General features: G+C 37.1%; 1 long non-coding RNA gene across 1 annotated transcript; it reads left to right on the forward strand.

The window, feature by feature from the left end:
• The first annotated feature begins 33,098 nt into the window (after positions 1 to 33,098).
• Positions 33,099 to 98,981, forward strand: LOC123381095. Its single transcript, XR_006587610.1, has 2 exons — positions 33,099 to 33,188; positions 95,654 to 98,981. It is a non-coding gene; the product is annotated as an uncharacterized LOC123381095 (long non-coding RNA).
• The last annotated feature ends 45,198 nt before the right edge of the window (positions 98,982 to 144,179 follow it).

The following is a 144,179-nucleotide window of genomic DNA, read 5'->3' on the forward strand; positions in this document are numbered from 1 at the left end:
GGGAGAGAATCTTAAGCAGACTCCGTGCTCAGCAAAGAGCTTGACCTGGGGCTTGGTCCTAGGACCTTGTGATCATGAACTGAGCTGAAATCAAAAGTGGGAAACTTAAACAATTGAGCCACCCAGGTGCCCCAAAGATGACTAAAGTCTCTGGCTCAACATTTCTCATTAAAATTTTTTTTTACATTTATTTATTTTTGATAGAGAGCACAAGTGGGGGAGGGACAGAGAGACACAGAATCTGAGGCAGGCTCCAGGCTCCGAGTTGTCAGCACAGAGCCCAACTCAGGGCTCGAACCCACAGACCACGAGATCATGACCTGAGGTGAAGTTGGACGCTCAACCGACTGAGCCACCCAGGCGCCCTATCAACATTTCTCATTTTAAAATTGGCATGATCATACCTATTTCATAGGGCTACAGTGAGCATTACATGGGATGATGAATAGGTGTGAACCACACTGAGAGGTGCCTGGCATACAATAATTGCCTAAAATTTGCTCTTGTAATTCTGCGCATAGCTCCAGTTCATCCTGTATATTATTGCTTCCTGATTATTAAAACATGCATACTTATTAGAATTTGCATATCCAAAACCATAATTTCATTTATGTGCCTCAAAACAAAATAGAAAAATAATAAAAAATAAAGTCCAATGAGAATATATGAAAAAAATTCAACTTAACTAAAATTCAAGTGAATACTTATATTAAAATAACAAATAGTTCCTCCTTTTCATCTACCCAAATATAGAAGATATTTGAAAAAACTTTTAATGTTTGCTTGTTTTTGAGAGAGAGAGAGAGTGCATGCAGGGGAGGGTTAGAGAGAGAGGAGACACAGAAGCTGAAGCAGCTCCAGGCTCCAAGCTGTCAGCATGGAGCCCGGTGTGGGGCTCCAACTCACGATTCATGAGATCATGACCTGAGCGGAAGTTGGACGCTTAACAGACTGAGCCACCCAGGCGCCCCTAGAAGATATTTTAAAAGAGAGAATAGTCTTAACTAATACACAATAAAATAGTTTAAGTTATGATATGTTTACAGAGTAAAAAAAAAACAGTAATGAAAATAACATTTATTATATATTTTCAAAAATATTAGCCTCTATGTTATTATGGTGAATATAAGTAAATAAACTATAAAATTAGGAATTCAGTATGATCCAAAATACTTAAAAATATAAATTAAAATAAAGCACACATGATGAGAAATAATACAAGATGTTAAATCACTTGCTACTTTTTTCTGAAGTTATTTTTTTTACCATTTCTATATTTCATGCCTTCAAATTTATTACAAGAAGTGTACCTTATTTTATGTTCAGAAAAATATTTTAAAAATTAAATGTGAACTGTTTTCTTATAACCTACAGAATGCCAAACATTTTGGTAGAACTTCCTATTTTTTTATACTTCCGTGTACAGATATTTCATGGAAGTCTTTTATTTCAATCCTTTCTTCTAACATGGAATTATCCTAGATGCCTTCAGCAGGATGTGAGTCAATGCAGAGAACCGTGTTTATAAGTCATCAGCAAGGGCTTGCAGAGACGCAGGTCCTTTTTTGGAGGTCCAGAACCGACACACGTGGGAAGCCATAGGAGTCTCTGAAGCAGCTGCTGGAGGACATTAAAACAAGGAGTCACCCCAGGAGAACAGCAGCTTCTCTGTTCGGAGGCTGGAGTCAGAATGCCTGCAGTTCCAATTCTGAAAGTCACAGTCATCCCCATGCTACTGAGCACCCAGAGGGATGGAGAAGGGTTTGGGTATGGCTTTCTTGGCCATTAAGAGAACATTTACATTTTTCTTCTCAAATGTTTGCTATATGTAAATAAATTTTTGTATTATTGTTTTTAGTGATAGTCTTTAGAATGAAATTCAAAGGTATTATTTTTTTAAGTTTATATTTGAGAGAGTTGGGGGAGGGGAAGGGAAGGGAAGGGAAGAGAAGAGAAGAGAAGAGAAGAGAAGAGAAGAGAAGAGAAGAGAAGAGAAGAGAAGAGAAGAGAAGAGAAGAGAGAAGGGAAGGGAAGGGAAGGGAAGGGAAGGGAAGGGAAGGGAAGGGAAGGGAAGGGAAGGGAAAGGAAGAGAAGGGAAGGGAAGAGAAGAGAATCCCAAGCAGGCTCCACACCATCAGTGTAGAGCCCAAAGCAGGGCCCAATCCCATGAGCCATGAGATCATGACCTGAACCGAGATCAAGAGTCAGTTTAACTGACTGAGCCACCCAGGCACCCCCAAAAGTATTATTTTAATATAGATGTGTACCCATACATAAAATCAAATCACATCATAGCCAGTATCAAAAATTGTAAGGCAAAATATAGAGGTTAAAATGAAGATTTCATTAAGTAATTTTGTCTAAATTATAGCAATTAGAGCAAAATTTACATTATGGAATTATATCATCGGTTCAATCAAAATTTAAAAAACTTAGCCATTCTTTAAAACACAGTATGTTAGCATGTTTTTCTTAACTATGCTCTTATTTCGCTTCATTTACCTCTAGATTTTGTTCTATTCTGCTTCTGTCTTCTACAGTTCCCTCTATCTATATTGTCTTAATTATTTGCATTAAATACTCCAAAAGAGGCATAGGGAGCTTCTAAATTTCCCATTATCTAAAGATGAACTTCTTATCCTTTGTCACTAATACCACTATTGGACACATTACAAGACTGCCCTTCTATTTCAGGTAACTTTATAAAATTACTGTTTCTTAGCTTCCTCCACGTGTATAGTACCCTCTTATATATAGTGCCTCTCCCAGCAAGGAAACTTGACCTGAAGGGAGCTGTATTCTTGCCTCCCACACTCAACTTGTTTGATCTCACATACTAAATAAAATACAGCCTGACCTCCATCAAAACACATTTCTGCAACATCTCCTTGACTTTGGGCTAAAGGCAATATGGCTAACACTCCACTGATTTCCAAGATTGATTTGGCTGGCTGATCAAGTGTAAAGGTAGCTGTCTCCTTTTCCCTTCATTGCTTCATGTGTACACATGAGGTCAAGAGAAAGGAAAGCTTTCTCAATAAACAAACTCTATCCTTCAGTAATTGGACTTGACAAACACCATCTCCTGACAGAGCCTTCAAATACATTCTCATCAACTATGAATTGGCATAAACACACTCATGGTTTCGTTAGTTTTTATTTGCTTTAGACATAACATATAATTTGGAAGACATTCCAAATCACTGACGTAACTTTGTGTTCACATGCTTGTTTTAGGCAAACATGTCTATGCCACATTATGCTATAAAACATGATGGGTAAATTTCTGATTTTTTTCTAACTTATTTCTAAGCATAGTAACATTCACAATTGGTGAATATTTTATTTTTATTTTTTTAAGTTTAATCAGTTATTGAGAGAGAGAGAGAGAGAGAAAGAGAGAGAGAACGTGGGGGGAGAGGCAGAGAGAGAGGGAGAGAGAATCCCAAGCAGGCTCTGAGCTATCAGTGCAGAGCCCCACACGGGGCTTGATCTCACAAACTGTGAGATCACGACCTGCACCGAAATCAAGATTCAGATGCTTAACAACTGAGTCACCGAGGCACCCTTATTTTTTTAAATAGGCTCCACACCCAATGTGGGGCTTGAACTCACTACCCTGAGATTAAGAGTCACATGCTCTACTGACTAAGCCAACCAGGTGTCCTACAATTGGTTTATTAATGACTTCCTTTAAGAGATATGCAAAAAATTCAAGGATATTTATGCATGCTTAAATAATTCTCAACATAAATGAGCTTCCAGTCATTCTTTATGTTTTCCCCTAAAAGTATTACAATTTGCTGGTAGTTCTAAAAACTCTACTTATGTATACCAAAATTGCATTTGGTCTCCGATAATTATTTTTAACAGAACTACATTGCCTTTTTCATCCCATAAGTAGTAGATGATATGTTGGAACTTTTATATGGAATGATTTCAATACTAAAAATTTTTGATCTGAAATAGAATTTTCAGTCACATTTTCAAATCAGTCACATGGGTCAATAACAACACATATATGTATTGAGTGCCTACAAGGCACTGTTCTAGGTACTGATTTTTTAAAAAAATGTCCCTTAAAACACTACTTTGCAAGCTTATAATAGTGCTATATTACTTTTATAATTTAAAAATTGCCTATAGTTTTCTCATAGTTTCTTGGGATCGGAAAGTAGGATGTCATTATTATATTATTACACTGATTCATTTTATTTTTATGTTATTCATCACCCTATATATCACTTCTCTAAATTGTGAATCAGCACTTGAATGATTTAACCCTATTTTTCCACAGGAGATTTTTACACCACTAAATAGATGCTACAACTATACAGCCAAGAGATATTTCTACATTGTTTTATTCATTATAGCATGTGCAGCATTTTAATTACTGCACAGAATGCAGATTTCCCCCAAGGGCACCCACTGTGGAAAATGTTTAAATGTAATCACAATAAATCTTCTTATCCTTGTTATTTAAAACCTCCATCATTAAAACTCTGGGTTTTCCTGAAATACTGTTCCTCCCAGATCCCATTTCAGAAAAGTCATGCTTAAAGAGAACAACAATAGAATGGGTCCAAAAACATTTTTAGTTAAAACTTATGAAGACACTTTATAGTGTGCCACTTACCATTGTGTGTGCAAGCCAAGGACATTTTTATGATTTGACAGTTATCTAACCTACTGTTTATAATATACGGAAATTCATTTATTCTCTAGGCATCTGGGCTTTATCTGTCTTGGTGAGTTTTTTATGAGTCACCCAACAAATTAAAATATTTCAGGAAGAACAAACAATGAAATATAGAAATAAAGTAAGTCTGAAAAATCAGGAAATAGTAATATAGTGGTTTGGGTAAAGTGACTCTAACAAGAATGTTATATATTTTGTATATAATATTATGCATATACTATTATGAGCCATCTACATTCAATTTGAGTTATCTTTCTAAATAACAGTAATAACCCATAGTAACATTCTGACTTCTCTTATCAAGCTATTTTCAAATACAAACACAAAAGCAAACAGAAATGATAAAGGTAAATAGTGGGAGTGTAAGATTACTAAATACTAACGATAATTAAGTACACAGTAGTAGCTGGGGCGCCTGGGTGGCTCAGTCAGTTAAGCATCCAACTTGGGCTTGTAGGAGGATTCTCGCACAGACAGCCATGACCCTGAGGCTTTTCTTTCCAGGGAGCAACTTTATTTGTGCCGGCATTGACTCAGTTGGGTTTGTAGCCAAAGCACTGAGCCCTGAAAGCCACTTGGTGTAGTTTTTCAAACGCTTTTTACTTCTTTGTCTCCCGTATATGGTAACACGCAAACAGGCAGTCTGAGTGGTCTCATGTTACAAGGTCATGAGGAATGTCATGTATGCATATAATCAGGTTGCCTTGGCTGTTTTGTTTGTTTTTCCTTCCTAAGGGAGTGGACCCTACCACAGGCTCAGGTCATGATCTCTTGACTTGTGGGTTTGAGCCCCGCGTCAGGCTCTGTGCTGACAACTCAGAGCCTGGAGCCTGCTTCAGATTCTGTGTCTGCCTCTCTCTCTGCCTCTCCTCTACTCATGCTCTGTCTCGCTCTGTCTCTAAAAAATACATAAATGTTAAAAAGAAAATTAAGTACACAAGTAGCAGATATTTCAGTAGAAAAGTAAGCATTTTCTAAGGTTATTATATTTAAAGACATGATATGTAAGTTCTAGAAGCCATGTGAAATTTAACATTGTGCTAGACATTAAATTTAAGTTTTTGTGTGATTTTGAAGAAACCTATAAAATACAGCCAGAATACGTAGTGTTATGGTGTTAATGACCTTGAGTTGGAAAGCAACCAGTGTCCACAGGTTTGGAATTAGAGACAGATTTCCAGGCTCTTTTTATAAATTACTCTTTCCTTTCTCATCTATTAGCTACATTTTGCAAAAAGTCTAGGTCACCTGATGAATTAGTTCATTTATTTTAATGAGGTACATACAGTAATGTATGAAAAATAAAAACCCTTTAAGCCTTGCAGGATCCTAAGCAGAAATGCTATTCCTGACAGCAATCTAGTAATCAAGGCTTGCAAAGCTGTAGCTTGGAAAATTTGTTGTATTTCTTCCTCTTATGGACATTTTCAATTAAATATAAAGATTTTTTGCTTCACATGGTGGTTTTAAATTGGTATTTCATCATTTTATGTATTGCTGGCGCTGGCTCTGGGTTATTTAGCATTTATTAATAAATTCCATTTTGACCTTTCCCAGGTTTTGCTATTTATTAGGTGTTTTTGCACTATTGCAGAGATGACTGAGCAGAATTGGGGAATTTTTTTTTACCCCTTTTAAAACCTCATACTTTATTTTTACACTGACCTTTAAAGTTGGTATGTAGCTAAGATTTGAAAGTTCTGTTTAAAAACCACCCTGCTGAAACATCAGACAATCCCAAAAGTTCAAAACAGATTGGCTAGCGGATGGCTGAAAGCTGAAAGCAAAGGAGTCCAGGAAGAAGAAGAGAGAAAAGAAACAAGGAATGTCGGGAGAGGGAGGACTTTGGCATATTCGCCATGACCGCTTGTTCCGTAAATCATTACTGACTTAGGAAGGCAGGAAGTACACTTTGCGTAAATAAGTCGTGTCTGATGGAAAGTGACTTCTGAATATGCTTGAGTATATTTGGAGAAGGGACATTTTGTTTTTCCACTTGTTTATTCTACCTCGAATAGACCACCCTAGTTTTATTTAGTTGATTTCATAAAACGGGTCAAATTTATCCCACGTTAAAATCTGTGGGATGTTTAGTTTTTTAAGGATGCGGTCACTGATTGGTTTATGTTTTACGCTTGGTTCATACTTGGAGTTCCAATGCCAGAGATTACAAAATGGCTTAAAGAATAAAAGCTGTCTGACATAAGGTCAGAAGGATTATAATTCTCTTATTGCTTGTGGCCAATAAAAGCCATAAACACGACTAATTGTGTTCTGCAGAGTCCCATAAGCTAGTGGAGTAATGCTCTTCCTCATTTGGAATTTTTCCGGACTGCTCGTTTTTTATCGAGGCCTTGGCATCTGCAAGAAACTATTTGTTACCTGCGTTTTCTAATGGACAACAACGTTCTCTTTTTCTTCATTAAAGTGTCATCCAGTGAAAGATGAAATCTCGTTTTTAATCAAGCAGCAAAGTGTAGCTGATTATATGTAACAAAATAGTTTGATGTTTATAGAGCTATTTAAAATAAAAAGGCATCATTGACTGAGATAAACTATAGTGTAAATAACCCATGTGTAGTAATAAAATGGCCTATTACATGATGAATGGTGCCAAAGAGTTCAAGTTTTATCAAAGAGCTATATTTCAAATTTTAATCCAACTTACTCTTTCTTCTCCTATCTTTGAAGTATGGAGACTATCTCTTTAGTTAAGCTTAGAAATATGCTGTTGAAACATCATAGCTAAAATATTTGGCAAAACTGTGAAACATAGATCTTGACCTTGTAAAAATTAATAATTTATATTGATTCTGGGTTTCAAAAGTGAATTCTCCAAACTTTGCTAGAGTGTTCTGCCACATATTGTGTTACGTACTTAGGAAGATGCAGATATAAATCAGGAGTCACATGGAGAGTTCCCATCCTCGGGACAGCCTAGGAGCCCGTGTTCACCCTCCATTTATATTTGCTCTATTATGAAAAATCTTAACGTTGATTATAACTTTTGGAATGTGTGCGTAAAGAAGAAGGCAAGGGTTCTATTTATTCGGGTGAATTAACTGTCATAATGGTAGAACAGAACTGGAATCTAATGTACTTTGTCATATATTTTCTTTTTTCAAATAATGTATTAAGATAATATTTATACAACATGAAGTTAACCGGGTTAAAGTGACACTTAAGTAGCGTTTAGTACATTCACAAGGTGGTGCAACTACAATCTTTAGTTCCAAAAGATTTCTATCACCAAACTCATTAATCAGCTTCTCCTCATTCCCCGACACCCCTAACCATAGCAACCAGTCTCTATGCATTCACCTAGCCTGGATATTTCATGTAATTGCAATCATATAATATGTGACTGTTTTGTGTTTGGTTTCTTTCACTGAACATATTATTTTAGAGGCTTATATTCTCTCCTAAGAAACACCTATTCAGTACTAAGTTATGTTTATCCTTGAAATGTTGGAGAGCAGACAACAAATGTTGTTAGTCCAGAGACCGGGGCAAAATTTTCGAGTTTCCAATTACAATACTTGAGGTAAATAGTGCATATTATATAACCTTTCTGGGCCACATGCCTTTCCACATAATTAAGAAAGAAATAACTATTTATTAGGATGATTTTGAATAATAAATGACATAATGTTTAAGAAGTTCTAGAACGTAATATGTCCTCGATTTTTATTCCATTCGACCATGGCAGAGATAAAATTGTTGCAATATCTTCATAATTCGATGATCGAATTGATATTTACTCAAATATTTCTGTTAATATTTATTGACTTGTAGGTGAGTGAATAATAAATACAACTCATCTCACATATATCAATTTTGTCATTACTTTGATTCCATATCTATAAAGATATTCTGTTTTTACTTCATAAATTTTAGTAAAAGTATAGAGTTTAATGGAAATTACCCTTAAAAAATCACAACATTGTTATGTTTGGTCTGCAGCCTATTTTGCCTGAATTGGAAATTTTTTTTTAATTTTGACCCATTTTATAAGATTTCTATGTTAATGATGAAATTCTTGTACAGAAGATAGTGTATTCCTTAGGAAAGAAGTTTCAACAAAGCAAAGCAATGTTGGGTCACAAAGCTGTTTCTGCCTTACATGGAGATTGTTATTCAAAATTACACACACAGTTAAGTCGCTTTTATCTAAGCTGAAGAAAAAAATCTATTTTATGGACTTGATTATGATGCAAAGGACAGCAGGGTTTTATTTTTATAAAATGGAAATCTGATATTTTGTCTTGAATGTGAAAATGGTCAAGCCTCAGCCCTAATGTTGTTTATAACTCCACAGAATATCAGGGCAAAGGATTCTAAATGTAGACTGAAATTATAAAGAACAAACGAGTTAGTTATCTGTCCTCATCAAAGGGAGCTTTCACGAAAACTAAACTTAAAAAACAAAAGTGTCAGGGACTATTATCTTGAATTTTTAAGTCAGGGAGTCTCTCCCCACTGTGTTCAGCTATATGTATCTTTGTTGATTTTGTTGTTCTTATTAGACATTCCCTTAGTTAATTTTTATTTTTATTGCTTCTTTTTTCGTACAACTATTTTAGTTTATTTCTTATTAGTTCACAACTTATTTGATACATTTGTGGAAATTTAATCTGTCCTATGTCATTTTACATGATAATTTTATTGAAATGTTTCATCTGAAATTCCTTTGAAGCCCATGAGAAATAAAATATCTTTTTTGTGATGCCGTTTTATCAAATTTTATGATGATCCTCCCTTAAGGAATATCACCCCCCCACACACACTCTCTCTCTCTCTCTCTCTCTCTCTCTCTCTCTCTCAAAATAAATAAAGAAGCAAAATAAACTTGCATTCCCTAATTTATAAACCAGGAAGTAAAACATAATTTCCCTCTTAGCTTGGTTATATGCTGTCTGTGCTGCAGCCATTTTTCTGTAAAGTGTCATTTCTGTGGGATTAATGACCACCTATAATCAAATTATATTTCAAAACCACAGTTCCTTAATCAAGTATTTAACAGGTTGCTTTTTAAAGTGTGGGAAATAGTTATGGAACATATTTACTGTTGGCATTTACTCAAACCTCTCAGCTCAAGATTTTGTTTCTAAAATAGAAATAATACCATGCAATGTGACTGTATACAGTTAGTAATATAAATAAAGTGTGTGATCTATCTTCCATATGTATGCACCAGATGCATACATATTAAAAATATGTTAATTTTCTCCCCTGGAAGAATATTTTATATATTCCACAGCATACTTCATTAAAATATGTGTAATGATAAAATATATGTACAGGTTTAAAATGAAACTTCAAAGGAAGATTATGCTAAACTCAAGTGTCTGCATGCTTATTATGCTTGTCACTGATCTAAAAATTATTTAAAGGTTAGTTTTCTAATCTAATTGCACAGCTAAGAGTTTAAGGTCATCATAATGCTAGAGAGTTGAAAAAAATACTCTTCCAGCCTTGACAGATACAAGAGGCAGAGAAGGGAAGGAACTCATTTGAATCATACATAAACACAAAGTAAAATAAAATAAATGGTCTCCTTGATGGTACACAAGCAATAAGATCAGTTTTGATGTCCCAAGTTAGGAGAGAAAAAAATCTTTAAAAAGAATTAAGCTGTCATTTTGAATTGTAGCCAGAGAATGTTCCCCTTTCACTTTGAATAAAACTACCAAACCAGGAAGAGAAAGATGTGAGTCTCAACTGGGCTAACAATAAGGGGAGATTTATCAGGATTGCATAAAAGTGGCTTATCTCGCTTTTAAAGACGCAGGGGATAACCTTAATATCAGGACTCGCAGACATATACTACTACTGTGTTAAAATGATCCCTTAATTATGGATCCTGGATTTTAATTCCAAGGGCATTTTACAGCTGAATCCATAATGGAACCTTATCATAATTACGGGAGGAAAAAAAATCACATTGTCAACAATTGCCTGTGTGTGATGAGGCACTTATCTTTTGATGTTCAGTTACCTTCTGCTTGTTAACCTTGTCGTGGAGGGCCACTGCAGAGAGCAGCGACCAAATGCACCCCCCCAGTAATTACTGTAATTCAGTGGGAGATGCAGTCACTTGAGGCAGGCAGCTCTACCCCCACCATCAACCTTATGCAACCCAAGGAAAACACAAACATGGCCGGGCTCGGACAAATTAGGCATGAACAAATGTCTCACATTAAGTGAGTTAAAGGACCTTGCTGAAAATTACAAGGGCTGCTTAGGAAAGCAATGAATCCCATTAGGAAAGTAATAGGTCTAAAAGAAAGCAGCTTGTTGGAGACCATATACAGCGGCAGGATGGAGACACCTTGGTGGGAGCGGGCCCCATCCTGGACACAGTTCTTCAGCATGGCCCCCTCTGGGAGGAGTAATCAAAGTCAGGAGTTGGAGACTACCGTCCTAGAAATGTAATTAGAAAATAAAATGCTGTTTTGTATTCCCTCAAGCAATTTTACTATGGAAAACCGGGAAGAACACAATCCTATGTCTCACTCTGAGTTTTAAAAAGCTCTGTCTTTCTGGCAATACCTGATTTGAATTCATAGACTGCACATTGCAGGGCGTACGTGGACATTTATACCTCTATCAGAAATTATTTCCACATTACGATAAATAGGCTTGGGATATGGGTACTTCTAAATAACTATCTTTATGAAATATATTATTTTAATATGCATTTTCCCTGCCTTCCACTTCACTGGCAGGTGGGTGAGAGGTTCCTATTCTTTAAACACGAATGAGACTGGGCAGTGCTCCATTTAGCTCTTTCTCCTGCTTCAGTGATAATGTAATTCATAGGAAATTCTGCCTTAACTCTGCTTTGTAGTATTTTCTAATGGCTTGCTACACTCTGAAAAAGTGCAGTTTTATTCAAGTCTATTCTGTTGTGGAAAAAAAATAAAATGGGAGAGGGGAGAGCAGGAGTAAGGATATATGCAACACGCGAGCCTAAGTAGGTAGATAGGGGGGTGCAGTAGAAAATGAAGTCATTAGGAACCTGTGCTATGCAGTGCCATGAAAAAAAATATAAGACAAATCACCACCACCCTATGTTTTGCAGGCTTCCATTAAGGGAGTCTGTGTGTGTGAGTAAATGGCCCTTAAGTTCGAGACTTCTTTGTGGTTTGACTTTAAAAAGTGCTGGTGAGGATGCGGAGAAAAGGGAACCCTCTTGCACTGTTGGTGGAAAAATGCAAACTTGTGATGCCACTGTGGAAAACAGTATGAAGGTCCCTCAAAAAGTTACAAATAGAACTACCCTAGGATCCTGCATTTGTCTTCCTAGGTATTTACTCAAAGAGCACAAAAATACTAATTCAAAGGGATACATTAGCCCTGATGTTGGTAGCGGCAGCATCGACAATAGCCAGATTATGGAAAGAGCCCAGGTGTCCATCAAGTGATGAATGGATAAAGGAGATGTGGAATATTACTCAGCCATAAAAATAATGAAATCTTGACATTTCTAATGACGTGGATGGAGCTAGAGAGTATTATGTTAAATGAAATAAGTCAGTCAGAGAAAGACAAATACCATATGATTTCACTCATATGTGGAAACATAAGAAACAAAACAAATGAGCAAAGGGGGGAAAAAGAGAGGGAGGCAAACCAAGAAACACACTTAACTCTACAGAATAAGCTGATGGTCACCAGAGAAGTGGGTGGGGGGATGGGTTAAAAGGTTATGGGGATTAAAGAGTGCACTTGTCATGATAAGCAGGGGGTTGTTGTATGGAGTGTTGAATCACTGTATATACACCTGAAACTAATATTATACTCTATGTTAACTGGAATGTCAATAAAAACTTAAAAAAGTAATATGTAGACATCGGTCCAGCCTTATCATTCTAGTGATATTATCAGTCCAGCGATGCTGCCTGTTTTTAAATACATTGCAATTTTTTTTTTTTACAATATAAGGTGCCTGTTTAATATCATGAGTCATATACCAAAATGTTGTTATATTTTTTAATGGTAAACTGAATCAGTAGGAAAAACAGTCAAATGGAACGAAGAATTGATTACATAATGTATCCCAATTTCATCAGTTGCTTATTGTATATAAGATTTATAGTCTATACTTGTGAATGTCTCTCTTCCTTTTTTCTTCTGATCTGTGGGCCCACTTAGGTGAGCAATAAAAACATCCACCTTCTCTTCCCATTTCACATTTCAGTTAAAACAATTTTCGTGATAAAAGTGTTAGATCTATCTTTTAATGAAGTATAGACTACTCACATTCGACTTGCATTGAACTTGTGTGTCAAAAGTTTAAATAATTGGGAAATACTGGTCCAAAAATATAGGTGATGCAAACATACCTACACTGCTGTAGATTTAACTTAAACAACCTCTAACTAATGCTCATACATTTCACTGATGATATACACTAATAGTAGTTTATAACCAAAAGGCAAATATAGGAGTAATGAAACATTATGTGACACGCTTAGAGGCACATTGATGATACCCTCATACTAGTACTGCCACTATTCCTGGGCCTGCATGTGTGGGAGGTGACATGTTCCCTTGTCAAACATTGTCTGGCCACTATGTTTCTTACTAGGATGTTTTTATCAGCTTACTGAGATATCTTTGACAAATAAACATTTTTATATATTTACAGTGTACAATGTGGTGATTTGCTGTACATCGTGAAATGATTACCACAATCAAGCAAATTAGTACAGGCGTCACCTCACATTGTCACCAGTGAGTGGGGGGGATGGGTGGGTAGGTGGATGTTCACGTGTGTGTGTGGTGAGAACGTTTAGAATCTGCTATCTTAACAAATTGCGAGTACGAAATATAGTAGTATTAACTACAACAACCGTGATGTCCATTGGATCCTCAGAGTTTATTCATCTTGTAACTGAAAGTTTTTACTCTTTGAGATCTCTCCACTCTCCCCAACCCCCAGACCCTGGCAACCATCATTCTCTTCTCTGTCTCAGTGAATTAGACTTTTAGATGCCACATATAAGTGAGATTATACAGTATTTTTCTTTCTCTGTCTGGTATATTTCACTCAGCATATTGTCCTCCAGTTTATTCCATGTTGTCATAAATGGCAGGATTTCCTTCTTTCTCACGACTGAATAATTGCATGTAAACACCACATTTTCTTTATCCATTCATCTGTCTATGGACATTTGAGTTATTTCTGTATCTTGGCTATGGGATACTTTAATGAGCATGAGGGTACAGATTTCATTTCCTTTGAGTATGTACCTAAAAGTGGGATTGCTGAATCATATGGTAGTTCAATTTTTATTAATTTTTTTGAGGAAACTCCATACTGTTTTCCATAATGGCTGCACCAATTTACATTTCTGCTAACAGCACACAAAAGTTCCTTTTTCTTCCACTCCTCGCCACTTCTCTCTCTTGTCTTTTTGATAATAGCCATCCTACCACATTTGAGGTGATATCTCATGGTTTTGATTTGCATTTCCCTTCTGATTAGTGATGCTGGGCACCTTTTAATATACCAGTGGCCACTCATATGTCTTCCTTGGAAACATATCTATTCATGTCCTTTGCCCATTTTAAAAATCAAGTCGTTTGGGGTTTTTTGTTTTTTTGGTTTTTTTTGCCATTGAGTTGTATGAGTTCATGACATATTTTGAATGTTATCCCCTTATTGGATATGTGGTATGCAAATATTTTTTTCCCAATTCTGTAGGTTACCTTAGCATTTTGTTGATTGTTTCCTTTGCTGTGCACAAGCTTTTTAGTTGAATGAGATCCCACTTGTCTATTTTTACTTTTCTTGCCTGTGCTTTTGGTGTCCTATCCAGGAAATCTTTGATGTTTTCCCGTAACCCGTGTGTCCTTCCTGTCCACAGAATGTGGAAGGATCGCAGAGAAATCCTTTGTCTAGTGAATTTTTCTTGCAGTAAATTATTATGACTAATATTATCGTCAATGATGATGATGATGATGATGATGATGTAACCTAGCCTTGTTTGGCTTCTGCCTATCTGAAGTTTTCTTGCTCTTTCTCTTTTTCTCTAGAAATTTCTCTAGCTGCTTATTGTAAACAGTGGATGACTATCCATTTCCTTTTAAAATGTTCTCTTCCCTGCCACTCTTTAGTGTATAATAGATTTCCGTTGAAGTCTCATGATCAAACTTGGACTCTGGACTCCCCCACTCTAAGTAAAGAACTATTCGTTTAAGCAATTAGAGCTCTGCTACTTAATTTGTATCTTACAGATTTGAAGAGGATTTGGTTTTCAGGGATTTGTTTCAATCTGGACAAAACTGTGTTTGACTGTTAGTCCCCATAGACTTTTGGTTGGGATTGTGATAATCTAATATATTTTTTTTTCTTGATAACTTGAATTTGGTAGGGGGGGTCATTTTGTGTGGCATAAGAGAAAGAATGCTTTTTCTTTACCATATTCAATGAAAAAAATGAAATTCTTATAATACTACATTTTCTAAAATCAATAAAAGTTTTAATGGTTCTATATTCTTTCACAAATAATACTTATTAATGCCATATAGTATGAGCCTCTTCTTATACGTATTATACCCAAACCTATCCTTAAAATTCTGAAAATTATTTCTGATTTTTTTTCTATTTTATATATGAATGGACTGAAGCTTAGAGGAACTAAGTATCTTGGCAGAGTCAAATTAATAATTAAGATACACTAACCTGGTAAACAAGTAATTTATAAGCTTTGCCTAAACTTCCTCTCGGTCTACTTTTTTTCTCAGTCTCTCATGTGTGTTATCCAGTCTTGCTACAAAAAATAAGAACAATTCTCCGAATGGGTGATCTCTTATGAGTAACTGTTTTACATAACCCCTAATGGCCACTAAAGTTAGTAGCCAGTATTTTCCCTCGTGCTGTATGCCCTATAATTTTAACACAGCCCAAACCCTTTTCTTTGGCATATTCAGAATATTGGGCTTAATTTGCCCCATTTACTTGATATAGGCTGCATCATTTATTTCTTGAAACTTTTTACCTGGCTTTGAAGAAGCAAGACTATGTCATCAGTAGAAGTCCCAATTATTGTGTCTATTTTGTCCTAGTTTATTGTCTGTGCAGGAACTGTTAAAGGATTTTAGTTACTATCACTTAATTTGTTAATTATTGCCCTCTTTTGTATATTTTTTATTGCTTTGTAGCATTTTCTTGCTTCTTTGCCGGTGTGAACATTTTGGTTCTCGTTCTGTGACCTCTCTTGCCTCATTCTTTTCAAGTCTAGTCTTCTATGATATCAAAATCTTGACTTTTCAGTGAGGGCTTCTTCTCAGCCATGAGGGCAGATGGAAATTGAGACAGTCTGCTCTTCTTGATATCTGTCATCTAAACACACTACGAAATCAAGGATCTGTGTAGTTTTTCTGAGTTAATTTTACCTTACTTTCTCCCCCATAAGTAAGAAATAGATGAGCCGCCTACCATGAACTGAGAACAAAAAGAGGAGACAGGGGTTACTGGTGCCATGTGCTTGTGATGCGGTAACCTGGGAATCAGAAAACTTACATTCTCATCTCAACTCTCTAATTGGGATCTTAATTAAACATTTGTTCTAACATTTCTTGGTAGGAAAATGAAAGAGGCTGGCTTAAATTACTCAGAGGTCTTTTTTAGTTAAAAAACAAAATAAAAACACTTTAATTTTTTTTTTTTGTAAGTAGAAATCTTTGAAAAAGGTGAAGTTGAGCTGGAAACTCTAAAATATGAAATCTAATGTGTCTGGGGCATAGGGTGAATCCAGCCCAGAGTGAGGGTTTAGTCTGGTCTAATTAGGCCAGGACTTCACTGATAAATCTTGATGAGTTTACAGTAATGGGCAGAGTATCATTTTGAAATGAGTACTGACCAGAGGAAATGAAAAGGATACTTTAATATCTGGGCAGTGGGGTATAATTGAATAAGAAACAACTAGAAGCAAAAAGAAATAGAAAGAAAGGGCATCAAGTATTATGGATAAAAGCATCCATAAGGTGGAAATCTTAAACTTTTTTTTAAACGGTCATCCATTTTTTGAGAGAGACAGAGAGACAGAGCACGATCAGGGGAGGGGCAGAGAGAGAGAGAGAGAGAGAGAGAGAGAGAGAATCCAAAGCAGGCTCCAGGCTCTGAGCTGTCAGCACAGAGCCTGATGTGGGTCTCGAACCCACTAACTGTGAGATCATGACCTGAGCTAAAGTCGGACACTCAATCAACTGAGCCACCCAGGAACCCCAATAAGGTTGAAATCTAATGATTTATAGCATTTGTTTTGCAGATAATAAAGAATTCTGAGTAAGTGATAGACAACACTACCTAATCAAACAATGTGACACAGTTTTAAAAATCGTGAGTTGTAGGGACATCCTAGAAGATCTTCCTTAAGAACTGGACTCCCACCCACCCAAATAAGTAAACTCCTATAGTAATATTATGCCAATAAATCTTCCTACCTTTTCTTTCTGCACCCTGCCCACGGCACCTCCAACACCAGTAACAGGTATTTATGCTAAGAAAAGTCTACTAACAAAACTGGGCCAAATAATCTCTCTTAGGAATCTGGGCTACAAAAAATGACTTTTGTTATTAAGTTTTGGATGATTAAACTGGGAGAAGACATAGCTTCTTTCTTTTGGCAATTTGTAGAGGGAAGCAAATATTACCTGGATACAATAAGGCCAAATGGGGACTAGACTCAGCATGGTGTCACTCTAAAATAAAAATATTACAAATCCAATCCCTAAAGCAAAGAAAAACAGTGTAATGCTTTCATACAGGCCTTTGTGGGTGCCTGATGGGGGAAGGATTTTACTACATAAAAAATTTAGAGACTTTCTAATTGCCTCATTTCCACACTCTCCCCATTGTGACACTGATCACATCTGTAGCTACAAATCAATCCTCCCTCTCTCTCCATGATTTTCCAAGATGATTCTGTGCCACATGGCTGTCACTCCATTATTAATTCTTCCCTCTGCAGCACCATTTGTATGTAAAATGCTCTAGTTCTCAAGACTTTATCAAATCCTTTGATTTTCTTCCAATTTCAATAAATACAAGGAAAGCGCTGCAAGTTACAAGTTTGGAGGAAGCATTTCTGTCTGGGGGTTGGAGCAGGACATGAGGACCTGGGCATTAGAACAGCCAATATAGAAAACTGTCAAAATATATGAAATTTGTTTTACCTGACCCACAGAGAAAAATATGTCTAAAGGGAGAGCACATAATAAAGCAGGTGCACAGAGAAGAGGGACTGTAAGACGCAAGAAAGAGAGTAAGAGATCCCTTTAATTGATGACGCCTCACCCACAATTACCTTCTTCCTTTTCTGAGGCCCAGCTACACATCTGGACTTGGGGAAAGTGAGATACCCTCAACTTCTCATTTAGTCCCCACGCCTCCTGCCTTGTGACTCACTCTAAATCAAAGGTTTTCAGTTACTCATAATTTATTAATTATCAGGCCAACTTTCTCCACATAGAAGTCTACAAGTTTGTCTTTCAAAAATGGAGAGATTCAAGTAATTCATGAGTTGTAGCAATTATTCTCCAAGTTCAACTATTAACCACACTTAAATCAAAAGAAAAATATAATTAAAACTGAGAACAGAGGAGGAAATAACTATGTCATATAGGTTACTTTCTCATAAACTTTTAGCACCTACATTTCAGAGCAAATACGTTTATATATAAACCATATATTTATGATACTGCTATAGTGCAGAATTTAATATAAGCTACATAACAATAACCACTCTTTATGTTTACATGTTTCCTAATATGATACTTGAAAATTTAAGAAATTTTATCTTAACTGTTTGAGGATTTTTTTTTAAAAGTCACCATGAGTCTAGAAATGTCATTATATTGCTTATTTAATGTTCATATTAAAATTTTGCATAACAAATTTTATGATAAGCTTACATATTGTTTATGTATGTGATTAAAATTATAATCATCATGGAAACATGCTTGCTACAAAACTATCATATTTATTATCATCACCGTGTACTATTTTTATTCACTTAAGAATACTTGAAATTCTCTTATTTGTATATTTTCTACCTCTTCCTACTTGATTTAGAGTTTTGTGAGAGCAGGGGTCATGTCTGCCTTATTCTCTCTTCACACCTGAAACGGTTTCTGAGACTTGTTGAGGTTCAGTATTCAAACAGTCCTAAAAAGATAATAGGAAAACCAGTCATTGTGTGTCTCTGATGTTATACAATATAAATAAATAGCCTATGAAGTATTATAAAAGTGCGTAATTAAAATATAACCAAAGCTCTAGATTTAATTTTCAATTTACAGAAATATAGAGCATAAGTTAAATGACATATAGGCACAAGTTAAATACTATGTGGAAGCAATCATAAATATAGAATAAAAGACATTCCATTAGACAGAGTGCCTGGGATCCCCTAAAATTGAATGTTTTGGGTGTAATGGTGTAACTCTATTTGATTTAAAATGGCTAAAAATGGAAATATAACATACCAAAATTTGTGGGAGGTGGAAAAAGAAACTCTAAGAAACAAGTTCATAGTGATCACTTCCTACCTCAAGAAAAAAGACACTCAAATAAACAACCTAACTTTACACTTCAAAGAACTAAAACAAGAACAAAAGAAGCCCCAAGTTAGTAGAACTAAGGAAACAACAACGATTAAAGCAGAAATAAATAACATAGATACAAAAAAAAAAAAACAATAGAAAAGATCAATGAAACTAAGAGCTGTTTGTTTGAAAAGATAAACAAAATTGACAAGCCTTTACCCAGGCTCACCAAGAAAAAAGAACCCAATAAATAAGATCAGAAATGGAAAAGGAGATATTACAACTGATACCACAGACATACAAAGGATAATAAGAGACTACTAAGAACACTTATATGCCAACAAATGGGGCAACCCAGAAGAAATGGATAAATTCCTAAAATCATGAAGAAATAGGAAATCTAAACAGACCAATTACTAGCAGGTAGATTGACTCAGTAATTCAGAACCTCCCAAATAACAAAAGTCTGGGACCAGAGAGCTCTATTGGTGAATTCTACCAAACATTCAAAGATTTTATACTTAACTTTTCTCAAATGTTGCCAAAAAATAGAAGAAAAGGAACTCTTCTAAATGCATTTTATGAGACCAACATTACCCTGACACCAAAACCAGACAAGGATGCCATAGGAAAAGAAAATTACAGACCAATACCACTGATGAACATGGATGCAAAAATCCTCAAGAAAATATTAGCAAACCAAATTGAAGATTACATAAAAGTATCACTCACAACAATCAAATGGGATTTATTTCAGGAATGGGAGGATGGTTCACATCCACAAATCAGTCAATGTGATGCACCATATTAACAAAATGAATGACAAAAATCATATTATCAGAGTGCCTGGGTGGCTCAAAGCGTCTGACTTCGGCTCAGGTCATGATCTCCTGGCTCATGAGTTTGAGCACCTCAGCGGGCTCTGTGCTGACAGCTCAGAGCCTCGGAGCCTGTTTCGGATTCTGTGTCTCCCTCTTTTTCTGCTCCTCCCCAGCTTGTGCTCTGCCTCTGTCTCTCAAAAATAAACATTACAAAAATAAAACAAAATCATATGATTATCTCAATAGATGCAGAAAAAGCATTTGACAAAATGCAACATTCATTTATGATAAAATCACTCAACAAAGCAGTTACAGAGGGAATGTACCCTCAACATAATAAAGGCCACACACAAGCCGCAGCTTGAGTGCATCTTATGAGAGACATTGAGTAAGAATTATCCAGCTTAGCTGCCCTTGAATTTGTGATTCCAGAGCCTGTGAAATAGTAAGTGTGTATGGTTTTAAGTTTAGGGCACTTTGTCACTTTGAACAGATAACTAATCCAAACCCTTGATTTTCTGCACTAGATTTGCTATGTAAAGCTCCCGAAAGGAAGAATGTTTAGTTCTTTGATAGTTTCTAGAACACCAACAATTCCATTGATCTTGTATAAAACTGTTCAAAAGAAGTCTTATTTACTGTAGGGCTATTAGGACATCCATGACTCAAATCAAATTTCTAGACAGGAACAGAGACATAGAGTAAAAGGGACAGGGAGAAAGAGGCCACAAAATCAAAGGAAAATAGAGAAAAATAAATAGGCAAAAGGAAACATGGAAAAATGTTCAGAAAAGTCAGTAAAATGTTTATCTTTGGTGTTGATTGCTACCACACTTAATTCATGTTGCTTTTGTTTTATTCTTGAGCCAGACATTTGTGCTTTGTATTGCTTTATTTTATGTTAATTTTTAAAGTTTATTTATTTATTTTGAGAGAGATGATGTGTTCACATGAGCATGGGAATGGGGCAGAGAGAGAGAGGAAGAGAGAGAATCTCAAGCAGGCTCCATGCTGTCAGGGTGGAGCCCAACGCAGGGCTCAGTCTCACCAACTGTGAGATCATGACCTGAGTCAAAATCAAGAGTCAGATGCTTAACTGACTGAGCCGTCCAGGTGCCCCTATTTTGTTATTTTTTTACTTGCCTCAACTTTTTTTTAATGTTTATTTATTTTGAGAGAGAGAGAGAGAGAGAGAGAGAGAGAAAGAGAGAGAGAGAGAGAGAAGACAGGGGAGGGGCAGAGAGGGAGAGAAGGAGAGAGAAAATCCAAAGTAGGTTCCATGCCCAGTGTGGAACCCAAGGTGAGATCGATCAAATGACTATGAGATCATGATCTGAGCCAAAATCAAAAGTCAGAAGCTTAACCAACTGAGCCCCCACTGGCCCTACTTGCCTCAACTTCAATGATGAAAATTTAAAGACCCAATGGTTAATTGGTCTCTGACATGAATAAAATAGTAGGTAAAATGTTTATACTTTCACCATTTTAACTTACTGTTTGTAATTGGCAAATACACATTTTTTTAAAACACCATCACATCCTTTAAACTCTTAATGTTATGTTTTTCCCAGTGGACAAATTTTAAGATCACCACTGCTACTCATCTATAAATGTGGGGCATATTATAAGAAAAGTCAGGCATTCACTTTGTGCCTTTAACTTGGAGGGAGTTTGGCAGTGTTTGAACCATAAACAAGTATTCTGTTTGGGAACTGAATTCAAGACTGATGTCCTTTTCTTAGCCTTTCAGACCAGCAGAAACATCTCCGGGGTAGCATGGAAGATTGATGGGTTAGGAGTAGAGGTGCTGAAGTGACTTCAATGTGTATATGACTTCAGTGTGTATGTGACTTCAATGTGTATGTGACTTCAAATTTATTTTACTTCCCCAAAATGTAGAATTAATTCCTTGGTATCTCCTTGTTGTCATTTCTTTGTAAGACCTTGTATGGAGAGGTTAATAAGGAAAATTGTGTCTTCTGAAATGATTAGGTCAGCAGTATAGAACAGAAATAAGTTCTCCCACTTTTCCAAATATAGCAGTCTTAACATTTCTGAAAACGATAAAGACAAATAACATGAGTACACTCTGAAAACTCAAACAAGAAAATAAATATAAGTAGAGAAAGGTCATAGATAACTTCTAACCCTCTTAACGTGTTTCAATTGCATCTTATTGGGCATCTTAATAAAGGAGACATTTACTGAGGGTAAGGCATTGTGGAACATTAGTCCAGGGACTGTACCAAAAGAAAGATTTCCGGTAAGTTATTTTTATTGTTAATAATATCATACAGGTAATCTCCAACATACCCTCCAGTGATTTTCCTAGCACTGATATGAATGTTAATTTCAATAATCTAATTAACATTCTGTGCGCGCACGTGTGTGTGTGTGTGTGTGTGTGTGTGTGTGTGTGTGTGTTATGTGGTATGTACTTGGTCAAGGAGAAATGGTAAACACAAAAAGAAGTTAAGGTATTTTGCTGCGTTTTGTTTTTTACATACAGAAGCTATTTCCCATGGAAATGGCAATATGTCAGTCCACAAATAGAGCTTCATGCTCTTCCTTGCTTTCTGTCTCCAAGGAAAGATGCAGCATTTTATGTGGCCAGAATTCCACAGAATAGATTGAACTGACACAAGAGAAGAGCTTTCTAAAGGCTGTTTTTGGCCGGTAGTGCCCTGAGATTCCACTGCAAGGCTCTGTTTCTCATGGATTTTGAAGTCAGTGAGTTAGAAACCAAGACCGGCTTTAGAAATCTGCCCTGGTTGGAAAGGGCATGGAACATGGGACCACGAGGAGCTTTGTGAAGGGCTCTGGGGAAGATCCCACCTGAGTGATTCTTTGTGCTGCTGTGTTCACTTCCTGCACCAGGTTTTTCTATCACAGGGCAGTTACATAAAAAGGGCAAGATTTGGCTGTGATGTTAGAGAGTGAGACCTTGTTTGGTACAATGCGTTTATACCACAACCCTGAGTTGAGCCTAAACACAAGATTCCACTATAAGCTTTATTCTCAAATACAGAAAATTATACTGCCAACGGAAGTTAGTGCCTCAATTTGAAACTGATTATAGGACGTCTGTATTTGGTGGTGTTGGGGGCAGGGGACTAAACCAGTGACTCCCCTCCACAAACCGGTCCATTAATTCAATTGAAATGGGAGTTCTGAGCACACAGGGCCAGAATCTAATGTGGCCACATGAGGAATATTTTCCTTCTCTGCTGTAACCCTGAAACTAAATGTGCATTTTTCTTACTGACTAGTTTCATGAACGGGGCCAAAAGGTAGTGAGAGCCCATCTCTCTATGAGAGAAAATCCTCTCTGATCAATAGTTCCACTCTGATCGTGTCTGTAATGTATATCACAGCCCAGGCTGCAAGCAGCTGAGAAACTCTGCCATCCACTGCATGGCTGGGAGCCAGTGGGGCACTTAACGGAGCTCTTTGTCCTCTCTGCCAGCCTTTGAAGGCATTTGATGCATCTGAACATCGGGAGTCTTTTTTTACTTCCCCAACAGGAGACGAAGATCTCACTCTAATGTTGTTACACAAGAAAGTCATTTAAGAACCCCGCACCTTTACTTTTTGGTCAGTCAATGATAGCAAACTGTTTGTTCAAAAGGACTTTTAGTGTGAGTTGTTCTACTCCAAGAAGTGCAGTGGTAATTAAAATAAAAACGGAAAAGTCAGAATACAACGCGATATAACCCAAAATTACCCCATGTGGCCCGGAGCTTTTTTTCATTCTTGATAGTGTAGTACCCCAAATCACAAGTCATATTTGCTCTTGATTAAATGGAAAAGCCAAAGTTTAAGTCGTGATATGTCAAATGACACCAGCCACAGACAGGTGAAGGAAGAGAAAATGCTTGTAAAATCCCTGGACAGCTCTGGAGGAAAAAAGATACAATGTAACTAGTTAAAGAGCCTAAGTTTTGAAAACAGATGAAAACTGTATGCCTCTTGCTTCCACCCGACCAATAATGAAGCAAATGATCTTGCTGAACATTACTTAAAACTTGCTTAAATTATCACTCTAACTCATAAAATCTGTTTATTGTAATAATGCAGAAAAATTCACCCTGCACCAAAATTTGCTTGTAACAAAATAATCTAATAGTGTTCCATTATTGTGTGTGTGTGTGTGTGTAAATAATGATTTTCATGAGTATTAATATCTGTTATATTGGCTTTATCTCATACCACTTCATTTAACAATTAAAGTGTTCATGATATAAAATGGAAAACTATAGCTGACTCTGAATGAAACTTACCCACTACCTCCCACTGCTCCTTCTGCTCCTTATATACAATATGAGTTTACCTGTGATTCAATAGACAGTGAAAAATATTTCCTTTTATCTTCAGAATTCTACTTGAATTGATGTCAAGAATCATTCACTTTTAAATGACATGTTTCATGGCCAAACTTATTTGATGGGGCACGTGGATGGCTCAGTCAGTTGGGCTTCTGACTTCAGCTCAGGTCGTGATCTCACGGTTTGTGAGTTCGAGCCCCGCGTCGGGCTCTGTGCTGACGGCTCGAAGCCTGGAGCCCGTTTCAGATTCTATGTCTCCCTCTCTGTCTGCTCCTCCCCTGCTCATGCTCTGTCTCTCTCTGTCTCAAAAATAAATAACAATATTTTTAAAAAATTAAAAAAAACTTACTTGATTAAGCAGTGGTTCTAAAATATAGTGTTTGTTATATGTGTATATACACACAGACACACAGATACACACATATGTAATCACCTTTTATGTTCATAATATGAATTCAGTGGAAGAATAAGATATTTCCCATCCTTTTAAAAATCATACAGTGTGAGACTTAAAATAGCTGTTATCACTAAAAGATTTTATAATGTAACACGGTCTTATTTCATAAATTTCACTAGTAAATAATAGTTTATTGTATGAATAACCCAAAATATATTGATCTATTCTACTGAAAGTGGATATTCAGTGTTTTTTGCTGTATCTGGATACTTGTGCATGTGTTTTTTTTATTATTAGCAAGGTTTCCAAAAGGGACGTTATTTAACATGTCATCTGATAAACACGTACATATCCTGTGGTATATATATATATATATATACATGCAAATGTGTATACGTGTATACATAAGCACATGCTCGTATGTGTAGTGTGGATGTGTGTACATATGTTTTTGCCTATATTTAATTGTTAGGTTGTAGTATATGTGCATGTCTAACTTTACTAGGCAATGCCTAATTGATTTCTAATGTGGCTGTATCGTTTTATACGCCCATCAAATGTAGATAAGTGATCCCATGGGTACTCATCCTTGAAAACACTTGTTATTATCAGGTTTTAAAGTTTTTGCCATATGGTTAGTATACATTTCATTTTACATTTTTTTGTTTGTTTGTTTACCAGGATAGTTGAACATGTGTTCACATTTAATGGCCATTTGTAATTCCCTTTCTATGAAATTATATTTACACCTTTATTCACTTTTGATCTGGTTTATTTTGTCCTTTTCTCTAATTTGTGGAAAGTTTTTATATATTCTGGATATGAATAAATTGTAGGCAAAACGGGTTGCAAATATTTTACCTTTTTAAGGATTATATTTTTATTTTTTATTCTTTTGGCATTTATTAATACATAGAAGTTTTTAAGTGTAAGATTGTTAAATTTATTAATAGTTCCCTTTTTCACTTTATTATAATTAAAACATCCTTTTAATCCTTGTTATAAAAAATCCTCTTCCATTTTACTCTAGAAGTATCTGTTCTGTCTTTTACATATAAATTCCTCAAGCTGTTAGAGTAGGCAGTTAGTAAGTTCTAACAGGATGCCTGGAAGCCAGCAGGGAGGAAGTCAAGGTAAGCTGTGAGGACACCAGAGGCTCCTTCTGGGAGCACTCCAAAACTAAACCACAAGAAACCAGATCAAACCAGACAGGCTTAAGATGGCCCACAAAGTAGACCAAAGCTCACATTATGCCTTCATTATACTACATCACTGTACAAAAATCTCTCTAAGGGTGCCATGGCAGGAAACCTCTGACCAAGTAAGGAAAAAGACCCACGTTCTGGAAGAGACCACCCTACCTCCAAGAAATCCCTACCTCAAATAATGAATATTCCACCCCTTAGTTAACAACAGTCAATAAAAGATAGAAACCCAAACCCCCCGTTTGCCCCCCAAACCTCTGAGGCAAAACTCTCCCCGGAGTTCACCCACTCTCACATCTGGAGGGTGTACTTTTCAGCGTGTGTTGCTCATCCATTGTGTTGTGTCTGTCCCTCAATTCTTTCTTGTGACAGAACCAAGAGCCTCGAGCGACATCTTTTGGATGGACTGATCAAGGTCTCCCCGATGCACTTAGCAACAAAACCATTTTAGATGGTTGTGGGCTGAAAATTTCAATTCATTTAAATTGCATTATAAGAACCATTATACAGGATTTGTTTTGCATCATAATTTTTCTTCTCTATTTTTCTATTTTTTTCTCTCTTTCTTCATTTTTGGCCATTTATTTGGACTGAGTTTCTCTTTCCCTTCAATATTTCGTTAATTTTTTTCTTAATCAATATAGAAGTTATATTATGTCTTCATTATTTTGTGATTGCCTTCAGAATTTTAACATTCATATTTAGCTTAAAATGTTCAAGCGTAAATGATATTTTTGCCACTTTTTCCTGGACAATGCAAAGATCTGAAAATTATTTCACTCCAAAGCCCTTGCTGTCTCTTCACCCTCCTAATCACACACAAAGGCTTATCATCCTAGAGTTTAGCTCTTTCTACCTTAGTTCCTTAAAAAAAATTTTTTTTTAATGTTTACTCATTTATTTTTGAGAGAGAGAGTGAGAGAGCATAGGGAGAGGGGCAGAGCGAGAGAGAGACACAGAGTGTGAAGCAGGCTCCAGGCTCTGAGCTGTCAGCACAGAGCCCAGCGCAAGGCTCAAACTCATGAACTTCGAGATCATGACCTGAGGGGAAGTCGGATGCTTAACTGACTGAGCACCCAGGTGCCCCTCTACCTTGGTTCCTTTAACCACAAAACCTAGATGCTTTCTTTGTCTTCTGGATCCATGCTGTGTTTAAAATTTACATTACTTACCATTATTTCATACATTTAATACCTTCTTTCTGGTTTACTGAGACCCAATCTTTAGAATCCTAGATACAGATAAACACAGGCAGATGCTAACTCCATTGCTGTTTTATTTACCCTTACACATGTTTCTGTTGCTACTTCTGGCCTCTGTTTTTGTTTTTTGTTTTGTTTTTTGTTTGTTTAGTTTTCGTTTTTAATTTCCAAAAGTTTAGCTATGTGTTTTAAACTCTTGGTGTTAATATATTACCCAGGGAGGAGGCGTTGGACTTCACATCTATTTTGCCATTTGGGGAAAAAAATGGAAAAAAAAAGCCCAGCATTTTGAAAGAAAAGAATGTTAAGTATTTCAGAGAAACATTTACTGTGTAAGATGCCAATATACATAACGTATTTGAAAATTTGGGGAAATCAAACAATTTGAAAATTTTAGCAAAAGATAACGTGTAAGTTTTCCAAAATACCCCTATGACCAAGTGAGTTGGGAAAGATGAAGGGAAAAGGTGGTGTATATACTTGGGTATTAGTAACAGACAGAAGAGTATCTGTAACCATGACATCTTTGGAAAGGTAGTAAGACCTGGGCTTATGAGAATTAAAATAACTCTCTACTTGAAGACCTGTCACAATGAAGTAAATTTCATCAGTAAACAGAGTTTAAAATACCATTTTCTCGGAGTTGGTTCATATTTTGTTTCACTGGACTGTCATAACAATTACTGATTTCTTTACCTGACCATGGCTATTGATATTAAGGCTTAGGAATGGGATTTTTTAAATGCCACTCATATACATTGAGAAGGAAATAGAGTTGAAAGCTAAATGTTTCTCACTGAAAAAAAAATTCCTTTAATTTTCTGCCCACTAAAGTGTTGCCATCTCACGTCATTTTAATATGCAGTTAACCAGAGGATGGAAATGCTATGATTTATTGTGACAGGGTAAATAAAGCAATAAGAGCAAATCTAATTTAAGCATGCATCACTGAGCGTGCCTTTTCACTCCCGCTTGATGGCTACCCAAAATGATCCAACGAAAAATCAAAAGCGAGATGCATTAAAAGTGGGAGACTGGCTTTGGAGCACACTAAAAGCTGTTGTGTAGTTCGGGGTTCTCCTCCTAAGTCACTGAAGTCTGGCCGGGAGCTAAGAAAGGCTTATCATGATCTTCTTAAGCCTTTTTGCTTCCTGCTGCTCTATGAACCGTTTAGTATAGCTGATCCTTCCATCAGGAGCCCCCATTGGAAATGTATCTCTTCTGTGTACTAGCTGGGGGTTCCTGGACAAATTTCTTTTTTTTTTTAAATTTTTTTTTCTTCAATGTTTTTATTTATTTTTGGGACAGAGAGAGACAGAGCATGAACGGGGGAGGGGCAGAGAGAGAGGGAGACACAGAATCGGAAACAGGCTCCAGGCTCCGAGCCATCAGCCCAGAGCCTGACGCGGGGCTCAAACTCACGGACCGCGAGATCGTGACCTGGCTGAAGTCGGACGCTTAACCGACTGCGCCACCCAGGCGCCCCCTGGACAAATTTCTTAACAAGCCACACCCCCATTCCTACATCTATAAAATGGAAATACAAATCATATGAAATTAATCCAGGTGTGTGAGTGTTGAATGAGACGACACATGGAGGACTTAGGCATTGTCTAGTCGTTACAAAAGCTCGGTAAATACTAGTTATTATTAGTATTAAGCTTAAGTATAAGTAAAAACAGGTGCCTGAAACAAGCGAAGTCACTACATTGAATACCTTGCTCTCAAACAGAAAAGAATATGAAAACAAGCAGCTTGTCTACCAGGCTGCCAATTAACTAGATTCAAGGGGTAAATATATAACATTCCATGTTAAATGTGTGTAACTCTGATGGCTCCCACATTCACTCTGGCTGGGGTCAGTCTTTCTTTCGAAAGCTCCAGAAGGTGGTTCCAGGATCATTCCCCTTGTGTTCTCCCTTCTGTCATGTGTCTGCTACTTTTCTCTTTAACATGTTCTTGATAACATTAATTTGTTTCCAAACACCTTGAGTAAAGCATCATCATCATCATAAACAAACAAACCAAAAAACAAAAAACAAAAGAAAACAACCACAAGTTTTTCTCTAAGAAGAATTCTTTTGTTTCAGAGCCAACACACTCCAATTCCACATGCATTTTAAAAATCACAACATACTTCATCTCATTACATGTTTTGTGCATCCAAAAAATGAATAGTAAAAACACATTTTTCAGGGTGCCTGGGTGGCTCAGTCAGTTAAGCCTCTGACTCTTGGTTTCGGCTCAAGTTATGATCTCACGGTTCATAGGTTCAAGTCCTGCACCAGGATCTGTGCTGACATCATGGAACCTGCTTTGGATTCTCTCTCTCCTTCTCTCTCTGCTCCTTCTCTACTCGCTGTCTCTCTCCCTCCCTCTCTCTCTCTCTCTGTCTCTGTCTCTCTCTCTCAAAATAAATAAATAAACATTAAAAAAACAGCAACAACACTTTTCGATGTACGCCAAATTGGATTATTGTGGTGGCTGTTGATGTTCTTATTGAGAGCTTAGAGCATAATTTTGGCTTTTTCACATTCTGGGAATGATTGGAAAATGTGATAAGACAGTGTTTTCAAGGAACCCTATGGCTTCAGTGTTGCAGCATGAATAGAAACATGGGGCAAGGATTGAGTGAGGAAGGCTCACTGTGTGCCAGGCCCTGGGCTGAGAGGTTTATAGACATTTGTTTCACACAAAAATCATGTGAGAAATATTAGTAATTGCATTTTTTACAGAAGAAACTTCAGGTTTAAAAGCTTGCTCAAGGTCACACAGCCAGAACTGGAAGCTGAACTTAGGACTCACATTAACTACTGCTAGTTCTGAGAATGCTAATAGTTCTGTTGAGTCTGGCCAGGAGCTAAGAAAGGCTTCGCTACTGAACAGAAAACCACGGAAGTCTGTACAGCTAACTGTCTAATGAGTTTGCTATCTAGTGAAAATAAGTGGCTTTATCAAATTCTGTGATTTGATTCTATACGCATGTACATGCAAACTTCGTTCCTACAGATTTTGTTTGCTGCTGCAGTCGTGATTGATGAAATGTTTTAGTTACAAATAGATAGCTTCTTTTACTTCCATTTTCCAAATAAGTACGCAAAAAATTCTGATTCACCAATTTTACTATCAGTCTTTTAATATCTTGATTTTTAAAAAATTTTTAATGTTTATTTATTTTTGAGAGACAGGGAGAGACAGAGCATGAGCGGGGGAGGGAGAGAGAGAGAGGGAGACATAGAATCTGAAGCAGGCTCCAGGTTCTGAGCTGTCAGCACAGAGCCCGACGCGGGGCTTGAACCCACGAACCGTGAAACCATGACCTGAGCTAAAGTCAGACACTTAACCTACTGAGCCACCCAAGGCACCCTTAATATCTTCAGTTTTTAATTTTACATTTAATGTGGAATATGGGTTGGGCTTCAAAATAAAATTTAAGAACGAGTTCAATTTTTCAAAAAAAGGATGAAAATACAAAGTGGCTGAAGTCATTTGAGTTGTGACACATGTTAATGCTCCTGTAGCTTTCTGAAGTGAACAAATCAGAAAAAAAAAATGAAGGCAAATACCATCCACTCCCAAGTATTTGGCACGATACTGCATTCTAAGATGTGTAGGATGCAGGGGCGCCTCGGTGAATCGGTCGGTGGGGTGTCAGACTCTTGGTTTTTGCTCAGGTCATGATCTCATGGTTTGTGGGTTTGAGCACCACATTGGGCTCCATGTTGACAGTGTGGAGCCTATTTGGGATTCTCTCTCCCTCTCTGTCTCCTCCTTCCCCACTTGTGTGCACTCATTCTTTCTTTCTTTCAAAATAAACTTAAAAAATAATAAAATAAAATGTGTAGGATGCATTTAGGTATTGAAGGGATAATTTTACCATTGTATTTATAATATTGCTGTATTATATTGGAGTGGAATCTACACCCTATTGACCTGGTAGACCAGATATCTTTATTCTCCAGTGCAGGCCTCAGCACAGGAGATACTGAATATACATATTTCCTAAAGGAACTCATATGTAACTAACCAATGAATGAGTTAATTTTGTGATTATGAGCAGATTTTTTTTTCTGTTTTTCACATTTTTGCCACTAAGTTTGTATTTTTTTATATGGAGATAATGAACTTTATTTTAAAGAGGCCCTTTGCTTGCAGAAGTGAGAACCCAGGTTGAATATCATGGAAGGGGATTATGCACATTTATCCCCCAAAGTTCCAAGCCCTCTAAAGCTGTGATGCTTGGTAGCTCAGGAAGCTCAGTTTACACCCTCCCTGTCCTCATTAGCATTCCATGCTCTGGGTGGAGCATGAAGGGGACCTTTCCTTTTCTAACAGAAACATGAAAAGGAAGAGAGATAAAAAGAGCAGTGAGAAGGAAAACACTTTGCCACGAGGAGAAATATCCTCAATTATATTTCTTGATCCTTACAAGAAGAGCATAATTATGAAAACATCAAAATATGTATATTTTAAGATTGTTTTCACCCTGTAGGCCATTTGATGATGAGTATAAGATTTACTGAGGAAAGATTTAACCAGTTACTCATCAACAACACAAGGTCATACATCATGAAACATCGTCTGCATTTGTAAACTCCTGGGGGCGTTTTGTTACATTACTTTTCACTCTTTTCTTTGAGCTTACTGTCTTTTGTCCTATTATTAAAGAATATCAAGGTCAAATATTTTGTCACTGCCTTTGATGAATCACTCTTATACTCCAGAAATTCAACAATGCCAAACAGATTTCTCTGCATGTGCGTATAGATCCGTGTGTGTGTGTGTGTGTGTGTGTGTGTGTGTGTGTGTGTGTTCCTTAAACTGTTTGAGAAACAAAATGTCATATGTATTAAGGTATTTAATATGAACTTTTTGCTTCTGGTGTGGACAACTGAATACTTAAATATTTATGATGAATGAATGAAAGGAAAATTCTGCCTCACTTGATAAAGGGACATTGGATTTAGATTCTGGAAGGTTTTATGGTGTTTAAACACATCCCTGAGATTAAATGCCCTCTGAGCTTCTGTAAAAATGGAAAATGAAGGAATTTGTTCAAGGGCACATGACTAGCATGCAGCAAAGCTCTTTTTCCAACTGAGGTAGTAGGACTTCAATGCCCATTCTCTTTACCATTACATGATGATTTGGGGGAAGATTAAATGAGACAATGCATATAAAATAATGGTATGTATTTTTAAAAATAAATAAATACGTTTTATATCATTATAGTTATGTTGACAATAACACCTGACAGGGTAGAGGGAGATGTTTGAGGACAGGAAACAGATTGATTTGAGCCAGGAATACAGGATGCAGAAGAGGACATTACAGATAGTAAGTTAAAGTAGAAAATACTGTTGGGCCAGACATTGGAGGCTCTTAAATGTCACGTTTGGTATCTTTATTTTCAATGCTACCAAGAGGAATAGTTAACATAGTTTATAAAGATGCAAAATGGGCCTTAACATAGTTACAGAAACAGGTTTGGCTGGGTGGCTTTGTCGGCTAAGTGGCTGACTCTTGATATCAGCTCAGGTCATGATCTCAAGTTCCTGAGATCACGTTCAGCATGGAACTTGCTTGGAATTCTCTATCTTCCTCTGCCCCTGTCCCCCGCTCATGCTGTCTCTCTCTCAAATAAATAAATTAATTAATTAAAAAACAAAAACAGGAAGTATGTTATAGAAGCAACATGTTTGGGGAAGGGAGGTGACAGGTTAATCCACTCGTTTGCCATTGCACTGGTTGAGGAAGAAGTATTTACGTGATTAGTGGCAATGGCAGTGATAAAAAGAGCATGAATAAAAGTGTATACAATTGGAAAGAGGTATAGCAATTAAGATTATATAAGCAGGATTAAAATTCACTGAGTGCTTTTTCTATCTAGACTCAAAAGAATCAAAATCAAGGAGGTCAAAGAAAGACCCTGCCGGAGGAGTCACCTTCTTAAGCAAAGTGCCTTGCTCATTGACTTCAGGTAACCGAGCTCTAACTTCCTCAGAAGTGTTCATGTTTGGTGCAGCAGGTGGTGTTGCCAGAGCACAGTTAAAAGATAATCAAGGGCTATCCTATTATCAAGAGCTTTGGCCAGAGAATCTAAGGATCTTTGCTGGGAAGCTGTTGTCTTAGAAATGGATTCTGAAGTTTTAGGAATTAAGAAGTTCCTGATCATAGTGTCATTTACATTTATCCCTAGCTAGGGAAGTTAGGACCTACCAGTACAACTGAATCCTGAATTGGGAATACCTCCTGGTAGGCCCTTTCTAACTCGATGATGTGAATTAAGGGAAGATGACCATTGAGTTGATTAAAAGGGTAGAACTCTTAAAGAGAAAACCACGGGCCCAAAATGGTGTCACTTAGGCCAAGTTGCCAAACCTCAAGTTCTTATAAATTTTATAATCTTGATAATCTTGGTGTGGGTGAACATGCACACACACACACACTCTCTCTCTCTCTCTCTCTCTCTCTCTCTCTCTCTCTCTCTAAGTTATTTAAAAATTTAATAACTACCATCCACCAGATTTGAAGCTAGTTATAAGTCAATTGTTAACAGAAAAATATGTGTAAAAGTGGACAAAGTTCTATGGGAAACCAATTCATTGAAATAATTCTGTAACTCAAGGATCTAGAGACCCTATCCAGTTCTACTATGTGGGGTAAGCAATTTTATTCCTCTCTGAGTTTCACTGTTCTTTTCCATGTGACATGGAAAGCAAAATAATAATGCTGTCTTCTGCAAGTTGTTACACAAAATAGAGGAGACTATATAAGCAAATGTGCTAGTAATATACATAGTTAAGACATTTTCCTTATTGTCAATATCATGTTTTATTTTGTTGTACCTTACTTTTCTCTATAAAAGTTTGAAGTGGCTTCTGAAAATATATTAATAAAGCATAGAAATGTAAATAATATTTAGACATTCAAAACAAAGAATAATAAAAGCTAGAAAGATAATGCCAAGATTATTGAATTATTACTATTAATAGAAGAATAAAAAGAAATAAATAAGGGGTAATTTGAGTTCTTCAATTTTAAAAGGATTTTACTTGCTACAGCTCTATTTTATATACCCGTAGAGTTGTGCAATCTGTAACAAACAAAGATTGGTTTATGGATCAAGGGGCAGCTTCATTAAAAAAAGGAAAAGAAATCCCTTATGTTGATGGAAGGCAGTTTGCTATCTAGGTCTTATTTTATTATTTCATTTTTCTAATAGAGGGAAAAATCAAGATCATTCTAATTTCTAATAGCATGGGATTTGGGATCATGAAAATAACAACAAAAAAACCCTACAGACATTGCAGTGGTTATTCCACATACTACTTTGTTAATACACGATGTCAGTTGCATGCCCATTTCCAGAAATGTAACAATTGCAAGGAATGTAAACGAGGATTTCAAAAAAAACCCATAACAGATGTTTGCAAGATTTTTCCCCCTACTTAGAACATAATAAACATATGGAATGGCCTATCAGGCACAATTGCTGAAGCAAAACACAAGGATCATTCAAGAAACAATTAGATTCTGTTCTAAAGAAATGGAATACTTAAAAAGGATGAGTCCTGATGGGCCTATAGTCCTGATGAGCAAATAGCTCCAACTAAACCCTTTATGATTCTATCTCCATTTGAATGTAAATATCACCACAATCTACTCAGATCAAGATTTGGGAGCACTGTGGAGATTTTTCTCCCTTGCAAGAGAAGAAAGTGTGTTGATAATAGCCCATGTCTATGTTGTAAAACGCCCACATGTGGTAACTTTGTTTGCATTCTCTTTGTTATTAAAAGGGAGGAAGGTAGTTCTCATCATCTTAATGTCTTCACTTTTAGATAAAGTTTAGTGGAGCTAAGAAGATTATTTTTTTTAAGAGTAAAATCGATTGCAGGCACATTTCAAGGCACATATTCTGAGCTGCATTAGGAAGTAAATTTGGGGAAAAATCAGGGAGTAAATAAAAATTATGAATTGACAAGACAGATTACAACATAACAGCATATGCCAAGACTAAGAGAAGAAACCTTTGGTATTCAATGCCACACTGGTTTGTCCTCAAACAGCTAATTCTGGTGTAACATGATTGAACATGGCTCTGAGAACATGTAATTTTATTTATTATTTTCTAAACTAACAGTCTATCTGAAAAAAAATGTGTATCTGTAGTTGGGGTTCAGGGGTGCAAGAACACCGGCATCCAGGGGTCCCAAACAATCCCACTAGTCTATCTCTTCCTTGAAGGGGGGAACAAGGTCCTTCCCTCACATCACAAGAGGGCTGCAGATGCCCACAAATAAAGGTGATCTCACTCTGTCTCTTCTCTATGTGAGTAAAGCATTGTTCCTTGTGTAAGTCACATCTTTCTTGATGACCTTGAAACATGCAGTGGGTTGACATCATCAGACAATTGCTCTTGGTGGTAAACACGGTTGTGCTCTCTGCTATCCTTCATGAGGTGTGGCTCCTCCCCTGGAGATGGGAATATGTGTTACTTGCTTGACAGTTCAAATCCTAACATTACACACACTTTTCCTTCTTTCTTTATCCCAATGTGCTCTTTGTAGCTACTTCTAACTTTACACCATCCTAAAGAATAGAAGTTATTCAATCTATTGTCCATACTGACCAGGCATGTAGACTTGGTTGTATTATTTTCGTACAGTGTATATTATGAAAATAAATAGCTTTGTGTCTCCCCAGAATTAAAATATTTGAGTGTATGTTTTAGATTATATATGGCACTACTATTCTAAGATTCAGATACTCTTTCCAGGAGCTGCTAATTGTTGCTTCATTTTCCTGTTGAGGATTAATGTACCTGACTCCTAACATCAATATGTATGATTGATGTATTTTTGTAGACAACTATGATAGTGACATCTGAGAAAATAATTCAGTAATCAGGTAAAAGATATTAGCTGTTCAGTATCAAAGTTATTTTAATAAAGATTGTTTTTACATATCATTCACATGCTAAGAAGTGAGCCTAAAATTGCATTAATTTGTAATATATTCTGAATTCTTTGTTTTGTTGCCTAGTGAAGTTGGATTAAACATTAAAATAGAGACACTTAAAAAGCATGAATTGTACCTTCTAAGTAAACTAAAATTGACCAACTAAGTACTTATGTGAACTATTTAGGAATAAGGGGAACAAATTTTAGTTTTCCTTATTCAATAAAAATTATTAGTGAATGTGTTTGTCTCTGCACTAGAAATTAACCTCTTGAGGGAATGGGCTTTGACCTAGTCAACTCTATGTCTCTGGCACATAGCATGTTACCAAAGAATGCTTGTGGATTGGAAATTAATTGTTAATGTAAATTTGTTTAGCTTTATTGATGTATCTTGCTGAAGCATGCACCTTTATCTTATTAAGCTTTCTCAAATTAGATGCTAAGTCTAGAATGGCGAATTTTAAGGTTGTCCTTGAACATTTGTTTCTCACGATTTAAATCCACTTTGGCTTAATGAAATATGGTCTTATAAGACCTCCTTGTTTCAACCTGCCCAAACTCAGTTACTTGATGCCCTTTAACTACTAATTGTTCGCATTATTCACACTTATCTGTGTGAAGTTTTGGCATCTGGTCAACAATTAAAACGCACGCGCACGCGCGCACACACACACACACACACACACACAAAGCATGGAGTATATTTTTTCAAGATTCAATCTCTAAAGCCTCAGAGGAGATATACCCATAGGATATTGAATTGGTATAATACTAAATATCCTGCCTGATCTCAAACATAATTTTCATTTTATAGATGCAAATTATATGCAATTTGATTAATTGATTATTTAAGTAGATTAAAAAAAACATATATTGTGCACCTAATAGTTACACATATTTGGGTCACCTGCTTGCAATTGGACAGTTAGGTTAAAAATATCTTTTTTTCTTGGGATACCTGGCTGAATCAGTGAGTGGAACATGCAACTCTTGATCTCAGCATTGTAAGTTTGAGTCCTATACTGGGGTCTTTTTATCTCCCTTAATAAGCTTGGAGTTTATTTTTGTAATAGGCAGAATATGTTTCTTAAGTCATTATATTACAAAACAAGTTTTTGTTCATGTAATTATTACTCTAGTGTTAAATTTACCAAGTACTTTTGATACTCATCATTCACAGAATTAAAAGAAAGACTATTCTACGGTGCATTTCTTAATATGCTGAAACAGGGTTTTGAGCTCCAAACATGAACTATTGCCATGAAAACAAACCAGATTAAACTAAGTTCATATGAATATATTGTGGTCCTCATGAACAAGTTGCCAGCATAGGGTCAATATAATGTTACTGACCAAGATGGCTTTAACTTTCTCTTGGACTTGACTACATTTCAGACAGGCTTGTTTCAGGCTCTTGGTCCCTTTTTCTTAGAACATTTACTGCAAAAAACTTAACATTGAAAATTCTTTCTCTACCTCTTCAAAATACGAATACTTTTAAAAGGTCTTGACTATTTTACGTCTCAGGAATGTCTCTCTCCATGTCCAGAGATCCATCCCTTAGAAATGTAACCACGAAAGAAGACATCTCTGCTTCCTAATTTTCGTGAGACAGTAGTAGTCTAACTTTAGCAGATACTTTGATCCAAGTTATGCAACTACGTCCTTTTGCAAAGATATGAGAAAGTTTACTTTTCCTTTGGGTAGAGAAAATTAGCAAACACAGATAACCTAAGATTACCCAACCTCAACTTCAAAAGCTCCGCAGTCCTTTGTTTCATTACAGTTGATCTCAGACAGAGTTCTGACCTCTCTCTCCTATTGTAATACCCTTGAATAAAGTCTTCCTTACATATCTAATAATTTTTTGTTTTGATATTACAGAGTATAGCAAACACATCATTCAACAGAAGAATGTTTACTCTAGTATTTTAGCTTCACTAAACTATGGTTCCCTTTTGAAAGACTTGAAAGGTTTTTTTGTTTAATCAAGTCAAATTTCAGTTATAATTTTAAGCTAATATATGTACAAGCATAAAATTAACAGGAAGTCTTTATGCTTATATGTTTATTCAACTTTAAAGCCAAACCCATGTGTACATTAAGTATAAGCAAAATAAAAATACAAAACCAATCCAATTAAAGTTCACAACATTAATGAGCTCTGACAGATTTTTGTTTCCTATAACTTAACCGCCATTTACAATATGATTCTGTTAGTGATAATCAAGGCAAGACAATGATTCTTCTCAATCTGGGCACCTGTGCTACCTATATGCCAACATTTGGCCAATGCACTTCTTATCAGTACTTTCATGTAATGTGCTGTGAGATCATTTGGCTTTCAGTTGATCCAAAAATATGACAAGCTGTGTGACAATGACCACAATTAAAAATTTTATCCCTGAAATCATATGGTGGTTCCCAGAAATAGAAGAGTCAAACAAAGGATAAGAGTTTCATTGATGTGGTAGGAATATCCTTACCTTTTCCATTGTGGACGCTTCATGGCTGGCCCTATTAGGAAACACTGCTATTAGGAAACACTGCTATTAGGAAACACTGCGCCTGGGTGGCTCAGTTTGTTAAGTGTCCAACTCTTGGTTTTGGTTCAGGCCATGATCTCACAGTTCCTGAGTTCGAGCCCCACATCGGACTCTGCGCTGATGGTTCAGAGCCTGCTTGGGACCCTCTCTCTCTCCCTCTCTCTCTGCCCCTCCCATGCACTCTCTCTCTCTCTCTCTCAAAGTAAATAAATAAACTTAAAAAAAAAAGAGGGGCGCTTGGGTGGCTCAGTCGGATAAGCGTCCGACTTCGGCTCAGGTCATGATCTTGCAGTTCGTGAGTTCAAGCCCCGCATTGGGCTCTGTGCTGACAGCTCAGAGCCTGGAGCCTGTTTCAGATTGTGTCTCCCTCTCTCTCTCTGACCTTCCCCCGTTCAAGCTCTGTCTCTCTCTGTCTCAAAAATAAATAAATGTTAAAAAAAAAAAAAGAAAAGAAAAGACCACATTACTCTCATTTCCGCTTCCATTCATCCTTGGAGAAGATTTAGTTATTTATTGGTCTGTTCATCTGTTGGTTTCTTTGGTTATTTATTTATTTAATACATATTATTTACTTATTTACTGTAATCATCGAAAGAAATGTTTCATCCTTCCTTTAGGTTCCTAGCATGATTGCAGTTATGAATTTATGTTTGGGAAACCATCAGCACAAAGAGCTTCAGTTACCAACTCGCCATTCTTGCTTCCCCCACACAGACATATATTTTCTGTGTCAATAAACACCCTGAAATGGGAAAAGAGAAAAGTTAACCTCTCAAAAGAAAAAAAATCATTTCATCTCTCAAATACAGTATGAAATCTTACAAATAAGTATCTCTGTGTACTTTAGCTCAAGAAAAAGAAGCTAAGTATTTATTTATTTTTTTAAATTTTTTCTTAATGTTTATTTATTTTTGAGACAGAGAGAGACAGAGCATGAACAGGGGAGGGTCAGAGAGAGAGGGAGACACAGAATCTGAAACAGGCTCCAGGCTCTGAGCGGTCAGCACAGAGCCCGATGCAGCGCTTGAACTTACGGACGCAAGATCATGACCTGAGCCGAAGTCAGACGCTTAACCGACTGAGCCACCCAGGCGCCCCAAAATCTAAGTATTTAAAAGCTCTGAAGTTTCTTTCATCTTTGTGTTTTTAGGTATCTAACATCTACCTAAACTATATTTGCTTCCTCAAGGCCTTTTTGTTATTTAATGAAAATATTTTCTTAAAGTTTAACAAGTACACAAGAAAGTGCAAAAATTGTTAGTGTGCATCTAAAATATTTTTTACACATGGGCGCCTGGGTGGCTTAGTTGGTTGAGCGTCCCACTTTGGCTCAGGTCACGATCTCGCTGCTTGGCGGGTTCAAGCCCTGCGTTGGGCTCTGTGCTGATAGGTGGGAGCCTGGAGCCTACTTCAGATTCTGTGTCTCCTTCTGCCTCTCCCTCTCCCTCTCCCCCTCATGCTCTCTCTCTCTGTGTCTCAAAAATAAACATTTAAAAAATTTTTAAAAAAACTGTTTAAAATATGTTTTTACAAGGTGAGCATGTTAACGTACCTTGCATCCAGATCAAAACCCAAATACCAAGGCCCAGAAACCACTTCCACTACTACGCTAACCAAAGATGCCTCCTACCAATTAACCCACCAAAGGTAAAGACAATCCACTTCTGACAGCATAAATCAGTTTTGCCTGTTTTTATGCTTGATGTAAATGAATCATACAGCATGCGTGTGTGTGTGTGTGTGTGTGTGTGTGTGTGTGTGTGTGTTTACTCTAACCTGTTCCTGTGAAATTCATTTATTTTCTTGATACTATCATGATTTGCATAATCTCATTGTTGTCTACAGTCTGATTATTTTGCTTGTTTATTGCCTTATCAAATTAGGACATCTAAGTCATGGTATTTTTCTTGTCAGTAATTTGTGTTATATTTCTTCTTTTAGTGATTTGATTAGTCTTACTAGGGATTTACCAGTTTTATTAATGTTTTGAAGTCACAAATTTTGGCTTATGTTGATACTCTTTATTGTGCACGTACTTTCTATTTCATTAATATATACTCCTATTTTAATTTATTACTTCTTTCTAACTTCTGAGAATTTTATATACTTTTCAAACAACCCAGCTTCTTGAAATAAAAGCCTTGATCATAAATCATGATAAAAGCCACAAAACTCATCAGGCATTTTCAGATGTTTCCTATATACAAATCTGTGTTTATGGGTGTTTTATTCATTATACTTCTTTCTAAGTACCTATTTAGATTTTCACAAGCTGAGATATGTCATATCTAATTTCTGTGGTGATTTCTTCTTTTACCCATGGGTTATTCAGTAGTATATGGTGTGCTTTTCAACTAGTTAGGGATTTCCCAGTTATCTTTTTTACGGATACAAGAAAAATAGTATGACTTATATCAGTGCTTTGAGATTTGTTGAGACTTGCTCTGTAGCTTAATAAGTGGTCAATTTTTAAAAATGTTACAGATGCACTTAAAAATAAAATATATTCTATGTTTGTTGGGTGCAATGTTCTATATATGGCAATTAGTTCATATGTGTTAATTGCATCATTTATAGCATCTGTGTCCTTACTCTTTGTGCATACGTAAGTTTGCTATTTCTCTTAGCTATTTTTAGAAGAGTGTTAAAATCCCACTATATTTGTGGAGTTATCTCTCACTTAGTTCTCGAAGTTTGATACACACACACACACACACACACACACATACACATACACACACACATATATATATGTGTGTGTGTGTATATATATATATATATATATATATATATATATATATATAAGTTATTGGATACTTAGAGTAATATTACTTCCCTTAATCTCTAAGCTGGCTGATGACAAAAAAACCGTAACAGCTTTCTTTTGGTTAGTGTGTTCATGATAGAACTTCTTTCTTGAGTTTTATTTTTAACTTTTTTATGCCTCTTGTAAGCAATATGTAGATTTTGTTTTTGTTCTTGCTTAATTCACTTTGACAATGTCAGTCCTATAATTATTGTTTTTAGCCTATTTATATTTAATGTAATTCCTGATGCATTCAGGCTTATATTACTGTTATTCCTTTTTCTCTGAGCACCCATTTCATGCTTAATTTCTTCCTTTGTTTCTTTTGAATTTTTGTTAATGTTTATTTATTCTTGAGAGACAGAGAGACAGACAGAGACAGAAACAGAGAGCTAGTGGTGGAGGGCCAGAGGGAGACGGAGACACAGAATCCAAAGCAGGCTCCAGGCTCTGAGCTGCCCACACACAGCCTGATGCAAGGCCCAAACCCATGAACTGTGAGATCATGACCTGAGTCTAAGTTGGACACTTAACCGACTGAGTCACCCAGGTGCCCCTCTTTTGTTGCTTTTGTATTAGAAATCTTATGGTCTAGGTTTTCTTTCTATTATTAGAAAGAAATAGAATTTCTTTTATTTCTATTACACATTTTACTAGATCTTAGTGTTTATTCTTATTAAAATATAAATTCTTCTTGAGTAAGAATGTCACTTTTGTCATGTCACTAATAAAGAACAATAGAACATTTACCTCTGTATTTACTCCCTTCCTTCAATTTGTGCTGTTTTAGGCACTTTTGCTCTACATATATTTGAGTATATGCAGGAGATTACTGTTTTATACTGAGAGTTAATTTTCTTGAGATGCAATTCTGCTGGCAAGAAATTTTCTTTCACTTTCTCTTTAACTTTATTTTGCCTTTATTTTTGAAGGATATTTTTGTTGAGGATGTAATTTTAGGTTAGAGATTACTTTCTTCAGTACTTTAAACAGGATATTTTATTGTCTTCTGGCTTCCAGGATTAGTCTTTATTGTCATTTTTTAATGCTATTGTTGCCCACTGGAACATAATTTGTGCCCCATTTCTGGATGATTTTAACTCTTTTTCTTTGTTTTTAAGCAGTTTAATTAAAATATTCCTAAATGGGGCTTACTTTGGGCTCAATGAAGATTCTTGGTCTTTAAGTTCATATTTGTTCTCTTATTTGCATTACAAACCATTCTAAAAAGTAGTGGCTTAAAATAATGACAATTTTATGAGCTCATATTTCTGTGGGTTGATTGATTACAGCAGGGATTTCTTTTGCGAGTCTTTGTTAAGGGTTTCTCATGTCACTACATTCAGATGTGGCAGAGTCTGGAATTGTGGATGCTAGAATGCTCTAGTCCCTCTGGGATACCCAAAATGGTTTCTCCACTCACGTATAAGGTAACACGTGGCTTCTCTATGAAATGATTCTTTGTCTGCAGGAACTTGTCCTCCAGGAACTCTCTCGAGCAGAATAGCTGGGATTCATATTTGGTGGTCCAGGGCCCTACGGTCTCAAATGCAGAAGCTGACAGGCTATTTTAAGGCTCAGGCCTGATGCTGACACAGTGTCCCTACTGTCACAATTCTGTTGCATTAAGCAAGGTACAGTTCTGGCCCATATTCGGTAAAGGAGGGCATTACACACTGCATGGATATAAGGGCATGTAGCTACTTTGGGGGCCAGTTTTGAAGATGATCTACCACAATGTGTTTCTTCAGTGTTTGGAATTTTTCTGTCATGATCTCTTTAAATACCATTTCTAACCCTTTCTGTTGATAATTTCTGCCTGGAACAGCAGTTCCAGCTAGGCTATACATTCCCTCTGTGTTCGACATTTCTTACATCCTTTTCTGTACTTTCTATCCCTTTTTTATTTTTTTCTTCAGTGTGTATATCTTCTATTGACATGTGTCCCAGAACATCAGTCCTGTGTTCTGCTGTGTTAAATCTGTTGTTAAATCTATTGGGTTCTTTTTTTTAATGTTTATTTATTTTTAAGAGAGAGAGAGAGCAGGAGAGGAGCAGAGAAAGAGGGAGACCCAGAATCCAAAGAAGGCTCCATGCTCTGAGCTGTCAGCACAGAGCCCAATGTGGGACTCAAACTCATGAACTGTGAGATTATGACCTGAGCCTAAGTAGAATGCTTAACTGACAGAGCCACCCAGATGCCCCTCAATCTATTGGGTTCTAAATTTTTTTTTAATGGTTTATTAATGGTTTTAATTTTTTAATGGTTTATTTATTTTTGAGAGAGAGAGAGAGAGAGAGCAAGGAGGGGCAGAGAGAGAGAGAGAGAGAGAGAGGGAGACACAGAATCCCAAGCAGGCTCCAGGCTCTGAGCTGTCAGCACAGAGCCCACTGTGGGACTAGAACTCATGAACTGTGAGATCATCACCTGAGCCTAAGTGGACCGCTTAACTGACTGAGCCACCCAGGCACCCCCTAGGGTTCTTAATTTTAAAACTTTTATTTTTTTTTTCAGTTCTGGATTTTCGTTACAATTCTTTTATGTATTTCAAGTCTCTGAAGTAATTCTGTATTTCTTTACCTTCTCCACCTTTCCCTTTATTTTCTGTGAACATCGTGATCATAGGTTATTGTTTTTATAAGTGTCCTGTTCTGCTAACTAAATATCTGTACTAACTCTGAGTCTGTTTCAGTCATTGTTTCTGCTCCCTTGGGTTTGGATTTTTAGGACTGCCAGCTTGCAGTTTGGGTAACGTTTATTTCCACCTTGGGCTTAGCCTCCCCTCAGCCACTCTCCTCCAAGCCTTCAGATGAGCACCTGGTGTTGTCTTTATGACCCACTCCTGACATTAAATGAAGTTAGGCACTGTCTCCTCGGCGAGGCTGGAGTTGCCCTTCTTTGCTTTGCTGAGGCTGTGTTCAGTGTTTTTAGCCTCCTCAACCTACAGGAAACCTTGGAGGGGAAACCAACCGTGTATTTAGGAGCCATCACCTTCCAATTTCTCTCTCCAGTTCCCCGAGACCTCCCAAAGCTCTGCTCATGGCTCTGTCCCAGAAGCAGCGGCCCCTTTGGGGGCAGCACCTCTTCCGGGGCAGAAGACCTCTTCCGGGGCAGCAGCCTCCCCCATAAAGGCAGCATCAGCAAATTCCCTCAGGGAAGACACTGCTGCAAAAGTCAGCTCTGCTTTCCGAGGTTCCTCTCTCTCTGGAATACTGCCCTCCCTAATTATCCTGCTTCCTGCAAATCTCTGAGGCCTGAGGCATGATTGTTAGATTTCATCCCAATTTTCTTGTTGTTTTTGTATTGGTTTGCCCTTTTTAACTCTTCTTTACCACAAGTTTATGTGTCACACGCTCTTTACTGTCCTTTCCTCAAGGGTCTTTGTAATTTCTTCTACCCTTCGACACACTTCTGACACAGAGTAAGAGGGTTTGGTAGGGCAAGTCTCCCCTTAGACTGCATGCTTTTTGAATAGAGAAACACTGTATTATTCATCTTTGTGCTCTTGGGATCTAGCAGCTGGCATCTGAGAATGCATAAGAATATTTATTTTTTGAAGATATTGTCAGCCCAAGTGCCTCAGTCGGTCGAGCATCTGATTCTTGATTTTGGCCAGGGTCATAGGATGGAGCCTTGAGTTGGGCTCCACGCTGTGTGAAACCTGCTTCAGATTCTCTCTCTCTCCCTCCTGCCCTCTCTCTGTCTCTGTCCTTCTGTCCTTTTCCCCGACTCTTGCTCTCGCTCTCTCTAAAATAAAAATTTAAAAATTAAAAATATATTGCTAGGTCAAAATGGATTCTTGTTAACATAGTTTTGGTTATAAGCTAAATATTTTAGGAGGCCAAAATTCCCATAAATATATATGGCATCCCTATGTTAAGCATCTTGGGATATCCCAGAGCAATCAGATAAAGAACAGAATTGTCAACAGATGATAACTTTTAATCAATTTTGAAATTATTCTTTTTAAGTATGTATTTATTTATTTTGAGAAAGAGAGAGTTAACGTGCAAACAGGGGAGGGGCAGAGAGAGAGGGAGAGGGAGAATCCCAAGCAGACTCTGCAGTGTCAGCACAGAACCCATGTGGGGCTCGATCTCACCAACCATGTGAGATTATGACCTGAGCTGAAGTCAAGATTTGGTCACTCAACCCACTGTGCCACTCAGACACCCCAATTCAAAAGCTACTTTTAATTATAACTTTCCCAAAACAGAAGAAGCAAACTTTTTTTTCCCCTGTGGGTTCTACAATAACTCAAGTGCTGTCCCTTGACCTCTCTTCACTGATAACCTTACCAAAAACATGGTACCCTGAATGGTGGGGTGAGAGGGAATCCTGAAGAAGCAAAGTTCACTATGAATTAAAAATTTATTTATTTGTTTGGTTCTTTTTATATGTAGCTTAATGATTTACCATGAGATAAACAATATCATGTTTTTTTTTAATAAAATGGTGTTGAAGACATGTGTCATCAGTTTTTACTGTTTTTCCATACCACAACCTAGAACCTTTACAAGGGAAAATAAACATAATAATTATAGAAATGCAAGTAAAACCACATAAAAATGACAAAGTTGAAAAATTGGACACATTCTGAATCTTGACCCTTGTAAGTTACAGTTTTCAAATAATATTTAAAGGTAACTGAATGAATATGATAAAAAGGATCATACATATTATTGAGTATAGTGTCAGAATGAACTTTTCTTGGGCTTTTAGAAAAAAGCAATATCGTGGGGGCACCTGGCTGGCTTAGGTGGTTTAGTGTCCAACTCTTGATATGGACTCAGATCATGATTTGGCTGTCGTGAGTTCAAGACCCATGTCAGCCTCCATGCTCAGCACAGAGCCTGCTTGGGATTCTCTCTCTGCCTCTCTCTGTCCTTCCCCCACTCACATGCTCATGCTCTCTCTCTCTCTCTCTCTCTCTCTCTCAAAATAAGTAAACATTAAAAAAAAGGAGAAATGCCATGCATTTTCAGATCTTCCAAGAAATGTGTATATTTACATTTTCAAACAACATAGATAATATTAGATAAATATCAAAGAGTTCTATTTTTGGGATTATGGTACATTTTTCCACCGAGTTGAAGTAAAACATGAATTTTGCTGCTCATGAAAGATAGGGTTTGACTAGCTATGGTCATAGTTTTGAGGCCTCTCTATGTGGATAATTTGTAGTTATGAGTATAATATTGCACCCACGATAATGCATATTGTGGTCTTGTGGATTATCATTTTCATTATAAGAAACCCTTTAAAATATCGATTTAATTTTTATTATGGTGGGTTTTTATCTAGGCTCTTTGTTGGCTATCTTATTTTGCATAGCACCACTGGCTAATATTAGATACATATTTCATAAAGGATCACATACTTTTAGTGTTAAAATACTCTAAAATATCCCATAGCTTTTTTGTCTTTATTTACTTCCTTCTTGAATAATTTCACATTGATTAATATGTAAACCCTTATAGAATTTACAGATTTTGATTCATCTGTTTATAAATGTGACAATACATTCAAAGAAAATAGTGTGACAGATAATGTATTTTAGTGAAAATAACAAAAGAAAACAAAACAAAGGTTGTTAGTGACAAATATGACAGCTGTAACTTTCAAAAGAAAATGGAAGTAGGGGATTTGTCCTTGAAAACGGTATTACGACCTTTTATTTTATAACCATTTACTTCATGTTTAATGAGAATATGGCATATTTTCTCTCAGGTTAGGAGAAAATAATAGCTTTAGACATTATCTTTGACCCTCAAACTATAGAGGGGATACGAATAATGATGAAACAAGGGGTAGAGAGCATTTTAAAATAGACTACTATGTCTCAAATAGGGGCATTCAACTATTAGTGCTAAGAATAACTTCTATAACTTTGAAATAGTTAGCATAGGTCATTTTCAAAAATGGGCCATTTCATACTCTTGGAATTTTTTTTTTTTAATTTTAATATAAAGTCTCTGGGCTAAAAGGGACATCATAACATGTTAATTGAGGCACAGTTCTTGCAGAAAAGAAACTGAGGCTTCAAGCTAGTAAGTGATTTTTCCCCCAGTCATTTGCATAGAGAGAACCCTGTGACATTCTCATCTGTCCCGCTGTGTCACCTCCTTTCCAATTCATGAGTTCTCTGCACATCTCTTTTTGAAAAAAGCTGTTTGGGTGGAATATTTAACTGGAGATCTCCTCATTTGTCTATACAGTGGTGCAAAAAGAACTTCTTTCAATGAAAAGACCACAGTCCTCAAGTCATTTTGACCAAAGTCACTCAATCAGTATGAAATCATGTTCTCTACAGGTTGAGTGAGACCTGCCCCAACAAATGACAGCCATGGACCTATCATCCAAAACAAATGTTTAACCTTGAAAGAACCCTTAGCTTTTGGTGAACAAACCAATCTCTCAAGAGACTCTTGGGTTAAACTAAAGATAGTATTTGTGGTTCCTGGATATTTATTACTTCTGGAACTCAGCTTTTTAAAAACTTTTTAATTAAGGAAGCTAATGCTAGTTAATTAATATTTTAAAGTAGTAATTAACATAAATTATTAGCAACTATTTTGAGGAAAAACATCTTTTTAAGACATAATTCAATTGTGAATACACATGAAATTTTCCTTTTTTTAAGAAATAAAGTGTAAAAAGACCACTTTAAATAGATAAATTACAAACAAGGCCTCACTTTTAATGGTTATGAATACACCTAAAATATGTAGATTTAATGAATTGTTCATTAAAGTTACATCTAAGTTACATCTTAGATGTTTCATTAGCAACATTACTTCATCTGTATACCAAATTTATAAAATTAGACTAAACATTTCTACATATGTACATACATTCATACACATATATTTTTATTGTATAGAAAAGGTCACCTGCATTACAGTAATTCCATCAGCAACACTGTCAGATCAGTTATTATTTCTATTTGGCGCATAAGGACATAAAACATGTCATGTAAATTACTCTTCTAAAGATTTCACAAGTGAATTTCAAACCAGAGGTGTTCTTGCTGTATTTTCTTTTAATTCTTAGCTCCTTCCATGGTTGAAAATTCTAGCAATAATGAGTATTCTGCTGAGTTTCAGTAAGGATTCCAACTTGAAATGTAATTGCATTATGTTATACATGCTCTTTCCATTTCTAATAACACATCAAAATAGATGAAATGCCATAATTCTACCCAAAAGTATGTGTGAAACAATGAGAATCAAAATCTGTTTATTGACATGTGGCTTAGAAAATTAAATAAAATAAACAACCAATTTCTTTCTATTGCCACCCTCTAGACTTAATATTCTAATTTTCTATTATATCCTTATTCAAATTACCTTTATTCTTTTAAGTTGTCTACACTTGTAGAATAAGGAAAGGTGAATGTAAATGAAAAGTATACAACTCGAGCAATAACAAGCATTTGTCTGAGAACAAAACACCTAGAGGGTCTTAGATGTCAATGTTGTGGAAGTGGCATTATTACTTATTACGCAGCTAAAGGAATGCGCACATAAGAGGCAAATGGATACTTTAAAGGTGTTAACATGAGATCAATTTGCATCTTGAGGATCAGGATTTTCGGGGTATAACTGTGTTTGTTCACTGGCGTCCCTGCTGTGATTTCCCCTGTTGGTCAGTTTGGCCCTTGGAGCAGCAGAATCAGCATAACCTGGAATCTTGTTAGCACAGAATCCAGGTTCCCAGCCCAGACCAACTGAATCAGAACATGCACATTAACCAGTTCGCCAGGTGATTTGTGCACACATTCAAGGGTAAGAAGCCCTGAGCCTGACCCCATCAACCTTCTCTGTTTGCTGACTTACTATCCATTTGCAGTTCCTCCAGGGCAGGGACGCCTGAGCATGTTTACTGGCTGAGAACTTAGTGGCCATTTATTTAACCACCCCCCCCCCCATTGCACCTGTGAGGAGCCAGGCTCAAACCACATGCTGACCCATCTCAGACTGGAGACAATGAACTCGATCTAGGAAATAGATTAGTGTACGTAAGCAAGTGATATTGGGCTTCCAGTCATTGTATCCCTTCCTATAAGGATCCCTTCCTATAAATAGTCAAAAGGCTGTTGCTGACATAGCTAGAAACAGATATGGAAAATCACCATGAGGAGGCAGGCACCACTAATGGTGTCTGTCACACACACACACACACACACACACACACACACACACACCAAGTTTTATAACAAAAGATTGATTTTGGTAATAGACAATACAGTAGAAATAAGAACACTGCCAAAAATCATCATTCTCACAAATAAGTTCCAATGGCAGCTAAAGATGTCCTAAACCTCACCTTTAACTTTTTATTAATGAGAACTCAATAAGAGTTTCATTTACTTGTATTATGCTTTCTTCTATAGCTCTAACTCAAAATTTTTATTATGCATTGATGAAAACTCTGCTTTTGAAATTGGACTTCTATGTGTATATGGGCTGGGTTTCTCATATATTGTCATAGTATTCATTGATCTGCTTACTAATAGTGTATAATATAGATACTAAAGACATATTGAGAAAGAGCAAGGCACAAATTATTTTTAAACTATTTTCTTACTCTGTTCATGTTACCCAAGGTATGGAGACTGAGAGTCCGCTTAACTTTGAACATGACAATATCTTTATTCAGAATGAATGCATATCAGTAGAAAGAATTTCTGAGAAATTAAAAGATTGGTTTATCTCACTGATAATAATGGCTGATAACTGAAATATTAATCTACATGTTTGTAAAAAAAGAGGGCCCTCTAAAATACTAACTCAAAAATGCAGATAACTAATCTATGGAACCTTGGATGCTAGTGACTATTTTCACAATGCAAATTCATACAATTTTATCTCAACTACGCACATTTATCTCAACTATGTACAAGAGACAACCTTATAATAGTAATAAAACTAACTATGATAACAATGACACATGTATTATGATCCATGAAACTCACATGCAGGTTTAGCTATGGAGAAGAAATGGCTCCCATGATACGTGTGAGGCTCACAGAACTACTCAATGTGTCCTTCTAAAAGAGGAAGTCCTTGTGAAACAAATCTGCCCCATTCTCCTCTTGAATGACCTTAAAACTTGAGATTGGAAGAGAGCCACTAAATGGCCCTTCCTTTGGTCAAAGAGAAGGAACAGAAATACATAGGCATGTTTCTAGTCCTCTAAATTATGTTTATTAAATGTTTAGCTCTGGTTGGTACATATGTATGTATTCATACACATGCAAACATAAAAATAATAAAGGCACATTTTTATTCTTTTTTGCCATGTTTACTATATTTGATTTCAGTCCAATAAATTTCCAAATTCTATCCCAAACCCAACAACCATTCTTTTTGTTTTGATCTCATAGGGCTATGTAGTAGTATTTCTTCTAAAATGATCTTGACACATAACTTTTATAAATTGATAATTATCTTTGATAAATAAAAATATATAATCTACTTGCAGTTTTTAAAAGCCTCATCTAAAATATCTAATTAAATTTAAGAAAGGAAATTATTTTAGAAAATAGAATACATTGCCTTGTAAATTTTAATATCCAGTTCCATCCAAGACTGGCTAATTGACCCATAATTGGTCAATTACAACTGCAATTATATGCAGTTACCATCTTGTGTACACAAAGATCATAGGTGACAATATATACACATTAAGAAGTAGTCATTCTTAAAAATAAGATCTTTCTCAGGTTAGGTTCTCCAAGGGCATGTGGATGCATGAAATTCCAACTGGCGAGCACAAGATATCTTATATGCTTTGAAGAAATTTTAATCCCTGGAAAAATACTTTATACATTATAATATAGACAGAAGGAGCCATTGCTATCAAAGTCTGATGTATCTAAACATCTTGTTGTATGAAAACTGGTTTGAAGAGTGCCTCTCACCTTTAATACAGTGCTGGTTGCTTGTAGGATTGATGTCCTACCTAGTTGAACTCTTAACTGCTTTGCTATAACGGGATGTTAACAGAGACAGCTGACATAGTAAAAAGTGCTATCACCACCGCTGGCCAGGGTGTGATCCAGAGCAGTTACAGAGCAAACCCAAAATGAATAGCTTACAGAAGAAGGAAGAAGGAAATATGATATTTAAGCTTCTCGTACCTTATAGATAATAGCCTTTAGGACAACAGAGAGACTTTCTAAAATTAGCATTTCCTTTTTGACATAACATAAATCAAGCCAAAGTAGTATATGTTACCATGTTGTTTGCGGAAATATAAAGCACCTGAAAACCACACTGATTAGCAGACAAATACCTTCTGTTTCCACAGATGCTAAGTACTTATTGATTTAGTTTTACCTGCTAGTGGTCATTAAGGCCGGAAAAAAAAATGACCACAACACCATAAATCATTATCATGCGGAAGCATTGATTAAGTACCTGTGTGTACCTGAAGGCATTTGGTGGAAGCAGACAAGGAAAATCATGTAAAAATATGACCAGTGGGAGAATGTGGTGATGAAAGAGAGAATGCGATACAGCCGTGGGTTCAAGCGGAAATTATGGCTTGACAGGCTCCGTGTGGGATCAAGTCTAATGGAAGAAGTTAAAGCACCACCAATCCCTCAGTATGTGCTGTTGTCTGGCATGGGATTTACCCAAGCAGACTGTTAAATCTGGTGTTAAATCAAAATGAGATCTGTCTTCAATATTATGAGCATCTCCATAGAAAATATTGGAAGTGTATTTATACTGTGTCTTTGCTCATTCTTGTTTTTAGTTGTCTCTATTTTAAAGTATTGCTTTAATGTTTATTTTTGAGAGAGAGAGAGAGAGAGAACCAGAAGGGGAGGGGCAGAAAGAGAGGGAGACACAGAATCTGAAGCAGGCACCAGGCTCTGAGCTGTCAGCACAGAGCCCGACACAAGACTCGAACTCACGAACTGTGAGGTCATGACCTGAAGTGAGGTCGGACTCTTAACCCACTGAGCCATCCACGTGTCCCAGTTGTCTTTATTTTAATAAATTGGCTCGAAATTTTACAGATATGAACACGATGCAAGTTGTTGTTGTTTGGTATTGTTTTGGCTCTTAATCCTTGAGAAGGCAAGGACCCGTCTAGAATGTTCTGGCTTCCTCCTGATTACAGGTGAGGAGAGGGTTCTGTGAGAACAACAATAATTGCTCACTTAGAAGGAACTAAGATATTCTTCTCGGTTTTTAAGGAAGTTAACATAACTTTCCAAACCACAAGAAGCTGCAAAATGCCTTACCTGTGCTATCCCTTACATGATTTTTCCCTTAACAACCTGAGACTAAAGAACTACATGATTTCAAAGCGACCTCGGCTCTGCCCTCATCTTCAAAAGAGCCAGAGAGTGCTCACAAGGGCAAGTGCTTTTTCTTTCCTCTCTGCACCCTCATTGGCAAGTGCAAGGCCACACACCTTTGAGCTGATTGAAGCATAACAAAGCTAACTACTTGCTCCAAGAATCAGACTCTGGCTTTGGGCTATAGCTCAGAACAGAAGTGATCTTTGCTGAACAGATAGAAAGTTAAACAGATGCAATCCTCAGTGACAATCAAGAGAGACAACACTGATGCAGGAGGACAAAAAAATCTAAGGGCGAGCCGACATTCAAACCACTGCACAGACACTGCACCCATAAACTAAATGAAGCATTAACAGGTCATACAATTTCAATTTGAGTGTGGGAATGAGTGAAACTTTTTGTACGGAAGATTCAAGGAAAAATAGAGACCAAAGTGAACATGGAAATCAAACTTTTGAAGCCTTTCTTTCACCCTCTTCAGAAATGGTTAGGAATTTGACCTTCAATGATAAACAGTTGTGTGTGCCGTGGGAAGAATATACTAAGGATAAATGTTTTATGTTTCAAAAATGAAAGTCCTGAGTCACGATTAAAGCAAACTGGTGAGTACTCGGAATCACAATTTTCAGGTCTCTAAAACATATCACTGCTTCAAAAATTATTGGCATTACTTCCTTAGCATATACATCAATTTGTTCAAACATTTATTGATGCCCATTATATGCCAGGTACTGTATTAAGCACTTGGTGCATAAAGGTGATAAGGACCTGCCTCTATAGTAAAGAAGCTTCCAGAGTTCCAAAACAATTATGTGCAAGTGGCCACAGTGTTTTATTTTGTTTGTTTGCTAAACATCAACTCCTTTGAGCCTCAAAGACCTCTTCTTGAGAACCCTGCAGTGCTGAGGGATATCAGTATTGAGCTGGGGAAGAAAGCACAATATTGCACTTGGGAAGGAAACCGTGAATAAGAAGAATCCTCTTCTTGTAGATGATTTCGTGAAACCAAAAGACCTTGTTTGGAGAATCCAGACCAAGAAATGAAATGGTTATCTTCTCTAGGTAGATTTTAAGAAAACAGATAAAGATAAAGGTAAAGAACTTGATTTCTAAGAGAAATTTAATGAGCCTAATTTAAGTATATGACTAAACTTCTACAAATTGGGAGATGAAAAGTACCCAGAGGTCTAGAATAGACTAAGAATATCTACAAGAGGAAAGTTTTTGCTATAAAAAAATAGGCTTGCATCAAATAAAGTTAATTGGAGTACTGTTTCGAAGAACCCTGAAATTCAAACTTTGATTATCTTTTTCTTTTCCTATACATACTAGTTTCCATAGAGATCCCTTTTGTAAGTATCTGTTCTCAACATGGAGTAGGATGTGTTCATTCCAGTGTTCTCCCTGGGTGAGTGTGATAGCAACGCCAGTTTTAACTTCCAGCCAACACCCATTTTAGCTTTAAAATGGAAAATTCTAGCATTCACCAGAACCTTGGAGACAGAAGGAGAGACATTCTGAATTCGTTCGGAATATTTTACATATTTTCTTTCATGGCAAGGAATGCTGCTCCAGGGTCTCATGTATGCTTTCATAACCTCAATTCCCAGACAACCCACCTCAATTTGATTATCTAGCAACCACGCTACTGAAAGATCTCTTACTGGCCACTTATGGCATTGAAACTGATCACTGGGCATTTTTCGGTGTTATTTTATTTGAACTCTCAGTATCATTTGACCCTCTTCACCACTTCTCTCTTTTTGAAATTCTTCTTCCTTTACTTGGATCACACTATATTCTTCTTGTTTCCCCTAATTCTATCAGAACTTTCTTTTTAAACATGCAGTCCCCAAGTATTCATCGTGGCCTCTTCTCAATTACGTGTACTCAGTTGGCAATTTTTGTAGCCTGACCAATTCATGTTTGTCCCTCAAGGGCCATGAAGCACATTTTAGAAGACTTCCCTTTCTTGATGTTCCAGCTTGATACTGAACAATTCATGATTAGCATTCCCCTCTAAGATTCCATATCATCATGTACAAATTTCTTAGAAAACCACAGTGAATTATAATTTTCCACCAGTTTATTTTTCATTATCTTGTTTTCCACCAGATTTTAAGATGCTCAAGACAGGGGTCTCTTTCTCATTCATCATTATATTCCACCTTATTCTCAGTTTTTACAGAATTGCTGGACGAATTAGGTAATGTTTGTTAAATGGATGAAACAATTAAAAATGAATAAACTAACTTCAATTATTGCCCAAACAAACAGTGTGTAATTTTCCTCAAATAATACGGGAATCTGAGAACTGTTAGCATTTTCTGCAAGTTTTTGAGGGGAAAACAAACACGGTGACATATTTTATCAATATGCTCTGCTCTGAAGCACACGATTAAACATATATATTTTCCTATGAGTGTGATCATATGCAAATGTATAGAAAATGTTTTCAACTATACTGCTAATTGAGTTTTATCTGCAGATTCATGCTTCATGTTGACAAGGGATAACTCCTATGCAGAGTTTACAGTTTCTGCACAAAACAATATGGATAGAGAAATAAGAAATGTATTGAATAGATCTTCACTACATCTACTATACTAAAGCAAGAGTCCAATTTTTTTGAAAGCTTTTGAAGAAAAAAAGGAAGGCTAAAACCAAACCAACTAAAACACAGGGCACCTGTTTCTCAAATTAAAATGGGAGCAGTCTATAAACAAATGAGAGGTTTAGTTGGTACTATTTTTCATTAAACTACTGTATATTCCTTCGTCTTTAAGTCACATGAAAAATCAACAGATTTGTTCTTATTTGTGCCAGTAGAGAGGAACATTGGCCCAGGTAATAGAAAGCCATAGCCAATTAAGTCAGCCATGTAAGGTGAGTGGACCTCTAGGGTCCTGAGCCATGTGCAGGGTGCAACTAGGTAGCAAGATATCTAGAAGGTGTGTAACCTTATTCCTAAAAATAACATAGGTAGATAGATAGATAGATAGATAGATAGATAGATAGATAGATTATTAAAAGGTTTAGAGTCTAAGGACAAAAAAATGCCTGTAATTGAAATGGAAAAAATGGGGTATTACTCCTTGGTGAAGTTCACAAATACTTGTAGCTCATGAAAGTGGTTTTTATAACTACATTGCAACTTAACACAGGTGACAATTGCTTTAATGCAAGGGGGTCAAAGATATGAGCGGATAAAGGGAGGTAAATATATTATTTGTTTTACAACCGATGGCAAAGGAAACATGATTCTGATTTCAGTTTCTTGGCAATGCATTTATTTAAACCAGTGGAAAAGATTCTCACAAGTTTTTTTTCATAAGGAAAATGTTGCTTGGGACTATACCCCAAATTCAAATATAATCGGTAAGAAAAGAGTCCGGGGTTGCAAATAGATACATACAGATAGAAAGGGACATGTAAAAAGAAAGTGGACACAAACAGAGGCCAAAAAGCAAAAATAAATAGCCCAGTGGATTTCAATGTTTGGGAGCAAGAACAGTTCTGTAGGTGGCCTAGATGTAGGTGTAAGGGGAGAAGTTAGTATGGAGTGGGCAACGCATAGCACTTCATAGGAGGATAGGGCTGAAAGCATCAGCTCAGGAAATACTTGTGATAACTTGTTGTGGCATCCTTGTATATTAGAGTATTGGCGGAACTGTCCCAAAGAGAAAGCAAGCAAGCTGGAGGAAATCATAAATGAATCTTCCTTTTCATTGTTGTCTCTCTAACACACACACTCTCTCTCTCTCTTACATGTACACAATGCTCAAAAAATGTTTGTGGAATGAATGAATGAATGAGTTAATGAAGTCATCTAACAGATAGACATAAGGTGAAAGTATCTGCTTGCCATTCAATTCCAAAAAATAACAGGGACTACCAAGATTTTAAAAGAAGAAGAGTGAAGAACTTGAAAGTGTCATAGAGAAAAATATAAAGGTATTGGGAACAATTTTTTTCCTCTCTGAAAAGAAATGTATAGTGTAGGCCCATAGTTTGCTAATGCTGATTATTAAAGGATTAAGGAAAAGGAAAGGAATTAAACAACACATATTTCTGCCCTTCTATATTTTGCTGCCTACTTAGGACACAAGTACAGAAACTTGAAAATAGTTATGTAACAACCATGTTCAGGGGTCATTAGGCTCTTTTTTCAAAGTGGGGATATATTTTCTTTCACGTACAGTCTGTGATGATTATTGCCCTCCCCCGTCCACATAAGGATTGAGTCCTTAAAAGTGATCTCATGACTATGTGTGAACGTGTCATGGGGCTATTTCCCTGGGTTCTATTCCTCTGCTGCCCACACTCCAAATCAGAACCCCCTTCCTCTGGTGCCTGTGGTCCTGAGAGCTGTCATTCCACCCCGCACACTTTACTTCTAACGAAACTATTGCTGTCGCGAACATGTTGACCTCTCCTCTGCCACCCTGTACAAACTTATGAGTGTACTTCTCTACATTCCACACTGTACACAGTTAAAAATTATAGACTTAAGGAAAGTAAACTGCAGAAAAGCATTACAACTGCTTTTAGATATGAGTGCTTTTGGAGCCTGGAGAAATTAATTTTGAGTAGGCATTATCAGATACTAATAGGCTTATTTATTTATTTATTGATTGATCGATTATGTAGGCTTCATGTCCAGTGCAGAGCCCAACATAGGACTTGAACTCACAACCCTAACATCAAGACCTGGGCGGAGATCAAGAGTCAGACACTTAACTGACTGAGCCACCCAGGCACTCCTAGGCTTTAACAAAACTGTCCAATCCATGTATATTCACACAAAAACTTGTCTATGAATGTTCATAGTAGAATTATTCAGTAACTAAAAAGTTGAAATAACCCATAGGTTCATCTACTGGTGAATGGAAAAACTAAATATGGTATATCCCTACGATGAAAAAGTGTACATCCATGTGAAGGAATGAGGTATGATGTATGCCACAACATGGGTGGCCTTTGAATATGTTATGCTAAATACAGAAGCTGACCTCAAAGGCTGCATCTTGTGTAATTCCCTCCATTTGAAATCAGCAGAATATGCAAATCCACAGATACAAAAAGCAGATTAGCAGTTGCCTAGAGATGGGGGGGTGGGTATTGGAAAGTGTGGAGATTCTCTGTGAGGAGATAGAAATGTTCTGGAATTAGATAGTGGTGAAGATTGCACAACATTGTGAACATGCTAGAGACCTGTGAATTATATACTTTAAAATGTTTAACATGGTGAATCTTAGATTATGTGATTTTCTAAAATAATAGTGGAAAAAATAAGATCTAACCTGATATCCAATATCCAAAATGCTGTACGGTAAGCTCTTAAAAATAACTTTTAACATGAGAAAACCTGATGTCAGATAAATTAAATAATCTGCTCGTGAAAAATACAAGGAAACAGAGAGCTGAGTCTAAGCTATTTTACTTCCTTTATACCACAATGCTTCATGAGATGAATCTTTTTTTAATTTAATTTTAATTTATTTTTTTTTCTTTTGCTTAAGTACAAATTAGTTAATATAGAGTGTAACAATGGTTTCAGGAGTAGAATTTAGTGACTCATCACTTGCATATGACACTCAGGGCTCATCCCAGCAAGTGCCCTCCTTAATGCCCATCACCCATCTAGCCCATCCTCCACCAACCTCCCCTCCAGCAACCCTCAGTTTGTTCTCTGTATTTAAAAGTCTCTTATGGCTTGCATCTTTCTTTATTTTGATCTTATTTTTCCTTCCCTTCCCCTATGTTCATGTGTTTTGTTTCTCAAATTCCACACACGAGTGAAATCATATGATATCTGTCTTTATCTGGCTGACTTATTTCCCTTAGCATAATACATTCTAGTTCCATCCACGTTGTAGCAAATCACAAGATGAATCTTAAGCAGCTTCCTAGTGAGTGGGTCAGTCAATACTATATAACAAAGTAACTTTAAATATGTCCTTACTCTATTTTCCATCAATATTTTCATAATCCATATTTATTTGAAATTGCCAAAGAGTTCCTCCAGTTGGCTTCCATTGGGTTTTCTATTATCGTGTTTCAAGATCATCCAGGACAGGTCTCCTACGGATCCCTTTTGAAATTTCCAAAGTGCATCCTCAGGGCACTTTACAGTACATATTTTTTGTATGAAATAATGTTGCTTTTTGATTGACATGTATTATTTTATTTTAAGGGCTTAATGATTCTTAAGTAACTTCCTTTCACAGGGTTTATATAATTCATATTTCAAAAAATATTTTGGTTTTGTTTACAGTAATCAAACATGTTATGAGATTTCAAATATTGCATTTTAATTTTCAGAAATTTTTATACATATGTAAATAGAAGTAACTTGTGTTATTTAAACTTAGGCCTACGTTTCTTTTTTTAATGTAGTAAATACATTTGCAACCAAACACACAGGTGTTTTTTGCTGAGAGCCTCTCACTTCCAGACTCAGAAGATTCACTTGACCTTGGAAATGTGTTCTTTCTTCTGTTTAGCTCTTTGTAGAATAGGATAACATTGAGTTCCCAGGAAGCGATGGTAATGTCAAAAATTACAGCCTCGTAAAAGCTTTAATTCTCACCATAAAAATAATATATAAAGTAGAGAACTATGAGGGTGCCTCGCATATTGCAATGTCAGGTTTAGGAGCACTACTATAAAATTTATAATACCTATCTATTTGATAGTGGGTAAGAGCTTGAGCAAGTGTTGCTTAAATATAGCTAGGTTATAAACAAGTGAATGCTTTGGGGAGAGAGAATTTGGGGCATGTTTTGTGGTACAAATGAATGTTAAAGACCTGATGTTTAAAGACCCTGTTTCTTTAAGATGACTCTGTAAAAAAATAACATTTATCATTAAACCATAATGAGTCAAAATTACAAAATATGGCATGGTGTATGGATATATGGGGGAGTGCAGAGCCGTGATTAACCAAAGCTGCAAAACCAAAAGATGGAAAAATGAACCTGCCGAAAACGCAGCTGGATTGGCAGATGCGGAAACAGGACTGAGCAAAAGAACATCTGTAACGTCAGATTAGGCACGCCAGATTAGGTAGAATTAGCTCTACTTGGCCAACAATATGCTCCAACTCCCCGCTTTCCTAGCTGGATCCCCATCCACTAGGATCCCTTTCCTACCATTCTGATTCTGACTGCAAGAAACTTTGTCTTCAAATTCTGTCTGTGCGTTATTGCAACACAAGGCAGGTTTGGAAGGTGCAGGGCTGCAAATAGGCAGGTAGGACTGTTCTCAGTGGCTTCCTGTAGACCCCACTGCTCCACACGGGCAGAATAGCTGCTCCTTCATAGTCCATTCAGCAACAGCCCCTTTCTCTCTAGGGCTTTATCGACAGGTGTCGTTGGTGTTTTTTTTGCTTTATTACATTTTTGTAAACATTTTTGCTATTTTTAAATAATCTCTTTTGGACAGGATAGTTATAAAACCTACTGTTTTGTTTCAGCAGCGTTGTCTGCTGCTTGTGAGTTTCTCTTTTCACACCCACATCATTTTGCTTTCTGCAATTAAATGTTTCACTAGGGGAAATTTTCTTTTTGCTCTGCATATCTTTTATTCTGTCTACTATTTTGAAACTATTTCTCCCCAAATTATGTTCCCATTCTTTTTTTTTCCCCAACGTTTTTTAATTTATTTTTGGGACAGAGAGAGACAGAGCATGAAGGGGGGAGGGGCAGAGAGAGGGAGACACAGAATTGGAAACAGGCTCCAGGCTCCGAGCCATCAGCCCAGAGCCTGACGTGGGGCTCGAACTCACGGACCGCGAGATCGTGACCTGGCTGAAGTCGGACGCTCAACTGACTGCGCCACCCAGGCGCCCCTCCCATTCTTGTATCCACACCCCAACGCCTCGTGTGACCTCAGCAGCCACTCTTGTACCTCAGGGAACTGACCATAAACCCTATAATAGTCCAGAGATGGATGTCACGGGAAAAGCAAGACTAAACAAAACAAAACAAGCAAACCTCAAAGTCACTTTCCTTATTTGGGAAATTCATTTTATTATTTATTATTTATTTCATTTTATTTATAATTAATAAATAAGTAAAATTACGGATTTATTGAGGGGGAAAAAAACCTATGACCCAGTCTGGTCAAAGAAACTTCTGGAAGTGTTCTGAATATTTTGGGAAAAGTTTTCTTCGTTCTTGTGAGAGGACCTCTCTATCTCTCCTTGTGTCCACAAACAAGAGAGCATGTGTTTCTGGCTGCTTCTGTTGGCCATCCCTCAACAAGCATGGGGACTAGATTAAGACGAAGTCCATGATGTGGGTGCAGAGAAAAATGAGTCTCCATCCTCAATGCCTTCATTAAGCCACCGAATTGATAAAACCTGATCTTCTCTTTAGTGCTATATATCCTCGTGTGAAAATTAATTAATTTCCATATTTTCAAAGCTGGTTTGAATCTGATTCTCTGTGACTTGTTCCAAGAACATATTATCTGACACACACATGTTCATATTTATCTTATATTTTAATAAGTGTTGCATATTCTATATTAAGTGGTTGCAACATCATAACTATTACTCTGATGATCAGAATCTTCATTTTAGAGAATGCAGTCGGCTCTTGTTCACCACGGCCAGTCTCTGGGCTTTTTCTGAGCACGTTTCTCCCTATTGGCCGTACTGAGAAACTAGCTGCTTTCTCACCGTGTTGTTTTCTTCCAGAGTGTGGTATCTTAGCGTTCACCAGCTCGAGCTGTGATGTGCTTCCACTGATGTAGTGTTTAATGTCAGAAACGGTTTTCCAGTATATTTTATTGCAGGGTTTAGTACAACACACTTAATGAACAGATGATCTCGATGAGTTACAGGCCTTGGCTTCCAGGAGCTTCCAGTCTGGGGAAAGATGGGGCTAAAGCTTCTGCATGGATTTAAGGCACTGTTGGTTGACATACCACTTACCCTTCCTCCAGAACGCCACAGAAACAGAAGACTGCAAAGTGAAAGCGAAATGAAAAAGAAAATCTTCGGGTAAAATAAGCCAAGTACATTGACTGTAAATTTCATCCTCTGCAACGAAACAAGCGAAATCATGGCTTTCCCAGTCTATCAAAATCACGAAGAGTTAGAGGCTCTCCTGGCAGAGCTGCGGATTCATATGAATGTCGTTTGCCTCATACAACTGGGCGCTGGAGAAGCCCTTCTCCCCACGCACCTGGGCGCAGGTTGCATATGCTGCTAGATTCTTGTTTTGCACGGGAAGGCAGTCAGGAAACACATGCCACGGCGAACACCTGCTCTCCAGCCATCTGAGTATTTTTGAACACTGCAAAATTAGGCAGAGAGTAGGTGCAGATACAATTATTGCTACAGATTTGTAATTTTCGAAGGAAAATTGCAGCTTTCGTTGCTGCTGTCTAAATTTAGATGAACGAGCGCAGAATCAGCAAAGTAAGTTTGGGATGTATATATGTATAAATTAAGAGTCTGCGACAGAATCTAGGTTTGCCAGTCTTCTCTCTTTTTTTTAATTTTTTTAACATTTATTTATTTTTGAGACAGAGAGAGAGCATGAACAGGGGAGGGTCAGGGAAAGAGGGAGACACAGAATCTGAAACAGGCTCCAGGCTCTGAGCTGTCAGCACAGAGCCCGACGCGGGGCTTGAACCCACGGACCGCAAGATCATGACCTGAGCCGAAGTCAGACACTCAACCGACTGAGCCACCCAGGCGCCCCATCTCTTTTTTTAAAAAAAATAATATGAATATTTTAGAAGATGGAGATTAAAGAACAAGTTGTAAAGCTATATGAATTATGTTTTGTTGCCCTGATGCAGTTCAGTTAGCCATTTTATATCTGAGAAGTGAATGTAACACTCAGCAATGGAATACCAAAGTAATAACCTCTTCCTCTAAGTGGGATTATTTTTACATGATGTTGAGAAGCCACTGAAAGCTGTAGAAACTCTCCGCAGAAAAATAAATAGTCATGCCAAACCTTGCATAGAGTTTTAGGACATTATGGATGGCTCCTAGCTATTTAATATTTGAGATGTTAGACAGCCTTCCCTCCCTCAAAACATCAATTAAATAAAAGGAAAGATGTACATTGGGGAAAAAAAAGGTAAATGTAATTGAAGAACTATCTTATTGGCATCATCTGGCAAACAAAACATTCTTTTTTAATTTTTAATTTTTTTTTTAACATTTATTCACTTTTGAGAGACAGAGAGAGACAGAGTTAAAGGTGGAGGTAGGCCAGAGAGAGAGAGGGAGACACAGAATCCGAAACAGGCTCCAGGCTCTGAGCTGTCAGCACAGAGCCCGACGCGGGGCTCGAACCCACGAACCGTGAGATCATGATCTGAGCCTAAGTCGGATGCTTAACCGACTGCGTCACCCAGGCGCCCCTCAAACAAAACATTCTTAAATAGCAGAAATTTTTCCTTATATCTAATTAAGCACTTAACTTGTGGTGTATTCGAGTTTTTATGTCATTGTATGTATATACAGAAAAATTCAGCAAATATATACTTTTTCATAAACTGTAAAGTTTTTAAGATGTTGTTTGTGTATATGTAAATATATTTAGTTGCATTTAGAATCCAAATATAATGGTTTAATGGAAAACATGTCTCCTCCCCCACTTCCAGGAACCCCACATGTTGGCATTCCAGAATTGGCCAAGTGATTTTACATCATATCTCAGGATCTTTCTTCTGCTCAGTTGTCTTTGACAGGACACTCACATTCTCACAGATTTCTTTCTTTCTTTCTTTCTTTCTTTCTTTCTTTCTTTCTTTCTTTCTTTCTTTCTTTTCTTCAAGTTTACTTATTTATTGTGAGAGAGCAAGCTCAAGCAGGGGAAGGGGAGAGAGGGAGAGAGGGAGAGTTAGAATCCCAAGAAGGCTCTGATCCCGACACAGGACTCAATCCCACAAACCATGAAATCATGACATGAGCCAAAAATCAAGATTTGGTGCTTAACTGACTGAGCCACCCAGGCGCCCCATCTCACGGGTTCCTTGTGGTCATGACATGGATGCAATCTTTGGTCTGCACTGAAGGAAAGTCTGAGAAAGACTGGCTTCTGTGGAAAGCAGACTTCCTGGCCAGAACCACGTCATTATGATGAACCCAAAGCCAGGAAACATATCCTTAGAAGTAAGTAGGTATACCGCTGTTCCCCCAAGATGGTGACTCTGCTAGGAGAGATGGCCGTAAGGATGGGTATCCAAGGCAGTTTCTGTAATCGTTGCCAATATTTTCATTCTTCTTTTTATTCGGTCACTTTGTAAGTAACTTCTTTGGAATATATGCTCCCTAGATGAATTGCAGCACTTTCTGAACTTAAAGTCTTAACAGATGGGGAGGTTTCCTTATTGACAATAACAAGAGAATAATTTAGGTATACAAGTTATGAAGGATTTGTGAAGAAAATATACCTAATTCAAGTGTAAGTGGGAGAGTTAATTAGAGGATATTCACCCAGGTAGTTTTCAGTCACAAAGCATGAGGAGAGCAGTTTTCCTGGAGGGCATCATGTTACCTATATTTATGGTGCACTTACTTTTTGCCAGACACTGGGACTGGATATCTTATGCTTTATTTAGCCCTCGCCATGACTTTACCAGGTAAGTACTACAATTATCCTCACTTTAAGATAGGAAAAACACAAAACAGCCATTTAGAGAAGTTGAGTAATTTTCTCAAGAATGCTCTGATATTTAAAAATTTTTTTTTATATTTACTCATTTTTGAAAGACAGAGACAGGGCACAAACGGGGGTGGGGAGGCGGAGGGGTGGGGGGACACAGAATCTGAAGCAGGCTCCAGGCTCTGAGCTGTCAGCACAGTTCCGACGCAGGGCTCGAACTCACCAACCACGAGATCATGACCTGCGCTGAAGTCGGATGCTCAACCGACTGAGCCACCCAGGCACCCCAAGAATGCTGATATTGATAATGCTTTGCTAAGAGTTAAACACAGTTTTCTCCAATTGCCAAAACCCACACTTTCTACCATAACGTAGCACTAATTTATCTATAAGCAGAAATGTGGAAACACGAAAGTGCTTTTGAGGGGTGGGGCATTACAAACAGGTCAGTGTAGGTAGAAAATAAGTGGCCTCACGAGGTCTCGGGAGAAATGGTCAGAGAGGCAGAATAAGCTGGCGCAGTTAGTGATTTAATCCCGGAGACTCCACTGGAGGGTTCATGCAGGGGGATGTCACACAGCAGTGCTTCTCAAGCCTTAATGTACATGCAAGTCATTGGAGATTCTTACTAAAATGCTGATGCAGATTCAGGGGTTCTAGGCTGAGGCCCGTGACCTCATTTCTCTCTAGGAAGTCCTCCCTCCCAGAGAAACTCCACTGCTGTTAAGGCTGCTGACCTTGAGAAGGAAGGTCACTGATCACTCTGGAAGTAGGGCAGAGAGGAGTCTGAGGGACATGGGGTGGGAAGCTCGACATATTCGTTAAAGAACAAGCCAGCTCCGAGTTCGGACCAGCAGTTAATAAGCGTGTGAGTGCGTCGCTTTGTCTGTGGGATAAGCATAAGGCAGGATCGCGTGCAAAGTCGGCCACGTGTATAAATACGAGCTGTGCGAAACAAAGACGAGAGAGGCTTTGACCGCATGGAGGAAATTGAGGCCAACAGGTAGTATACGAATTGCACTTTCTTTGCCAGCAATGGTATGGAACATACCGATGTCAAAGATTTGAAGAAATCAAATAGAGTCAATTCCCCATTCTCCTGCAGTCTCTCGCTCCTTTGGAAGGCGATAAGGATTGTGTATGCCCATTCAAAACAAACCCTTCTGATTTATGAGCACTTTTCTTGAATCCACGGTAAAGTAACACATTTTTACCAGTGCTGTTCAGAGTAGACCATTGCAGAAGTTCTAAAGAAAATATACACATAAGTTTCAGCCAGGAGATGATAAATACCAGCGTTAACGTGCATGGGCTGAGCAGATTTCTGCTAGGACAAATATAACAACATTAATTGTAAAGTAGCTTTTTGAAGTGCATAATTGGATAATGGCAGAATAAATGGAAATACTTAGACAAATCCAGTGGCATAATCATTTTTATTTTATGGGATATAACGCAGGTAAAACAAAACAGAAACACAAGAACACAAACTGTCTCTTGGCCAACAGGGGCTAATGTGCTTTTTTTGCTAATGCCAAATTTTTAGAGTTTAATGAAAACAAAAAGAATATAAATGTTCAATAGTGTCTTGAGCTTCAATGTACTCATAACTTCTCTTAATTAAAACAGAACCCGGCTAAAAGCAGAATCTGCCTAGTCAACAGCATTCATTCACCCATTCATTCAGAAAATATTTATTCAGTGTCTGCTCTTATCAGCTACTGTAAAGGGATCTGTGATTTCAGTGTAAAAATGAGACTGAACGAAGCCCCTGCTTTCATGATGCTTTTATTAGAATGTGGGGGGATAGGAAAGAAACAAAATTAAAATAAATAGAAGGATAATTTCAGGTAATACTAAAGAAATAAAGTAGGAACATTTAAGGAAAAAAACTGAGGCAAGAATCTAACTTAAATGTGGCAATAATTAAAACATTCTTTAAAGAACTGCCAATTCAGGTGAGATCTTAATGCCTAAAAAGCCGCTGTTGGAAGATCTCAGGAAAACTATGTGTCGTGCAGAAGAAATAGTGCCTGGGCTTTGAGGTTTCTGTAACGTTGGTCTGACCAAGAAGGGGTAAGAACAGCAGAGGAATGCTCACACTGAACAGCTAGGAGGGGCCCCAGGAGGCAGAAAAGAAGATCCAGGAATTAAGTCCCCAGTGCAGCGGACGGTAAGCCAATGAGCTCACACTCCATTTTCATGTGAATGCGAAGGAAGTGACAGGTTCACGGAAGCAAGAAAAGTGATCTGAATTTTATTTTATTTTATTTTATTTTATTTTATTTTATTTTATTTTATTTTACTTTATTTTATTTTATTTTCATTTTTGTAATCTTTATTTTTGAGAGGCAGAGACACAGAATGCAAGCAGAGGAGGGAGCAGAGAGAGAGAGAGGGAGACACAGAAGCCGCAGGAGGCTCCAGGCTCAGAGCTGTCAGCACAGAGCCCGATGCAGGACTCGAACCCAGGAACCGTGAGATCATGAACTCAGCCAGTGTCAGATGCTTAAGCGACTGAGCCTCCCAGGTGCCCCTATCTGAATTTTATTTTTAACGTTTATTTATTTTTGGGACAGAGAGAGACAGAGCATGAACGGGGGAGGGGCAGAGAGAGAGGGAGACACAGAATCGGAAACAGGCTCCAGGATCTGAGCCATCAGCCCAAAGCCTGACGCGGGGCTCGAACTCACGGACCGAGAGATCGTGACCTGGCTGAAGTCGGACGCTTAACCGACTGCGCCACCCAGGCGCCCCTGAATTTTATTTTTAAAGAAGCACCCTGGCTGTTGGATGGAGAAAGGTTTGGAAGAGGATCAGCAGCAACAGAAAAATAGAATTTCAAATAGTTCAAGGTAAACAGGAATTCTGACATGATCAAAAAGATGCTTAAATGCCTGGTAGATCTCGAAGGGCGATGTCAGTTGGGCAGCTGTCATTTAGGGATGGCGTGTTGAGATAGATGTCTGAGAAACAAATGTCATGTAAATGGTTATTAGACACATTGAGGCCAAAGAGAGAACAAGAAGTCCATGAAGGAGACTGAACAGTGTGGGCAGTAGAGTGGAGAAGATCCTTCCAGAATGCAGCATCATAGAATGAAAGAAGTAGATGTTTCAATTAAGTGGAAAGAGGGAACTGCAGTTTTCTTTTTTCTTTTTTAAACACTTATTTATCTATTTTGAGAGAAAGAGAGGGAGAGAGAGAGAGAGAGAGAGAGAGAGAGAGAGAGAGAGAGAGAATCCCCAGCAGGCTCTGTGCTGTTAGCATAGACCCCAACACAGGGCTCGATCTCAGGAATGGTGAGATAATGACCTGAGCCAAATCAAGAGTTGGTTGCTTCATCAGCTCAGCCACCCAGGTGTCCCAGAACTGTACAGATTACTGCTGAGAGTTCAGTTATGAGAAGACAGATGAGTGGTCCCTGACTTTCAAACCTGGAACAACTAAGGACCCACATTATGGCTCAATAGAACCATAGGAATGAAGTCCAAAGCAAGTGAGTTGCAGGGAGAATGTGGATTGAATAAATTAAAACATACTTTGATGGGTAAGTTGCACTGTGAAAGAAAAGAGAAAAACAAGGTAGTGCCTGGAGCAGGGTGTACAACCTGAAGGGTGGGGTTTGATCCCCAGATAGGGACTAATCAATTTTGTCCTAAAATATTTTATTTAACCCTTGCATGATACTCAATGGAACACAATATTTCAGAGTCTTAGAGATTTCGCTTCTTCCACAAATATCATTATTTCCATCTATCAACAAATTTAGCAATATAAATCAGATCTATGGGTAAGAAATTTCTTGAAAATAGTAACTTACAGACAATATTTGTCATAGACTCTAAGTCTAAAGTTCTTTCTTGTCTAGCAAGAAAGAGGGACGCAGGATTAAAATGAGAGATGGCTAATGTCTGGGAGAAGACAAGAGCCCCGAATAAGGGTCCTTTCCCTGTATTTATTAGGATCAGGAGGCTTACAAACATGGTGATGGACGTGCAAAAAAAGAATGAATCTGTGAACATTAACTCATGGACGTGAGGGAAAAGGGGTCTTGAAAGTATTTGGGGTTAGGGGTTTGGGTTAATACAAAACAAAATCCTGGTGCCGGGCAGCTGGGCGGAAGGTGGTTTACAGTGAACATGAGGCAGCACCTCTGTTTATCTTAGCTAGCCTAGGGGATGCAACAGGTAGGACACCTGACCTCAGGGTTAACAACGCACCTTTCTTTTGTTAATCATCTCCTCTCTGGGCAGCTTTGCCCTGCAGGGCAGCACAACCATCTATAGCCCTATTTACCTGTTTACCTAACTTGGTCCTTCTCTTATGTGAAAGCAGTTTTCTCCTATAGTACTAAATTGGGGGGCACTTTTTCCCTGAATACCTAATCTTGCTTACCCCATGTATCTTTGTATTGGGGGCCTTTGACCCCTCTGTCTTCTGGGGCCTTTGCCCCTCCCTCTCTATTCTGGGGGCCCTGGCCCCTCCCTGCTTTATTATGGGGGTCTTATCTTGTTTACCCAAGCTTGGGTGAGACTTTGCAAGTTTTATGCCTTGTGAATTTCTAAGCTTATTCCCCACAAATATTTAATGTGACTCCTTTTTTTGGAGAAGCTAAAAACAAGACACACAATATGTATGAATTTTAACACATTTGTAAATATCTGTTTTAAAAATGTTCCCATATTTAATTTTTTCCCAAAGAAACTTGTGTTTCAATTTTCTTTTATTGTAGACAAAATGTTCATTTATTAATTGTTAATATTTTAAACGACATTCCTGAAACTATCATTTGCTTAAATGAACAATCTCCTCACTCCCTGGTTCCCAGGAACCTAGAAAGCCAATTCTGGATAGATCATACCTCAAGCTTTGGGGATGGAAAGATATTTTTATGTTCTAAAAATCTTTCAGGGGCAGCTGAGTGGCTCAGGCAGTTGAGCATCCGACTCTTGATTTTGGCTCAGGTCATGATCTCACGGTTCGTGGGATTGAGCCCCGAGTCAGGCTCTCTGCTGACAGCATGGAACCTTCTTGGGATTCTCTCTCCTTCTCTCTGCCCCTCCCCTACTCGTTCTCTCTCTCTCTTTCTCTCTTAAAATAAATAAATAAATAAATAAATAAATAAATAAATAAATAAATAAATATTAAAATATAAAATAAAACTCCTTCAAAAGGAAATCCTAATTCTTATAAATACCTGTTTGAACAGAGCTAAATGCTTATTAATGTATTTTCTTTAGTTCCTCAGTGCCTCCAACATTGTCAAATAGTACAATTATTTTTAAAGTGATGTGGTATAACAGGGTGGTCTTCTTTAAGTTTATCTAGTTTATACACATCTAAAATAATTTATTTTTCATAATCATGCTTGCTCAAAGTGTCACCTAGACCTGCAGGGTCTTATCTGTTAGAAGTCACTTTTGATCAACGAGTTTATGTTGTTTAACACATACCTTAGGAAAATTATGTGTTGGACCAGATAACAGCATTCTCACTGTTCTGTCCTGGAGTTTATCTAGTATTTTCATGTTTATGCTAAGCACCTCTATCTACCTACTAAGCATAGTTCCTCCAGGGCTATTTATATTTGAACACAAACAACGCTGAAAGACTGATGCTCTAACTAGCACACTTAAGCCTTAGCCAGGAAACAAGGGAGTTACTGGGATAGGACATCAGAGGTATCTCTGATCTTGAAACATAGCTATTTGTCTACCGAGCGTGAGTTCTAGAAGGAGCTTCTTCATGGGAAAGAATAAACGACATTTTACGGACGTATCATGTGTTCTCCTGATGTCATTATGCACACCAAAATGACCAAACTGTTATAGTGTAATTTATAGGAAGTTTGATGACTCTTGATGCCTGTATCAGGCACCCTAAAACGTGCCATTTACTGTAAAGAGTATAGAAGGATATTGGTCTTATGAGCCTTTAAAAAATGTTGTTTTTTTTAAGGTAATTGTCAGTAGAGCAGATTGTTGATAGCCTTTCAACTGCGAGAGACTGGCAAAACAAAGCTCTCCTTTCTTTGAAGGTTAGTTTTTCATGATGCCGTCTGCCAAAGGGTCAGTTAAAAATTTAAATACAGTACCCAGATTACTCATGTTTTGCCAGCAGCCTACTTGTTATTGTACCCATATTTGAGATGTTTCACTAGCTTCCAATTATCCAATTTGAAAGAACTGCATTCTGCTTTCAATTTTTAATGCCCAACTCCTGTGGATTTCAGCATGAGATCTGTGGGTAGCAAAGTGTCAGAATATACTGACTTTAAGAGGGCACTTACAGCTTTACAAGGCAGTAAATGATATAAAGTTTCAGTATGTGGATATTTCACTGCATGTTACATTATTAAAGGTATAGCAGCTTGGTGTTCCATCTCAGAGCTCTAGGGCAATAAGAGAACAGTTGTTTGTGTTTTTGCTTTTTTTCTCTTGTGACACAATTAAAACTTCTAACCCTTGAGAAAAGTAAACTTTAATGTTTCATTTTATGATTAAGAATGGGTATTCTTTAAAAAAATTATTTATTTATGAGAGATAAAGCACGAGTGGAGGACGGGTAGAGAGAGAGGGAGAGAGAATCCCAAGCAGGCCTCACCATGCCAACATGGAACCTGATGCGGGGCACGGACCCACGAACCGTAAGACCATGACTCGAGCCAAAGTCGAACACTTAACAGACTGAGCCACCTAGGCACCTGAAGAATGGATTTTCTAAACCAGATTTGAATGGCAGGTGAACTAAATGCTCTCTTATATTCTGAAAACTAATCCAGTGAAAATCAAAAAAGTAACTGTGAAGGCTCTGCTGTAATTGAAGATGCGATTCTATGCTTTTGGTTTGTTAATACCTCTAGAATACATGAAAATATATAAACAAAAGCATATAATAATATTTACTATATACATTTTTCATACATTTTGATCATAATGTCTGGTTTGTAAATTTGTAATAAGTTTGTTTCTGGCATTATTATGATAAACTCATTAACTAACATATTATTAATTCAATAAACAGATATCCTGTGGATATTTTTTGCCAGGCACATATTAGCAGTCACAGGAGATGCCAAACTATATGGACAGCATCTCTTCTCAGGAAATGGAAGAAAAAACAGACATATGAGAACTATAATAAAAGTAATGAAATGCTATATAAGATAAAGACAAATAAAATTTCAGGAGAGGGGCACCTGGGTGGCTTAGTTGGTTAAACGACGGACTCTTGATTTCAGCTCAGGTCATGACCTCACAGTTCCTGGAATCAAGCCCCGTGTCCAATTCTGTGCTAATAGCACAGAGCCTGCTTGGGATTCTCTCCCTTTCTTTCTGCCTCTTCCCCACTCACACACACTCTTTCTCTCTTTCTCTCTGTCTCTTTCAAAATAAATAAATAAACTTTGAAAAAATTTCAGGAGAAGAAGTTCCTTCTTGTTGATGTTGTGGAGGAAACATTTTTATCTACTATTTAAGATTCTCCTGGCTGGTTTAAAAATTCACCTGACATGGGACAAATTACCAGGAGAAAGTCAAATTTTAATTCTGTATGCATAAAAAACATCATTCTTCAGATAGTCAGTCAAAATGAGATATATATGTCGTTATGGATGAAGAAGAAAGGGGTAAAGTTATGGGCCTTCAAAAGGGAGGAAGGATATTCACAAGAAGAATGGGAAGAGTCAATGTTTGATGCGCAAACGTTTGCTGGTCATCTAGAAACAATGAGACACAAAGAGCCCTTTGATGAAACAGGCCTTGCTATACTTCCTGTCTAGTACACTTCTCTGTCTACCATACTTATTTCATATTGTACTACAGTTGTCTATGGTGATAGTTCCCTTTTTGGATCATGTCCTATTTAAATTCTTTTAGGCAGTTAGGGTGAATGCCAAAGGTTCTTCCCAAGCCTTCTAGCTCTCAAGAGCAATCAGCCCAAAATAATCCACATGCCAAAGAGACATACCCTGGGGTGGTAAAGCCTGCTCCACCACAGAAAGGTATTTGAAGACGATGTCATGAGAGCAAAAGCATAAAATGGGAGCATTTAGTCTACAGAATAAAGGGTAATCCATATGTAGCATTTTATTCTGTGTGTGAAAGGAAGAAGCAAGAGATAAGCCTGAAAGGGCAGGATGGAAAGGGATTCTGAAGGACTATTTTGTGAGACTAATGATAGAAACAACACTCTATAGGCAGCAGGAATCCATTAACTAGTCTTAAGCACGATAGTTTTCTCCGTGTTTAGGAATATTAATCCCCACTGGGGATAAAATGAATTTAAAGAGGATTATAAGAGCAAGGAGGTAAAGATCTGATACAAATAGTTGCATATGGCTTTATTTGGATTCATGATGGTGTGAAAGTGATTAGAATGAAGAACAGTAACGACTTGAGACAGAGCACACCCAAAATCCGTGCAGAACTTGAAATCCAAATGCCAGTGTACAATAAGGAAGAAAAAATAATTATCCCAAATTATTGAAGAGGATGACAGAGTCAACAGGATGGGAAATTCAACAGAAGCAAAAGCAGATATAGAGAAATAATCAAAAATGATGTGGAATGTAATCATTAGGATCTTGGTAGTAAATCTAAATAGTGGTGAATAACAGGCAATGTGAAAACCTAGCCTGGATTTTGGGAAAGGTTTTGAGTTAGAATATATTAGATAATACGAAGAAGGTGAAGTCACACGAATGGATGAAACTAATAAAAGTAAGTGTACAGAAATGTAAATGAATACATGCAGGATGTTCTCACTACCTTCCTAGTGCCCGCCCTCATATAAAAGATAACTATGGCAGACTCTCCAGGTGGCCTATGATCCACACTTCTCATCCTGTGGGATCTCCTTCTCTTGAGTAGGTGGGAATTTATATATATAACTCAGATTCAAAAAAGAATCTTTCTCTTTTTGGTGAAATATGCCTTTTTGTAGCTGTGGAAATAAATATAGCATATGCCGTAGATTAGTGATATCTACATGGAGAAATTAAAATCTTTAGTAGTTTGTCAGGAGAGTTTTTGTTTTTACCCACCTATTTCAACATGTTTTTAAATTGAATTAGAAAAACAAAAGGAATGTAGATAAACCTGTGTTTAGACTTGGATCTAATTGAGAGACTTTTCTCTCTCTGAGCCTCAGCAGCTAGCAGTTACTAGCCCTGCAAATCTCCACATAACTTTTTCTTCTTCCCCACTTATAATGCTTAAATTCAGGCTTATATTTATTATTTGAGGAATTTCAATTAACAGTTTCAATTAGTGGTTTGAGGTTTCAAATTAACGTCCTTATCTCCAATCTTGTCCCTTGCATTTTGATCTCTTCGCTATTTGCAAAATTCTCTTCCTAAAATGCTGATCAGAAACAACTTCCACAAGTCAAAGATTTTCTCTCATTTTTGTCATTTCTGATTTCCTAGCACTTGGCATGATGAGTTATCCTCAATATATTGGGCTCAATACATATGAATAAATGCTATTGAATGAATCATGTTGTTTCTTTTGCTTAAACATTTTAAATGATTCCCAAATAAATAATCTCTAAACCTTGCCCCTAGTAGAGAAGGCTCTTTATGATCCAGCCGCTACCTCTCAGCATTCTATCTGATCTTCGTGTCACTCACTTTGTCCCTCCACCTGCGGTCAAGCCACAGAACACACGGAAGACATGGAAGCATTTGTAATTTCACCCTCACATCATCAAGTTCACAATTCCTCAGTTTTGTGCCGAAAATTCTATACTTGCTTCTATATTGACTGCCTAGAACCATCATGCCAACCCATCTTTCAACATCAGGGGTTACGTTTTTTTCTAAACCCTCAGATGGCCCACCCTCATAGAGTGAAATTGAGCTCCAGCTTCTATGACACCACAGTCCACATCCTCTAAGATGTGCATTCATCTGTGAGGGTCCTACATTTTACTGCGTTTGCTTATGTGCATACCTCTTTACCCTTCATGCTAAAGCACCTTGTTCGCAGAAACAATGTTTTGTTAATGTGCCCACCTCCGGTGTCTAACATGGTGCTTGGCACAAATGAAGCTGAGCACTTGTGAGATGCTTCATGAAAATTCCACAACTGCTGTACAGATGGCTGGGGCTTTGCTGCTTCCCACCTGTGACCCTGGGGACGTTTCCTAACCACGTTGTGACTCACCCTGCCAACTCTGTTATGAAGATATTAATAGCACTTCATTCAGAGATTTCTTGGGAAGATTAAAAGAGACATTGTTTGGTGCCTGAGGTGGAGCAAGAACCCAACAAATGATACATGCTAGTTTTTCTAGAAAATCCCTCGTTTGGTCTGAGAGTCCGTTTTCTTATTTGTAAATTAGGGGTAACAATCCCTACCTCAGAGAATGGTGGTGAAGATAAAATGAGGAAGCTATTTTGAAATGATCATTTAAACATGTTATTTTGTGAGTATTCTATTTTGAAACAAAATGAAATTTGTAAGCAAAAATGTCAGTATTATCACAGTAATTGGACTAGCGTCGCAAGGAAGACAAGATCTTGAAGCAGAGTGTGTCCAGGAAGAATGGCTTATGAGAGAGAAAAACAACCGACGACAGGGAGAGGAGCCTGTGACAAACTCAGAAGTGCAGATGAGGACCCTTGACCTGAGTAGGGAACACACTTGTAGTCCTACATGGGGGCTCCCTGAATATCAAAATGATTAAGCAGAAGACATACTGAATGCAGTTTATGACAGTTTCAGACTACAGAATAGAAATTGTAGGAAGGCCCATTTGAGTTCAGTGTAAGGAAGCATTTTCTAAAAATTAGATTTGTCCACAAAAGGAATCTGTTTCTTCATATGGAAGTGACAGTTTAAAAGCACATTCTGAGCAGTGCCTGGGTGGTTCAGTCAGTTGAGCGTCCGACTTCGGCCCATTTCATGATCTCATGGTTTGTGGGTTTGAGCCCCACGTTGGGCTCTGTGCTGACAGCTCGGAGCCTGGAGCCTGCTTCCGATTCTGTGTCTCCCCCTCTCTCTCTGCCCCTTCCCTACTCACACTCTGTCTCTCAAAAATAAATAAACATTGAAAAAAATTTTAAAAATACAAATAAAAGGACACGCTGAATGCAAAAGTCTTTGGGAGGCCAGAATGTTATTCTATGAAACAAATTCTAGTTGGCAAAAGGAACTCTAGCGTTCCTTTCAATTTTTATATTTTATTATATCATTTTGCTCTTTTGATGGCACATTACTTTTCATTATAATCTAAATAAATAAATAAACAAACCAATTGTTTCCATTTCCTTACCAACATACAGTAATTGGAGATAGATACTTACAATGTCTACCTCACCTACCACTGTATACGTGATAACCAGCAGGACTAATTTTATTAGAGAAAAAAATGAGGCCATCCCAATTTTAGAACATCTAGCTTTGAAGTTCCTTTAAGCATGAGTTGATTTTTCTGCTGCTCTTTCAGAAGCAATGCCCATCAAAAGGAGCCTGCCTTTTTTTAAGCTTTTAAATGAGTTTTGTAATTATTATTTTCATGAATGATTAATCTCTAGCATAAGAAAATTAAGAAGATGCAAATAAGCCTACGGAATTAACGAAAACAAAATGTTGCTTGGTGAAGCAGCAGATGCTGACTATTTCACAGTACCCCTGATCCCGCTTGTGGGGTTGTGCCCGGTCTGTGATGACAGCGGAAGCACATATTTTTCAAGCCCCAGTGAGACATTTGATCAATGTTCAAGTGGCAGATGAGCCTCATTATTACGGTGTCCGGCAGGTGTAGGCATTCAGAAGGGGGCTGTCATTAAAGTATTTTGTATGTATCTGCTAATTATAGTTCTCAGTGCCAAACAGCAGCACTGACGTCCCTGTCACATTTGTCATCCATGCAGCAGGTAGCAGGGGTACAATGAAAAATAAAATACTGTCTTCACGGTCGTGTGGAGTTCTGCCGGAATTCTGGAAAAGGTGTGATAAGAAAAATCCATCCTTTTCTTCCAAAATGTCATTAGGGAAAAGCAAGGTGAGTCAGACAGGAAGGTCCTATTGAAAGCAATCTCTACGTGTGTGTGTGTGTGTGTGTGTGTGTGTGTGTGTGTGTGTGTGCATGTGAGTAACTTTTATCAGTGCTTTTCTTTTATTGGTTCTTGATATATATGTATATGCTTTATTCATTGCTTAAATTAGTTGTAAAAGTTTTACTTGTATTACATTAGTTTACAAAACATGTGCATGTGCTATTTTATTTCATACTTAAAAAGGGAAGTACTCTTAATTCCATGAATTTGAAACTGAGATCTTTTAAATGATGTGTCCAGAGACAGAACCACAAAGGGTAGATCCAGAATGTCTCTCGCAACTTGTATTTCCGAAGTTCCAGCCACTCTCTGCCTACACACGTTGCATCTTTTCTGGGCTTGTTACCCAAACTTGAAATTGAAATAAATGAATAGGAAACATTAAAGAAGAAATAGAGCAATATAAAGCTTTGTGAGATGTAATTGGATTTGCCCTGTGCACATCATCAATAGTCAATTTGTTTTATTAGTTCTGAAATGTGCTCTGCAATCAGTTTTATGAACCACTCTATTGGCTTTTAGATACAACAACAGAGTCAAATGTCCAAACAGCTATCAGCAACATAACTTCAAATTTTAGATCATTTCCCCTTCAACACTTTCTTCTGACCTGCCTTGGCTAGTTATATTATGGAATTAAAGAGAAATGAAAAGGGGCCTTTTGAAAAATTCTTAAACTAGAGAATAGCTAGATAGCAATACCTCTTAAATGTTTGACTTTGAAAGAATTACTTACTTTGCAAAATAAGATTCTGATCAAAATATTTACAAAATCACTGTTTAAAAAAATCAACGGGGTTTTAAGCAACATTGTTTCACATAGGAAATAATGATTTTGATATCTTCACATTTTAGATATTTTTGTAAACTTAATTGTAGAAATTAAGAAATACATATTTTACCTATAATATTAGACTCTAAAGTAGACCATAATTCTATACCCCGAACCACCTACTGTATTTGCTCTTTCTGTATTCAGCTTGCTTAAAGTAACAACTTTTTAAATTCAAACAAGGAATAAACTGAGCATTTGGTAATTATTGTGTCTTTCATATTTTTATTACTTTATTCTTTTAATCCGTATTTTTAAAGGGCAATGGGCTTGGGAGATTAGCCCATTATCTTCCAAGGAAAACAAATGTTAACTCTTTCTTTCACTCTTGTCTCTTTCCAATTCAGTATAAATTCCAGTGACATAGCCAACATATAAGGCTCTTTACTGTCTGACCTACTCCTACTGTTTCAAATACAACTCCTTCCATCTACCCTGATGTAGATTTGGTCTTCCATGATAGAATAGTTATCTGGGGGCACCTGGCTGGCTTGGTGGGAAAAGCATGTGACCCTTGATTTCCGGGTCTTGAGTTCAAGCCCCACGTTGGATGTAGACATTACACAAATCAATAAACACTTTATTTAATAAAAGAAGATAGTTATTCAAATGCTCCATGCACTTTTAACATTTTACATCTTTGCAGATGTTATTGGTTTTTCTGCCGGCCCTTTTCCATTTCTCATTCCAACTAGTAAACTATTCCTTAGTGGTTTGTCTGTAATTCGCATACTCTTTTTTTCCTGTAGTATCAGAATTATAGAATTTTTAGGTGGTACATTTCTGCCTACAAAATACTACATTTCTCATGTCCCATGAGGTTAAACATAGTTTTGTGGTTAGATTCTGGGCAACAAGATGTCTGATATTATGCAGCATCCTTCAGAAACTTTCCTTAAGTAGCAGTTGGCAAGCATCCTCTGCCCCTCTATATCATCAATGCATTCTTACTGCTTTCTAGAATGGGGGAACTGAGGGTCAGACCAGGATCAGACATCAGAGTGTTAAAAGAGAGGGGCCAAGGTCATCAGGATTTCGTGGTGCAGAACATAGAGCAGCCTTGAATCACCTACTTCCCAAATCAATTTAAATTTTTTTTTTCAACATTTATTTATTTTTGGGACAGAGAGAGACAGAGCGTGAACAGGGGAGGGGCAGAGAGAGAGGGAGACACAGAATCGGAAACAGGCTCCAGGCTCTGAGCCATCAGCCCAGAGCCCGACGCGGGGCTCGAACTCATGGACCGCGAGATCGTGACCTGGCTGAAGTCGGACGCTTAACCGACTGCGCCACCCAGGCGCCCCCCAAATCAATTTAATAGAGAGAAAAATGTCCTTCTATCTTGTTTGAATTACTACAATATTTAGGTCACTTGCTGCAGAACCTTATTCTAACCATATATCGTTTTTCAAGATCAAGCTCAATTTTAACACTATGAGAACTAATAATATTAGATTGAGCCACATACAAATGTAATTTCTGTAGGTCAAAAGCATCAAAGATCTACAATTTCATGTGGTCCAAATTAATACTGCTAATAACAGTATTTTTTACTCTATCTTGTATAATCCTGTAACACTTATTTCACTCAATTATATCATATCATATTTAGTATTGTAATTATTTCTTTACATTCCTATCCCTGAAACAATCATAAGGGCTTTAAGAGAAAACACAAGACGTAGTCTCAAATTCTCAAACTAGAGCGTAATTCCTAATCTTTAGTAGACATAATCACTTTTTAATGGAAGGAATGATCAATCAAATACAGTATTTCTATGTTGCACTTACATAATTTTTTAAATGCAAGCCTTTTGATTTAAATTTATATATATTTTCATAGCATAAAAATTTCCAAATATGTCATTAAATGATTATTTTCTTACTCAATAGTGGCTTTTATTTGGGGAAAGATGAGTGGAGTTTTTTTGTGGTTCATTGTGCCAAGTATTTAAAGGCTTTTAAGTAAAATCTGTGTGAATCAACTCCTTCTTTACCAGTGGATCAAGAATCTTTGTTTCTGTAAACCAAACCTTCAGTTTTTGGCAAGTTAACTTATTTGCCAATAAAGTCTAAAGTAAGGGAAATAAGTAATCCAGACTTTCCATATGAAAGAAGCTAATCCATCGCACATAATTGATACTATCTAAGGTGAAGCCAGTTGAAAAAGGCTGTCTTTGACTATTGAGTAACAGCTAAATATAATTATTAAATTATAATTATTTTCATAGATATTGGTCAGACTTTAATTTTTATATGAATTATGGTTTGCTTCTCTGTGAAGAAGGATATTCCATGTTTCACCTTTTACTTGCATCTGGTCAGACCAAATGAGACTTACAAAGGTATATCTACAGTTTTATAAATGTTGAAACAATAATTTAATGGTGCCAGCCATAACATATTAAGCTGCAGAGAAATACAGACATAAATTTGCCGATGAACACACCGCCATTTTGTGACGCCCACGGCATAATTCAACATTAAGCTGCAAATGGTGGTTGGCTTTTGGATGTCTCCTTTTCAAGTAGTGTGTTATATTTTCAAGAGATATGTGAGCCTTCTCTGCTGACCCTTTCCACTGTACATCAAGTAACTGCTTTAGTTTATATAAAAATAGATACACGTATTGATTTGGATCTTCTGAGGGGTTGTTTTTAATAACCATCCTCTCCTTTCTGTGTAACTCCTTTGCTCTTTTGGCTGATTGGCAACATGTGGGAATACTCCAGCATTAAACAGAACCTTTAGCTGATAAGAAAGTCTTCCACTCAACCAACTATCATCAAATCCACCAGGACAAAGACAGAGACAGAGACAGAGAGGGAAATCTTTTCCTGCAGGCTAAGTGTTGCTTACTGTGTTTGAAATTGCTTTCATAGTCATTATTCTTGGCCTTTCTCAAAATTATAGGTAGTGCCTATTTCTTCATCCTTTCTTTTTTTGTTTTTGTTTTTTTATTTTTTTTTAATGTTTATTTATTTTTGACAGAGAGAGAGAGACAGAGCATGAGCGGGGATGGGCAGAGAGAGGGAGACACGGAATCTGAAACAGGCTCCAGGCTCTGTCTGAGCTGTCGGCACAGAGCCCGACATGGGGCTCGAACTCACGGACGGCGAGATCGTGACCTGAGCTGAAGTCGGAGGCTCAACCAACTGAGCCACCCAGGCGCCCCACTTCATCTTTCTCATGCAATACACATAGCTCTAATCTGTTCGATAAAATTCACAAAATAGCACTTTTTAGAAGTTTCAAAAAAACTTTTGAAAACTTGTTAAAAATGTATTGCTTGCACAAATTTGGCATAAGTTTAGGCCCTGAAAAAAATCAGAGGACAATGGTCTAAATAACAATTAATATGTTAAATTCCTGTTTTTCAACTCATTTCATTTGGTTCCATAGGAGCTCTTTACCTGTGTAAGATCTGAAGCTATTTTCTTCATATGCTTTGGTTCTTTTACATGTGTCTCCAAAGTTCACAACTAGTAATTCTTTATTTGTCAACTAGTTGTTAAATTACAGTCTTTTGTTTGTTAGTTTGTCTATTTTAGCCAAACTCTAGTTGTCTGAGGCACTGGTACAAGAGTCAACCAGAAGAATTTGATTCAGCAACAATGACAGGATGCCTTTGCCGACAATTTGAGAACAGAATACTGGGTTTTTTTCACTGGTTGCTATGAAAAACAGACATACAAACACATAACAAAACAAAACAAAACCAAACCTTTCCCAAATATTCTAGGTTAAAAAAAATAAAACAAACATTTTGCTATGTTTTTATTTTTCCTAATTTTATTTCATTGTGGTCAGAAAGTATTATTTGTAGTGTTTCTTTTTGAAAAGTATTAGTTTTCTTTGTGGTCTAATTTATGATAATTTTTGTAAATGTTTCTAATGTGGGAAATAAAGGCAAAAGAAAAACTTAAATTTCCTTACTACTTAGAGCCCACTGACAAGACCTTGAGACAGGCAGAGTGACCGTTCTCTGAAACTCAAAGGCCTCAATGTGAACACTTTGCGAAGGGCAAAAGACAATCTTAGCTTGACAAGAATCTGGCCTCCAGGATCCTCTAGGTCCTTTAACATATAAAAATCTTTTGCAGATGCCTGGGTGGCTCAGTCAGTTAAGTGGCCAACTCTTGGTTTCAGTTCAGGTCACTTCTCATGGTTTGTGAGTTCTAGCCCCACATCAGGATCTGTGCTGACAGTGCAGAGCCTGCTTGGGATTCCCTCTCTCTCTCTTTCTATCTCTGCCCCTCCCCCACTTGTGCTATCTTTCTCTCTCTCTCCAAATGAATAAATAAACTTTAAAAAAAGGAAATTAAAAAAAATAAAATGTCCCTTTTGGAACTTTCTTTACCTCTGCCTCCCAAATATATGTTAGCAATCATCCTCCAAACATATGTCCCACTGATATATATACACCTGAAGGGTCTCATGACCAACACTTTAATTAGACAGTAATAAATGACCTTTTCCTAACAATAGCTAGTCTCCTCAAGGTCCTGGAAACCTTGCTTCCAAAATTCCTTAGAGATTTACATTATCCCTGACCCCTTCCCAACTTGAAAGTTTATAATCAGTCACCCCTCCCAACCCCAGGGCAGCTCTTCCTGCCCACTGGTCCTGGCCCTGTGTTTAAAAAAACCAGCTTTTTGCACCAAAGATGTCTGAAGAATTTTTTCTTGACCGTTCGTTCTGAACCCCAAAATTTCCACATCAATTTCTTAAATGCTTAAAAAGCATGTTCATCAATTGCTACAAATCTATAATGGGCCTATTTAATTCATTGTATAATTTAAATATATATTCATTCTGTTTTTTTTTAAATCTTGAATGGAACAGAGAGAATTGAAATAGTCAATATTTAGGGTGTTTTATTTATTGCTCCTGTCATCAACTTTTTTTGTCCTATAAAAGTTGTTGTTGTGCTATTGTGTACATAAATATTTATAACTCATACTTTTACGAGATTCATACCCTTTAGCATTATGAAGGTTCTTCACACTTTTTGGTCTGAATTCTGGCCAGTTGTTTTACTTGTGTTTGCCTAATGTATATGTGTCTATTATTTTTTAAAGAAATGTTCTGATCTTGACCCTTGTCCTCAGGCATGCTTCTTTTGTTCGTCCACATCCCTTCATGATAGAGCATGCTTTGTAGGAGCATCTGATTTTTCTCTCTTAAAAGTTAATCATCCTGGGGTGCCTGGGTGGCGCAGTCGGTTAAGCGTCCGACTTCAGCCAGGTCACGATCTCGCGGTCCGTGAGTTCGAGCCCCGCGTCAGGCTCTGGGCTGATGGCTCAGAGCCTGGAGCCTGTTTCTGATTCTGTGTCTCCCTCTCTCTCTGCCCCTCCCCCGTTCATGCTCTGTCTCTCTCTGTCCCAAAAATAAACAAACATTAAAAAAAAAAAGTTAATCATCCTTATTTCATTGACATGATTACATTGTTTCACCAATATTTTGTTACACATAGATATATAAATGTCCATGTGTACTTTATGCCTGTGCATATGCACATATGTATAAAAAGACTGGCAACCTCACTAAGTAAAAGAAATGGAGATCAATATTGAGGACTAAAGTGGGATTTGGGGACAAAGTGCTAGACAAAAGAAAACCATAGGAAAAGTGCTCCCCAATTCTACATGGACGTTCATTCTTGGATTCTTGGCCTACTGTTTTCATGAACAGGTTCAAGGTGGGACCCTGAGAGCCCCATTCAAGAATGACTTCTAAGAATCTGAAAATTCAGATGATATTTCAGAGTCAGTACAGTATTGAAGAAATAATAGTCAGGATTTTTCTACATTTGATGAAGGACATCATCCCTCAGAAATAAGAAATTCAGTAGGACACGTAAAGAAAATGATCTCAAGGTTTTGTTTACCTTTTGTGTGTGCATGTTTTGTCTGTTTGTTTGTTTTACTTATAATATTACTTCTATTACCATGATAATATACACCTATTTTTCCTTTTTCTATAGCTCATGTTTGGTTTTTGAATGTGTGCTCTATTTTTCCATTTTCTTTTTTTTTTTTTTTTTTTTTTTTAATTTTTTTTCAACATTTATTTATTTTTGGGACAGAGAGAGACAGAGCATGAACGGGGGAGGGGCAGAGAGAGAGGGAGACACAGAATCGGAAACAGGCTCCAGGCTCCGAGCCATCAGCCCAGAGCCTGACGCGGGGCTCGAACTCACGGACCGCGAGATCGTGACCTGGCTGAAGTCGGACGCTTAACCGACTGCGCCACCCAGGCGCCCCTATTTTTCCATTTTCTGAAAGAAAGATATATATATCTTTTTCTCACTTTCTTCTTCCTTTCTCATTTACAATTTTTTTTTAATGTTTATTCATCTCTGAGAGAGAGAGAGAGAGAGAGAGAGAGAGAGAGAGAGAGAGGAGAAGTTGCAGAGAAGAGAACATAGAATCCGAAGCAGGCCCAGGCTCAGAGCGGTCAGCACAGAAGCTGAAGCAGGGCTTAAACCCATGAACCATGAGATGGTGGCCTGAGCCAACGTCAGACACTTAACTGACTGAGCCACCCAGATGCCCCTGTTCTTCCTTTCTCTTAACTTCCATATTAATATCATCCCTTTGTACTGTAGTATATCTATTTTTTCTCTTACTTTACACTTTCTTAGTTTAAAATGTAGACTTAATTTCCAGTTTGGGATTTTACAGCTTTCATTTCCAGAAGTATTATTTTGTTCTTAAATCTAATCAAATTATTTCATAATTTCAATGGCTACTCCTATTGCTTTAAACTTATTAAATTCACAATTATTCATGATCTCTGATAAATACATCTTAGGTCTTTGTAGGTCTAATTAATGGTTTGTTATTTCATTATCGAGAGTCCACTCAGAGAAGCAGATCCACTAGAAATTGTGTAGAATAAGAGATCATAATAGCAATTTGACATTTGAAATTATGAGAACTGGTAAAGTATACTGCCAAATTCCCAACTTCTATCCTTGCAGATTTGAATGACCCATAGTAGGAGGGAATGGCACTGTTTTCACAGAACCTCATTGGCACCTTGCCAGGATTTGAGATGATTGATAGATAGATAGATGATAAATAGATGATAGATGGATGGATGGATGGATGGATAGACAGATGATAGATGGGTGGATAGATAGATGATAGATGGATGATAGATGGATGGATGGATAGACAGATGATATATGGATGCTAAATGGATGGATGGATGGATGGATGGATGGATGGATGGATAGATAGATAGATGATGGATGGATGGATGGGTAGATAGATAGATGATAGATGGATGGAGATAGATGATGGATGGATGGATGGATATATAGATGATAGATGGATAATGGATGGATGGATGGATGGATAGATAGATAAGAGATAGACAGACAAACACTAAAAGAAGAGATGCCATGGGAGCAGAAGCTATGGGACAGGCTGCTGCCTATGCCAACAGAAGTCATCCTGAAGAGAAACGGAACATGAGTAAGCCTACGTTTTGACCTTTGGAGAGTAAGCATCTACTGCACCACCTTCAAATCCCATGCAGAGCTTTTGTATGTCTATGACTAACCAAAAGTAGTATAGAGAAGGAAAAGTATAGAGAAGGAAATTATGAGTCCTTATTTCTTCTTGCCTTAGGTGGCATGCTACGAAGCCATCAGAGTTAGTATATGGGCTCTCATTCAAGGAGGCTTGCTTACTGGTGCTTTGTGGTTTTTGTTCAGGAACCATTGTTCTTGGTGCTTTGCCCTTGAGGCTTCTCTGAGGCTTGGGTTGGTTTGCATCTTAGCATTTGTTTGGGCCATAGAGATAATGAGAATTCAGGATTTGAATGTTTGGAATTTGAATAATAGATTTTTTCCCTTTTTCTTCGTTTTATCAAAAGTCAAGCCTAAGTAGGCAAGTATTTGCATGTATTTCATTTTCTTATTCCTAACTACCCACTGAAGTTTCTATTCCTTAAGGATCTTAGCTTAATACACACCATCTTCTTTGACCTCTCAATCTGCTCAGACTACTGACTTTCCTTCTGAATCCAGCTCAAAAAATGCATTCAAATACATGCTCTAATATGCCAAGGATTAGCATATATCCCCATCCTGAAACACAGTGCTTGATTATTCTTCTGGATCAGAGTCACAAAAATCTGTTACTTTCCCAACAGTTTATCAATGAGTGATTTTAGATAATCCAAGATTAGCACCATCAGAAAGTCATTTCCACCCAAATGTTAGAAGAACAGGGGATAGGATGGTATTACTGATGCCCAGGGGCCAATCATGTCTAGGAGATACTAAGATACAAGCTGCTATCAGCAATTCTGCCCAAAGCTGAAAGGAGCAGAGAGAACAGTTTCAGTTCTTCTCCAGTTTTTTAATGGTGCCACTCATTGACCTAACCCAGCCGGAAGCTAGCGGGCCCAGCAGTGTGGGCTTGGAGCCTGGACTATTCTGCCTCCTCTTTAGAGAGCAGAGCACAGAAAGGTTAAGGAATGAATCTAAGGACAAAGGAGCCAAACAGCCTGCCCAGAGCCTTAATGTAATTTTATCTTCATTCCAAAAAGTACAAGGGATCCAACTATATTTGGAACCAAATCTGTGAAGCAGTAAATTTTACATTTACAACTTTGAAATTTGGTGTGATTATATTCATTTTGCAAATGAGGGAGAAAAAACCCTGAGGTTCAAAAAGGTTAAATATCTTGTCTGAGTTCATATCGCTAATTTATAATGGTGCCTGGAATAAAGCCTCCTTCACCTTTCAACTGCAGCATCTTTGTTTCTTCCTTTTTCTTTTGGTTAACATCGCCAAATAACCCCATTCCAGATGACTGGTATTTTAGCCCCATTGCCACAGAATCTAGTTCAAGGTAAACAGAGACACAAGTTACACTTGAGACTGCAGTAATAGGTTGCAGGTACTGTTCCCAGCTTTATTCTTGGGATACTCTCTGGGGAGATTATGAGACCCTAAAGACAAGTAATGTTTGTTGTACAGGTATTTGCATCTACAAGCGCCTTTGATCCTGACTACATATGCAAATATCCAAAAGAAGTGAGCAGTGGTTCCTCCTAGTAATTGGGATCCTCCAGAGATTTAATTAAAGCAGAATCCAAGTTCATCTGCCTGCCACATTCTCCAGAGGCTGGTATCTATGCTGAACTGCATAGCAAATCTGCCAGCTATTCCCAGGAAACACTTGGCAGTGGAGAGTCGAATTCTATTCCCAGTGATGTATGTAAAGGATGGGGAGAACAGGAGTCTCAGTTTCAATTGTTATCATGGCTTTCCTGTCTAGGTAAGACAGCGAGATAGGCAGCCACTCCTCCATTCACACACTTCTTACCCTTGACTTCATGCCATGATTGTTCTCCTGAATGCAGCATCCTTTGTAGCATGTAATCAGTCACTTGATTGGCCTGATCTAGTCTCTTCTGCAAGGAGTGTGATTAGAATATCTCAGGGGTTCCTTTCCATTTTGAAAGCTTGTGACGCTAGGCTACAATGTGCTTTGAGTTAGACTTCAATCTATAAATGATAATGCATAATTACTACTACTGTGATTAGTACCACTACTCCTGAGACTACGCTACTAAAAATAACAATGATGTAAACTGCTCTTTAAATAATGATGTGTAGCATATCCATTGCTTTCATCAGTAGCATCTAATTTTATTTTTCCAATAATGCTGCAGCTCAGCAAGGTTGGTGAGTCTAAGGCCAAAGACAATGAACTGATGAAATGCTGTTGAACCCTACTTGCATGAACTGATAGAGACATCTCTGTAATATCAATTCAAGGGAAAATTATCCTAGAAATTATTTGAGGGAAAATTATTATAGAATGAAGGCAAGAACATTTAGTCTGATACAGAGATTTTTGTTTAACAGTACGAATATATTGTTATTGGGTTTCCTAGAGACTCATAGGTCCCAGGGCCTTCTTCATGTTAGCTCTTTGCTTACCCTGGGATGTCTTACTTCCATCTTACTTTTTCTTGGCTTGCTCCTTCTTTTAATGCCAATCTCAGCTTTAAGGCATCTCCTCATACTATTTATTATTACCTGATGATTTGATATCTATCAACCTTCTATCTTAATTACCACATTCCTCTTTAATACAACCTTAAAAAAAGCTGTGTAGTCACAGCTCCATCCCCAGAGCATAAAACAGTGCCTGAAGTGTAGCAGAAACTTGATAAATATTTTGTGACTTAATTACTAAGCTATAAAATCTATACTCAAAGAAATATCACTGAAAACATTTTATATGATCTTTATTTTAATTAATTAATTAATTTCATTTTAATTCAAGTTAGTTAACATATAGTGTGGTACTGGTTTCAGGAGTAGAACCCAGTGATTCATCACTTCCATATAATCTTTATTTCAAAATGGGACTTCATCTGCTATAGTTAATTAAATTTTCCTAAAATAAATATGTCATCATCAAACACAGAAGAGAAATATTTCTTATAATATGGAGTCACAGGACTCTTGTTGGAAAGCCTACACTCAAATCAAAAGGGTTTTCCTACATGGCTAAAATTAGTAGATTTCACAAAAGAAATATTCAGAGAATTAAGCTAGTCACAAAAAGACACTTACTGTATAATTCCACTTACATGAGTTATCTAAAGTAGTCAAATTCGTAGAAACGTAAGGCAGAATGTGGTTATCAGGAGATTGGTGGAGGTAGGAAAAAAGACATTTTTGTTTCATGAGTATAAAGTTTCAGGTTTACAAGATGAAAACATTCTAGAGATCTGTTTCACGATAATGTAAATATACTTCACACTGCTGAACTGCACACTTCACAGATTTGCACAATACTGTTATCTGCCTTCTCTAGCATCATTTCGTTACTTAAATCCATTATATATTTTGGGGACATATTAAAATGCAAATGCACATAAATTAATGAGCAAAGATGGAGATGAACACATATCAGATTATAAATGTACTTTGTGGCCCAAGAGCCCAGCAGGTTACAAATGAATTTGAACATGGCTATGACTATGTCACATGAGACAGCAATTCAGTACTAGCATTATTAAATGATTTTACTTGCAGAACTGGGGCTTCCAAATCACCGACCAATTTAAACTCTCTTAAATAGTCCTCCATTGTCTTCAGGATAAATTCATTCTTGGTTTGCCTATAAATCTGAGCCCTCCACAATCGGCTTTATAATTCCAACCTCATCGCCCGCCATTATCGTGCCCACTCTTCCTAGTCACCTCTGGTGCTCAACTACATTCATGCCTTGCAAGTTCTCAGTTCAAAAGCCTCCTTTCCTTGCTGTCTGTTAGAGCAATAATGTCTTTCATTCCATTCTCCCATCTGTTTAAATCTTACTCAGAAGGGACTTCTTCAAATCATTTCCTTATGAAACACTTCCTTATGTGTATTCCTCTCCATTCAGACATACCCAACAGAAAAGTTACTTTCTGTCCTAGTCCCCAAAGACCTACCAAGCTGCAGAGGGGAGTAAGGGCAAGACAGTATTTGGCCTGGTCAGTGACTCAGGACTCCAAACACCGATGTTTTCCTTCACTAGTAGCCACTCTCCAGGAGATTCTCATGATAAATTATTTCAACAGCAGACACCAGAGTCCTTCTGGAGAATAAGTTAACTTCAGGTATGAATCTATCTTAATACTCATGGAATAGAAGTTGAGTTTATGAAAGCCATAGCAGGGGCAGCTAATAATAAATTTGAAGTTATCTGTATTGCTAAAATATAAACATTTCTTCCATCCCTAGGTTACGTCCAATCTACTAATCATCTATGATGCTCCCAAGTGTTTGGTGTGAGCATGTTTGGATGAATATATATGTGTATGAATGTCTGTACCTACTTATTTTGAGAATTTAAGGGAGTTTTGACCTTCATACTTGACTCACATGGTATGAAACTTGGTATGAAACAACACACAAATGGGAGTCCAGATCCACAAGTGACCTGCAGAACAGAATAACCCCAACACCGAATCTTTGGCCTTATTATAAAAGAACATGGTATTTTCAACAGGCATATAATAGCCATACCAACAACTATTTAGTTTTATATTCTTGGAGGACCAATATCTGAACCTTAAGCAAAATTTTATAATAGTAGTGGGTATTTTTATTTGTGTTCTTTTTGAAAAAGAAATTAGCCAGTTTACTGGATGTGTACCTAGTGCTGGTTTTGATTTGCATTTATATGATAATTAATGATATCATTAATGATGTGACAATGATCAGTTTTTCATGTGCTTATTGGTTATTCTCATGCCTTCTTTGGTGAAGTGTTTTTTTTTTTAAACCTTTGTTCATTTTTTTAAAACGTTTATTTATTGAGAGAGAGAGAGAGAGAGAGAGAGAGAGAGAGAGAGAGAGTAAGGGGCAGAGAGAGAGAGAGAGAGACAGAATCACAAGCCAGTGTAGAGCCTGATGCGGGGCTTGAACTCAGGAACCATGAGATCATACCCGAGCTGAAATCAAGAGTCAGATGCTTAACCAACTGAGCCACCCAGGTACCCACCCTTTGGGCACTCATTTTTTAATGTATTGTGTATTAACTGACTGCATTTTTAAATGTTCTTGTATTAATGTAACAATTTTTATTAGATACACATTTGCCAATATTATATTTCAGGCTGTGGGTTGTCTTTTAATTTTCTTACGTATCTTCAAAGAGGCAGAAATATTTTATTTTAATGAAATATGATACAGCATTTTTTTTGTGATTTATGCATTTCGTATTCTAAGAAAATCTTGCCTAGCTAAAGGTCACCATATTAGTTTTCTATTTTTCAATATAAATAACCGCAAATTCAGCAGCTTAGAACAACAACATTTTTTAGTTAGGTAAGTTAGAAGCACAGGCACATTGTGTCCTGGCTTGCAGCTCAGGGTATCACAACACAAAAATCAAGGTATTAGTGAGGCTATGTTCTCATCTGCAGCTGGTGGTCTTCTAGACTCCCACATTTGTGGCAGAATTCAATTCCTCGCCGAGGACTGAGTACTCCATTTCTTCACTGGCTGTCAGAGAGGAAGTTTCTCACTGAGTTTCTAGAAGTTGCTCAAATTTCCTGCTGCTGACCCTCTCTATTTCCAAAGTCAGCTTTGGGGAATCCTCTTTACATCAAATCTTTTCCATCTTTGAATCTACTTAACCACAAAGAATCCAGATGCTTTTAAGAGTTCACTTGTGTCCTGTCTACCCAGGATATTTCCTGATGCGGGGCTGGAACTCATGAACCATGAATTCATGATCTGAGCTAAGAGTCAGACGCTTATTCTACTAAGCCACCCAGGCACCTTATCCTGTTTCACTGTCTTACATACAGTAATTTTATATTAAATCTTTGTATCAGATAGTTCATTTACTTTTCTTCACAGAAGTATTTGGGCACTTGTAGGTCCTTTATATTTCCATAACAATTTTTGAATCATCTTGTTATATTTTATAAAACATGCTGAAATTTTAATTGGGATTATATTGGAACTCTAGATCTATTTGGAGGTATATGATATTTTCAAAATATGGAGTCTTATAATCCATGACTGTGGTGTATATCTCTCCATTTGTTTAATTTTTCTTAGCAAAAATGTTTTTAGTTGTCATTGGGTGATTTTTCTATTTTTTTTTACACTTATGCCTAAGTATTTCCAATTTGTTGATGTTATAGTACATGGATTAGTTTATAATTCAAATTTCCTATGGCCTGTTGTGTATAGAAATATATTTGATTTTGTATATTGTCAATTTTCTTAACTTATTAGTAGTTACAGTAGCATTTTGGCAGATGCCTGAGGCTGGTTTACATAGGCTATCACATATGCAAATAGAGCTTTATCTTTCCTTTCTGATGTATATATATATATATATATATATATATATATATATATATATAACTTTTCTTGTTGTTTTTCCTTATCTTATTTCCCTGACTAGGGAATAAGCTCTATGTGCTTATTTCCAGTAGCACATAGAGTAGAAATGATGAGTGAGTTTTCTTTCTGTTTCTTACGTTAGGAAGAAAGCTTTATTCCTTCATCATTTAGCATTATGCTAGCTGTATAATTTTAAAAGATGGTTTTCTATTGGGTTGAATAAATTCTCTTGTTTTTCATTTTAATTTTTTAATTTTTGTTTTACCTTTTTAACTAATGGAGGTTGATTTTTTTCAAATGCTTTTTATGTATATATTGAGGAGATCATATGGTTTTTCCTTTCTAGTCTATTCATATAATGAATTGCGTTGATTAATTTTCACATACCAAACCAACCTTAAATGCTCTAATAAACTTCTTGCTCAGGATATAATTGCATTATGTAATCATATTCATTACGTGATATATATGTATGTATATATATATATATATATATATACACACACACACATATACATATATACATACACACATATCATACATATTTGAATTTGCTTCACTAATATTCTCAAGAATATTTGGGCTGTTTTATGAAGAAAAATCATAGTTTTCTCTTTTTGGTAATAGCTTTGTCATGTTTTGATATAAGAATAACTTTGTAAAATGAGTTTGGAAAGGTTTTGTCCTTAATCTTCTGGATAATTATTGTAGAATTGGCATTATTTGTCTTTAGATGTTTTATTGATTCTACCATTGAAACCATTTGAACCTGGGGGTTTCTTTGTGGAAGAACTTAAACTACAAGTTCAATATATTTAGAAGGCTCAAAACTACCCAGTTTATTTATTTATTTATGAGTGAAATTTGGAGATCTTAACTTACAAATTTATCTTTTCCCATATTATCATATTTATGGGCATAGAATTCTTAATATATACATATTTTCCATTTACTACAGGATCTACATTAATGTTCCATTGCTTATGTAAGCCGTATTTAATATGTATCTTTTGTCTTTTTCTTACAATTAATCGAGATAAAAGCTTATCAAAGTTATTTATATTGTCACACCACCTTTGGTTTCATTTATTTCATTATTATTTAAAAAAATTTTTTTAAATGTTTATTCTTGAGAGAGAGAGACAGAGCATGAGCAGGGGAGGGGCAGAGAGAGAGGGAGACACAGATCTGAAACAGGCTCCAGGCTTTGAGATATCAGCATAGAACCTGACGCAGGCTCGAACCCAGGAACCGTGAGATCATGACCTGAACCAAAGTCGGTCATTTAAGCTTAACCGACTGAACCACCCAGGCGCCCCATATTTACTCTATTATAATTTTAATGATTTCTAAGTTAATGCATTTAGTGGCATAAAACAATGTATATTTATTATATCACTGTTTCTGTCATTCAGTACTAAGTTTTTCATTTTTCAAGCTTAATTATTGTTTTCTTATTTATATATGGCGTGCCATATATTGAGTAAGTTTTTGAAGTTAATTCGCCTTTTTACAGTGTTTGGAGGTATAGTTGGCTTATGTTAAATTCTATATACTTAATTTTTTTAACACTTATTTTGGAGAGAGACAGAGTGCATGCATGCATGGGGGAGGGGCTGAAAGAGTGAGACAGAGGATCTGAAGCACTTGCTCAAGCAGATGTGGAGCTCAAACTCACAAACTGTGAGATCATGACTTGAGCCGAAATCAAGAGTTGGCCATGTAATGGACTGAGCCTCTCAGGCGCCCCTAAATCACATATACTTAAATTTGATATGTAGTAAAAGCTTGGTTTGGGAACATAATTCATTCTGGAAGCATGCTTGTAATCCAAAGTGCCTGTTTATCAAAGCAAATTTCAAGAGCCTTTGGCTCAGTGTGATCATGTGTTGTTCTGCATCACGAACTACTCATATAGTAAGACATCACTTGTTTATCAAGTTAAAATATATTAGAAATGTTTGCTCATCTTGTGGAACCCTGGCAGAACAAATTACTCGCAATCCAAGGCTTTACTGTGTTTTGATATAGATATGCACCTGTAAAAAGAGCCTCACGATGAAAATAATTAAAAAATCTCTTTACCACCACCTCATCTCCAGACAAGTGATTGGTCCACTTTCTGTCACTCTAGATTAGTTTCCATCCTTTATAGTTTATATAAATGGAGTGCAGCTACAGGTACTCCTTCTTGTCTGGCTTCTTTCATTTAGAATAATTATCTTGAGATTCAGCCATGTTGCTGTGTGTATCACTAGCTCATTCTTTTTTATTGCTGAACTCTATTCTATTTATAGATATGCCAACGTTTGCTTATCCATCGACTAACTTATGGACATTTGGAGTGTTTTCACTTTTTCGTTATTATGAATAACGTTCCTGTAAACATTCACATCTATGTCTTTGTATGGACATGTGTGTTTCATGTCTCTTGGGTGAGTTTGTAGAAGTGAGACTGTTGGGGCGGGTTACATGGTAAATTTATGTTTAACATTTTAAGGAACTCTAAAGTTGTTTTTGCACAATGGCTGCACCATCTTCCATGCCCAGCAGCAATTATGAATACTCGGACAATTTTAAGTGTTCCCGAGGATGTGACAAAGCCATCACATTCACACATTGCTGGGCCCAGGGCTGTTGGTAGAGCCTCGCTGAATCCTCTGTTCAGGGTACACAACGCTGCAATCAAGACGGCAAGCAAGCTGTGTTCTCCTCTGTAGTTTGGCATCCTTTTCCCAATGTATTCAAGTTGGAAGAATTCAGTTCCTTGTGATTGCAGAACTAGAAGCCACCCCTGTTCTTAGCCAGTTTACAACATAGCTGCTTGTTGTTGTTGTTGTTGTTTTTAAGTAATCAGGAGAGAGTCTCTGGACCTAGACCCTCTTTTAGGACTCCCCTAATTCAGTCAGGTTCACTAAGATAGTTTTTTTTTCTCCATTAAATTAAAAGTAACTGATGGGATATCTTAATTATAGCCACAAAATGTTCACCTTTGCCACATAAGATAATAATCCCAGGCATCCCATCTCATCACCTTTGCCATATTCTCTTAGTGAGAAGCAAGTTATAGGTTCAGTCCACACTCGAGGGGTGTGTATTATACAATGGCAGAAGTCATCGGGGGTAATTTTAGTATTCTATCCACCACACCCCCTTCTGCTCACTTGGAACCTAATTTGCTTTTTATTATTAACTTCTTGAAGTCTAGGCTTACACCATGGATTGAGAATTTCCTTCGCCTCCAATGCAGACACTTAAAGCTGTCAGCATCTGGGCACGACTGTAGCTGCGGTTTACGTGTTATGATGCGCTACCATTTCATTTTCCTCCAGCGAAAATTGTTTTCTAATTTTTTCTTTCGAGTTATTTCTTCAATTGGGGGTTTAGAAACATCTTTCTCAATATTATAACATTTGAGGAACTTCAAAATCTTTTTGTGATTAATTTATATTTTTATGCTATTGTGGTCAATCGCACCCCTCATAGGGTATCAACTATTTTTAATTGATTGAGAATTTGTTTTTCAGCCCACAACATGCTCACTGCTCTGTGGGCACTCAAATGCCAATACTCTGTGGGCACTTGAAAATCATGTATATTCTGCTATGGTTGTAGGAAATACTCTAAAATTTTTAATCAGGGCCAGTTGGAGAATATTATCAAAATCTGTTCTATTATCCCTCAGTTTTTGCCTCTCAGATCTCTTACCTTATCTTTCTGATGAAAACCCAGTAGAGGCACAGGGAAAAGAGTGGCGAGCAGGGCAGACCCCCCTGTAGTCAGAGGCTCTCAGGGATCATAAACTTTTATGCTTGCCTGCACTTGTCCTTTAAGAATTCATTAAAATTTCATTTGATTTTTTCTAGCCGGGTTTATGGTCGCCCCCTCTCCCACCAATGCTCTGCCAAAGGTGAAACAATTTTATGTGACCTGTCTCTCTTCAGAGGGGCTTTTATCACCTTTGGAATCCAGTTCACCTTGTGAACTTCACTGTGATGGAATTTGAAAAATGAGTTTTCCCGTTTTTAGGACAGCACCGATCTTCTCTTGTGGTTTTCTACCTCCTAAGTACGAGCAGAACCATAAAACTTTGGGGCTTTGAAACTGCCAGCAATGTTTCTGCACCCTCCCCAGCCAGGAGGAGCCTGGAGGGAGACTAGGTGGGCTCCCCACAGGCCTCTGCGCTCCTCCAAAACCGGTCCCCAGTCTGGCAGCTGACGGTCAAGTACGTTTGGAAAGATTGAAAATTCTCAGCACCATGAATACAAAAATGGGTCCTTGCTGATAAGTGATGGGAATGATAAATGATATGATGTTGGAAATCAGTGTTGTAAAAAGCAAACTAGTATTTAGCCCACAAAATCTAATTCGTCCTCTCTCTATAGGTAATTCCGAGGGCTTTTGTGAGGAGAAAGAAACACCTGTCACAGGTCATACGGAGCCCTAAGGAACCACCTCTAAATTGTCCACTCTCTTGTTGTTTGTGGTTTTCACGAGAAAAAGAAAAAGTGGTGCAAAGATCTCCAGAAAGAAACATCCTCAGCCATTAACTCAGCAGCGGGGGAGGCTGGCTTGTTATTTAGTGAGTATCTGCGTGTACATATGTGTGCACACATGTGAACGTGCGTTGTGTAAGAGACAGAGTTCCTCGTGGAATACTCAGTACCTGGTTACAAAACAAGAAAACACCTGTTAGCTTTTAAAGTGAGATACAATCCAGATTACATATTATCAGGAAACAGTTTATTTCTTCCATTGCTCTTTATAGTGCAGTGCGAATTACCATAAGTAATGTATTTTCTAAAACAGCTTTAAATGAAAACAATACTATATTATGAAATCTTACAAGCCTATAAAGGAAATAAAAAAGAGTACACTAGCTTAGGAAGGACTGTAAGGGCCGCGGAGAGTGAGCCTGGAGTTTCTTCAAACCTTTAAGGCCAGACTCTGGCAGAAAAGACCTTCTTGTTCCAGGAGCCAATCCAATCCTGATTATACTTTCTATGTGCAATTTGTTTAAAAAACCTAATCATCCTCTCCTGCTCCAGATATAACCTCTCCACCCCATGTGGTTTATATTATGTAAATGGAATCAGAAACGTAATAGCTCAAATTTGATTATCGCCGCTTGCTGCCCATGGTATCATTCAAAGTGCAGGTTGACACATGGGCTTCTGGTTTATGGGACCGCATGTCATAAGCATATTAGTTAAGGCAGTAACAGCTCCTGCTTGATTTTACACCAAAATTGGCAAAAGGCATATTTATAAAATATGCTAAGTGCCCTAACAAGTAACTTCCAAATCTCGGTGGCTTATGCAAGTTTCCTGTCTGCATCTCAGAGGTGGGTAGGTTGGCTGGGGGCAGGAAGGGTCCCGCAGTCCCGTCCTTGGGCTCTCCCCGCCCTTCACTGGGTCCTTTGGCTGATGAGCTAGAGGGCTTTCACTGAAGACCTAAGAGAGGCGCAGAGAGGCCAGCCCGCTGCACCCACGCTGGCGTACTTTTCACTGGGGACACCTGTCACTTGGCCAGTCCTTCCAAGGGGATTGCAGAAAGCTGTCGCAGCACGTGATCGGGTCCCAAAGGTGTGTGGTTAATGGAGCCACTTTCCCTGCAGGCCAATAAAATACAGATTTATCAGAGAAGTACCTATTAAAAATAATGTTTTATGTGGCCAGTGTTTTAAGCTTTTACCACAAAACATTGTCAAAACACAATGAATCACGAAGAATGTGGAAAGTTGACTTCAGAAGTGGAAAATAATTTTGAAAACGGCACATAAAAAACTGTATTCAATACCTAATCTTCCAATCGTGTAAGTCACAGGGCAGTAGCCAAGTGGCAAGCAAATGAGAGATGAAAGGAAAATGCTTCCTTATTTCTTTCCCGTCCTTGGTCCCGGCGGTAGAGTTTTCTAGCAAGTCCGCAGAGATGCTACAGATAATCACAGAGCCACCGCGGGAATTTGGAGTATTCACATCGCTACTGATCGGAGAATCCTTGAGAGCACACGTGTTGTAACCCAGCCAGACTATTCCTAAGGGAGAGTTTATGGAAACTGGTGGTAAGCACAATTGCCACAAGCCATGCGGGGCTTGCTAATGATTCACAGAGTAGAATCAGCTCCATGTAGGAGAAGAAGAACCCATTGCATCATATGTCTACCCTTAATATGAGATATTCTAGGTTTCCCATATGCATTGCTTTTTGTCGTTATTAAAGCACCCTAAATGTATTGTCATCAACATTATGTATCACAGATGATGATAGATTTTAGTAAAGGATGAATTTTTTTTTACATATTTCACCACACAATAAATCTGAGGACACACAGAAGAGCAAAGTGTGAAATAGAATAAAATATCACTGATGATCCACTTCATGGACCCAACAGTTAGCGTCTAGGAATATAGTTTTTCAAAATCCTTTTCTCTATTTTATTGTTGATTGCACTATCTGTTGAGGATGATCTTTTGAGCAGTCCATTCATTTTATTATCTATTTCCTCTGGTAAATTTATTTTAAACATTGTTCAAATCAATTTGATTTACTTTTATTTAGTGTATTACACAATTCATTAGTTACTTATCTTTACACAGAATAGACCTCTGGCAAAAAGAGGTACTGAGACCTCTATCCTAAACTCACCATTTCACAGGTGACTAAAAAAAAAAAAAAAAAAAAATGAGTCACGTAGATCCTGAGCTATAAGGATCCACAAATGGCACCTCCCATTTCCCTAGGCTATAAAGAGCACCTAAATGCCTCGAACTCTCCCAAGTTCCCAAGAGCAAAATGTCTACTGGGCTCTTTTTTTTTTTTTTTCTTAGAATTGCATATTTAGTCGTGTTTCTAGCAATCACGCTGTGTCATTTACAAATGGGGGCTCATAAATATTCCAGCTTGCACTGTCTTGCGTATGGAGCGTTCACATTTGATGGTGTAATTTCATTTTGGTTAAGGAAAATTTTATGCATTTGGGATCCTTTTAGTTCCCAACATGATTAAACCTAGTGTTGTAGCTAAAAAGCTCTTATGGCAATTTATCACTTGTTGGCTTAAAGAAACTTTCATTACTTTATTCCGTGACATCGTTTTCTTTCCTGGTTGCACAACAGATTTTTCACTTAAAGACACTTTTCTCTTCTCACACTCTATCTCGGTTACTGCCCACGTCCTCTTTCCTTCCAAATGTTTTGTTACATTTTCCCTTGCGCCAGATCCAAGAGAGTACTTCTACGAAGAAAGAGACAGTTTCTCCATTTCGTAATTCAGCAAAATTCCTTAGTCTTCCTTTTGCTATGCACGTCTTTTACTAAAATGCATTAGTAGTTACAAAAGATAATCCGCTCACCCACAAACAATTGTACTCAAATACAAACAATTGAAAATAATCTTCATTTCCCAAAGGCCTAGCATATACTTTGATTCATTTTTGGTGTTTGAAATTAATATTTAACTTAATGTTTGTGGCTTCTAACCTAGAAGAGTGCTTATTTTAATTTATAAAAAGGAAACTGAGGATATTAGGGCTTGTATAAATTTCCTAGAGTTCAAATCTGATAAATAGAAGCAAACTTTGCTTCCAGACTTGACTTACTCAAAATCTTCAACTTATTACCACCTTGCGATCTTGCCTGGTCCAGAATGTCCTGACAGAAGTGTTGTTAGTAGAAAAAAAAAAAAAAGAGGAAAATCAATGATAAATTTAAGGAGCTGTGTCACCTATTATATCTATTACTGCTCCTTTCTCAGACTATCACAAAGACTTGAGAGCTTCCTATGCCCCAAATCAAGAAACTGTTTTGGGGTACAGGTAATGTAGCTTGCTGATTGCCTCATTATGATCTCTATCTACTAATTTTAAAAATAGAAATGGTGAAAATATCTTAAAATGTTTTGTCAATAATTTTTTAAAGTTTAAAACACTTTCACAGATTCGCAGAAAAGCTCCCTATGTTTTATAGTTCATTTTATCTCATTTTGTCTTTTGAGAGTATATATGGTTTTCAGAACATACCTGGTCTAGTTTGTTCTCTTCTTTAGCAGAGTTACGTTATTCATTTTAAATACAGTAGAATCTATTTGTTTGTATTTGTAGTGTACCTGTTTGTCACCCACATTGCTGATGTGACTTTATTTTTGTGTATGAGACCCCTGGCATGATTCTAAAAGAACTCTATGCGGAGGAAAGCTCTAAGCAGCGTCCCTCTCTCATCCATTTTACCCATTGTCCCAAGCTCCCTGCAGAGAATCGAGTTCATTGGGTACAGATTCAGCCTCCCTGTGTTTCTTGTCTTGCACAAATATGCATATACAGGTGTATTTCTTATCCCAACGTTTTTTTTGTTTGTTTGTTTTGTTTTGTTTTGTTTCTTACACAAAAAGTAGCACACGACAGATACTCCTTTGAATGCTGTGCTTACTCATATCTGGCTTTTTTCACTGCAGCATGTGGGCCAAATAAAGCCCATCACCTGTAAGCTGAATTTTTACCTTTTTAAGCATTGTAGGAAGAAAATAAAAAAAAAATGTTACAGAGATTTAACGTGCCTAGCAAGCTGGAAACCTGACGGTAAGTTTTCCTGCCCATGACTTAGCATACTTAATTTAATGTGTTGTAGCTTATGCTGAAAGTTTATTCCTTTTTATTGCTGAATATGATTCCATTGCTTGGATAGATCACATCGTTTATCCATTTGCCAGTTGATGGGCATTCGTATTATTGCCACTTTGGAACTATGAACAACAATGGTTTTATTTCATACATACAAATCATTGTGGGTACATATGTCTTCATTTTTCTTGGGTGGATACCTAGAGGTGGAATTATTGGGGTTTATGGCAAATACATGTTGACCTTTTTTAAGAAAATCCCAAACTATTTTCCAAAGTGGCTGCAACATTTTCCATCCCTACCAGCAATATAGGAAGGTTTCTGTTTATCCATATCCTTGTCAATATTTGTTTTCTTTCTTGGCATGATTGCCATTCTAGTGGGTGTAAAATAGCATCTCATTGTGGCTTTAATATTCACTTCCCTAATGACTAATGATGATGGCATTCTTCATTATTTTATTTTATTTTATTTTATTTTATTTTATTTTATTTTATCTTATTTTTTTAATGTATATTTATTTTTGAAAGAAGAGGGGGGAGAGAAGAGAGAGGGAGAACACAGAGGAGAGGCAGAGACAAAGGGGAACAGAAGATCCAAAGTGGCTCAGCACTGCCAGCACGGAGCCTGACGTGGTGCTAGGACTCGAGAACTGCAAGATCGTGACCTGAGACCAAGTCAAAGTTGGACACCTAACAGACTGAGCCACCCAGGCACCCTGATGGTGAAATTCTTTAAGAGCACGTTTTTTTTTAATGTTTATTTATTTTTGACAGAGAGAAAACATGAGCAGGGGAGGGGCAGAGAAAGAGAGAGAGACACAGAATCCAAAGAAGGCTCCGTACTCTGAACTGTCAGCACAGAGCCCAATGTGGGACTCAAAGTCATGAACTATGAGATTATGACCTGAGCTTAAGTGGCATGCTTAACTGACAGAGCCACCCAGGTGCCCCTCAATCTATTGGGTTCAAAATTTTAATTTTTTAATGGTTTATTTATTTTTGAGAGAGAGAGAAAGAGAGAGCAAGGAGGGGCAGAGAGAGAGAGAGAGAGAGAGAGAGAGAGAGAGAGAGAGGGAGACACAGAATCCCAAGCAGGCTCCAGGCTCTGAGCTGTCAGCACAGAGCCTGAAGCGGGGCTTGAACTCACGAAGCACAAGATCATGACCTGAGCTGAAGTCACTCCACCGACTGAGCCACCCAGGCGCCCCCCAAAAAAAGAGCACTTTTAAAGTACATTTGGGCTGGATGTCCTCTAGTTCTTGAGCAGAAAGAGTTCTTGATGTATTTTGAATACAAATCCTTATCCACATTGTGTGATTTGCAGTTGTTTCCTCCCTGTTTACGTAATGGCTGCTGGCAGAGGATCCCCTGCCTCAACTGTCTCCTTCGAGCAGCTTCCATTCCTGCACCGTCCATTTCCTGGAGAGCAGGTAAGAAGGGAGGAGAAGTATGTGTCTAGCCCCTGCTACCTTTACCTCCGCATATTCTAGTTATTTAGTGTCCACTTGAGTTGCCTTAGTTTTTTGTCGGGTTCTTCCATAGTCACTCAGTTGTGTTCATGCCTTGGGTCTAAGACTTTTAGGATCATGACACCCAAATTCAGGGTCGTGCGTTTTCTGTTTGAAGACTGAAAATTTTCACACTTGTCCTCAGGCTATTTCCTCGCTCAAGTCTGGATTCTTCTGTTTCATGAAACTCAAAAGTATGGTAACAGTAACTGTGTATGTACTTATTTGTTAAAAATAGAGTTTTAACTTATTTTTATTTTTTGTTAGTAGGATTGTGAAAGAGTGAGTGGCACCTTTCAGAATGTTCTTCCTTGGGGCGCCTGGGTGGCTCAGTAGGTTAAGCAGCTGACTCTTGATTTCGGCTCAGGTCATGATCTCACAGTTTGTGGGTTCGACTTGCATGGGACTCTGAGCTGACAGCACAGAGCCTGCTCGGGATTCTCTGTCTCCCTCTCTCTGTCCGTCTCCTGCACTGTCTCTCTCATTGTCTGTCTCAAAAATAAATAAACGTTAAAAAAATGTTCTTCCTTGACTTTCCTTGCCAAATTTAGGAAGGAATACTTTCTCCATAAGGGGGCAGGAGATGGGGTTGGGGGAAGGGAAGAAAGAGAGAGACACGGAGAGATGTGTGTCCAATTTACTTTTTCATTGTATGAAGCTAGTTGGTGCAAAGCAGTATCTATCAACTTTTCTCTTCTGTGTATTTTCTCCACTTCTTGTAGGTTTTTTGTTCTACCAGAAGAAATGCAACGGTTTTGAGTCTCAGAGTAAGAGCATATCATTTTCTTACATGGCACTAAGTATTAAATTCGCATTCAGTAGTAGACTTGGAAAGATTCTATACAGCATTAAGTCATACCGATTTTAATTTTGTTGATTTTTCCTTTAGTCTTTACTCCTAGTTTGTTGAATAAATTAAGTTTATCTCTTCTGGTAGTGATCTGTCAGCTTTAATCAATTTTCATAAGATTTGTTTTATGTGAACTCCAGGGGCTTTACCACTACTATGCTTGTAGTTCATACAACCAATTACCTTGATATTAGGTAGTATTTACTTAATTAGAATTATAATAAAATGATAAAAATAAAACAATATTTATGTGTTTAGAAGTAATATGTGTTGCTAAATGGAATTTTAGACTATATTTATTATGCCATAAAATGTCTTAACATCATTGTAAATAATAGTGACTTAGTAATTAACTGTGCCTGTATAGTCCCTGGAGAAAAATAAAAATGAGAGGAAATTGCAATCACTTTAGTAATTTGTGACCCAATAATTTATTGGAGTTTGGTAAGATTACAGATTAATATTGTGTTTTTAGTTATTTGCTGACAGAAATCTTGCCAAAACTATGCAAATAACAGGGGTGGTGAGATGCTTAAATATCATGTCCAAGCCTGATTGTATAGGCAATTTGAATATTAATTGGAGTAGGTAGGCGAAGTAGAACATCAATCTCATGAAGTCAAGTCACCTTGACAATGGACTTGTGTGGTTAGGAATTCTGTCTTCCAATTGATAAGTCCTCTTTACTGATTCACTTCTGTTGGGGAATATTTCTACTTGTGAGATTGCTAAGAATTAGAATTTCAAACAGAGGGTTCACCTGACATTTACTTTTGAAACCGTACAAATGTAAGACTTACCACCTCTGGTCTTAATGGAATGGGTTACATTTGTAAAATATTTCTAATTTCTCAAATACTTAAAAAGTTGAACAATGCTTACTACTTGCTACCTTAATACATATTTGAATTTGTTATTTTTTTTCAAATGGATGTTTTAGTTTTAATTTAGTTTTATTTGGGTTTTTTCTTGATTAAAAAAACACTTGAACATATGACAGTATTATATTTTCTTTTTAGAGTTATCTTCTTCCAATCCATATATTAATGGGTTAATTATCAATATTAATTAGCTTAGAACACTATAGATCATCATGTAACATGACCATCAATATTATATTAAAACGCTATTCCAATCAAATTAAATATGAAAAAGACTTATAGGACGTAGGATTTCTAGTTTTTCAGACTTATAGGATTTCTAGTTCTAATTAGTTAACTGCTAGCCCTTTCTTTGATTCCCCTCTAACATTAAACTTCCTTCATTTTTAGCTACTTTGGTTCCTGATCTGTATTTTCTCAAAATTCTACAGATTTGAGTCACTCCATTAATGGGGAGAAGAATAATCTTTGTGCATTTTCTGACAGCTTTTATCAGTCCTGTTTTTGTAATGTCAAAATAATAAAATACCATAGAAAATCATTCATGTCAGAGGTAGATTTCAACTAATGTGGTCCAGTGATAAAACTGGGACTAGATTTTTATTTTGTGGTATGTGGTATGAATCTCAGAATAAGATTTAGTTAAAAAATATATATATATAATATAATTGTATTATATCCACATATGAGTGCATAAACTTTACATTGATATATTTTCAATAAAAGGATATTAATTTATCATGAACTAATGTGCATAAAACATAAGTTCTTCTCATTGTAATTATGTAATTTTCAGCAAACTTCTCCCTATTCATTACGAGATACACATGAACCTAATAAATAATATAAATCTGAATATCTTCATCAAACCCTGTTTCCTATCTTTTTTGGTCTCTTCATTACTGAGCCGCAGATTCTCAATTTGAAAGTCATGACAACTTTGAACACTTGATGAACATTTTTCAGATGTTGATTCACAAAAATTAAAAGAAAACAACAACAAGGCTTCAGAAAAATTTCCTCTTGACTTATATTAGATCAGAAAGCTTCCTTGATTTTTCTGACAAACTTGTATTAAAAAAAAAATCAGTAACCTTCAGCAGACATTCAGCAGGACTTGACAAAGTTTTGATTGAGGAAAGATTGATTCTCTAAAGTTTGAGTGGTCAGACATGCACTGAATTTGCTGCGGTTCATTGCTATATCCCAGAAAGGATTTCTAGCCATTCTCGCCTAATGAGCTTATTAGTAAAAGGCTGAAAGGATCACAGATTGTCTATCAAGGAAGATTGTCAGTCACAAGCTGTTAGCAACTCTGCTGTGATTTATACACCATGAGTGAAGAACAGAATGGTGCTAAAATGCTGCTTATTATGTCCCACAGCTTGTGCAGTAACACAAATAAAGTATGTGGAGCAAAGGTTTAAAGGGGAAAAATAAGTTCTGAAGAAGAAAATCAAAGGAAATTAGACAGAATAGTGCTTTACCACCTCCCATTTCCTTTAGTGGTAATTATAATGCAGAGGAGAAATCAAGGCAGCTGCAACAATAATAGCCAAAGTCCAAAATGACGCCATTAAGATCGAGTTGGGGGAAAAAAAAACTAAACAAACTAAAAGTCTGATCAACTGCTGTTAGCAACAGGTAGAACTGAATTTTCTCCTTGGAGATATTTTTTTCCCCCATATTTTTGGAATTCTCCATTCTACAGCCTTTCATTTGTGCCTTAGTTAAGCTTTAAAATTAGTATTTTGGTGATGTGTTGAGTATGATTTTATATATATATATGTATATATGTATATATATTTTATATATATGTATATATATGTATATATACATTTATATATATTTATATATATATACATATATATTTTATATATATATGTATATTGAGTATTTGAGTATTGAGTATTGAGTATTTGAGTATTGAGTATTTGAGTATATATTTATATATATGTATATATATGTATATTGAGTAATTGAGTATGATTTGATATATATATGTATATATACATTTATATATGTTTATATATATTCATTTATATATATATTTTATATATATATGTGTATATATATTGAGTATTTGAGTATTGAGTATTTGAGTATATATTTATATATATATATGTATATTGAGTAATTGAGTATGATTTTATATATATATGTATATATATGTGTATATATGTATATTTTATATATACATATATAAATATATATATACATATATACATGTATATATACGTATATATACATATATTTTTATATATAAAAATATATATTTTTATATATAAAATATATATATATATTTTTATATATAAAAATATATATATATATTTTTATATAAATATATATGTATATATACGTATATATACATGTATATATGTATATATATTATATATATGTATATATATGTATGTATATATATGTACATATATACATATATATACACACATATGTATATGTAATTTGTGATATAATTATAGAACACACACACATGTATATATGTAATTTGTGATAAAAATTATAGAACACACAAAAAATTCAGACTGGAATATACGCACCAATATTTCCAGTGGCTCCCTGTTATATTTGTATTTACTGAGACTTTTAATAACTCCATATTCTTCCAGTAGCTAATGTTTTTAGATAGGCAGTACATTTTATTTTTTTGGTAATGACATAAAAATTAATGCCTTTGCTACATTCTGTCTTTTTTAGCTTAGCAACTTTCCCATCTCACTGTGAGTTCTGTTGTATGATGTATAGGGAAGCCTGTGTAAGAGTAGGAGTTATATGGCTAAATGGCTCTCCCCCTGCCGCAGCCACTAACTGAGGATTAGTAGTGCAGCTTGGTCTCGTGGGACTGTAAACTCTCTTCACTGAGGGTGTTGAATTTCCTGATAAAAGAAGTCATCAACCGCAAGCACGATAGAGACAGCAGCCCAGGAGCCCTCAGAGAAAGATCAGAATCAGCTAAAGCTCATTTCTTGCAGACATTTCCATTCTCTTACCTGTTGGCCAGTGAAAGGTACTGTACTGCCCTGTCATCAGGCACTTGACAGGGATCTTTGTTAGAAAGCTCTCCTTTACATATAGTCAATGAGAGTCTATATTACTAATGCAGCGATTCGGAATTCTCTGAAATCACTGAAAAGGAGCCTGACCAACAATGAATAAATGAATGAAAAAATAAAGGATAAAGTGAAGACGGCTGATGATGTGCGTGCAGCACAGGATGTGATAACTTCATCATGGGATACAGTGATAAATATGTGATAAAGCTAGAAAACGTTCAGGTTGTAAATGTTATCACTTCTATTATATGTGCTATTCAAGAATATGGTAGTCCTTGTTTTGTGTATATTGCCTGAAAACTCACAAATTATTGATGTAGGTTACTTTTGCAGGAGAAAACGCATATTACATTAACAACCATCACATGTGCAATAGCCTTTTTAATTATAAATTTCTCTACGAATATAAAATCTCTGTAGATCCTGCTCATCTCATGTAAATATAAAGAAGTAATGTATACATTATCATAACATTTCTAAATTTAAAATTGGGTGCGGTTTATTTATATTTGGTAGAACTACTCTATCACCAGCCCCAGCCTCGATACTGTACAGAATGTGCTGGAAAGAGAGAACCAGGCTTAACTAATGGACTTTACTTCTAATATCAAAGATTGACAGTAACCAGAGACTCTGCGGCAATGGTAGCCTTGAAATTTCTAAAGCGGAGAGAATAGTTTGCACCTTTTCTCATATACCCAAGTCCTGACAGCATGAAGGGTTTCCTGATGGCTCTCCAAGGAGACACGATCGCCCTTCTCAAAGCTGTTAAGCTCAAACTTGTTCCAGTAGGAATAAAAGAAAACAAAACAAAACAAAACAAAACAAAAAAACAAAAAAAAAAAAAGACATAATCGAAGAGAACATAAACAAAATGAATGTTTGGTGATAAAAGTCAAAGTTTCCAAAGGTGATTAACAAGGTGACCCCACTTGTTGCTGATAGAGCAAGTAAGAAACAAAAAATAATTTAACCTCACTCTTATGAATTTTAAAGTACTGATGTTCTGTGTGACAATAAAATGAATATACAGAATATAGCAAATAGGTCGAACTCCTTGAAGAAATATTGGCCTTTTCCTACTTCAAATTAATGTTTTCTGGAACATATGTCCTTGGTTGAAATCGAGTTTTAGCTGTTACTGTAGGTGTTACTATTTTTTTTTTCACCTATTGTATTGATATATAGCATTCCTAATGTGTTTTACATTATTAGAATTAAAATTTGTGATTTAGGTTTCCTGGTTCTCAGCCTCCTTCTTGAAATTACTTCTGAGATTATTTTTCTTTTTATACTGCATTGTTTTCTTAATCTATTTTTATACCTGGAATTTTGGTTTTTGAAATTCAAAGAGTCATTTTCCTAAAAGATTTTTTTCTTTTCTTTTTTTTTTTAATACTGAACATTGAGGTGCTTGGGTGGCTCAGTCAGTTAAGTGTCTGATTCTGCATTTTGGCTCAAGCCATGATCTCACAAGTTTGTGGGATGGAGCCCTACATTGGACTCTGCACTGTCAGCAAGGATCCTGCTTGGGATTCTCTCTCTCCTTCTCTGTCTCCCCCTTGCTCATGCTCTCTCTCTCTCAAAACAAATAAATAAACATAAAAAAAACCACTGAGCATTGAAAATACACTACAGTTGATAATTTGAGTTTGTTTCCCTATTAACAGAACTAGCTTCATACACACGTGTCTAGGCACATTTTCATTTCAAATTGAACATTGAAAAATATTATTAAAAGATTTCTCTAGTTAGCAAAATCACTCACAATTGATCACTACGCATTTTGTACTGAGTTTTGTCCCTTCTAAAATTCATATATTGAGGACGTACTAACCCCCAATGTGACTGTATTCAGAGACAGAGACTTTAGAGGTAATCGAGGTTAAGTGAAATCACAATGGTGGGGCTCTGACCCCCTGGATCAGTTGTCATCATAGGAAGAGGTAGGAACCCCGGAGATCTCTCCCTGCCTGGTGAGCACAGAGAAAAAGGCCAAGTAAGAATATAGTAAGGAAGTGACTTTTGCCAACTCAAAGAGAAAAGCTTTACCGGTACTCTGGCATCGATGGGACTACTGGTGGCTCCAAATCAAGTCCTTGTCGTATACTAAGAGAGGAGGTAGAGGCAGAATGGAGCCCCCTCCAGTCCTGAAGGAGCTCTGGGCTAGCACTGGATTTGCATAAGCCTCAGATGTAAGTTCCTTCATGTACTTCCTGTTTTCACAATTGGAAATCATATACAAAATAGAAGAGGTCCGTTTGGGGGCAAACAGAATTTTGGAACTGTACGGGAATAGGGATGAGAGTCACAGGCCTCGTGCAGTATTTACTAAGCAATTTGGGGTCCTCTCAGGTGAAAGCTGGAGAGGGCAGTTCACCCTGCATCGTTCGCCAGCGTTGCCGCAGCTCCTAGAAGAGACCCTACCGCACGCTGGGCGCTCGGTGAGTAGTTATCACGTAAGTGGACTTCTGTTACTTTGATTACTTATGGGATCACACTGACATAAAACAAAGTTCAATTTGGAAATACTACGGTCCCATTTGTGTTTGACAAAATTATCCCTAAGCCTGCACAACATCATTGGTTTTTCATCACTAAACCCACTTTTGAGTCCTTAAAGGACTCAAGATTTCTGTGTCAGCTTTACTTGCTTGTGAACTAATTAAGACATAAAATAAAAACAGAGAGGGAGGCAAATCATAGGAGACTCCTAAATATAGAGAACAAACTGAGGGCTGCTGGAAGGGAAGTGGGTGGGGGATGGGTTAGATGGGTGATGGGCATTAAGGAGGGCACTTGTTGGGATGAGCGCGGGGTGTCGTATGGCAGTGATGAATCATTGGGTTCTACTCCTGAAACCAATACCACACTATATGTTAACTAATTTGAGCTGAAATAAACACGTTAATTAGAAAATAAGTTAATTAATTGAGCTACGGCATTTTTGGAGATGTGTATATTTTTGTTCCCAGAAATATCTCCCCAAGTCACAGGTACCCAAGTTTGCATCAGGACGAAATCAGTGTTTTTCTCCTAGGCATCTTGCAGACATTCATGTGTGATCGCCACCTACCTGATAACTATTCTGCATATTGCATTTTAAGTGACTGCCACCAGGCCTGTTCATAATGACATCCGACACTCGTTATTGTGCAGCCCAGCTATGTTCCAATACGTCCCAAGAGTAATTACTCAAACTTAGTTAACATCTATTTGTTTCCTTTTTAGGCATAAGACAATCGACTCTGTATGCACCAAAAACTTGTGTGGTTTTAAACAGGATACCTAAAGACCAATACAAATTTTCCCAAATGTGCATTGTCTTTTCAAAACAAAGGGCTTGAGAAGTCACCACTATAGTATGTGCTGTGTGAGAATTTGAATATGAGTTCTTCCCCCAGCCGATGATTTTGTGGGAAAAAAATGTACACATGTTAATAAAACAATTAATTAACACACAATGATGGCACAGTAGCACTGAAGCATTAATAGTAATAGTCAACACTATGTGAATAAGTGTATATCTAGTTCCACCAATTTTCTTTTTTTCCATTGGCCTTTTACCTATCCCTCTTTTCTTTTCTTTTTTAAAAATGTTTATTTGTGTATTTGAGAGAGAGAGAGAAAGAGAGAGAGAGGGAGAGAGAGAACAAGTGGGAGAGGGGCAGAGAGAGAGGGAGAGAGAATCCCAAGCAGGCTCTGTGCGTGGAGCCTGATGACATGGGGCTCGATCCCATGACAGCAAGATCATGACTGGAGCTGAAATCAAGAGTCAGATGGCCAACCAACTTGAGCCGCCCAGGTGCCTCTATCCTCTTCTCTCCACTTTTTTTTCCCTATTTTTCTCCACATCTTGTTTACTTTTCTCATAATTTTGTTCCATAGTCCCTTTCTTGCTCAACTTTGTTTTTTAACCCATGGGCACCCATGATATACTTCTGTTTGGATTTATGAACATAAACATAATTCACATGTCTAAAAATCCAATATTATACATGGTTCCTCGCACCACGCTCTGGATTGCCATTACTTCCCCACCCCCCAGATTCTCAAGAAATTCTTCCTCTGTTATGATGTCTCTCCCATATCCTTAAATTCCCCTTTTCTCCTATTTTAATCTAAGACATGCAATGTGCATAAGTTTTTCTTGTTTTATTTTATTTTTAAAGGGAGTTTCATATTTTATTTCTATTGTTTTAATGTTTATTTATTTTTGAAAGAGAGAGAGAAAGAGAGACAGAGCATGATTGGGGGGAAGGGCAGAGAGAGGGAGACACAGAATCTGAAACAGGCTCCAGGCTCTGAGCTGTCAGCATAGAGCCTGATATAGGGCTTGAACTCATGAACTACGAGGTCATGACCTGAGGTGAAGTTGGACGCTGAACCGACTGAGCCACCCAGGTGCCCCAAGTTTTTCTTGTTTTAAAGGGAAACAAAATGCAACCCCCCCATACCCCAGAATTTCTTTCAGCCACCTATTCTATGTCTTTCCGCACCTTTACAGCAAATTTCTTAAACTAACGGCTTACATTATTTGATAGCACTTCCTCTCTCCCAACTCCTTCCTTTCCTGCCCCTAATCACTCCTAATCTGGTACCAGTAACTCCTGCATTAGTAAATCTTTAACCGTCATAATACTGGAAATTCTGACAGAGCTGACCACTCACACTTTCTTTAAACACGCTCTTGACACGGCACAGGTGACAGTCACTCTCCTGGTTTCATTCTAACTTGTTTCCATGTCACTAGAGCATTTTGGCTGCTCTTTCTTCCTTGCAAAAGCCAGGTCTTTTCCATTTGTCTCTTTGCACTCTTTTAGCTCAACTGTGCCTAGAGGTACAAAGAGGCATCTCTACATCCATCATTCCTAGTTGTTACCTTGAGGAAGGTCTTCCCTTCCGAGTAGCAGAATGTGGTGGCCAACTGCGTCAGGTATACACTGATCCTTGGTATCTCACTGGCAACCCAATCCATAATTTATAATTCATAATTTTCTTTAAAAGTTACATTTGCGTTAATGTTTCTTCTCTCCACCTGTGTTACCGCCATGCATCCAACTACAAAAACTTGAACACTCTTCTCTTTACTCCACATATGCCATAGATCAATCAATGAATTCAACCTGTAAGTACCTCTCAAATTATCTGCTGCACACGATCTCTCTACCTAAGTCCTGGTCTGCATAATGTCTGATTGAAAGCAAAAATTCTGAAGACAGACAGTTTATTCTTTTCTCCCAGTTCGTCCACTTATCCGCGTTACGACCTTGAGCAAATTATTTAGTGTCGCTTGGGCTTCAGTTTCTCCATACATAAAAGTGATACGAGCAGTCTTTTTTAATGTTACCGTGTGGAAATAATACCAAAACATTTTCTTTACACACTGCCTCGCACATAAAAATTTAGTGTTAAATGAGAGTGAGCAGTTACGATTAGCGTGCCCAAGTCATTCATAGACCATTGCTATAAATAGCTTTCTCACCAATCCACCGTGGTCAATTCTTTAAAAGAAAATACGATCCTTTTACCTCCTTTCTTAAAATATTACAGTGGTTTGCAATGTCTCCTGGCACAGCAACGGAGTCCAGAACGCAGCCTGCCGATGGGCTCCAGCTAAAATGTGCTAGGGTCTCTCACCGCCCTCCGTCCCTCCCCTCGCTGTCCCGAAGCCATGTGTTTTCCTGAGCGCCACCTGCTTCCTAAGCTGTTTCCATCGAAGACCTGAGTCACACATTGTTTTCTCTGCTGGGAACAATTTCCTCTTCACTTTCAGACTTATTTGAACATCTTTTAGGTGTCTATGCCCTGGAATAATTTAAGTACCTCCTCCGAGGTGACAGAATCTCTGTCGTTCTTCTTGTTGTCTGGGAGAGTTTATCTGTTTAGTTACTAATTTAAAGGTGACCACTCCGTCTGGACTAAGTTCTCTGAAGTTAGAGACCTTACCTGCCTTGTTTACTGTCAAGTCCCTTTGTAGAACATCCCACCAATTAAGCACTTGTATCTATCTTCTAAATGTATAAATGAATGAATGGAGGAGAGTAAGAATGAATGGATGAATCAAGAAATGACTCTTTCAGCGCTAACCTAGTATCTGCAAAACTCAATTTTTCCAGACTTTATTGAATCATAATTATGAAATGGGTATTTTAGTCGCCTTCCAAAAAATACCTACATAAGGACAATTTTTTTATTCGATTAGTTTTTTTTGATGTTTATTTATTTTTGAGAGAGAGAGAGGGTGTGAGCTGGGGAAGGAGCAGAGAGAGGGAGACGTAGAATCCAAAGCAGGCTCTAGGCTCTGAGCTGTCAGCACAGAGCCCAACGTGGGGCTCGAACCCATGAGCTATGAGATCATGACTTGAGCCGAAGTCAGATGCTTAAACAACTGAGCCACCCAGGTGCCCCAATTAAGTAAGGAACATTTTGTCTCAAATGCCTCTTTTCACAAATACAGTGCAATGAAAGTGAGCCAAAACGATGCTGGGGCCAGCTTAGGGTCATAAAATAAACTCCTTCGTACATATATGATTAGTATACCCTGCTTCTAATGCAAAGTCTGAAATCCTTATTTTTATGATTTAATACAGTTACTCAAAATATATTTCATACAAAAACTAGTTAGCAACCATTTTAAGAAAAAATAGGGAACGGTTGCAGGCTTGCATTTTTTATGTCTACTATTACACATATCATATTCTAATAATTCTGGAAAGCACTATTTGAATTAGTGCTTTAGTTAGCAGGACTGGAGAAGGAAAAGAAAGACCAGCATAATAGAGGTGAAGGTTACAACATTTGTCATTTATATGGCATATTTTTTACTTCCTAAGGCAAATGTTAACACTTTCCTTCTGTTACTGTTCAATGTGGGCAAAAAAATCTCTACTTTGAAGATGTATTTTATTCAGACATTTTATTTGAGACTTCTTCACAACACCTTAGACGATTTCTATTTACATTTAAAATATAAAGATATAGACATAAGCAAATCCTAAAATCAATCCATGACTACATTTTGTTGTTGTTGTTGTTGTTGTTTTTGGAAACCTGTTTATTTAGAAGTCCTACTGAATAAAACAGATTTTTGTTTTCTCATTTTTCTAGATCACTATAGCCTCAATAATAAATGCAAAAATCATCATGTTGGATATTTTAAGATACTAAATTTAGCAACAGACCATTTTCCCCTTCTTCATCAATAACTCAGACATTATAAAAGTTAGGTATATGCATGTATACATGTACACATATAACTGTGACATATCCGCAAATATATACACATATTAAAATTAATAAGTGTACCTTCTATTTAAAATATCATCAATTTAGAAATTAAGGAGTAAACTGTGAAACAAAGATTTGCAACATACATGGCAGATAGGGGATTATTGTCCAAAATGTACAGCTAAAACCTGCATAATAATAAGACCAACTAAGCATCCCATTGTTAAGTTGGCAGGAATAGGGACGCATGACAAACCCATAAATAAAACACAAAAATATAATAAAATTCATTATTTATTGAAAATGCCAATTAAAACAACAAATTAAAATTCCTGAGATTGCCAAAAGCTTAAAGTTCATATCAAGTGTTGATGATTGTGGAGAAAAGGAATAATATCTTGTAGTTATAAGTGCAATTTGGTTGTAACCTGCTGAAACTGGGAATGTGCATACTGCAATATACAGCATCTCTACTCATTTTGTATCCATACTATGGAAAAAAAAAGCACTGAGATATGCAGAAAAGTGTCAATAATGTTGCTTATAACTCAATACTTATAATTCAATACTGGGAGTATTTTAAAAGTTCATTATTTGGGGAATAGCCAAATCATTCATGGTATATCCAAAATTATGACCCATCAGGTGTTAATTAAGACTGACAGGGTAGCCTGTGGGGTGCCTGGGTGGCTCAGTCAGTTAAGCTTCTGACTCTTGATTTTGACTCAGGTCATGATCTCGGGCCCCTAGGCAGCTCAGTTGATTAAGCTTCCTACCATTGGTTTCGATAGGTCACGATCTCATGGTTCATGTGTTCGATCCCCATGTCAGGCTCGGCACTGACAGTATGGAACCTGCTTGGAATTTTCTTTCTCCCTTCCTCCCTGCTTCTCCCCCACTCATGTTCTCTCTCTTTCTCTCAAAATAAATAAACTTAAAAAAAAAAAGAATAAGGTAGTCTATAGCCTTACATGAAAAAAATCTAAAAATATTTAAAGTTAACTGAAAAAATGTAATAACAGTTTTTAAAATAATATTTAAACTAAACAGTTTTATGTGCATACTAAATTAAAGTATGATTTAAAAAATTTTTAATGTTTATTTAGTTTTGACAGAGAGAGAGAGAGAGAGAGAGAGAGAGAGACAGAGCACGAGTGGGGGAGGGGCAGAGAGAGAGGGAGACACAGAATCCGAAGCGGGCTCCAGGCTCTGAGCTGTCAGCACAGAGCCCGACATGAGGCTCGAACCCACAGACCGCGAGATCGTGACCTGAGCGAAGTTGGACACTCAACTGACTGAGCCACCCACGCGCCCCACATATTAACTAAATTCATTCCCTCCCCGCAAATCAACAATCTGGTTATTATTTTTATCCCCATTATGCAAGCAAGGAAATGGAGGTATACAAAACTTATATAACTAGTCTGTTACCTATGTAACAAGGTGTCAAGTTACTAGCCAATAGAACTGAAATTCAAACCCAAGTACACCAGCTCCAGCATCTATACTCTTAAGCAAACTATAGAATTATAAATATCCTAGGGAAATAATGCAAACCAAATGCAAACCAATAATACATATTGCATGTACCCATATTCATAAATATATACCTAAGCTAGCTAAATAATAAGAATATATCATATTGATAGCAAGTGAAACCTCTGGGGGGGTGCCTGGGTGGCTCAGTCTATTAAGCGTCTGACTTGGGGTCAGGTCATGATCTCGCTGTTCATGAGTTCGAGCCCCGCGTCAGGCTCTGTGCTGACAACTTGGAGCCTGGAGCCTGCTTCACAGTCTGTGTCTCCCTCTCTCTCTGCTCCTCCCTAACTCATGCTCTCTCTCTCTATCAAAAATAAACATTAGAAAAATTTAAAACCTCTGGGAATGAAACATGTCAGAACTGGGGGGAGCTAGTTACCTTTATTATTCATGTTTTAATCAAAGACAAGGAGACCATACTCAGATATATCTTTCTGAGTAGAACCTAATAAAAAAAAATAAAAATGTCAATTAATTTTAAATTGGCTTAGTAATAACGTAAGTTCATGCAATTAAGTTTCTAATTTTGAGAAAAAATTAAGGTATGTTTTGTGCATATAAGCAGAAAGTGAAAAATTAGTGAGAATGTGACTTTTTAACAGGTTTTGAAGTGAAAATAATGTATTGACTCAAAATTGAGTGTTGTTTTTAATGTGTATAACACATGATTGAAAATTTAAATCAATGAAGGTTATATTTTCTTCTCTTTATAGTTCAGAAAGATATTATTTACAGAATTGGGTGTTTTTTTGTTTTTTGTTTTTTTAATTTATCAGATGCTAAGAGAGAGTGACAGTGAGTTCATAATACTGCTAATGTTGATGTACAAAATTTAAGAAAGAATGAAATGAATTCCTAATTGTTCATAAGGAAAAGGAAAAAAAAAATGAAAGGATGCTTTGGGAGGAGTAAAATGATTTATTAATAGGATATCAGAAAATTTTGCAAACTCAGAGTTTAGGAGATGCATTTCGTTTTCAGGAATGAACTCATGTCAACTTATCATGTTTACTCTTAAAGCTCTTTTTTTTTTGTATTAATTCTATACATTTTTGTTTCCCTCTCTTTCTCTGTAGATGTCTTCCTGAAATTAGATTCATATACAAGAAAACACAGAGACTTATATAGCCACCAGATGGAGAAAGGGAGAGAAAGAATTTTTTTTTCCTTCATCTTAATCACAGAATAAGGATGAAGATCCATCCATGTTTGCAACAGGTCTCTATCCCTCTTCCAATCTATCATGGACAGGATGCATTAGATATTGTAAACATTTATGCCAGATTTCATCATCTTAAACCATAAAGATTAGGGGCTTGGCAATTTTCAGAAAAAGGAGCACTCAGTAAATGTCTCCTACACTTTTAAGAAGACAACTTCTCGATCACTTTGGAAGGACAGTCAAAAGATTCAAAGGACATCCATTTAAAAGTCACATTTTAAAATTTAACCCACATACTAAAGTATTATTTTCTTTTTAAAAAGTAAATGCTTGGGGCGCCTGGGTGGCACAGTCGGTTAAGCATCCGACTTCAGCCAGGTCACGATCTCGCGGTCCGTGAGTTCGAGCCCCGCGTCAGGCTCTGGGCTGATGGCTCAGAGCCTGGAGCCTGTTTCCGATTCTGTGTCTCCCCCTCTCTCTCTGCTCCTCCCCCGTTCATGCTCTGTCTCTCTCTGTCCCAAAAATAAATAAACATTAAAAAAAAAGTTTAAAAAGTAAATGCTTTCAAAAATTACTTCAAGAAAAATATATGACACTTTATATTTTAAACTTTACTTTTCTATTTAAAGAAAGCTTTATAATGGGGAAACGTGATAACTTATTAGATAGGAAATGAGAAACAATAAAGCCCTAAGGCACTAATGAAACTGTGGCAAAAAACAGCTAATGAAATTATTGTCATTACAGGTACCATATCTGAAATTCTGAGGTTGAATTTATTCACAGCAAATGAAAATGGATCATCTCTCCACATAATGATTTCCCAAGTAGGGTGCTTTCACAGCATGTAGTGCATTGGGTTGTGGAAGGAAGATATTAGAATTGATTTTAATATTTATTGCATATCTAACATTAGAAAGAATTTAAGCTTTGTAACATTTAATAAATGATTGACAACTATTCTCTCTTATTCTGTATGTCAGATGGTTTGCATTGCAAAGAAATTCCACAAAGAAGGATTACATGGCTTTGTAGATAACACTACGGCAGAATAGGAACAAATTATCTCATAGATTTATGCAGAACTCCCACTGGTGGCCACGACAAAGTCACAGATCCTGCATTTGCCTTCCAAAAAGTAAGTAGCAAAGTGGAAACAGTATCTAAGTTGATTCTTTACAAATATTGAACAACAGGTGGTTCAGGATTGTGATGAAAACAATTTATAAGAACATGAACATCAAGGAAATTTATAAAAGCATGAACATCAGGGAAGAAAGAAAGAATTACATTAGTCAAAAAATAAAAACAACTAAACAGCATAGCTCTTAAAGCGAATATCAGTATTAACCCAGATATCAACCTTAACTCATTCATATCAAATTACTAACTTTTCACTTTCAAAACTAATGAAGTCTATTTAATCACATTGTTCATTTCAGAAAATGTTATTGATAGGCTTCGAATCATTAATATTGAAGTAAAATGATTTAAATTACTGTGTATGAAATCCTGTTCTCCCTTTCTTAAAAGTCCCATGTTTGTATACGCTTTTAATGTGGCAAGATACTGGTGCAATGTTACATATAATGAAGACATTTTATAATTTTCAAGGAATGAGACCTGGTACTTCATTATCTGATAAAGGTGATGGTGATAATGACGATTGATTGATTGAAAAGCCCTGTGTAGCTTCTTGATGTTGACATATTTGAGATGTCCTCTCTTGCAACTATACTTATCAAAGGCGTAAATCATATAAACATACAGAGCTGCGCTTTGAGGGAATGACTAATTTCTTGTTTTGCTTCAATTTGGGATCCTATCCAGTGGAGGGGGACATAGTAAAGCTCTCACATGTATCGATAACTTTATTTCAAGATTCCCACTTTCTCCTCTCCAAACATAGTGGACACTCATTAGCACATTTTTCATTTTCTCGATACATCCCATTTTTTCATTTATATCAAATTAATTGGTTTAAAATGTAGGAGGCCTTCTTAGCATGTTGGGACTTGAATACCATTGAGATAGTTCAAAATATTGTATTGTGTGCCTACAGGTTTCTCCCACTATCTAAAAGCAGAGTGTTCCTAAGAAATTGTTCCTAAGCCCAAATGGTGAAAAGCAAAGAAGCAATTACCATTAATTTATGTGGAAATTTTTTTTTTAGCATTCCTAGACCCAAAGCATAACGTATCTTAGGCTTTTCTGATGCCTTAGGACGCATCTTGCCAATGGATGCACAAAATAAATCCAGATAAAGCACACACCCTCAGAGACAGCTCAGAGCTCTGGTGACTTTTTGCTGAAATGAGGGGTGTAGTTCACAAGGGAAGAGCTGGGGTGTCGCTCTCGCTGCTGGGGTGCAGACTGCCTCTTTTGGGCTTGGCACAAACAAGCACTGAAAATCTTTTGGCTTTTCGTCTTTTTTGGTTTTGTTTTGTTTTAATGTGAATCACTATCAGATTTCTTTCCGATAGTGAAAACAGGTCCTACTGTAGGTCTTTCATAAAAGGAAAGGGGCATAATATGAACTTTTGAAAAACAGGGGAGATCTGTATTTGAAATGCGGAAATTCTGCCATCAAATTAGAAAATGTTTGGCCAAGCAATAGAAGCCCTTTTATCATGGGAAGGATTGTGTTTTGCGTGTTCTTTTTCTTTTTAGCAGACAGAGCAATAATGCATAATTGAATGGCTATTAAAACAGTATTGGATTCTTGACTTAGCTTAAATAATTCTCACGTCGAAAGCTGCTTTTTTTATCCTCCACTCTTAGTGACATTTCAAGCTAAAAGTATGCTTCGGAAGCCTAAGTGAGTTGTGCGCTGAATCTCACAGCAAGGACAAGCTTAATTTTCCGTTTCTTCTTTCATATATACTCTCTCTGCTCCTCTGACTAACTGGACGGTAAAATCTTTGTTCAGCCTCCCTGGGTGAGAGCTACTGGACCATCTACGCTGCCAATCTATAACCAATCTACGGCATGACTGAAGGAGCAAACGTTTATCCATTTGACTAAAACAGCAGTGATTCTCATTACTCTGGTACATTCTTCAGCCTGTTTCAGGCTCTGCCCGCTAAGTTCATCCCTGTGAGTTCGTACTGGAGCGGCCTTTCTCCGGAGTGCATAGGCATCTCAGAAAGCCCCAGCTTCCTTTCACTAAACCGTATGCCCATCACCTCCCAGATACGTTCCCTCCTTGAGACAAATGAAATTAACTGGGACCACACTTTCCCTCAGCCTGATGACAGGAGGAATTAAACTCCCTCCCTCCAGAGAGCGCTGATTCTATGGGAAAGCTTTCTCACTCTGTCTACGCGTGCTGTCATTTAATTCAATTAAATGCACAGCTTTCCACCTTTTAGCTTTAATGAAGTGTTACCCTTTACCTCTCTCCATACCGTAATAGCTCCAGCCCAGGCTAATTCAAGACCTCTTCTCACCAGGGCTTCCCTCCAAGGGCTCCTTGATTCAGGGAAAGGGCTTTGGTCCTCGGGGTAGTCCTTCTTTCATATTCCACTTGGCCTGAGTAACACTCCGACTCTATTGGAAATGAAGGGTAATAAGAAGAAAAATTATATTTCAGCAGAGCTAAAATTAAAATATTGATTGCTGTATAATTTATGTGTGAACACAGAGCCATCTTTCTTATTTCAAGTCCAAAAGATTCCAATTGACTCTGCTCTCACATACACTTCATGCTGTATTTCCCTTAAATGCAAGAATTAAGTGCACCATACTTCCCATCAACATCCTTGAAGGACACTCCTGAGAATAAACACACTGCTGCTTTACTTTGTTTATTAATTCTCTTCTTCTGGAGGGAACTGAACCACATACTATCTGTACTGCATAAGCACTACTTTATTTTCAAACCTTTATGAGATTTTCACTTAATAAACCTTGACACATTCTGCAGTCAGTGAAATTAATAGCCACCTGAGAGCAGCTTCGGGGGGTCATGTTGGATGGCCCAGTGACTGGCAACTCCAGGATTGGTGACACTCCTGAGTGTCCCTAATTATCACACGGGCTCTTGTGAAATTCTAAAATGACTCTCAGAAGGAAATTAATTTTAATTGGCTTAATTTTGGAAAATACATCCTGTGCCACACTTTTCGTGGCCGAAATGTCCACAGTCAAACATGGAATGTGATCATGTTGAAATCATATGTCGGGTTGCAGTCGGATTCCGTGAACCTGGTTTGAGCACGCACTTTGTACAAGGTCCTGAATCCGGCCCAGTGGATGTTCAAAGATGCGTTAGAAATAGTCACCGCTATGGAGAACTTAAACCCTTGTGGGGGACATAAGCATATAAATAACTAAGTAAACCGTGAGAAAATTAATTTGCTAAATACAAGTTTTGCCATGGGAGTGCTGAGGAAGACACAATTAATTCTGATGGAACGTGCCAAAAAAGGCCTTGAGGAGGAAGTCAGACAGCATCAAGGCTTTGAAAAGTGAACAGGATGCTAGAGACTTGGTAAGAGAGCGGAGATACTGTGAGAAGGGCGTCTATGGCTTGTAAAGGAGAAAAGGCAGAGACCTGGAGAATTTATAAAAGTATGTGGTAGAAACCTATGAGAAGATGATGATTTTGCAAAACTTGAAAAATGATGTCCTCTTTTAAAATTAACATGAATTGGGATGCTTCACTGGCTCAGTTGGTTAACGTCCGACTCTGGGTTTTGGTGCAGGTCATCATCTCATGGTTCATGAGATCGAGCCCCGCAGCAAGCTCTGTGCTGACGGCAGGGAGCCTGCTTGGGATTCTCTCTCTCCCTTTCTCTTTGTCCCTCCCCCACTCACATTCATTCTCTCTCTCTCTCAAAATAAACAAACATCAAAAAACCCTCAAACATTGCAAAATAAATAAATAAGTAAATAAATAATAAATAAAACAAAATAAAATCGACAGGAACCATGCATGGGATAATTCACAAGCAAGTTTCTTCCCCCTAACACATCTATTTAGTCAATATCCAACTTGATTGGAGAGGTTCTGAAAAGTGGGCGTTGAGTTCTTGTGGCCTGTTAGTAAGTAGAGGTGTCAGTGCCTATTAATGCAATTAAATGTATTATTACTAATTAGTTAATCATTAAAAATGTGTGCTTAGAACTTCCTGGGGCACCTGGGTGGCTCAGTCATTAGGCATCTGACTTCGGTTCACATCTTGATCTCACAGTTCGTGAGTTCAAGTCCCACATTGGGTGAGCACGATCCCCATTTTTGGGTAAAATGCAGGCCCTGTGTGAGCTCTGCTTCTCTTTCTCTATCTCTTCTCTCTCTCTATCTCTCTCTCTTTGCCCCTCACTCACTTGAGCCTTCTCTGAAACTCAAAAAAAAAAAATGTGTCCTGAACACGTGCCACGTATACAGCACCATATATGAGCTATTTATTTTAAATAAAGATATAACTCCCCACGACATCCTCTGACTTTTTGGTTCATACTCTCACACACACCTGTAAGCCCGGACTACTCCTTCTATCATGCCTCACGCTTGCCTATGTATTTCTTCGTTCTGACAAAGTATCATATTTGGTTGAGAAAGAGGCCAAGTTACACTGCAAAAGGAAGGAATATTAGTTATTTATATACAAAATTTATTAACACATATCATGTATGGTTGCATGTTAATTATTATGAACATAATAATGATCCATAAGAGAGGCCCACGGGAGTCTACTTTATTGTAGGGGTGTACCTGCATATTTGTGGGCATCCTGAAAATCATGGGTATGTACAATCTCCATTCCATTGTATACATCCAAAGGAAGGGAGGGAAGTCTAGTTTGCCGAAGGAGAGAAACCCAGGGAAAACGTTCATGGCAATGTCCTTCAAACATTTGAAAGACTGCTAATGTGGATTAGGTTGATCAGGTAGCAGTTGAATAGAAACAAATTCTGGCTCGCTAGATACAATCAATCACCAACAGTTAGAGCTATGAATCAAAGGTAAGTGGAATCTTGTAAAATAACGTCGCCTCCTATTTACACAAAGCATAAAGCATAAACAGTCACGAGCAGATGTGTTGGGCCATGTATTCTTCCACTTTTCTCACTGGGGGGTTGGCCTTAAGTACGTGAATATAGAATTCAACTATAATGTCTCATAAATTTATGCTGTGTACCTGGCATATCCCACATTGTTGTGTATTACATGCCCATATCGTTGGGATGACCATCCCCTATGGCTGGCTTACACATATTTAGATACTCTCCTTCTTTGTCTTGCTAGCCTACAACCCAGCTTCTAAGCTGACCCTAGCATGGGATCCATCCCTGAAGCTTCTTCCTGCATTGACTTTCATGTAATGCCAGGTTTGGGTGCATGAAGGCTTGAGTCTGTGCTCTCGCTCTAAACCATGGTTGCTGTAGTCTGTCCTGAGGATCAAATCTAACATTCTGACTGTATAAAAGACGTTTTATCGGTACAAAGCCATTTCCATTCATTTATGTGTTGTCTATGGCAGAGCTGACTAGCTACAACAGAAAGGGTATGCCCCACCGGGTGAAACGTCCTCTCTCTGGCAATTTACAAACGTGTCTGCTGACCTCTGCTGCAGACCACATCTCAATGCTTCCTCAGAAATGATTTTCTTTTTTCTTTTATTTTAAAGAAATGATTTTCTAATTCTCACACCAGAATGCCGTCTGTTGCTAATGCTTCCAGATTCCCAGGAGAATTTTATTGATACTGTTAAATATGAAATTAGATAACTATGACTTACCTCCTTACTCCATCATTTGATTTTTTTCGCTCTCTTTCTTTCCGATCCATATACTAAAATAAGCAATAACAACTGCAGAGTGAACAAACATGAGTGCCCCTGGGATCTCATCACCCTGAAATCCACACCAGTGTAGGTCTCATGCGTGGAGACATGGTTTTGCTGCTCCAAGGAGTAGAGCCCAATGCATTCTCCAATTATATCATAATTACAACAGTCAGTTCAGTTCTATAGTGTTATTTGCATCCTATGATAACAGAGGCAAAAGTTCCAGGTTGTACGCTGGGTTTCAGTGTCCCAGAGATATGATAAGGTCATTATGAGTACTTAATGAGACAAAACATTTAAAAAATGTCATAAAACATGACAAAAATATGTCAGCCATCCTTCTTCTAGTTTTCACATTTTGTATGTGAGGTACTGTGTCTCCGTGGCAACTAGAACCATAACTCTCTGCCTTGGGGAGTCAGACGGACTCAGAAGCCCCCCTCTTTATCTGTGCGGAACTGGGCTTAGAAAGATTGCCAACAGTTACCTCTCAAACTCATGCAAGTTACACTTCATACCCAATTCCCGGTACCAGAGGGTATAGTCGTTTATGGCATGGCCCCACTGACATAATCCAAAGTGCATGTTATCATCACATTGTGACACTCTAGAAATAATACAGAATACCGCTCTGATTCTGCTGTTGCCGAATGCTAACTGCAGGTGCCGGCATGCTTCTGGAAAGGTGGTGTGTTTTTATACTAACCCAGTCTCTTCCTTCACCCCACCCCCGCCAGGCGTCCTCACCCCTAACCAAAGACTGAGTCCGCTCTGATAGAATGTGATGGCTCTGGGTGAGGAATGAAACCTCAAATCAAGAAATGCTGTTTAAGATTATTCTGTTCTCCCTCTGCCCGACATAAACTCCGGTGATACTTCAGGCTCTCTCTGGAGTTTTATGCTGACCTTGGATCACCACACACAATTAGGTCAGTGTATTAAAAATAACCATCTGCCTTTTGGGATTTAAAAACAGGCCAGCACTTTGGTGCCAGTGTTTCTATTTTTTGTTGCAGTGTGATGAAGGATAATGATATTGGAGGATCCAATACGCTCCTCAGCGAAACCTGGCTGTCTTCTCTACATGTTCATTGCAAAAGGAGAGGCCTCTTGTTCATGAGTAAAAGTGTGAAAGGAAACACTCACGGGCTTTAGAGCCAGACTGCCTGGGCTCATCTGAGGCTTGACTTTGGGCAAGGACCTTCACCCTTTGTGCCTCAGTTTCCAGTCTATAAATGGGGCGATAGGATATCCTTCCTATGTTCATTGTTACGAAGATGAAATGAACTAACCTACCGAAGGGCTCATTCAGGGCCTGGCACTAAGTGTTCAACATAAACTATTCTTACCATTGTCATTGTTGTTCCTGTCCTGACAGAATTGTGTGTCCTTAGATCTTTTAAGCTTTGATCGCTTCATTTCTGTAATGGGAAAAGTACACCTCCTTTGAAACAATTATTTTGGACAATAAGATCTCACCGGCTGTAGAACAAATAATCGTGTGTGAACAAACAGCACCATAACGCTTTTACTCAGCATGCCACAAATGGTTGGAGAGACTTGGATACTCCCCGGGAAAGAGAGCAACCCCCATGTATACTTATCCTGCCATAGGATTAAATTAAATTAATCCTGCATTAAAAAAAAAGTTTCCTTTGTGTTGACACCAATCTCAACAACTGCCACAGCGGCCCAAGAATCGATCAGGTTTTATTTAAACATTTTTCCATGTGACTAAGCTAAGAGATAAAGATGTGTCCAAATCATTTGGCATTTTAAAATGGGAACGATGTTCATTTGAAAAAACAAAATGAGTGTTGATTTGAAAAGTCAGGTGTATCAACTACGACTAGTGTTCCAAAATGATCTTAAAGGTTTCTATGAAAATGCCCAATTAGGGCTTTCTTACCTAAATAACTGTGTTTACATATAATACAAAGACTAATCATTTCTTTAAAACTTCTTTTTAATGTTTATTCAGTTTTGGGAGAGAGAGAGAGAGAGAGGGACAGAGTACGAGAGGGGGAGGGCAGACAGAAGGAGACACAGAATCCAAAGCGGGCTCGGGGCTCTGAGCTGTCAGCACAGAGCCTGACGCGGGGCTGGAACTTACAAACCACGAGATCATGACCTGAGCCAAAGCTGGACACTCAACTGACTGAGCCACCCAGGCGCCCCCAAAGACTAATAGATTTTTATCACCATTAGAAGGAAATCAGGACTTCTTTTTCTCCCAGTCATTATTTGTGTGGTTCTCTTGCTAGAAATTTAACATTTGCTTATCATGAGCTTTTTTCAAAAGTAGTGTTTCCATTCAGAAATCTTTCATACTAGTTCAGTTTCAAGATTCACACATACGTATGCATGTATGTATACATGTATGTGTACTTGTGCAAACTCATATTTTTTCCACGAGTTTTTTTATTCTTATAATGCTTCCTGCAGCAGAAAAAGAAAAACAAACAAACAAAAAAAACACACACACACAAAACAAAGAAAACAAAGGAATGTTACAGGAGGGCATATTAGCTTTACTTTACAAGAGGAAATAGTAATTAAGCAGTTAGTTTATTTGTTGTTATACCACAGAGTTACAACCTCCCTCTTTCCCACTTCCTGCTCTCTGTTCTAGGCGGATCTGCCCTTCTTTGGCTAATCAGTCTCCCCAGCCTCCATCATGCCTCGGAGGTTTTTGCAAATACTTCCTCTCATCAGCCAACACTTTCCACGTCCCCTCTGTCTTTGCCTTGTACAAGTCCTACTCACCCTTCATTAGAGAAGACCCCATGACGTCCCTTTTTAGAAAAAGTTACCTGTTTTAGAAAAACACAGAGGCTGGATTTCTTCTTAGATCTTTTCATATGAATAGTTACATATCATTTGTGTCATTTCTTTTGGTTACTGCAAGGAATACGTATTTGTTAACTGGTTATATTCTTCATTAAGGAAACGTTTCTTAGCTCTCTTGGCCCAGAACCAACCACATTACTTCTGTTTACATTCCATGAGCAGGAACTATTAATATAGAACTATCCAGATGCAAGGGAGCTGAGGCTGTGAGCTATAACTCCTATTTGGGAAGCCACTTCTCACTCACTATTCCATTAGGGAAACAAAATGAATTATTGGAGGACAGGAATATTGGGTAGCAGTTTACTAATGACCAAGATTTATAAAACCTGAGAGAAGCTGTAAGTGATAGAATTACTGCTGACCAATATAAGAAAAACAGATAATAATATCAACACTAAAATTAGGTCTTAAATTTGTGTTGGGCTTTTGCTTTTCAAATAGATTTTTCATTCAGTACCATGTCTCATCTTCCATAAAACAAGGAGGATGATTTCCAGAAAGATTAACAGCAAATCCAAGATTATTCAGCTACTAAGGTACCAATCAGGTACTTGAACCACAAGGTTCTAAAGGCAATTGTTATTATTCTTACAATGCCTCTTTCTAAAGGAATTCAGTTAACTTTCTTTCTAAAATTATTCATCATATTTCTGTACCTGGAGAATTGCAAGACGACTACTCTTCTCTGCAACAGAATAACATGGATCTACAGTATATGAGTCCATTGAATCTAGCACGGAGACAAATTCTGCCTAAAAACTAGAAAACGAATACAGATACGTAATGTTTCTTTTCTAAAAAAACAAACAAATGAACAAAAAAAAACCCCATAAATTATTAGGAGCCACATGTATGCATTGGGAAACTGAGCTTCAGAATGCTTAAGAGTCTAGTTCAAGATCACACAGTTAAATGAGGAAGTTGGAATTCAAACCCAGCAGTTTCTGATTATGAGTTCCACAGAATCCCATTATACCCAGAAATGGGGGATTTATTATCCTGTATACATAAGACCAATGTTATTTTCTAAATGCTTATAACTTTTCATTTTCACTTAAGGGTAGCATTTGAGCATGGATACCTCTTGGATTATCTGTTCAGTACAGACAGAAAGATCTGGAAAAACAAATCAACTAGACTCAGTAGTAGATTTACAACAGTAAACAAACAAATAAAACAGTAAACAAATCAACTAGACTCAGTAGTAGATTTACAACATCTTCATGGCTCTATTCTTGATAAGTATTTTGGGCAAATGGAATCTCTGTAGTTCCATCAAATATTTTAGAGGAGTAGAAAAATGTAGAGATTCTTGTTCACTCTAAAAGGATTGCAACAGTTAGTTATTCATAGACCAGTATGAGGAAGTTTACTGGTATGATAAACCTAGTGATCAATGCAATGAAATGAAATGAAATTAGCTACAGTTCAAATGAGGATGTTTAGAATGTATAATCAGTAAGTATGAACAACAGTACTACCGAAGTCATGAGCAATCCTATCTCCTCTTTTAAGAACTGTCAGGAAAGATAAATTACGTGGGCATTGGGTTTGTACATTCCTTAGACAAGGAAATCTACACAAATTTCTAAAGATAATTTATACTTGATTAGGAACTCTGGGCTTGTTCAGTGAAAGACATTGACAATTCTAGTGGGTCTTTTTACAAATCCTCAATGATTAAAGGAATTTTGACTCTGGAATATTCACATATGGTACACCCATCAGAAATAGGAACACATCATCTCCTTCATTTCATATCAGAGAATGGGAATTTATCAGTATGAACTGAGAATGACAACAATATCAAACAAACCCTATGACTAAGATCCATGGGATAAAAGGCCTTTCTCAAATATTTTTGTTGTTGTTGATTAGACTTTTATCTTAAACTGTGCTAATATTTGCCTAGGGATAAGAAAAGGAGAGTTCTAACTACTTAATCTCAGTTTTGTCATCTTTAATGAAAACACTTGCCATGAGTTATCCGACTAATTGGAAATTATGGAAATTACAGGAAGGGCACAAACTCTAACCAATTGGAAAATCTGAGAGAGTACCAGACAATCACCGGCACCTAGCCATGATATGAAAATGGGCAGCCCAATTTATTTTCCACATTCAATAATGCATTTTATTTTTTTTCCAGACTATTTTTTAGGGCAGTCTTAGGTTCACACAAAATTGAGAGCAAGGTACAAATTTCCGATATATACCCCCTGCCCCTGCACATGCATAACCTCCACCATTATCAACATTACTCACCAGAATGACACATTGTTTACCAAGGATGAACCTACACTGATACTTCATAATCGCTCAACGTCCATACTTTGTCTTAGGATATACTATTGATGGTGTACATTTTATTAGGTTGACAACAGTATAATGATACATCAATAGAATATCAAAGTATTTTCACTACCTTAAACATCCTGCACCCTCTGCTTATTCATCTTTCCTCTCCATGCCTGAAAATCAAAGATCCTTTTATCAACTCCATAATTTTGCCTTTTCCAGAATGTTATATAGTTGAGATCATATTGTCTGTAGTCTTTTTAGATTGGTTTGTCTCATAGTAATATGAGCTTACGTTTCCTCCATGTGTTTTCATGGATTGATAGCTGTTTGTTGCTGTTGTTTGTTTGTTTGTTTTTTGCTTGTTTTGTTTGGATTTTTTTTAGCACTGAATAATATTCTATTGTCTGGATGAACTACAGTTTATCCATTCACTTACTGAAGGACGGTCTCTGGGTAAATACCAAAGAGCGTGATTGCTGGATCATATGATAAGAGTACATTTAGTTTTGTAAGAAGCCATCAACCTGTCTTCTAAAATGACTGCACCATTTAGTATTTCCACCAGCAATAGATGGGAGTTCCTATAGCTCTCCCACCTCATCAGTGTTGGTGTCATCCATTTCTAGATTTTAACCATTCCACAAGCAGTGTAAAGGTATTTCATTGCTGTTTTCATGTGCGTTTCCCTGACGACCTAGCATGTTTATTTGCCACCACTCTATCTTCACTGATGAGGTATCTGTGAAAGACCGTGGTCTATTTTTTAAATCAGATTATTTGTTTTCTTATTGTTGAGTTTTAAGAGTTCTTTGTTTATTTTGGATAATTCTTTATCAGATGTCTTTTGCCAATAATTTTTCCTAGTCTATGGCTTGTCTTTTAATTCTCTCAATCCTGTCTTTCATGGAACATAAGTTTTTTATTTTAATGAAGTCCGGTTTATCGATTATTTTTTAATGGATTGTGTCTTTGGTGTTGTATCTAACAGGGCATTACCACACCCAAGGTCATCTTGATTTTTTCCTATGTTTCGGCTTCCTTTTCATCTCTATTCACCTATTTTAATGTCCTCCAAACATTACATGACAGGGATGGAATGAGATGATTTCTATGGTACCTTGCTTTATGTATTTTAAATGACTAGGATTATAGTTCAAAATATTCATTTCCCATGAGAAGCTCACTGTAATATTATGGTGCTTCTGATGTAAGCAACAGAAAACAACGTGGCTCAAGGGAAAATGAATATTTCAATTGCATGAAAAGGTTCAGATAGTCGAAGGGGAATCCACAACCAGTGGGATACAGGTGTCCACGTCAAGATACCTCAGATCCACATGTTTTCACTCCTTGTAATACACTGCATGCATTGTACAAAGTCCAAGGGAAAAGCGATAGAAGGGACTTTTTTGAGTGTGTCACGTTTTCATTCCGTGCTTATAGAAATGAAGAGCATCTTACCGATCTTCGAGTGTGACATGAAGAATTGATGCAGGGGTATTTCCTCAAATGACACCACACATGTTAATAAAAATATATTACAACTTCAGGTAGTATATCATGTGTCTACTGCACTCATAATGACATTGTTGCCTATTAGTTTTCCATTGATATGTAACAAATGATCTCAAATGTGGCAGCTGAAAACAATATCCATTTGTTATCTTCAATTTCTGTAGTTGAAAAATCTGGGCAGGCTCAATTAAGTTTTCTACTTACAGTGTCACAAGGCCAAATTCATCATGGAATGTTCTTCCTTCCCTCCTATATCTTTTCAAATTCTACCAGTATCTCAAGACACTTTGAAGTATCGTCATGAAAATTTTGGGACTTCTCTAGGAATCGCTGGTATCTTTCTTCTAAGCAAATGCGGTATACATAGTTTGTAATACACAAAGTTGGAAAGTATTAACATTCCTTTACTGTTCTCAAATTTTGGCACATTAAAAAAAAACTAGAGTATGAGCTATCACAGGGTGTCTATTTTGCATAAATTTTATATCACCTACAGCATTGACCAAAGTTTTAAATACACAGCAGACAGCAGTTGTTAATTTTTACCCATATATTGACATTCCCAAGTAAAATACAAATCAAAATAAAAATCATTCCATCTGAATACTTTCCATTAAACCTGAGATAGTCCCCTCCCTTTACATTCATTGAAGTAGTTTTTGCAAGCTCCATTGTCATTTACTTTTTCATTCTCTCTCATTCCCGTCCATACAAATATTCCCAGCTGATGACAAGGTTAAATCTTTAACAGGAAGGTTAACAATTGTAGGCACATGAAAAAGGCCTGAATATGAAGACAAAACAAAATTGCAGAAAATCCAGTATCACACAAAACTATCATGTGGATGCCTCATAACCGTCTTTCTATGCCCTGGGTGGATATATTTTGGAACAAAGCAGTTGGCTTAATAAGAGATCTGGCGCTAAATAAAAGGTTTTCAACCTTCAGGGTTTAGCATCTGAACATACTCTTCAGGTGCCAGCTTGGCCTGCCCTGGAGTTGATGGGGATTTGATGAACCTGTATGTATGTACAGCCTCAGTGGATGAAGAGGCAGGGCCTGGGAAGCAGGAAAAGCCACTGAGAGAGAGAAGTGATGGGAAATAGCATCAGAATGTACGGTAATGTGACAAAATTCAGTGGGTTCAGAGCCAGCCCATTAAGAAGCAAGGTTTGAGCCATCAAGCTGAGACATCTGGCCATTTTAAGTTGGCCACCGATGGCGAAATAAAGGCAGGCCATCCTGGATTCAGCAATAATTAGGATGACTTCAATGATTCCTGATATTTCCATTTCAAGACTGTATCTGAATAGTTCTATGTTTGGTGTCTGCTTTTCCTTTCATCTTAATCAGTTTTATACATATTTTGATGGCATGTTTTCATGAGTATAGAGGTCATCTATCAGAGAGAAAAATGGCCTTACCTTTTTCCTTACAAGAGATTTGAAATAATGACTAAGAAGGCCATATCTAAAAATCTTTTCTAGTAAAACAGTTGAAACTTCCTTCACCTACGGACTGTTGGCATTTAAGTGGAAAGCACAATGGGTAAATATTGGGTGAGTGTCCTAAGTCAGGCTTATTAGTTTGTGTTCTCTGAGGAGTCACTTGTCCTGTCAGAGCTTGTACTGTGACTTGTTGAGAGCCCTGACATGTTGTCTCCTCACTGAGGACCTCACCCTTGGATGGTAGAGAAAACAGCTCATGTTTTAGGATTTCTTATGAATGCAAATTCTATGGTCTCATTTGGAAAAGAGCAAGCACAAATAATTTTGAATGTTTTGGTTTAGGATATTTTAGGATATTAACATATACTATTTAGTATGTGAATTAGAGACAGCCTTTTCATGGTCAGTGAGCAAAGCAACAAGAGTATCTTCATTCCTCATTTGCATGAAGTTTCAAATTTGCAACCAATATAAATCATTTAAATTATTAATGGTAAAGCACACTAGTTATTTGAGTAGACCTAAAAAGGAAATAAGCCAAAGAAATATAGCCTTTAGTTTCTAATAGACCAGCTTTGGAAGTGGATGAACTGGTCTGAAGGAAGCCTCATTCTGATGGAAAGAGGAATCTGGGGGCAGGCATCCTCAACAATCAGCCCAAATGATGGCTCAAGGATGTTGGATCTGTGTAACCTGCATCTTTTTTTTTGGATAATTCCATGAGGCACGATCGCATTCCTTCTCTTTGTTTCCTAGCATAACAGCCAGAGTCCAGTGAGAGAGACTAACTGTTGGTTGTCACGAGTCACATCATTTCCGGGGAATAAGTGCTACCCTGGGAGGGGAGCAGGATAATATAAAAATAAACAGTTGCTTGTGTTTCCTTAATCCAATATGTCAAATCAGTAAGTCCATTTCCTTAGAAATAGCTCAGGCTCTTTGTGTGTGTGCTAGGTGGGTGAGGGCCAGAGAGTATTTCCTATCAGCACTTCTGGTCCTTCCCAATCCCTACACGTAACTGCAGGAGAATCCTTGAACTTCTCTATCTGATAAAGTACATGTTTACCTAGCAAAGTAGATATATATCAGTAAACTCTTATGCACCAGCATGTCAGATCCAGAATTTGCCTCATTACCTTCAGCTTCATGCCAGTGTGACTGTGTAAGTCTCTGGTTTAGGGGCCAGTTCTGCTGCCTCAATCTCCTCACCCCACTGGGCAAAGCAAAGCCAGTGCTTACGACTGACCTCCTGCCTTGTTCAGTGAGAGTTCTCCACTTTCTCTAGAACTTTCTCTAGAACTTTCTCTTCAGCTCTACTGGAACTGAAATCTTTCTATGCTCTCCATCTCACTTGTTAGAACATTGATTTTTTAGGGAAAAAAAAGTGACATGTATTTTTTATACTGCCAGGAATTATGCCAAGATATTTTTGCATTTATTATCTCATCAAATCCTGAAAATGAAGTTAAGATACTAATATTATCACTGTAGTTTTATCAACAAACAGAGGGGTACCCTCCTTAATAGTATGCTCAAATTCCCTGGCTGCCAGATTTTGGGTTGGAGGACAGATACACGATCACCTAAGTTCCCAGTGTCTCCATCTCTGAGTTAGCTTGAATTTTAGATCACAGCAGGTCTTAAAACTGGCAAGTCTTTATAGATTCTAGTAATACTACATTTTAAAGAATGAGCTTGAATAATGAGCCTATTCTTCAACCAGTAAGGCTGGCTTAGTGGTAGGTCATCTGATGACAAGATCTGAATGAAGTAACTGAATATATATGAAATTAATATAAATAAGAATTTTCTTCAATATTAATTAATTTATGAGAAAAATTCACAATGGTATAAATTGCATTAACATGTACTTTATAATGGCTTATCTTTCTGGAAAACTATTAGAACTGTCAGAAAATACTCCCCAGTGGTAGAAACATCATTTTCTTCCTGTTCCAATTTTTCTGACCCAAAAAGAATCACAGAAAAAAATACTGATCTTGCTAATTCAGGAGAACCTCAAATATAGAAGAATCTCTATATAGAAGAATCCAGCCTCTTGTTGAGAAAATATGGCATCTAAAGTCTATCCTAAATTTGTAAAATCACTTGTTAGTTTTCATAACGTACAATCTAATAGATTAGGAGGGGAGTGATATTTGTCCACAGCATCTTATGTAGTCATTTATCACAGCACTTCGTTGAACAATTTATTCAACAAGAGTTAATAAAGTAACTAGTAGCTTTTAAGCAGCAATCGGCCGTGTTTTAAAACACCTAATTACATTTTATTGTATGTTTTTTTTTCTAAATCTACAATTTTAAGAAATTCATAAAATATCAAAATCAAAATCATAATCAGGTTATTGTATTCTATTGTTTTCTCATCAAATTTTGTCCGTAATGTATTTTATCAAGTTAATTTACTGCCTCTATTAGAGGCACCTTGAACAAGGTGATAGTGGTTTGTAGATTTGCTCATTTGAGATGGAAAACTCAGATGAGACTTGACCAAGGCTGATGCTTTATGACATTTGGAGGTGGTACTGCTTTTATCTTTTGAGGATAGGAGTAGTCAACGTCTCAAAATTCACACCTGTGCTCTGGAAAGAAAAACAGAAACACTAATAATCAGAACATAATTTGGGTCCAAGATTCTCATACTTGGACTTTATTCCATATGATAACCTTTATTTTTCACTGTTTAACAAAACAGTTCTACGTCAGGCATTTATACATTTTCTCTTTTTCTTTATATCCCCCAATGCTACAAATGTCCCCAACTCCTACACAGCAATCTAGAAACTGTTGGACTCTCTTCCATTCCATGGTTGGAAGAGAGATGTTTGTCACACGTTTGGGCTTCAATGGTGCTTTCCTAATAACATAGAATGATTCTAGTCATTACTGGCCACAAAAATTTCAATGTTCATTCATCCATTTCTGGTATTCATTATGTGATTTGATTTTTCACAATTCATTCAAAACACTATAAGTTACCAGTTTAATTTCAAGAAGCTACACTTTAAGGCTTATTGTTTGTTTTCAATGTGTTCTACGCAAGATCAATTCTAGAATGTTCAGCAACGCATCCTTGAAGTTCATGCAATAACTTCCTGATTTTTCCCCCTCTTTTGGCACTTGAGGATCTTCTTATAATCTTTTATTTCCTGAAAAACTTCTATATTATTTTATATAAAAATAGATAATCCTTTTTTCTGATTATTTAGAAAATGATTGAATTTGAAGGTGAATATAACAGACATTGAACAGAATTCCTAGAATATAAGGAGAAAGAAGATAGGAAGTCAGACCACAAAAGACAGAGAGTCCAAGGTATTCCAACCCTGTGTGCAGAAAAAGAGCTGTTTGATTTTCTTATCAATTTTTACACTTCATTTTTATAGACTTAGTGTTTCAAAACCCTCCTACTGTGCTTATGCATTAAAAAGTTGAGTTAATAATGCTGGCATTAGTTAGAGAAGAATATGAATTTAAGTTATTCATAAATGTTAAAATTGCAATGCAACTAGTGTATACAATGTAAGAGAGTTATGCAAATGAAAATAATGCAAAATCACTTTAAATGTTACAAATAAATATTTTCGTGGCACTGATGAAAATGTCCAAAGTTCAATATTATTTATTCTTTCCTACAAAGTCCATCTCCGGCAGTAAGAATTCCAGGAAATTACAAAATAATATCAAAGAGTTTTTAAAAGGAGTTACAAGTCACATGAGTTAGTATCATGAATACCAATTTTAATTATAATATTCCCTATGAGATAGCCCAGAGATGAACAAAGAGAGAGGCAGGAGTTTTAGCGGGAGGATACAGTCACCTCATAGCAGGTACGTCTTGTATCATTGTCCCTCTTTCTTTTTCTGTCTCTCTTTCTCGTCTTGGTTGTCCGTACTGGAAAGGGGGAACCTCTCCCATCCCCCAGCAACATCATCACTAACAAAGTACCATGCATAGGTTACATATTCCAAGGCAGAGGACTTAAACCTCCTAGTCTGTGCAAAAAGAGCCTGTCAGTTCTATGATCACTAGCAAACTTCTGCAAGTGGAGGGTTTGTGCAGAAAATCGGTTTTGGTGTCAAATCTGCGAGTATTACAAAAAGTCACTCTGCTTGCTCTGGTTCTGTTGTGTATGCCTTTCTCTGGCTCCTCAGGAAAGGCTGAGACAAGACAAGTCTTAGAACTAAAGATTTAATCAATCTCTATTACCAAAAATATGACTCACAAGAGCACTGGAAATTGAGATACTCTTGAGTGGTTTGGACAAGTCAGCTTGTATCATTGGCTTTCAGTTTGCTCGTCCATAAATGGCAGTTTAAACTCAGTGATGTCTAAAGCACTTATAGCCCTAAAATTCTTCTAATTTCTTCTCTCTCCTCTCTGTTATTATGTTAGAAAGTTTTCTCTTTTATGTTTATTTCCAAATGTGTGTTGAATCAAATTTCCATATGCTATTATGTTGGCACTAAAATGCAACACAGTCAAACTGTATCAGTTTGCACAAGCAAAATAATGGTCACCGGGAATTTGCTAAGAAGTATCTGAGTAGAGACTGCCATCCATATTTTCATGGCAATTGGGGCCCTGCATTGTGGGGTATAGGAAACGGTAGCAAGGGTAGTTGTGCATTGTGGTAGGCTGTAGAAATCCACACTAGCATTTTTGTCTTTAAATCACTTTTGATGGCTTAAAAAAAAAACAAACTTTGGTTTTTGTGCCATTTGCAAATAATGTCACATCTCTCAATGACATTCAAAATCCAAAGAGGTTCATTTCCATTCAACAGTAGCACGGAAATAATTTCAAATCAACTTTGGGACAGCGAGAGCAAAATGTTGTTTGGAAGTCATTGTGCATGGAGAATCATGTCTTACGCCATCTGTTGACAAAATGGAACTCTGCAGCCTGGATGGCTCCTGAATAAACCCAAGGAGGGTATTCGTGCTAGAAGCTAATTTAGAGAGGAGAAAAACAACAACAACAAGGCAGCAACAACAAAAAGCCATGGGGTGTCCTCATAAAAAGGCAAACAAAAGAAAGATCAAGAAGTACAAACCCCGAGCTTAGATGCTTCTTTCTTTGCACACATCTGCTTACTGAACACATTCCAATTTAATTATATAGCCAAATTACCATCCCCTTACAGAACTATTGTCATGGTTTTCAGATTCTTCCAAGTGTCAATTTCAGTGTAACTCCCTGTATATTTCAAAACAATGCCTGGAAATTTTCCTCTCTCTGCAATTATGCAACATTCAAAGATACGAGAATTTCTTTTCCCCCACCTAATCAAATTTTTCATGTTAGCTTCCTAAAAAGCACCTCCCTTAATGTACATATCTGCCTAAGTCATTTGTCTCCAGATTTTATTTAGACAATTAAAAAAATCAGTACTTAATTTTCAGAGATGTTAGAGATGTAGGATATGTATTTCCTTTACTTCAAACTTAAATGAGCTAAAATTTCTGCCTATATAATAAACGAAAACTTAAAAAAAACCCTAATCTACTGACTATGATTGTTAAATATCTAAAAGTATTATGAAAAGGTTTTGTTTTTTACAATAGTGGTGTTTATATTATAAAAGTTTTTGTCCAAAAAAGAAATTTCCACGGAAGCCCTATGCCATCAGAAAAGGAATTCATTTGGTTGAGAAGTTCTCTCATCATGTGCTTCTCAATGAAATGTACTTGTTGTCTACAGTGATGTAGACTTAATTAGAACAATTATTGAGGTTTTAAATATATGCCTATAAAAATGACCAGCTTTACATAGAAAAAGGAACAACTTTATTTTTATCAAAGATGACTTTATATTCTTTGATCTGATTGGTAGAATATAAGATATAAAAACTAAGAAATAGTCCAGAAACTATATAATCTACTTACAAGACTAATTTATTAAATCAGCCACCTATTTATATTCATCAAGCATTTATTAAATGTGTACTTTGTGCCAAGGAATATGCAAGATGATTTTTATATCCATTATTATATTAAGTTTATACGTGAATCTTTTAAGGCAAATCCTTCTTCCCTATGGAAATAATTCACTCAATATTCCATATTTTAATTATCAATGATTTGGATGCATTATGTATTATCCTCACTTTTCATTCATAGTTTGGGGTCTCTCAAATAGAATATAACAACAAAACTAAAAAAAATCAAGTTGCAATACTAATTGTATTATGAGGATTTTTGAATTCTGTTGATATTATAGGAATTTGACTTGCATTAGCAGGAACAGAGGCGAATTTTGTGTGGCCTGAAATTTATATAATTTTTGGTCTTTCTAAGCTTCGTCTCCTTATAGTAAGTCCTTCTCTGTACATCACTCCTTTCCTTACTCAGAAATATATTGTTCCTAAATATCACAACGTGCAAGAAATCAACATGATTTTTAAATCTTGTAAAAGACAGAATAAGTCTGATGGAGATCTGAATGATGGTTAGATTATGGCAAAGACTACATGCTACCCTGAGGTGCTGGGGAAAACAGCCAATGGATCCAGGCAGAAGCTCATCCATTTAGCAAATAATTGGTTTCTCCAGTGGAGGCAGCTGCTTTGCTGCCCTTCTGGCTGAAATGTAGTGGCAAAAGGTCCCTATGGATGCAAAGGAGGACAAAAATATTGGTGATACAGGAAAGATCTAACACAATAAGAACCTAAAGCCAAGAGAAAAGCAGTTTATAACAACCTGTTTAGGAAACTGGGCCCAGATCTGGGTAGAGAAATGCCAGTTGCCTTGTCTTCCTTCCTTTCTAGTCTTCCCAAGCTAGTATTTAAAAGTATTTAACCATGAGCTCTCTTTCAATAACACAGGGTAAGAAGGAAAGCTGCTCTTCATTGATTCAGTCATGGATAATTGTTCAGAAAGTAGGAAGTGCTTCGGTAGAGAAAGAGCACCCCTCATTGATCAGCATGGCAGTTCACTTTGTCAGCATTTATATAAAAGCCATCATCCATAAAAATTTCTCAGAAGAGTTTGTTGTAGAACCAATTAGTAATTTGAACAAATGAGAGTGAATGAATGCCAAAACTCTATAATGTTCATTGTACTGTCTCGTGTATGACTAGGTGATTCTGAGAGTGATAAAAATTATTTTTACTTATCTAGAGCCAGGATATCATGCCAGAAATATTTTTTCTTTTTTTGTAAGTATCCGGTTAAAAAAAATTAGTTGTAGATACTTCAGTGTGAGGGAAGGCCTCTTTACTGGGAAGGACAGAAGAATGTTCATAGAATGTGTAGTCTCTGAACAGGAAAACAAAGATATAAATAAACAATAATTAAAAAAAACATTGCATACCAATACTGCAGTACTGTAGAGGTGTATTTAATAAATTATCTCCTTGATTCTGACTCAGGTGAATTCTTTCACCTCTCGCGCCGTTGGCCTCCACCTGATTGTTGCCCCATATTTGGGAGCTCCTATATGATTGAGAGACATTCCATTTAGACACCACAAAATGTAAGTTTTGTTGCAGGATTTTTTATCTTAATACCCGGGGTTCATTGTCTCTCCACTTTGAAAAATGAAGGGGTGGACACAAAATGAGCAGCAGGCATAAGTTTATTAGAGTAAAAGATCAGAAAGAAAGAATAGTAGGGAAGCTCTCTTTACAGAGAGGGGTCATTCGAAAGTGAACGCCCATCCACAATAGGCAAGGAGCCTTGTTTTATAAGGTTCTGGTTGCCCAACCTCTCCCTTCCCCCTTTGTTCCTTCTCAGGTCCTACCCTTATTGGCTGGACAACTCTAGGTCCTGGGTTGTCCATTCCTGATTGGCTTGTTTTCATTATATGAGGGGTGGTCTGTGGCCAAATTGTTCCTTGTGGGTCATACATTTTATGGTGTATTTATTTTTAATTAGCTCGTGTGTCAAATTCCTGATGGAAACCTGAAGGGGTGTAGGTGGGGTCCGTTATATTATTAAGGGGAACCTTACACCTGAGGGGTTCTGCTCTAGTCAGACACTCCCAACATTGTTCCAAAACAGGTGTCTTTCCCCACCCAGGGACCTCAGGTCCTAATCTTCCTCCCCCTGCCTATTTTATCCTATTTTTCCCTATCATAGTTTGACTCTCAATAGTGCTTAACCATGGATTCAGACACATCTAAAAATGTCCGGATGACATATGTTGCACACTGACCAAAGATAGATCTCTTGGTATAAAAGGTCTAGGAACCTCTGTGAGCAATTTGTCCTAGGAAAAGAAATGGTTGAAATGTATGTGGTAGTGATTAGAGATCTCACCTAATTCTTCTCTTTCTGGTCACAGGATAATGTAGCATGCATGTGATTTACTTTCCTAATGAAATGTGAGTGGGAGTAATGTCTCAATTCCTGGTGAAAGACCGTGAAAGTTTGTTTGCTACTTGCCAAGTTCCCCACTCAATCTCAGCCATGGTGGAAGCCTCTGTTGAGAGGCCGATTCTGACTGTCAGCTCCCTGGGTGACCAGTGACCAAATCCTCTTTGCTATTTAGCTGGATGCGTCTTGTGAATGAGTATACCCTTAGGGGTTGCTGTATCAGAAATCTCAGTGATCCTTCTGGGACCTTGAGAACTACAGAAGAATCCCGGGTGGTGCATCCCAGGCTGGGCAGGAACAGAACAGGGAATCCCAGTAGAGAAAAGAACATGGATTACACCCCTGTAGGATTTCTAAAAATATTACAGTGGACTTTAAATAGGGGCTAGACGTGTCTTAATTTCAGCAAGTCTGAGTTCCAGGGAAACAAAATTTACTGATAATGTGACCCAATAATTTACTGTATCTCTTCAGGGGATTGGGTTGTCCAGAAAAGCCTGGTTACTTGTCTCTTAATTTCAATTACTGCCTCAGATATTTCTGTTTTAATGTGAATCCTTATGCTCTTCCTTCTTTTCTTAGCTATGATCATTCCAGAAGCCATAACATCATATATAAGTTTTTGAATCTTTCCTGGTAAAGACAGGGTGTTTGATATATTTTGATCATATTGATGGTAACATGATAATGTAAATTTAAATACTTAATTACAAACCAAAAACTGATATGAAATAAGAGTAAAAATTGTAAAATTGGCTCAACTTCAGCTGGCCCCAAATTTGAGCTTCCCCAAAACAAAAATTCCATACTGTCAACTCAGAATCTCAGAAATTGCCCTCGATCTTTGAGAGCTTCAATATTCTGCACATTTCAGAAGAAACGAGGCAAAATAAAATAATCATGAATTAACACAGCTTCACAGAGCTTTCTATAAACCATTACAGGTATGCAGTCACAAAATATTTTTAATTTATCCTATAATTCCGCTTAAAATTCTCTAAGTGATCTAGTTGAACACAATGTAGTTTAATAATTATATTACAGTTTATTAATACTTTAAATAAAATGTCCCTTCAATTAAATAGTTCCAAGTGTTTGATTCTTCAAATTGTTTAAGATTATTTTTTTCTCATCTCCTACTAAATTAAACTAATTCTCTTAGGAGCTAAAGAAATTTTGGAGACACCTTGATATTAATGTAGAAAGTATCTCATTGGAAGAAAATATCCTTTGGCTCTGCCTAAAATCTTGAGTTCTACTCATTGTTTTTTGTTTGTTTGTTTTGTTTTGTTTTCCTTCCTTAAATGATTGTTTTCCTATCTGCATTAATGCAAAGTCCCCCTTAGTAATTTGAAATGGTTTTAGTAATAGGAATTATACAATGCTATGGAAATATATAGTATGGCCACTGAAGCAACCTGTAAATAAAGTTATTAGAAAATGTTAATTGCTATTTCAATGCAAGCCCAAGGTCAGTAATGCTATTCATTCTTTCCCTAAGAGATTTGTTGCTATTAGGAAGATCTCGGAATCTGAACCTTCATGTGACAAGTACAAATGGTAAACTTCATGAAGTTTTTCCTGTCTTAAATGAATAAAGCACAATAGAAAACATCCTTTGGTTTCATTATAAATATCTGGGAACAACACCAGGCAGGCCAGCCTGAAAAAGAAGCAGAAATGAACAGCAACAAAGTTAGAGATGCACAACAGAAGCCCTGATCAAACTGTACCTGAAGCTTGAAGTGTCTGTTTATATTGCAGTTTGATGGGTCAATAAGTCCCATTTTCTTGAGTTGAGTCATCTGTTACTTGCCACTGAAAACATAATAACCCATGCATTCAAATACGAATCCCTTAACACTTGCATTAATTTGTAAACTCAATAAACTTTGAGTAATTGCTGATTAAATGACATTTAATTTCTATATCCACAAATTCCATATAAATGCAATGACAGTTTGCCAATCAAAAATACCATCAGTTATACAAATGGTATGTAATGTGTCCGTCATTTTGACATTTTTGCTTAAATGAGTTTTTTAGTAGATTTAATAGATCTAATAATAAAACACAGGAGTATAACATCAAGCTTTTTTTTAAGTTAACTTAATAACTTGACCAAAAACCAACAAAAGGGGTAAAGTTCTGAAGAGGTAGTTACCATAGAAATGCTAATTAAAGTAAATGATGGTTTGAAGTGGTTTATTACATTGCCCAACATATGTATGTTTGACTATGATACAGAAACTGAGCATTGCCTCACACAGCAGGATGGGAAAGAAATTGGTCCTAATTTTATGTGGAACAAATTGAAAAATTGTGTCAAAAAATACTAAGAAATGTATTCTTTTTTTGGTTCATTGATTTGACTTCTAAAATTTGTCTTATTGAAATAATGGACTAGTGTACAGATATGTTAACATAATTTTTTTTAATGTTTTTATTTACTTTTGAGACAGAGAGAGACAGAGCATGAGCAGGGGAGGGGCAGAGAGAGAGGGAGACACAGAATCTGAAGATGGCTCCAGGCTCTGAGCTGTCAGCACAGAGCCCTACGTGGGGCTCGAACTCATGGACTGTGAGATGAGCTGAGCTGAAGTAGGATGCTTAACCGACTGAGCCACCCAGGCGCCCCACATAACTGTTTTTTATATGACAGGAAATATATTTAAACATCTCAAAAATTAGGATTTAGCTTTAAAAATACGTAACAATATAGTAATTTATAAAACTGGAGAAGTTCCTTTTATCGTGGCATTGTGTCCCAAAAACTAAAATAGAAAAGAAACTGGAGAAGTGAGTTGAATGCAGCTGGAGAGGGCTTTGTATGCCTGTCTTGGAGCTGAGACTTAACCTAAGGACAATGCTGAGGTGTTGTAAGGAGTAAATCAGAAAACTGACATGATCATATGTGCATTTTTTTTCAACTCAACTCTAGCCACAGGCAGAAAAATGAATTGTAGGCTCTACGTTTGTCATTGGAGAAAACTGTCAGAGAAAAGAAAAACTCTCCCATTTAAAAATAATATTTTTAACACTACTCAACTATTTAACAGTCATTTCTTGAGCACATACTATATGTCAGACATAGTAGGATACTGACATAAACAACCTAAGACCTCCCCTATTAAAATGTGCATTGATTGAAAATTGATAATTTATTTCAAGTGTGTCTGTAAGTCTCAAGGCAAAAGGTAATGGGTGTACAGCAATATTTGGGCAAATTTTGCTCTACTATTTTGTAATATTACAAGCAATGATCTATGCCATATGATGTACAAATGATAAAGGTTTGGTGCATATGAAAATAATTTTGTTACAATAAAAATCATCTAAACCTCTCAAAAAAGTAATTTACTGTTTGTAGATATATTAGGAAAATATTATAGAAGATTATTGCAGAAATGGTACATTTAGGTGGATTCTAAAGTGTATCTTTTGGGTCACAGTAGTAATAAGCTGTGTAGATATAAAAATTAGAAATTAAAAATGGAGAGGGAGAGGGAGAAAGAAACTTGGAAAGAAAGAAAGAAAGAGAAAGAAAGAAAGAAAGAAAGAAAGAGAAAGAGGAGATGAAGGAAGGAAGGAAGGGAGGGAGGGAGGGAGGAAGGAAGGAAGGAAGGAAGGAAGGAAGGGGGGAGGGAGGGAAGGAAGGAACAAGGAAGGAAGGAACAAGGAAGGAAAGTAAGTAGGAAGAAAGAAAGCAAAGAAAATATTGGTGTCCAACATGAAAGCCACAACTGGTATACGAAATCTGGTTCTTAACAGCAGTAACGCTGAATTCTTATTTCCACTAAAAAGCAATCTTCGACTCTGTGTGGGACAATTATCGCTCAGTTACTTTCCAGTCGGTAACAAGAAAGAAGCACCAGAGACAAGTGTTAGTAGGAATGGTCCTATCCAGTTTTGGGGGACGTGTGGCCAGTTATTACATGGCTCCTTTACCTTTGGAAGCAGATTTCTCAGTTGATGGGTGACATAATTCCTTAAAATCCTAAGCGTTTCTGTCCTTTTTGCTTTTGCTATTCAACTTATTTAATCACGCCCACATGAGGACTTATTTTGTAGAAGCCATCTAAATGGGACACAAGGAAATTCCTGCAAAATGATGACTTTTTTATACACAGGATTAAATACACCTTGACTTGTATGGATGCGTATGGATGATTTTCGCACTGAAGACACGAAAGACGGCAGACTGCCCACACTGACGCTCAGGTTAGGCTGAAATATCTCAAGATTAATAACTTGGAGATATTTTCGAGGAAGGCCTTGGGCCTTAAAAGTGGACTTCCCCTCCATGCCTTTTCTTACACTTGGCTTGTTCAGTTTTCTGAGAATTAGCTATTGTTAGGGAGTAGATGTCTTTTGGAATATCTGGGCCAGCTGCAGCTTATCCAGGGTCCAGGTCTTAGTCCAATAAATACACAGGACATTGAATCCAACCAAAAATTCCCATTATTTACCAAAGTGGATTAAGACTGAGGTTAATGCAAAGCTGGACATTAAAAGGGCATGCAAAAACTTCAGACCTTAGGGGTAAGTTGTGCAGTATTTAGCACAGCGGTTAACTTGGAAACGTAATTGCTGGGTGTGATGGTTCCAAATCAGTGCAGCTTTTACTGATATTAAGATACACCCTTCGGGGGCGCCTGGGTGGCGCAGTCGGTTAAGCGTCCGACTTCAGCCAGGTCACGATCTCGCGGTCCGTGAGTTCGAGCCCCGCATCGGGCTCTGGGCTGATGGCTCAGAGCCTGGAGCCTGTTTCCGATTCTGTGTCTCCCTCTCTCTCTGCCCCT

Source organism: Felis catus, chromosome D3 (genome assembly GCF_018350175.1).
Source record: "Felis catus isolate Fca126 chromosome D3, F.catus_Fca126_mat1.0, whole genome shotgun sequence".
Taxonomy (NCBI): Eukaryota; Metazoa; Chordata; class Mammalia; order Carnivora; family Felidae; genus Felis; species Felis catus.